The 144,179-nt window shown below is 41.5% G+C and overlaps 3 protein-coding genes across 10 annotated transcripts; 2 read left to right on the top strand and 1 right to left on the bottom strand.

The window, feature by feature from the left end:
- Positions 1 to 44,092: 44,092 nt before the first annotated feature.
- On the top strand, positions 44,093 to 49,884 carry macroh2a2 (macroH2A.2 histone). 2 transcript variants are annotated; one of them, XM_083695093.1, is made up of 9 exons: positions 44,093 to 44,237; positions 45,452 to 45,639; positions 45,751 to 45,857; positions 47,317 to 47,511; positions 47,632 to 47,736; positions 48,036 to 48,135; positions 48,227 to 48,316; positions 48,557 to 48,731; positions 49,271 to 49,884. In XM_083695093.1, exons 2-9 carry the CDS (start codon positions 45,468 to 45,470, stop codon positions 49,434 to 49,436), a joined length of 1,110 nt encoding a protein of 369 aa, XP_083551219.1. In that variant the 5' UTR covers positions 44,093 to 44,237; positions 45,452 to 45,467; the 3' UTR covers positions 49,437 to 49,884. The 2 variants fall into 2 exon arrangements, with proteins under 2 accessions (XP_083551219.1, XP_083551218.1); XM_083695092.1 differs by having other exon boundaries at positions 47,629 to 47,736.
- A 2,539-nt stretch (positions 49,885 to 52,423) lies between these two features.
- gbf1 (golgi brefeldin A resistant guanine nucleotide exchange factor 1) lies at positions 52,424 to 123,780 on the bottom strand. Of its 7 annotated transcripts, none has more exons than XM_083695784.1 (40): positions 123,562 to 123,780; positions 121,025 to 121,128; positions 120,333 to 120,399; positions 92,590 to 92,721; positions 86,211 to 86,329; positions 85,436 to 85,544; positions 84,906 to 84,966; positions 82,863 to 82,917; positions 80,604 to 80,751; positions 78,845 to 79,047; positions 78,518 to 78,680; positions 78,015 to 78,247; positions 77,723 to 77,821; positions 77,380 to 77,574; positions 77,035 to 77,227; positions 76,266 to 76,406; positions 76,030 to 76,118; positions 75,075 to 75,277; positions 73,924 to 74,047; positions 73,116 to 73,241; positions 71,699 to 71,781; positions 70,983 to 71,219; positions 70,559 to 70,652; positions 69,661 to 69,837; positions 69,174 to 69,238; positions 68,947 to 69,070; positions 68,434 to 68,505; positions 68,206 to 68,300; positions 67,829 to 67,982; positions 66,615 to 66,840; positions 66,152 to 66,309; positions 64,025 to 64,271; positions 62,750 to 62,952; positions 61,316 to 61,466; positions 60,928 to 61,058; positions 59,140 to 59,241; positions 56,813 to 56,926; positions 56,286 to 56,463; positions 54,871 to 55,041; positions 52,424 to 54,689 (listed from the first exon to the last, which is right to left on the bottom strand). In XM_083695784.1, exons 2-40 carry the CDS (start codon positions 121,118 to 121,120, stop codon positions 54,430 to 54,432), a joined length of 5,598 nt encoding a protein of 1,865 aa, XP_083551910.1. In that variant the 5' UTR covers positions 121,121 to 121,128; positions 123,562 to 123,780; the 3' UTR covers positions 52,424 to 54,429. The 7 variants fall into 7 exon arrangements, with proteins under 7 accessions (XP_083551910.1, XP_083551912.1, XP_083551913.1 ...); XM_083695786.1 differs by having other exon boundaries at positions 52,424 to 54,683; XM_083695787.1 differs by having other exon boundaries at positions 62,762 to 62,952.
- A 2,924-nt stretch (positions 123,781 to 126,704) lies between these two features.
- pitx3 (paired-like homeodomain 3) lies at positions 126,705 to 141,059 on the top strand. Its single transcript, XM_083694501.1, has 4 exons — positions 126,705 to 126,757; positions 133,355 to 133,481; positions 136,562 to 136,767; positions 140,490 to 141,059. The coding sequence occupies exons 2-4, from the start codon at positions 133,373 to 133,375 to the stop codon at positions 141,054 to 141,056; spliced, it is 882 nt and encodes a 293-aa protein (XP_083550627.1). The 5' UTR covers positions 126,705 to 126,757; positions 133,355 to 133,372; the 3' UTR covers positions 141,057 to 141,059.
- Positions 141,060 to 144,179: the final 3,120 nt, after the last annotated feature.

Here is a 144,179-nt window from a genome sequence, read left to right as displayed (position 1 = left end):
ACAATCTCACAAGCTTTACACAAAGCTGGCCTGTATGGCAGGGTAGCAAGAAAGAAGCCTTTTCTGAAAAAGTGCCACACTCAGTCTCATTTGTGCTATGCAAAAACACACCTGGAAGATTCTGTTGCCATGTGGAAAAAGGTTTTATGGTCAGACGAGACTAAGATTGAACTTTTTGGACTGAACTCCAAGCGCTATGTTTGGCGAAAACCAAACACAGCACACCACCCAAAATACACCAAACCTACTGTGAAGCATGGTGGTGGCAACATTATGTTGTGGGGATGTTTCTCTTCAGCGGGGAGTGGGCAATTGGTCAGGATTGAAGGGAAAATGGATGCTGCCAAGTACACCCAATTTCTTGAGGACAACCTGCGTCCCTCTGCTAGACAGCTGAAGATGGGCAGGTCATTCACCTTCCAACACGACAACAATCCTAAACATATGTGAATGTCCTTGAGTGGCCAAGTCAGAGCCCTGACTTAAATCCACTAGAAAATCTGTGGATGGACTTGAAGAGAGCAGTCCATCGCCGCTCACCACGGAATTTGACTGAACTCGAACAATTCTGCAAGGAAGAATGGGCAAATATTCTCCAATCTAGGTGTGCAAAGCTAGTAGAGATATATCCAAACAGATTGATGGCTGTAATTGCAGCAAAAGGTGGCTCTACAAAGTATTAAATCAGGGGACTGATGACTTTTCCAACCCTGTTATTCTTGTTTTTCATTTTTTATAAATGTTCAGAACTGTCGCCTTTTTTTTCATTAGTTTGATGTTGTATGGCTAAATTTGTACATAAAGCTGGAAAAAGTTTTTTTTTTAATGGTTTTTGATTTCAGACTGTACGACAAATATAGTAACTATTTCAAAGGGGTATGATGACTTTCTATAGGCACTGTATAGTAGCTCAATATCATTGTCAACAGAACGTTTGTGCATTAAAGAGAGACAATCCTTTACTTTAAACATTTAAGATATAACAGCTGAGTTTATAAACATATTGAAATTAAGATTTGACAGACCTTGTTCTATTCTTATATTTTATCTCTCCACTTTCCAGACTCCCACTTTCATGATCCAGAGACCCATTTACCACAACCTTTTTATGCTCAGGGTAACATGTTCCTTTATTTTCAGTGGAGGGTAATAGCAGGTGACAGTTCACAGGCAAGGAAAGGAGTCATGTTGCTTTTCTAAATAGACACTAGCCGTTTCAGAGTAAGTATGAGGAATTGAGAGATGGTCTGCTGTTTAAGCATTGTCCATAAATATTAGTCTTATAGCAATAAGCTTCATACCATTTCATACCACGGGAAGATAAAAGAAAGTCAGCAATTATCATCTATTAAATTCATCAGGTTAAGTTCAAAGTATGTTTTTGTTATCTTCAAAGGAGAGCAACTAAACACAATGTTATGTAGGATGAGCTCTTTGCTTGAGTTTAGTGTACTGTATATACTGTAGACTGCATTTGGACACACACACACACACACACACACACACACACACACACACACATACACAAACATACACATTGACACGCACACACACACACACACACACTGAGAGATGGGAAATGCCTCTTTGTCCTTGAAATGACCATGAGAGTAATCATCTTATTGTTCTGAAATAGTAAAGTCGTTGCCGTCTTTTGTGCTTGTAAGATGTTGACATTTGTTAATTGCAAAGATATCGATTTTGGTAAGGACAAAAGGCCATAGAGACCTATTAAAAACTGGCCATGACGCACAATAAGAAAATCTTCGGTAATACAGAAGAAACGGACAAACAGCGGGTTTCCGTAGTACATGTGTTCATGATAGGGATATCCTGCTGATACAGATACTACAAACTGTTGTAACGAAGGGTCGTATCACCTTCTATTTAAGTACACTACAAACTGTCCAGATCAAACCGTGGTGTCCACATCTCTATCGTACTGTACGTTCCTTTTCAACCGTTTTACGCCATTTCCGTTCACAAAACATGTACCCTTGACCTGGTCATTCTCTTACTGTTTTATAGCTACTTCCTTTCCATACTTTTGTTTTCTTGCTGGTGTTTTAAACAGCTATTAATGTAAATAGTGCCAGTGTATTTATATAATCTCCCTCTTTTGATTTGTCATCATATGCCACAACTGGATTTCAGATGGGAAACTGTGTGGGATCTGCAGAGTTCCTCTCAGATCTGTAGCAGCTGGTTTCACTGTCTCCGCTAAAGGAGTGGCCGTATGATGGCTAATTGTCTCTTTTGAAGTCCTAGCCCTCATTTCCAAAATACATTCTTGACTTCTGGCAAAGTTGAACTGTATCTTCCAAAGGACCCTGTGACCAGTTGTAGTAAATTACAGCAGCAGCAGATGGATTATCCATCATTTTACTACTGTTGGCCCATTACCAGAACAATTGTAAGTTGTTAGAGTAATTTAAGCCGCCTCTCTTTGTCTCAGTGCTCACAGAATGGGGTCATTCTCAGATCTAAAAGGTGCTTTTGTTTTTCAGATTTTTTTTTCCTTCTGAAAACCTTTTTTATGATAATGACAGCTTGAATACTGTAGGCCCACATTCTTAATCTTGTGATTTAATGAAAGGATTAGTTACATAAAATGCCTAATAACACGATAGAACTATACTAATCATCCTTCCTGCATAATGGTATGGAAAACGCTGGGTCAACAGACAATAAATCTTTTACAGATTTTTTTTACGCATCGAGATGAACAGCATATTAGGTAAAGTCTTAATTATTTTTCATGTATCTTACAGTTAGTCCCAAGCACATGGGGAAAACATTACTCCTAATGCACTCTTTAATGACTATATAGGGCTGGGTTACTACTTTAGTAATTCTCCTGTGTTTTGGGTCCAATACTTCCTTGCTTCCTGTGTAATCATTGGTGGGTTCAGTTTGTAGGGTGGGACATTAAAGCAGGGGCACCCATGCTCTGTAATGCGTCTACACTGACTGGTTCTTCCAACCTTTGAACTTGCTGTTGTTACTGCATGGGAACGGGTCTCCCGTCTCCCATCTAAAACCATGACAAGTGGTTGGCACACAGTTAGCCTAAAAGTGCTTTAGTCTAAGTAATGTAAGCAGGAATCTGCTGTAATGTTGATCTTAGCTTTCAAACTCAATATTATTATTATGTGTTTAGTTGTTCTCCTTTGAAGATAAGAAAAACATACTTTGAAGGAGAACTACCACCAATGCCCTCTCTCCCCAAATGCCCGGATTCTCAAACACCACCGTCTTCATAAGAGCAGGACAACTTCCAGTGAAGCCATCTGCAAGAATGGAATTGACCCTGCTGGACACTGCAAGGGACTGGAAAATGCAGGTTGATCTAGACCAGAAGCTCATCTTTCCACCAGAGATCATTACAACTAATCTCAGGCCGGACCTGATCTTGCGATCTGCAGTTGGTGAAGCGTATGAACGCAAAAGTCTGAAGTACTTAGACATTGCAGCCGATGCAGCACAACGGGGCTGGTGAACCCAGGTGCTCCCTGTAGAGGTTGGTTGCAGAGGTTTTGTAGCCATATCAACAACCAGGCTGCTAAAGGGGATGGGAGTCCGAGGACAGGCCTTCCGGCAAGCCGTCAGGTCGCTGTCAGAAGCTGCCGAGTGAAGCAGCAACTGGCTTTGGCTGAAAAGAAAGGACCCCAACTGGGCTGCAAAATGACCAGCAGAAGGGGTAAAAGCGGAGGGGGGCGCACCTGGGACGCCAGGTGTCACTGGGCCTATCAACAATACACCAAAGAAGGAGGGTGCTGATGCCCTGATGCCCACGATGAAGTGATTACCCCTACCCCTAGATGTGCACTGTACTAGATATGATTTTTAATCTTATTCTTATGCTTATGATTTTTAAAGGGCAAATGGACATGTTAGCCCTCTTTGAATGCTTTAACTTGATTCTATTGACCCTGACGACTGCATTTATATTGGCAGACTCATCTTGGCAGACAATGTCACAGTGAGTGGATTACAAGTCCAGGTGGATCCATGCAGTCAGACAGTACATTTAACAAAGAGAGTATAGATGGTGAAATGCCAGTAGCCGAAAGAGTTGAAATTAAGCATGCGAAGCATACATATTGTCAGGTCTCGCCCTGTTCCTTAGTTTATGTTTGTCTTTGTTTCATGTTATTCATTTATTGTTTCCTGTTTTATTTTGTTTTTCTCACCTTGTCTCTCGTTTCAGACACTTCACTTCCTGCCCGTGTGTTTCCTGCCTGTGTGACATCGACCCCGCCCTGATTGGTGTCACCTGTCATCATCCTTCCCTCACCTTTGTATTTAATCTGTGTGTTCCCCTGTCTCTGTGCCAGTTCGTCTTTGTCCTTTGTGCCAAACATACCAGCGATCTATGCTTGTGTTATTTGTTTTCCTGGTTTTTGATCTCCGCTATTTCTTTGACTCTGCCTGTTGCCTTCTCCTTATCAGATTATATGCCTTACCCTTTGACTGCCTACCTGTGCACCGAACCCTGTTTTTGGAAAGTAAAGACTATTCTTTTGATTCAAGATTTTTGTCTCCGAGTCGTGCATTTGAGTCCTCTGCCTGCATACTAGTCATTACACATATGAAGTCCTAGCAGGGGACTGGAGCCTCCAGAGTCATAGAGACTCCCCATGGGTCATAAATCTAACACTGTAGTGCTGCTCGTTCACCTGTGTGTATTTGAAGTTACAGTCTAGTTAATGCTGTTTATGTTTAGGTCTCATGGTGGACTCCTGGGAGCTTGTTATGAATGACGGACCCTATACAGTATTCACAAACCTTTAGAACGTCACACCATGTACTAAGAATGAGAGGATATACAGTACCTGTATCATTCAACACCATGGTCACCTGACATGAATAAGTTACCTGTCATTAGGGTTAGGGTTAGGGTTAGCCTTCATGGAAAGGGCCAAGACATGACTGAAAGATCGATCGCATTGAGACCATCTGGGCCAAACAAATGTTTAGAATGACTTAGAAATAAGAGCATTAATTTGCTCTGTTGTCTGATGAGCACACTTTCACAATGAAATTCTCAAAATTTCACTGTTGGCTGTTTAGGCAAACAGTTTAGTCTACTGTATGTTGTTATAATTCCCATGAAAAATATATTGTAAATATTTGTTTACCTACATCAGGGTTTGTCATTATAATGATTATGTATTGAATAGTAGTATTAAAGCAGAGGAATTCCCAATAAAACAACCTCTTCTTGAGAATCTTTAGCCATACACACCGGAGACACCCAAACTCATACCGTTGACTATCTAGGGTACGCTAAAACAGTTCTTGGCAATCTTCCATAAACAAAAGTCAAAAATAAGCTATGTGTAACAGACTCTTCAAATATTATTCCATATCCTCTGCAATAGAGGACTCTGTAATTATTATGGCCATTAACCTTGCAATGTTTCCCCTACAAGGTGCAGTAAAGCGTATTTGATGAAGCATTTAATGGCCCAGGCTGTCAGTGTCTGCCCCGGTGCAGCTCGGCCTTGCTCTATACAGCGTTTCTGATCCTCACGCTGGTCAGTGAAGGAAATCTCCCTGTGGAGGTGCAAGCAGGAGGGAAACATCAAACATTTTCATCACCCTGCGTTGACAGCTAATTTCATTCTGTAGACAGAGCAGAGTCTTCCTCCAAAGTTGTCCACAAGTACCACATTTGTTTTACGGGGGAATTACGGACATTGTGCCTTAAAGTTACAGTACATCAGCTGTTAATCATCATGAGGCTGGGGTTTGTTAGCACATTAAAATATATATTTATTTTTTGTTATCATTGTACAGATGAGCAATAACACGATTATGTAGTTACAAGGGTATCTGTGCTTCCCTTAGGTAAATGCATGAATGGTGAATTTCATGGGGAAATACAGGACCTCTTGACTGCCTTTCACAGGTTGGAAGAATTTAAACTCCCATGCCTGACTATACAGCCTGTGCAGTTCAATGGTGCAGTTAAATATAGTGTATTGTTCTCCAGTTTAAAGATGACAGAGGAAACTTCACTACACTGGCCTTCACCCCCTGAGAGAGAAGTAAGTGGAAATATCTGGCGTTTTGACCTCCAGCCCTCGTCTTCTTCAGACTTTCCAGCCCTAACAAATTGCTTCCTGGTCATGGTTTCCCATAATCATATGGACAGGAGGGATGCAGCATAGGGGTCATTCATGTGAAAAATCAGATATGCATTTTATCATTTCACACTACTTGACTGTCACTCTGGGGTGATGATGTTCAAGGTCTCACAAATAAAGCTGACTCCTACAGTTCATACCAGCCAGTTCACTGACTGCACCTGAACTGTTTTTTTATTCTTCACCTCTCCACTGCAACATATCCTGGGTCATTGCTGTGAATGAGTGAATGAGTGACTTCCCTCGTGAAATAAAACAAATAAATAATTGGTTACACTTTCTATGAGGAACACACATAAAGGCATTATAATCTGTTATAGCTATGATTGAAGCCTTATAATGTATTCATAATCTATCATGATATGTTATGTTTGTCTACAATACTTTTTCCCCAAGTGCCTGATAATAGCTCAAGATCATACATTCTTATACAGGTCTTTTCGCTTCATCTACAACAACGCAACCAGGGCTCTGCCTAGGTTTGTGAAGGTCGTGCAACTGTTGCAGAGGAGGTTGCACAGGGGTTCGCGCTCCTCTCTTGATTTATTGATGATCAACCTGCCCCATAGACGTTGCACATCATTGATTGTTTGGTTAGTGAATGGAGGCAGAACTGAAATAGTTATATCGGTAGATTGCTAGCATCATTGAAGATTTAATTAATGATTCGTTCAATTGAAGATGGTGAAACAAGTTTGTGTGAATGAAAAGAAAGCTGGAGAAAACAAAGAAAAGTGGAGCTGCAGCTGGGAATCAAATAAAGCCCACCTTCGTTATGCTCTCCTGGCTGGAAGTATTCATAAACACCGGGAGACCGAGACAAACTATCCTGAGGTAAATACAAGCTGCCTTTGTTTACTAGCTAGTTAGTTAGCTATGTTTGCTAACTACCCACTTTACTATCCTACTTTGACTGCAGCTGTTCTCAACCATTAATTGTGTAATCGGTAATATGAAAGCCAAATATGTGTGTTCTATCTAGAGAACATGAGACCACTGTGCACAGGCTGCGTGTAGGCTATGCAGAAATATGAATGCTTGCAACAGTGTTGTGCAGTGCAAACTGCTAGTAGCACAAGTGACGCAGAAGCATGTAGAGGCTTTTAAGCCTTTTTATGCCAAATGTGCGTACGGTGCGAGCTCAGCCCGGTAATGTCAGCCAGTACGTGCCATTGTGCCAACTGCGTGTTTGGGGCGGAGAAACTCTCATTTGAGAGGTGTGTCTAATGAATATCATAGATACACGTATTCTCATCTGATATTTTACGTGAAACATCTCCATGTTCCCTGTGCGTTGGAGAGACTGCATTAAGTCCAGCAACACTATTGGCAGGGTTCGAAATTGCATCTTTCGCTATCAGTATTTTATGGATGATGGTTGATTCAACAGTAGGCTAATCAATCAAAGTAGGCAATCATAATATTGCTCATGCCATGGCCATTTGTTAAAGTGAGACTGGAAATAACTGAAAAATATATAGCAGTATTGAAATAGCAAATAGCACTGCAACCCTTATCTGTGGTAGTACGTTTCACTTTTCTTTTTAGTTGTCTCGGTCATTTAGCCTACCTAGGGTCCGTTCCTATTAAATAGCCTAAATGTATATCATTTCAAATGTATCATCATTATTGCTTACCAATTAGGAAGAATGGCCTCTTTTGGGAACAAATGTTACAATCTTTGCAAACGGGAATGCTCCATGACAATTCTGATAGACAATTGAAGGCTTACCTTGACAATGTTTCCAACACAAATTTTGCAAAGCAATATGAGCACCATGGACAGTGATCATGAATGACTTATTGATATAACTATGGACGAAACATTATTTTGCAAGCATATACATCTTTCTGTGCTTGTGATTTAGATAATTTCATTGAAATCGATGCGATCCTATGGTTTATTGAAATGATAGAGAGGTCACAAACATGTTGCACTGCTCTGAAGATCCTCCATCAAGCACAATTCATTCCCACATTAGAAGTTTCATGTGGCAAACTTGGTGCATTATTCTCTTCAGTTCCACTCCAAAGCAGGTGGGCTATGGCAAAGAACAGGCTATTTAGTTGTTATTTAAAGTCTAATGATAATGATGAGATTACAGTTTTTATATTTTACTATCCAGAAGGACTGCTTTCAAAATAAAGAGTGATTATCCAAGTACGTAATGTCAGGAAATCAGAATGGGAATACCAAATCTTGTAAAGTGCCCCCTTAGTTGCTTTCCCCTGGTGCTGGGCCTGCCATAAAGACAATATATTCAGAATTTAACATATCTCATAGAGCATTTTGATCTCCAGCCAATTTGGTGCTTGGTGTGTGTCTGTGAAACCCTGAAATGTACATTAGCACTAAATAACAACACAGAAGCACATCTCTCATTACCAAATGTCTCCTGCTCATTGCATGGGGACAGAAGTGGTGAGAAACGCTATCTTCATGACTTATATCCACTTCCAGCCAGTCCATCAAACACACACACACACACACACACACACTGCTCTGCATTGAGCTCTGCATGAGCAGGAATATGAATCAAGATGCCATTAGACTGTGGGCTGATCTAGATTAAGGCCAAAATCATCAAGGGCATGTTGACATTGTCATCATGCTGTGCTCAAGACCGGTAGCACTGCTGTACTTTAAAGCTTGTTAGACAACAGATGTGCATTGACAGACAGTCCGCATCCTGGTGATTCTCTGAGACTAGGAAAGGGAAGCACTGGAACTCATCAGAGAGGCAGTCCTCAAGAGGGCTTTCTCACTCTCTTGGATACTGTAGCTAAGATGATATCTGTTGATGGTCTAATGTGTCTGTGCTTTAACCAAATGAAAAAATGCAATGTTGCAATGTAACCTTTATACATTTCATGGAGAAATGAATACAACTGCAACTTAAGTATGGCCTCTCCTACACATAACATTTTCCAAAATGGTCTTCCGAAGAAAACATTATTCAGTAAACAAAAAACATTCTTACAGCTGTTTCTCAAAAGTATTACAGATTCTGTTCTGTAGACTTTCTTTTTAAAGTTAATCTAAGTACCAATGATTGTCGCATTGCTTTACCTCCCCACTCCCCTGCTTCACTGCCTTTACAGTTCCCTGGTCTCCTGGTTCCGCCTCTGACTCTAAATGGCACAGTGGATAATGGATGTGGAAAAGCAGGTGACTGGGATAGCTCCCATGACTAAGGAAGTGGAGTCTTCTTGCCAGGAACTGACACTCTGGGAGCCCCGGCCTTCCCTCTGTCCCACTCTAGCAGACAGACCTCTTCCTGTCCCCTCCACCACCACAGCAGCAGTAGAGAGAGTCCGTCAGTCAGTCAGTCTGTAGAGGCCCCTGAGTGCTGCTTGGCCCTGGCCTCATCATCTGGCAGTTATCAGGACAAATTAGAAGACCACATGCTCCCAGCGCCCAGGCTATGTGTGTGCAGCCCCCTGTTCTCACAACAGAGGAACAAAGGCAAGAGGGCCGGAGCAGGAGGCTCGAGTAGCACTTAAAGGAGGCAGTGGGATTCCTGCCCTCAGGGGCACGTCTTTTCCCCTCAGGGGGAGGACGAACAGGAGAAGGCCTTTATTCACCAAGTGCTCTTCCTCCACCCACCCACACACACACACACACACACTCACTTGCTCACATTTGTTTCCTGTGATTTGAGAGCATGAGAAAGGCATGGCTATCCAGAGGAATTAGTGGAGAAAAGATAATGGGTGCAATGTGACCAAGGCAAAATAAGGAAGAATGCTCTAGAATGTTTCACATTTAGCAAACATATGGCCGTAATGAGCCATGAGCCATTATGGAAGGAAATAAACAAGACAAAAGTGAGCCTTGATCACGGCTGGACTTCATAGATAAACATTATTACAATGATGACGTTAGATTCAAAGCTGGAGGGCTTTGACTTTTTCAGCGAGGTTCAGGGCTTATTATTTTCAACTCCTTGACAACTTGTTTTGGTGATACCTCAAATAGGAAAGAGCAAGGAAATTTAGGGTGAGCCCTTTGAACAATGTAGCTACCACAAAAACATGTCAGGTATATCCAATCAATCACTCTTGGAAATGGTTTTTGAGTGCTTTCAATTGCACATCCCATATTTACATAGTGGTAGGTCACTGTTTGTGGTTGAGCGACAATGGCACCGGGGTACCATGACAGCAGTAGCGAGTAAACTTGCCTTTTTCACACATTTTATATTAGGTATTTCACCTCTGCATAACAAACACATATAACAAAAAAGAGAGTAAGCCTGTAGTACCACACAGGATATATTGATATCTACTTGTTTCCATCCTACTGTACCTTTCATACCTCTTGACAGTCTTTCAAATAATACATTTTGTTGAAAGGCTTAAGATAATAGCTGGGCTTGATGGCAGTTGGAGTCACAGCTTTTACACCTGGACTGCCCACTCAATCTTCATTCCTACTATTTATCTTCAGACCAGTCATCACCCTCCCTGATCACCAGAGGTTGTTCATCACCATCAATTGGAGTTTGACAGCTTTATGCATGCTGGGATCGGACACGCAGATCCATTTCCTCCGGTAAAGGGAGATGGCAATCCACACCGGGCGCCCACCACATCCCACCTCACTTCCCCACATCCCGTCTCCTACCGACCAGAGTCTTTGTGCTGCCTGGGAGTCCCAGGGGCAGAGGGACTGCAAAGGGACAAGCAGTGGAATATTAAGAGGAGAGAGAGAGAGAGTCTAGTGACGCTCTGACTGGGAAAGTTATCAAGACACTCTCGATAGGAGATGATCTCTCTCTCTCTCTCTCTCCCACCAACATTTCTCCCCCCGATTCCCAAACCTGCAAAGTCCATCAGGACCAGGGGAGGGAAGATGGGGGAACATCCCACATTCCACAGGCCCTGCCGCTGAAAAAGAATCTACCTTAACAAAAGGGAGACAGCTGCTCAGGAGTCCGGGGAACCTAATCTGGAGACCCGCACTGCTGTCTTTTAAATGGCTTTGTGAGGTATATTGTCTCCCTGTGGTTTCCTTGGACTTCCTGTGTGTATTACATCTAAGGTTGAATTAAACTGTCCCTCCAAACTTACCTGCCAATTAATGGAGAGAAAGTAATACAAATTTCTTTACTGGTTTCTTTAAGTGAGTCAACATGTATTTCAAAACTCATGATATCAGTATCGGTATCAGTAACAAGTTATTCAAAAGCCCCCCCCCCCCAACCGATACTTCTAAACAAGTGAAAAATGAAAAAAGAAATAGTTCTCAAAAGATGAAATGTAAAAAAACTTACTAAAGCAGTCAAATATTGGTGATAACAGAACCATTAAGAGCAGAAATTACTGTTTATGTTCTACACAGTATAGCAACAGCTTGGGTGTCACAATCCTACTCACTTCTGAGAGACCCCTGCACAGTTACTGGGTCTATGGCTTCACAGTGTGACCCCCCCCCCACACACACACACACACACAAACGCGTTTCACAGCTGTACAGCCTGTTCTGTCTGCTGTGTAGATATTCCTCACTTCAGAAATACTAACTAAAGTAACGTTGCGATACTGTGGCACAATACTAGTCTTCAAAGTCTAGTTCAAGTATCACTATGGGACACGCACTATTGTCGCTGAAGACCCCTATTCGATCATGCCTGGTACAGGCCGGTGACACTTGCAGGTGAGCCCCGCCTATCACCCATCCCAATGAAGGGATGCTGCAAGCATGCCATTTTATACTTTCCACTCCTCACTTGCTGACTGTCTGAAGTGTATTGTAGTTGTATTTTTGTGGCTACCTGGCGGGGATGGAGATGATGGCACTGAACTGGACCCTTCTGCCCAACCTGCCCACACCAAGTGGTGTGGGAACAAAAGAATGAGGTCTCCAGACCAGACATGTCCTTCATGGATGCAGTCCACAGAACCTCTTCCGGTCTCAACACTGAGTTCCCCGGGGCCCTACCACTGCCCAAGCGGACCAGACTAGATGGGATAACCCTGAGGGGCGATCTCCCATCTACGCAGCAGTGCATGACTCTCCTCGCCAAATGACTTGAAGCCATCAAGGTGACCGTGAACGACTCGATGGCGAACACCCTCTGTCTGGTACGGGAACAGCTCAGCATCATTCAGGGTTTGTGATCAGTTGTTTGCGTGCTCTGCGAACCCTGCCAGCGGTAAGACGCTGTCTTCACAGAGTCTGTCCCATTTGATCATGGGGGCCATTGTTGAGGCTTACAATTCTAGGGGATTTCAGTCTCTTGTGGGGACCCGGGCACATCACACCCACCAGTGGGGATGTCATGGGCCCTGTTCAAGTGCTGTGAGATAAGTACTGCTGCCAGTTACATTCTGGGTTTACAGCCTGGATGTGATTGCTCCATCCTTAGTGCTGGTTTGGAGACTATTTGATGCAGAAGGGGTACACTGAAAGAGAACTAAAGGTTGCAACATCCCTTTATTGGGACGGGTGATAGACGGGGCCGACTTGCAAGAGACACCAGGTCTGTACCAGGCGTGATTGAATAGGGGTCTTCAGCAAAAGGTACGTAAGTGTGTGTCCCATAGTGAGGGGTCCCACTCATTTCCTTCAGAGTACCTGGGTTACATTTATAACCTAACCGTTTTCTCAGACCATTTACCACCTAGCTATCACCCACATGAGTATAAGGTATATCTTACACACCATATGATGGATATCAGAACCATTCTAATGGTTTACATATCCCTTATGGAACTTGGTGGGAGAAAGTGACAAAGTGCTGTTTTGCCTTGACCCGGTGTCCAGAGGTCATCAGAGGTGATACAGTACATCCATCATGCCATTTGTTCCTGTGAGTCCAGGGTCAATCACTGAGCACTCATTATCTGACGGGACTGTTACCTGATAATGTTCGCCGCCTTTGACCCATCTTAATCTTGGTTCTTTTACACAAGTGTAGTCTCACTAAGTCAGACTCCAATGAAGTTAAGACGGTGAACCCATCACTAAGTAGGACTGTGAGGTGGTTGAATCCAGTGAATCTAGAGAATTCAATACACACTGCTCATCTGCGAAATGCAACACAGTCTCATGTGCGTGCAGTAACGATGTACAAAGCCAACATAACATGCTCATCTTCCACTAAGCACTACTGAAGAAAAAGGGTCATCTGATGTCCAGAGTTGGGCAGTTATGCTCAAATTGGGATCTTCATCGTCTATAGGCTGAACAGCTGTTAGTATGGTGAACAAAATGCATCTTAACAACTGGGCCTTATCAAGAGCCTTTTTTTATTTTTTATCACTATATCACCAATGAAAACATACAGTACATCTGGCCACATGACAAGCCACAGCCTCAGGAACATCTAAGCATTAATATATCTACCTCGCCGCAAGCATTTCATGCTTACATAAGTAGTTAGTTGTGCTGGTCTGACCTCTGTTTGAACATGCACCTGTTTTTAAATACAGTCCTGTCTAATTCATTCCCGGTGTGGACAATATCCCTGGCTGGTGGCTAATTATCTTTTTAGCCCTAGGCCCTGATTCAGAGGGAACATTGTTTGAAGGCTAACAGTCTGTTTAAAGGAGCTGAGGCACCCCATCACCTATCCTGAGGTAAACACCAGACAGCTAGTGCTAGCGTTGCTATGATTGATATCAGCTGTGCAGCACATAGGCGTGCGGATGATGCCCGAGTGCTATTGTAATTCACAATTTGAAGACTTGGAAGCTCTCCATCCATCACTTGCTGGAGAGATCACAGCTTGAAAGCCCTGATATCAAGGCATTCAAAGAAACAACACTTTAGAGTAAAAGTGAAAACAGCTTGTGAGTGTGTGGATGTCAACAGAGTTATTGTGGATGAAAAGAGAGTCCTGAGGTACTGCTTTTTGAAAGCTCCAGGAAGAAATATGTTCAAACTCTGTTGTACACACTGGTCACTCACTTTGACCCTTATTAATTAGGAATCTTTTTTTAATAATCAGATTTCAATAAACACTGTCAGTAACAGGTTTACAGAGAGATTCAGTCTTAAACTGCTACACCGTACTGTAGTACATGTGTTATGAATATATGTTGTATCCCAAGAGAAAATCGTATTCATATTTATCTGTACGTATTTAAAGAATGCTTTTAAATGTATAGACTATGCACTTAAAGGAGCAGGGTGAAAGTTTGTCGGAACTCTTACCACCTCTGGCCATCGCAATGAAATTCAGTTCCAACCAACAACATCCTCCCTAATAATAATATAAACTCTCTAAATAGACATGCAGTGTCGAACATTAGCTGTTGTATTTCTGCATGCAATTCCAAGAGGCATCTGCCAGAGAGAGAAAGGCAAAAATCTGTGAGTCCACTCACCTAGAACACCCCTGGCAGTAACAACATGTTTATATGCAAACTAAGATAGGGTATGCCATTCAGTCCCAAGTCTGAAAAGCAAAAGTCTGAAGCCTGTGTACTTCCTTGCTTGGCAGTTGACCTGCTGCAAGAGTGACAGAGTTGCATGGTTACATGTCATGTCCCCTTCAACCTCAATGGGACTTCATGCATTAATACAGGTATTCAGTTAGTATTCGAGTGACACATTATTAGTACATGTTTATCATATTAAATATTACCTGAGAAAAAAGCTCTTAATGCTACTTAAAGTGTACAGTATATGAAAAATGATAGTGACATATTAGAAACACACTTCTATTATACTAAATACTACCAGTAAATTGTTATTAATGCTTCATAAAGTGTATTTTGAAAATGATAGCAACACATTATCAACACACTTCTATTCTACTGAATACTACCTCCAAATAGCTTTTAATGCTTTTTAAAGTATATTTAAATATGATGGTGACACATTATAATCACTATTAATCAATCATTGTACTAAAACTATGTTTCAATTACCGACAAATTACCTCTTCAATTAGTGCACTAAGTATACTTAAAGTACCAAAGAAGTGTCGCAAGTTAGCACAACTAAATACACTTAATATACTTAAAGTAGTGCTTTAGTTAAACTTCTATAAAACTTCTATTAAGTACACTATTAGCTGTTCCAAAATAGCAGACACTTAGTATATACTTAAAGTATAGTAAGTACATCGAAAACATAGTATACCTTTTTGCTGCTTCGAATGTTAGGTTATGAATTGTATTTTTCATGAATGTTGAGGGGACTGCTCGCCACCCTGGTGGAACCTTGTCTAGATTTAAGACACAATAAGTACTAAAGGTTCTATTCAATCAAAGTTGGTTTTTGGAATAAGTCAAAATCATCACCTGTTTGGACACACAGAGAGCATTCAAAGTAAACAAAAAAAAGCTATTGTTGATCTATTCAAGTAATTATATAGATATTATGATGGTGAGCTATTTCAGCCTAGTGCTGCTTTACTGTCAGACCACCCCACAAAATGAGTGTTCTCATGCTCACAATAAATCATGTTTTCATTAGCTTTCTGAATTTCAAGAGTGACCGGTTAAGGGAGTGCCACATGGGAGGTCCCTGTATTTTCCTTTGTTTCCCTAAATATGCCAATCATGCATTGGAGGGAAATAATATTATGACAGAGCTTGACAGGGGCGAAAGAGCTCAGAAATAGGGTTGTGTTCAAACAGTTCATTATATAAGTGCCTTTTCTTAAGATGGTATGCCATATTACTGAAAAACAACAAGAACATGTTTTGATATTTATCAGATCATGCTCAAGACTGAATTACTGCTTCTAAAATGGACATGCACACTACAATGTTTGTGTAGTATTTATATTTAATAACACACATGGTTAATTTCCATTTTTCTGTTATTTTTATGTTTGTGTTGGTTATGTAATGTTGTCTAGGGAGAGCCTGGAGTTGTTCCAGTAATATTGAAATTATATCTAGCTAACTATCTACCAAAACATAGTTGTTTTTTTTATCCATGCAGACCACTTAAATATTTGTCAAACACTTTATATTAAGGTCCCCTTTGTAAAGGGCTTGTAAATTGTTTATAATTAGTTAAATCACTTATTACCAGTATTAAATTATAAACCATTTACAAACAGTTAGAACTCATTAGTTTAGATTGGTTAGATATTCACTTGGTGCTTGCCAAATAGTGAGCTTGCAATCAGGAGCCAGTTATTAATGTTTTATAAATGCACTTACAAAAGCTTCGAAAACTAACTCTGATGTGAAATCATGCAACATTATTTACAGTGGTTTGCACAGTTGGAAAATTGTATTTGCTAGTTTTTACACCGGATGAATATCGAACAAATCAAAACTAATCAGTTAGAACTGTTTGTAAATGGTTTATAATTGAATAATAAACTGGTTAGAAGTGATTTATTATCTAATTATAAACCATTTGTAAACCATTACAAAAGGGACCTTAATGTAAAGTGTTACCCATATTTGTTTATCTTTTTTCCTCCAAATGGCCATAATAGATTAGATTTGAGTAACACACTGACCTCACCCTCTCACCATAGTCTCTCACCCTCTCACCATAGTCTCTCACCCTCTCACCATAGTCTCTCACCCTCTCACCATAGTCTCTCACCCTCTCACCAAAGACTAGACAAACAATATTCCAGAGATTGACTGAAAAAAATTATGGCTATGATGTAATTCCTGGATGAACAAACTTTATGATCACCTGTGTCTGTTACCCACTCAACACTTTTATCTTTCTTTGTAAAAGATATATATATATTGTGTGAAATAGGCTTACTCGATATATGGGTAGCACGTTAAAGCTGAAATCTCCTATTAACAAGTCTTGCATATGGCTCTCTCACGACAAGGAGCTGTCAAGCACACATTAATAAACTGATGCGTGACCCAACACCCTGAAAAGAAATATGGAGTATCAGTCAAGTGGACATTATGTAGCCTTCCGACCTGCACCGTTTTAGAGCCCACATATTTTACACCTGCATTACACTATAAGGTTATACTGTTTATGCTTTAACACATCTGCCACCTGAGGAACACGGCGGTTTATCCTCACATGTGGGACAGATGTTAGAGTCCAGCATGTTCTGTTTTTTTATAGGAGATATAGAATATTTGTATAAAAAGCTGAGTTTTATGAGACAGTCCCGTAAGCTCTTCCCCCGGCCAACCCTCTCTTTGGTGTTCCCAGCACCTGTGGACAGCGGAAACCAGAGCAGCTGGGACTTCAAACACTGCTGCATGGGACCGGAGTGGCAGCACTCTGGACCAGAGGAGAATACCCAGAAATGTCCATTAATAATGTATGTATTGAAGGTGATCAACATTTCAAGTCATCTGTCTATCTAGTCACCTGTTGTATACTGTTTAGAAAGTGGGTGGGTGATCAATCCTGTACATGTGGATGGTGTACAACCAGGATAAAATAAATGTAAACTATACACAGTGTGACTTCATAATATATTTGTGTTTATACACATCTTCCAGGACATGTTCCAACATGTGCAGTACATGGTAAGTACAGGTGACAGGCCAAAGGCTGTTGGTGCTCTGGCGATACAAGAACCCTGGGATGCATGAAAAGACCTCCCTATCCTGCATCACACACTCTGTCCCTCCATCCCTTCATCCCTCCATAGCCTTAAGGACAAGTGCACAGTATAATCCACAGTAGGTTGGCCTGATGGGGGCTGCACCCCTGGCGACCTGGTCCTGAAAGTCTCTAGTAGCAGCACTGTCTGCCTCATCTATCATCCCTCCGCTGTGGAGAGCTACGCATTAGGGGCTGTTTTTACTGCCGATCTGTCATGCTACTGGAAGAGAATCAAGAGGCCATTTTTGGGATGACATCACAAGTTCTGTAGACCGTTGGGTTTGTCTTTGCATTTCTCCTGATGGCACAGAGTTGATGTCCAATTGTGGAGGGATTATTTACCGTGTCCAATGTTGCTTTTGGGTTTGCTCTATCCAACTGCAGAAATATGTTATTTGGAGACAATTATTTGCTGTGGTGGTTGTAGTTTTGCATCCAGTCTATTACCTACAGTTGAAGATTTCACCACAGTAATAGCAACCTTATGAGGATTTGTAAGGATGATGTTACAAAACAGAACACCTAAGCAAACTTACTTATAAAAAAAGTTATAAAAAAAGAAAACCCCTGAAGTTCTCACAGCCCTAAATCAGAGGGTGGTTGGGTAACTCTGGGGGTAAAAGCAGATTACACAGTGCTCCCCACACCAAAGTGGACATTGAACGGACAGTGGGGCCGGAGATTTATGGCAGGTAGCTCGGCCCCCCACACCCCCCTTACCTGCTGATGTCTGTTATTACAGGGTGATTTATCTGCCCCTGGCCAGACCAGGTTGATAGCTTTAGCAGCCAACCCCCGTCCCTATCATACCAGGCCAGGCCACGGTGGCCCTCAGAGAGGACACTCACTACAATACACAGTCTGTGTGGGGGAGATGAGGGAGGTATGTGGTGAAGAGGAAGGCCGTGGGACTGGATGTGTATGAATGGAGGTGCCATGTTAATGATGGTGATGGGATTTAGCTTCGGTTGCAATTTGATAATACATCTCATATGTGCCCAGTGTTTGTGAAACTAAAGCTACTTAGTAAAAAAGTAGTAAAAAGTATAAACTACTTCATCCAACACACAGCAGTCCGTTACTGAAAGATGACCAGTCCATGTGACAGAAAGCCTGAAATGGTATAGTAGCTTACTATTCCGCTACATGGCAAAAAAGTAGTTAACTACTATAAAAACTACTATGATTTGAATTTTGTTTAACTATGCGTTGTGCATACAGGATGGTGCGAGGAGAAAGCAAGGGTGCGTGTGTAGGGTTCAATGCCCTGAATTATGTTGATATAGATGTCAATCATTTTTATCTGAAGACTGCACTAAAATATTCTTTAATGCAAACAAAGCGTTACTCATTCACAGCATGTTATTACAAATCATGGGCAGAATTTGTGCCCCCTTCCATGACCACTACAGTGCAGTGCCATCTAATGCAAACATTTGGGAGTCAGAGAGGCCAGTGAATCTCTAGGGAATAGGGAATGACTCACCAGTGTTTCCATGAAATTGGGTTCTCAGGATCAATCAGGAAGCACCTGTCCACAATGTGGACGGTCAACACAAACATCCTTTTCCAAAGAGGGCTGCAGCAGCCACCCCAAGGAGTCCTAAAGCACCATGGTGGATACAGTAGTTCCCAGGCGTATGTAAATATTGCGTTTAGAGTTGAGCCCTGATCTAAAGAAGGCCCACCAAATTAAGGTAGGCTTTATAAGACAAAGGTAGGCTTTATAGGACCATTAGACGATTGGACATTTTGAGCCAGTATTTAAGTGTTTAAAAATGTTTTATTGTTATGATCTACTGTAGAGTACCACCATAAATAATTATATGAGGAAAACTATTTCTGACAGTTGAGCTCAATTGTCCTTGTACTGTATAAAGTAACCTTTGAACTATGCTAAGACCAGGTGCAATGCAGACTGGTATTTTTTTTTAGATACACATGAACTTTGCACCATCATAGGTGGGGCAGTAAATGGAGTTCAAAATCATCCTTATTATGAAATCCTGGCTGGGGAAGACAATGCTGCACCTTCATCACATTATTCAATCATGCACTTCACCACACAACAGCGTTCTACACAGAATAAACCAGGATATTGTGTTTATGCTAATACATTTTCCTTAACATCTTATGTACATTTACATTTTACAAGGACTTGAATTTCCCCATGGTTCAGCACAATGGCAAAACAATGTTTCTGTTCATGGATATCCAATGCAAAATCCATGTCCATGGTTTTCCTCTCAAGATACAAACACGTAACACCCAAATAGAACAAACGAAGAGCACAGTCCTGATACCGCAAAGTCCCCACAGAATAGTCCTTCAAGTTTCCTCTTTTTTTTTTACAGATGAAAGCTCTCTATGATTTTCAAGCATTTATCTTTTTTGCTTTACAAAACATGTCAGGGAATTCCAGCACATACATGCACACAGTTTTAAACTATGATTTATCACATGATCTGTTTTTGGTATAGAATTTGGAGCACAGAAGCCAGTCTCTCATGGAATATGTGTCCCAATTTTACCGCACAGGTATAATGTTAAACAGTTTTCAAAGTCAAATTTGTTATCAAAATACTTTATTTTTGTTGTCAAAGTCTAAACTATATGTTTGTTCATAAATGTACAGTATATACATATTGTGCATACTGTACATGTATATATTGGAATAACAATTTGACATGTGGAATCATCTTGGACAAAATGTGTCAATGTTACAATTGGTGACATTGACATACATTTTGGATTCTGTCATGCAAACTTGTTTTGCTGCATCTACTGTAGTAACAGACTAATGTTCTGACCATTGATTTTCATATGAAAATATTCACAGTAAGATGAAAATAGTATGCACTGTTTGTATGTACATGACCTGTGATATACTGTATGTTTAAGGATGTCTTTTGAAAGCATACACAAGTCTAAACTTCCCATCTTCCACTGGCCAAAGACACCCACCATCTGCCCAAACATTACCTGCTCCTGTCTGTGAGGTGATTAAATGACATCTGCCACATCAATTATGACGCACATTTTCCCCTGTTCCCAGAAGCCTTTTCACCTCCCAATGACTGGCCAACTTCAACTAATGAACTTTCATTGCTTGAGATCGAAAAATATCTAAAAGGTTTTAATCGATTTTTCTAAACTACAGGATTCCTAAAAGGGTATATTTGACACTGGCCGGAGTAAATCTTTTTTCATTTTTTTTTTGTTTAGTTATGATGTTAATTTTTAAGCATTCAATCTGATGGTAGTGTGCACTGTGCACAGTCAAGCTGAATATTTCCTCATACAAATCTGCCAGTTGACAACAGTGAATAAAGAGGAACCTGTTGACGAGAACTTTTTTGTCAGGGGCATCGTAATGATGACTCATGAAAACAGATGTTAGCCTTTCCTTGTAAAACCCTTTGATTTAGTGATAGCAATGAGCAGGGATTCAACCCAAAACATGGAGAAGCATCGTTATGTCTGTGGTCATTTGGGAAAAGGGAGGACATTCCCCTGGTATGTCACATAACATACAAAAAAGATTACATTGACCATGTTATGTATTTTAATGCACAGAATTAATGCACAGAATTAATTGTATATCTAATGAGAGGGAATGTAGGTTGAGGCCAGTATTTGGATGTTTCAAAGTAAGGCTTTGACATTTACATTTTTTCCAGCCCAAAACAAATGACACAGCATACTGTACTTACAAGAAGTATGTATGAATTACCTATGAAGCACAACCCCTTATAGCAATTACAAGAACATAATATGATGTCTTCTGCGGTGCTTGTCACTTGTGCATTCATCTTCAGCCAAGTCAGTGCCAAGAAGTCACCTAACCCATTAAGACCACTTTCAAGTATGTGACAGGGGATTACAGTACATCAGTAAGAAATGTCCATTCAAAACGTGCATAGCAACCCCTGCACAACACAAAGACTAGTTCTCACCAACAGAACCCATTGGTGTTAACATACAGTATACAGTTCTACGGTCCACTGTATTACAGAGAAGCTTGAGCTGGACAGACGAGGCTGCTTTTCTCATCTCTTCATTTGATGAGTTATTCACACCTTCTTCAAGGACTTGTATTCAATGTATGGCATGCGAGGCACGCACCGTCTTCAAAGTGGCCAGGCGGAGCCAAACGTTCGCTCAGCAGCCCATCTTCTGCTGGGGCACTGCGAGCCCCTGGCTCTTCTCCTCCAGGGTTATCTGACACCCAGACGCCCATAAAACTTGCATGGCATGCCACCTCTCTTCCCTATGCTGTGGGCTACAACAGTATTTGCCTCTTTGCAGTCTCTTCACAGTTGTTGCTGAATGAGTAAATCATTGTTCTCCTTATTGCTGAGATTTTAAAAGCTGTGGACAGTTTGTGTTTTCAATATCATTACTATTTCAATATTCTCAGGATTTTTGTTACAGTTATATTTAAAGCATAACAGACAACATTACAAACATAATACCATGAATAGTGAAACATCATCACATCATACCACATTAATGGAAAAAATAACATAAAGCATACATTTTAAAGGGATAGTTCACAATTTTACTTACTGTATATTCAGATGGTTCCTTACCTTGAAAGTAGTCTATAGACTGTAATCCATGGTCCAGAGTTGTTTAAATAGTCACTGTCATTTCAGCTAACTTTAGCCACTGCTAACAAAAAACAGTAACACTTTATATGAAAGGGGTATACATAACACATTCATAATATTTGACATAAACACTTGATAACACCTTCATAAATGTTGTGTCAGACTTTTATAATGTATTTATGTAACATCTATGTCAGATTAAATTGAGAATGGATGTAAAAATAAATGTCCCCCCAAATTATACATTTGCCTCTTCGGCATACAACCAATAATTGGTCTTTGTTTATCACAATTGTGTAATTAACTGAATTGATATAAATACTGATACAAATAAATAGTTGAATGAAATGTGAGTTGGAGACATGGCATCCTCGATTTCATTGCCGATTGTCTGTGGATCCTTATTTACGACTGCAGAAGCCACATGAACAGAGGCAGGAAAATAAAGCAGAAATGTAATGAAAATGAATTCCTTGAGTTATTACTGTACACAATGAGCAAGACATAATGGGTCCTACAGTTCAAATGCAACAGTTCTAGGAGTTTTATTTCACACTATTCTCATACTTACTTCACATGTCCCAGTGATTCCACACCTTATAATATGACTTACCATGTCTGGGGGTCTGCAGAGTAGATGATGTCATGGAACTGGAGGAGGGCTTCTGCATCTCCAGGCACCCATGTTGTCAGCAGTCCTCCATGGTCCTACAACATATTTGAACCCAAAAAGGTGTAAAAGGAAAGGAATACAGCTATCCATCTTGTCATGTTGCCATCAGTGTTTTAGGTAGACTCATCAATATGACATCGTATCACTGGTTGAGTTCCCGCTCACAGACACAGTACAACCTCAAGCCCCTACCCTCTTGAACAATGTCTTACCACGTCAGGGGGTTTGCAAAGTAGATGCAGACGACCTCATGGATGTAGAGGGGGATTTCTGCATTTCAGGCTGTCAGGACGAAGTCAAGCATGAATGAGTCTTGTAATAATAATAAGAAGAAGAAGAATAAACTTTGTATAGCACCTTTCATACATAAAATGCAGCTCAAAGTGCTTTACATTTGAGGCATTAAAACAAGAACAAATAAACAGCATAGATGAAAATAAATTACAACAAATAATATAATAATATATAGTAGAAATACATTTATTAAAATAAATAAATAGAAAACTTGTTTAGGGGATAAAGCACAAGCTAAAAATGAGTTAGCTAAAAGCCTTCCAGGAAAGGTATGTTTTGAGCTCTTTTTTTAAAAATGTCCACAAAGCCAGCCTGTTTGATATACATGGGCAGGGCGTTCCACAACTTTTGGTGCATAATATCTAAAAGGAGCTTCCCCGCTTTGTTTGTGGAGTACTTTGGGCACGATTAAAAGGCATTGGAGGATCTAAAGGGCTTTTTGTGGTTGATAGGATATTAAAAAGTCAGAGATGTATGAAGGTGCTATGCCATTAAGAGCTTTGTAGATAATTAAAAGGACCTTAAAATCTATTTTAAAAGAAACAGGAAGCCAGTGCAGTTCAGCTAAAACAGGAGTGATTTGCTCTCTCTTCTTGGTCTTAGTTAAAAGTCTAGCGAACTGTGTATGAGTTCCAATTTCTTTATAGTTTTTTTTGGGAGACCAGTAAAAAGTGTATTGCAGTAGTCTAACCTACTAGTGATAAAGGCATGAATTAGTTTCTCCTCCTGTTGTGTTAAAAATGGCCATACTTTGGCAATGTTTCTCAGGTGGAAGAAAGCTGTCTGGGTCACTTTACTAATATGGGGTTTAAAACTTAAATCTGAATCTAAAATGACACCTAGACTTTTAACTTGTGATTTGGTCTGGTGAGCCACAGACACATCTTGGGCAGATCCTTTTTTCTCAAATCTTTGTCTTTGGTCGTCATGTTGACAGACATTCTTCACACGCTCTGTGCCTGCACAAATCATGTGACGGAACACACCTGACTTACCAGAAACACCTGTCAAGCCAATTGTCCCATTATTTTTGTTGCGCTGAAATAGGGGGACTATGTTCAAAAGTGTTGTCATTTCTTAATGGTGAAAACAATATGTGCACAAATATTCTCAAATAAAAGCTGAGAATCTCTACTTTAACCTCATAGTAATTGTTTGATTTCAAATCCAAACTTTAAAAAAAACGATCACTGTCCCATTACTTACGCAGGGCACTGTACAGTATATATCAGTAGGTGCGGCAGGCCATGGCTTCTCCACTGCCTCACTCTGTTGAGATGCTCAAAAATACTGTGCTACCAACCGCTTCTTCACAGTACAGTCAGTTCTGAGTTATTTTAACATGCAGGCCCTCTATATACAGCGCTGTACATCACCTTTCAATCCAAGACCTCCATCCAACACACATTTCATTCAAGTAAGCATTTAAATTAATGCAGTTAATTACACATTGAGATAGAGGGATAAATGCCGATTATTGGTTGTGTTTCAAAGGGAAATTCTGACAGAATAAAATATATAGTTTAGGAGGACATTTATTTTGACGTCCATTCCCTATTTAATCTGACATACAGTGCCTATAGAAAGTCATCATACCCCTTTGAAATAGTTACTATATTTGTTGTACAGCCAGAAATCAAAACCCATTAAAAAAAAACTTTTTCCAGCTTTATGTACAAATTTTGCCATACAACATCAAACTAATGAAAAAAAAGGCAACAGTTCTGAAAATGTATAAAAAAATGAAAAACAAGAATAACAGGGTTGGAAAAGTCATCAGTCCCCTGATTTAATATTTTGTAGAGCCACCTTTTGCTGCAATTACAGCCATCAATCTGTTTGGATATGTCTCTACTAGCTTTGCACACCTAGATTGGAGAATATTTGCCCATTCTTCCTTGCAGAATTGTTCGAGTTCAGTCAAATTCCATGGTGAGCGGCAATGGACTGCTCTCTTCAAGTCCATCCACAGATTTTCTATCGGATTTAAGTCAGGGCTCTGACTTGGCCACTCAAGGACATTCACCTTTCTATCCTTAAGCCACTGCGTTGTTCTTTTGGCGGTATGTTTAGGATCGTTGTCGTGTTGGAAGGTGAATGACCTGCCCATCTTCAGCTGTCTAGCAGAGGGACGCAGGTTGTCCTCAAGAATTTGGGTGTACTTGGCAGCATCCATTTTCCCTTCAATCCTGACCAATTGCCCAGTACTCGCTGAAGAGAAACATCCCCACAACATAATGTTGCCACCACCATGCTTCACAGTAGGTATGGTGTGTTTTGGGTGGTGTGCTGTGTTTGGTTTTCGCCAAACATAGCGCTTGGAGTTCAGTCCAAAAAGTTCAATCTTAGTCTCGTCTGACCATAAAACCTTTTTCCACATGGCAACAGAATCTTCCAGGTGTGTTTTTGCATAGCACAAATGAGACTGAGTGTGGCACTTTTTCAGAAAAGGCTTCTTTCTTGCTACCCTGCCATACAGGCCAGCTTTGTGTAAAGCTTGTGAGATTGTTGTCACATGCACAGACAGACCAGCCCCATCCATAAAGACTTGTAAGTCCGGTCATACAGTTTGGACGGACGGCCTGATCTAGGCAAGGTGTTGGTGGTGCCATATGCCTTCCACTTCTTCATGATGCTCTGAACGGTACTCAGAGGGATAGCTAAAGCCTTCTAAATCTTTTGTAGCCTTCACCTAGCTTGTGCCTTTCTACAACTTTATCCCGGAGGCCTTTTGAAAGTACTTTTCCAACCATGGTGAATTCTTTGCAGAACCATGCACTTCTAGTAGTGGAATCCTCAAGAAACAGCTGGTTTTATTCTGAAGTAATCAAAACCACTACAATTGATGTCAGGTGGGGGGCAATTAGCCTGAGGTTTGATCTGGAAGTTGATTGGTTGCACCTGAGCAAGTTTATAATGGTATACTCTAAGGGGCTGATCACTTAACCAAACCAGGTATTTCATTAATTCATTTTTAATAATTGTCCAGAATTCTTTTCATTTTTATTTTCACTTTGATGATGAGGGTTATAATGTGTACATACAGCTCAAAAAAGTTAGATTTGATTTATTTATATATAATTTCCAGGGTGTAATGTGACAAAAGGTAAAGATTTCACAGGGGTATGATGACTTTCTATAGGCACTGTATATGACATAGGTGTTACATAAATACGTTATAAAAGGCTGACACAACATTTATGGACAGACTTACTGTAGCATATGATATATTATGAAGACATTATAAGGCATTATGCTTGCCGATAACAAAGTTATAACGGATTGTATCCAAGTGCCTCTTAGAAAGTGTTACCAAAATAAATTCTCTTATTTTTTTTTTTTATCAGATCACATTTGACAATTTCTCAAATCAGCTTCAAACTGTCTAATCATGTCCAATGAGGAAAAACAGGGGGGGGAGAGGTACATCCCTCGCCGTCTGTGTTGGTGGACCCCTGCATGAGGTCACAGCTAGCCCCTCTAGCCCCTCTCTGGCCAGGTCTCCTCTCTGACAAGAAGCCCATTCTTGGCTCCGACCTTTCATCTCCTTCTTAGCTTGGAGAGCCACAAAACAGGCCGTATATCAAAAAGAAGAGCAAGGCTTTCAAGTGAGCACGTCCCTTGAAATGTTAGCCAGCCCCTAATTACAGCATGGGGAAGATGGGCAGCTTTGAGATCTGCAGTGGCTCACTTTGGTGGTTGAGATGTTCTGAGCTCTTGGGAGAGAGAGAGGAGAGAGATGGGGAAAATGCATGTGCTATAGAAGGGAAATGGAGTTCAGAGTGCGTGGTCCATTCTCAAGAACACTTTTCCATATAGAGGAGAGATCTAAGTGGTATGGTCTAAGTGACATTTATTGCATAGGTTGCGCAGGGTATCATATGTACATGGTGGAAGCTGCAGGTTGGGGTCAGTGTTATGGTTGAGTGAGATGACAAAAGCTTGAGGCATGGCTGCAGAAAGACTCAATACTGTGGGTCCAATATTATTTCTAAACGGTGGCTTGAATTATCCACAGGCTTCAATATGAAACCTCTTTAACATCTGTGACCAACATACTGGGTTTTTTTTTTCATACAATTTTTTTGTCTGTCATAGTCATTTCAGTGCAAGGAGGAACACACAAAGTGAAACAAATAAACTTAATGTAAACTAGACTGATCGGTCAATGCAGCCATTTTTGAAAGTTTAATCCCTCAGCGCTTTCTCCCTCATAATAATTAATTAGGAAAAACTAACACTCAACTCCATTACTATTGAATAATAATAAATTATTGAATTACTATGTGACAATATGTTGATGCTTTGTTATTACAACAGTAATAACAGGGTTATAGGTATGAGCAACTTGATGAATGAGAATGTTACTAATAGGTCAAATTTACCCACCTATCAATACTAATATATGATCGTGTAATCATGGAAACCAGATGCGAACGATAATGCCCTTGTGCCTTTCATTTCAGTACTAAATGATCCTAAACTGTGGCAAAGAAAATAAATACATTTTATCCATCTTAGCATTCATGCACACCAGACAGACAGATGACCTGCTAAATTAAAAAAAGGAACCTCCATGGCCTCTCTGAGAGGTGTTGTTATTTGATGGGGAGGATACAACCATCCCAAGCGGAGTATTAAAACACTAGATGGAAACCATATTGGCCACAGGTCTCCTCGTATGCTCGTTCTTTTAACTGATGATCTGCTCCAGTCCAGTCTAATGAATTCTGTTCCATTAGATAATGTTGGGCAGGGGTCCCAGTGCCTGTCTGTCTGTCCAAGAGGCAGAGACCCAGAGAGGGATAGAGCCGCCTGAGTCCGTGACCTGGACAAGCTCAATAGCTTTACCACAGTGGAGTCCAACAGGGCCGTGCACACACTGAGCTACAGCCTGGCCTGTCAGACGACTATCTGTCTCCCCATTGATGCTACTCTACAGGGGGTTAACAACACAAAGACTTCAGAGGGCTCTCGCTAGACCCAAGAATGACAAGGATGTGACTGTCGAAAGAGCTTGACAGTCATCTCATAATTGGAAGCAGTTTAGGACACTCCTGCTTTTATGATTTATCACAAAGGTAATTGGATAAGTACTCTGTGTGTGTGTGTGTGTGTGTGTGTGTGTGTTGTTCGTGTACAGACCATGGGAAGTAGAATAGAATAGAATGCAGTTGATGGGTCCCATTCTATTTTATTCAGCTGAGATTTAATGATCATTTAGATAATAAAGAAATGCTGTATTTATGAAATTATTGATTTTAATTGCATTTACTGTAATTATGTAACCCATACTCACCAACACCATCCTTTGATACCAAGAATGCCCTTGTGTTATTCATCACACTCTTTATGAAAACATGGTTAAAACTATAATTTAGATCTTATGGATATCAGTCCATCCATAGCTCCATCTATACATTTGAGAGTGGTTACATTTCTCCAGCCCCATCCCTCAGCTGTTTACCAGCTCAAAGTGTTGCGGTTTGAATCTCAGAGTGGCCCTTTAAAATCTGACAGACAGCACGTCCAGTAAGAGAAAATACCTCCTTACAGTGACATAAAGAGCTGTGGTGAAACAGCTCTGCACCTACAGTACCAGGGTGGTGTGGTGTCATGGCTTGTAGTGACATGTGGAGACAGAAGGTGTCTCACCCATTTAGAGGCCCAGGCATTCGGAGAAGGCTGTGCCACAGCCAGTTTCATCTAGGGTGGCAGAGGACTATAACCCTACCTACCAGGAAAAGCCACAAATCAGCCTTCTCCTCTGGCACTGTTACATGGACATGGGCTTGTCTGTCACAGGGGGCAAGAGTTCAACTGGAGGGGGGTTTTAGGAGGTCAATGTATTGAATATGCATTCTTACCCAAGTTACATAGTTTAACTGTGTGAAACTAAGGTTATCTCGGTATCTCTGAATCACATTCATATTGAAACAAATAGTCACACAATGATCACTCATCAGTGACAATGTCGCTTCAGTTTCCATTCCTTGGTAATAGTTATTGCTGTAGCTTCATCAGCATTGACCCAGTCAGTGTTCTGGGGAGTGAACTCAGGTGAACAAGGCCACATTGAGGAGTGGCTGTCAATAGAACATGGCCCTTTTGACCCCCAGGGAGTCGGCAAGGTGACATTCCAGCCCAGGTTAGCACAGGACTCTTCAGTGTAGGAAGGACTGATGATGGAGGGCAGGACAGGTGTCTTTATTGCTAATCCACAGCTGTATCCATAAATCAGTGGCACTAAGGCCCCAGCAGGACGGAGCAGCAACACTAGGTGAGGGGAATGTTTTTAGCGCAACACTGCAAAGGGAATGTTTTCAGGGCCAGGGCTTAGGGGTCGGGAGGGAGCTTATGACGTGTTACACCATGATATGCAAAACCACAAAACCACTACTCTATCATGGCTGTGGAGGGTTGGTAAACATGAGAGGGATGAGGACAAGGGGCTTATACTGTGGGCAGGAATCGGACTAGTTTAAATCAACCCCCTTTTTGTATTTCAGTGTGTTGCTGTGCCAAATAATTTGTTGATGTCAGGGGTTGGAAAAGTAATGCTGACAACTGCTAAGATGAAGCAGCAACATGTCTCACTGATGTGAAAACAAACATGCTATTTTTATTGGATATGAAAAGCAGAACTGACTTTAAGAGGCAAAAGTTGCCACACACCTGATGACTGAAGTGACGACCCTGGCAGTATATAAACTGGTGGGGGAGCAAGAGAGAGAGAGAGAGAGAGGGAGAGAGAGAGAGAGAGAGAGAGAGAGAGAAAGAGGAGAGGGGGATCCCTCCTGCCATGGTCACATGGACACAGCCACTGTCACTCTGTGCAGATAGAACAATGCCACCTACAGGCACAGTGACAATGGTTGACAATGCCCTTCATACAGTATATTGATTACTTTGAATTATGTATCATTTCATACACTCACCGAGCACTTTTTTAGAAACACCTGTACACCTTCTCATGGTGGAGGTGGTGTAATGGTGTGGGGAATGTTTTCTTGGCACACTTTGGGCCTGTTAATACCAATCAATCATCATTTGAATGCCACAGCCTATTTGAGTATTGTTGCTGACCATGTGCATCTCTTCATGGCCACAATTTACCCATCTTCTCTAATGGCTACTTCCAGCATGATAATACATCATGTCACAAAAGCAAAAGTCGTCTCAAACTGGTTTCACGAACATGACAAATGAGTTCAGTGTTCTTCAGTGGCCTTCCCAGTCACCAGATCTGAATCCAATAGAACACCTTTGGGATGTGGTAGAACGGGAGATTCACAGCTAGAAAGTGCACCTGAAAAATATGCAGGAATTGTGTGATGCAATCATGTCATCATGGACCAGAATCTCAAAGAAATGTTTCCAACATCTTGTGGAATCAATGGCACAAAGAATTGAGGCTGTTTTGAGAGCAAAGGGAGGCCCTACCCAGTATTAGTATAGTGTTCCTAATAAAGTGTTCAGTGAGTGTATATTCTAATTTCATAAGCCATCAGAAATGCACATATATAAAGTGAATCTAATGAGTCAGCCAACATTGGATGTAAAACACTTTGAGACCAAGTGAAAAGCACTGTGTAAATGCAATTCATCATGATTATTGTTATAAACAAGAAAAATAAGTTCCAGAAGAAACTTTGTGGGTTGCAAAGTCTTATTTTGGGAATGGAAAAGGTTTAAAGATGTGTCGATAGAGAGATAGATTTGCTGGGTAGTTGAACGAAAGTGAGATAGTCTTATTATGGTAGCGGATAAAGTTGCAGATGGTTTGGTTGGTTGGTTGGATGGATAAAATATTAGATAGATAGATAGATAGATAGATAGATAGATAGATAGATAGATAGATAGATAGATAGATAGGATAGGATAAGCCTGGGGTAGTTCAGTGGAGTGGGTAGAGGGTTGACTGGTTGAGAGTGGTATAGTTGGTTGGTTAAGTGGTTGAGAGTGGCTTCAGTGGGGTAGAACTGGTAGCAAAGAGATTGCATTAACCGGATGAGAGGTTTTGGACTTACAAAAATCTTAATAGTTTAGAAAGTTGAATAGGTATTAAAAAGCTTTTATCTGATTTGATAATTTGGTGTTTTTGACAAATTTTGACCTCTCTGCACGTTTTAAAGTTGGATTGGTGTGAATAGCATAAAGGTTGTAGGAGGAGTAGCAGGTGAAATAATTGGAATAATAATATTGTTATTATTATTATTATTATTATTATTATTATTATTATAATCATCATCATCATAATAAGTATGTTGAAGAACAATACTTAGACTTGCTGAAGCAGGCCCACCCAATAATGTACAGTAGATCATATAATTTCCAATTTTAGGAAATAGACAACTCTACTTTTTGCTACGGTAGTAACTTTATTTGGGTGGTCACCCAGTAGGTTTTACTGGGTAGCTTTAAATTAAACTTAGTAATACAGTTCAGGGTAAAGAAACTCCCAATCTCTCATGGGGAGATAGAGACAGTGATGATATCCTGTTTGGTAGCAGCCTAATACCTGATCCTGTGGGCTCTATATTTACCTGGTATTGTATCTGACTGGGCTTCAAAGGGATGCTCAATGAGAGGTTGGCATGCCGAAGGGCCTTTGAAATCCTACACTGTTATGTGATGATGTTGTTGGGGCGACTGTCCGTCAAAGTGACAGGCCAATAAACAAGCGCCCTAAATAAGGTAATAGGGTAATGCACACATGTCAAGAGATAGTTAGTGAACATTTCCACGTGTGCTCGTCCTCAATCAGATTACAAACACAAAAGGTAAATCAGAGAGTTAAAAACATGTCATCGATATAAGTGATATGTACTAACTTGGTGAAGACATCTGCTGTGGAATACAAATGGTGTGGTTGGTGTTACTTCTGTGAATATGCTCTTGTATGTTTTGCAGCAGGCTTTGTGTGTGTGTGTGTGTGTGTGTGTGTGAGAGAGAGAGAGAGAGAGAGAGAGAGAGAGAGAGAGAGAGAGAGAAACTAAACACACTGTGTGGGTGACAGCCAGGGTTGAAGGGATCGGTGGACTGACTTTTACATTTAAGTCCATCCATTATAGGATTTTGACTGTATCATATTTTACTCCACATAATTCATTTAGGAAAATCTTGTTAACTCTAATCTGTTTTTCATTCGCAGGTCTTCTTACAAACAGGTTAATGCTATATAGTAGTTGGATGAGGTAGACAAAAGGTAAGCACTTTTACAGGTGGCTCTACCATAGCTGGGAATAGAGCTCTTACCCTTTCAGAAACATCTGTATTTGTAAGAGGGCAATTCTGTATGTAGCTGCATAGTAAATTCTGTATGTAGTTGCACAGTAAATTCTGTTGTTTTTTTGGAATAGACACACATTTATGGCAGGGACTCTTTTGCCAACCCGTGGTGCTGGATCAACCCGTGGTGCTGGATCTTGTGATTTACGAGCGTGAATCCTTTTCCAGGTGGATACATACTACTGCAGGAAGTTGCCTACTGTACTGTAGGTCCAACCCCAGTCTTAGCTGTAGGAGATGCTGAATACACACACTCACACACTTACTCACTCACAAGGGGTTATTATTGTCAAATATCAGACTACTACAGGAAATAAGTTGCAGGTTTGCCGTCTTGCTTGTGTACAGACATTAGAGACAATGGGTAGGTGTTTGATGTAGTTTCTCATTAGAAGCAGATGTTCCAAGCATAGATACAGTGATACAAAATCATGTAAATCATGGCACTCATAAATGCCATAAATGCCGTAACAGTAGTCAATTGTAGAAATAGTAAATCATCACAATAGTTGCTGTGTCTGCATATCCCGGATGGAGACTTTCTTTTGGATTTAGTACTTTCTACACTTTAAGAAAAGTCCAAATCCAAATTTCCATTCAGCAATGAAAAATCTACCTTCAAATGAAACCTCCATTGTATGTATTTGCTTAGTTATGTAACTTAACAATGAATATAACACTTTTTAATGGGGAAAATATGGAACGCGCGGATTGAGCCAGAGGTCAGAAAATTAGATCTACTTGCCCCAGCCTCTGTTCAGCCTTTCATCACTAATTTGCCTGTCATGGAAAACACTGTCTTTAGGAAACACACTGTCAACACCTTGGCCCACTCTGCTGCCAGGAAATCAGGCACTTATTCAAGAATCTGTGACATTTTTTGACATTTTCAGTAACACTGCCCTTGTTAGCGAGGAAACATTCTTATTCATTTTACACATTCAAAACAATCTGTAGTGCTGATGCCTTTCAAAGTGTCAAGGGTGTGCTTTTAATATACAGAGGCAGGAATATGAATGGGAGTGATGTGACAAGCAACCAGATAGTGTGGACAGAATGTATCCACTGCTCTGGGCTCTCTGGTGAAAAGGCACAGAATGGAAAGAGAAAAGTCTAGTGGTCCCCAGCTGGGAAGGGAACCCACGGCTCACTGACTGTTGAGGGAATAGGGAGGAAACTAGACTGGTAGCTACTGTACAAATTATACACAGATCTCATGTGAAGATCATTTTGAATCATGAGACCATTTTGTAATGAGCAAGACCTTTCTAGAAAATATGATCTTATCTTTTCTGTCCATAATAAGAGTGGAAAGTTAACAAATTGTTTTACCCTCATAGGAGTGAAGAATTTTAGCAATACCTCATCTTTCTTCTTTTCTGGAAAGCGATCTTACAGGACAGTGACGGTTAACAACCAATTTTTCAGGCCACAGTCCACAAAGATGTTAATAACAGATTTGTGTTGAGTACAAAAGTCTGGTGACTGATGTGATTTTCTCATGCAATCATTCAGTCGTCTACAGTTGTCTTTATCTTGTGATTTATGAATTGATTTAAGACGGAGCAGGCTGGGATCACATCCACCCAGCTGTCCCTCTCTGTCCTCCTAACAATTATCTCCATCTTGTTTTAGACTACAGGTAATAAAGTGTAAGAACTACACAAACAAAGAGCCACCCCGTCTTGAATACTGGACTGAGAGAAATATTTTTTTCCCATATGTTCTACTTGAACATTTGGGTCCTTCTCCTTAAGGGTGGGGTAGAGCCATTAGGTTGCACTATTTTGTCTCCTCTTTGATTTGAACCCAGCATCAGATTACATTCATGAAATGGCTGACATATTGTGATGTCCGTTCGTTTGGGTGTCACAGCATTCTATGTATGTGTAGCACGTAAATAACGAGTATCAGCAAACGTCAAGTGCCAGCTGCCCAGCATTGTGTATGTGAGAGAAAATGTGTTGGTGAAAAGTATTACAGTGGACGTGAAGATGATAAAAAATAAGGAGATAAGGCAGAGTTCATATTTTTAGACCTGGCTTGCCTTGGTGGCTGTTTGTGTCCCCAGACCTCCATCTTTCACAGGAACAGGAAATGCTGTAGATCGCCTTGGTAGATGATTCTCTGCCAAGTTTAAATGCCACCGCTAAAAATACCCGCATGGAATGTGGGGCTTGGCAGCCAGGTCAGGTCGGTGGCCCGGACCTTGTCGCCACTCAGAGGGCCTATTTTGACACGACAGCGCCGTCTGAGCGAAACCTGAAACCAGCTCCTCTGTTCAGCTCCTTGACTTCAAGGCCTTATTTTGTTCTGTGACTCTTTTTTGGGGTAACTTGCCTGGGTTCCAAGGATGCATGACCGGTGGATCTATGGTGCTATTCCCAGGGCCCCTGGGGGGGTGTCCAGTTTGGTTGTTTTGAGGGCCCCAGACCGGGATTTGGGAGAGGCACCATCGCCCTCTTGCCTGGGTCCTATAAATACCTGCCATAGGTGCCCACGCCGAGACTGCGTGATAGGTCTATTTTGTGACAGGGGTTTTTATCACTGCACTGGCCTGTTCTAGGTTAGAGCTTTCTCATCCTGCCCCACCTCCTCCATCTCCAGTGACCCATGTCACAAATGTATAATGATGTCCAGCATGATTCAACACTTTCTGAACGCCATCTTGAGATCAGGGGGGCATGTTTCTTATTCTCACAGAGTATACTATACAATTTGTAACAATTTGGACCTTATATCAAAAAAGCCATAATATAAACTTTATCCCTGACCCTCTCTTGTCAAAAACATTTTTAATTAACTTTTTGAGCTTAAGCCCTTGAGCAGTAACCTCCCCCAAACCTCCCATTCTGAATGTTGCTGGAGAACATTCTGGACTTCAGAGGAGAGGGTTTGTGAATGGCAAATAAAACAATCTGCTATTGACTGATTCAAGCGGAAATGAAGTTGGATCCACAACACAGCACTGTGCCTCTCCAATTCAGCGAGGTATCTCACAGACCCACAACACATTGGTGTATTTCCCTATAGCCTACATTCCTGTTAGCTATCCCATTCACACCGCCATGTCCCTCATGCCTTTGCCCCCTCAGGTACTATTTCATTGTAGCTTCATTGAGGATGTTGCTCATTCTCTAACGGAAGAGATGTCCGTGTATTTCTGGAGAAACAATCTAGTCTAGACCGAGCTAAGCTAGACCCATTAACTCCTAATTACTCTGGATGCTGTTTTATAGGAATCATAGCGTGGTGTGTGAAACATATTAAATATCTCTTCTCCATCCCTACAATGATACCTGCATATCTCCCAATGTCACAACATCAGGGTCTCAGAGAGCCCTGAGAGGGATGGAGTTGAATGGATGGATGGAACTGGCATTGTCATTGACACCCTCTTTAACGGTCTCAGTGCAGGATATGTCTTTCATAAAGATACTACAGTATTTGGGCCCTCTCGTGACTAGAACCAGCAATAGCATTCACAGTAGGTCTAATTTTCTGTGTAACTTCCAACCACAAGAGAGGGGAAAGTTTAGTCAATTTCATTTTACTCCAGACATCACTGCCTTGACTGACTGAGAAGCAGTCCATTATTTATTCACTGTGGGAAACATTGCAAGCAAGGCTTTTTGCCACATTTACATGTATTGTAGAAAGACATGCTCCTTGGCTGTATCTTTTTATAGACAAAAAGACTATTTCTAGACTATTTCCCACAGATTCTTATTACCTCATAAAGTCAAACCACACAAGGCAGAAAGAGTACCTAAATATCCTCCTCAAACAAATCCTTATTTACGGTTCATTATTACTTAACATATTTGTAATAAAGGCATGGGAAAATGTGGCCTAAACCGCCATAGAGTAGAACACATGTGGATGAGTTCTCCAGCTGGCCCTTTACGGTGCCACCTGAGTGCGGTTTGGAGCCTCTTTAGAAGGCGCTGGTTGGGAAATGATTCAAGCCCCATCCCATGTGCTGTTGATGCGTTTGTCACAGGTCTGAATCACCTGACACTGGATTGCAGAAATGGGCTCCATATGACAGTAATAACAGCAAACATAACAAAACCCCAGGATGTTAAAAGATCAAACAGTCCCATTGTGTTACTATGTGCGTCTGTTGGCTAGTCATGCATGGGGGTAATAGAAGTCCTAACAATTATACGTATCTCAGTAACAAGCATTCAGTGAATGTTTGCTTTCTAATCAGCAATGGCTTTGAGAAGACTAACAGCAGATAATAGACAGTAACAATGAGAAATCTTATGGGAAACTAGTCCTTTGGCTAATTAGATTCGTAGGGAGGTCATCTTCAGTAATAAAAAAGATAGGCCTCTAGGTATTAAAGAGCAATATCTAACTATGGCCTGTACCCTCTCACTACCACTAGGGGGCGTGTATGAGCTGAGGTTGATGAAGGCCACCAGGGAGGAAGAAGAGAAAAACTAATCTGTGCACACGTCAAGTGGTTAGGGTTAGGGAAGGAGCAGCTAAGACCACAATAGGAAATTACAAATGTCAGCTATCATAACTCACGACTGGTTCTTCTAATCATGCCCTGTGGTTTCAGTTGTGTCCCAAAGCGGCAAAAGAAGACCTCCCGTTACAGATAGTCTTCTTTGGAGGCCTCTGACATCAGCAGAAGTAGGAACTGACTACTCCATCTCTCTCTTCCTGTCCAGACAGGAATGACAGAAAGTCATACAGAAAAGTACAAAGCCGTTGAAGTAAACATGGTGTCCCCCCACCCTACCATGATAGATGTCTATAAACAGTGAGAGAAAGAAACGCAGGGTTTCCCCTGTGTCATGAGAGTGTTTAGGCGAGCACCAGGGGAAAGGGATGGGAGGCCCCTCACTGGCTCTGAGGCTCACTTTCCCAGGATGAGGAAGGGGCATCTAAAATGATATACAAACTCAGCTTCCATCCTGTCCACCTCTACACTGTTTCTTAGAACTGAAAATGTTGTGTACAGTACAGCGCACTACTGTCATACTGGTTGTCTCCCATTTCGTCAAAACAGGTACTCTGTTCCTAACAGAAGTTAACCTCTGTCAAAATGACCACATTGTCACCTCTGTATATACGTCTATAGAAGTAGGAAGGAATGCAAGTTTTCTTTTCTTTTTTAAAATATTAAAATGTTTCTGGATTGTCGGATCAGCACAAAGAAAGCCATGTCGATGGGCAGACAAAATGGAACCATTTTGTATAAACAATGAAGACATAGAGGTTGTAAACACTTCAATCTACCTACAGTAGGGAGTACTGTGGACAATGGAGGCATGTGCACTCCTGTTGATTCACCACCTGCACCATGAGGCGTAAGTACGAAAGTAAGTAATACATCAGAATGATACCACAAGTAACATGCATGCCTCTTTGTCCAACATATTTTGTGTAACTCCTGGAGTTGATATCAGAGTCAAGACAACTGGCATTGCATAATAAATAACCCCTCTTCACCTGAACAGAGAATTAACATCACAATATGTATCACTTGGCAACAGACTAAAAGCAACATGGGTAGAGGTAATTTCCATGCTAATAGATTGGCCAGATACCCAAGTGATGTATAGGACAACATTGAGAAAGGGGATCTAAGCCTGTTGACACTTCACTCTATTTGCTATTTGTATCCGTTTGTATCCTCAATAGGCACTCATTTATCAACCCTGCACAGGTGCGTTCAAGCTTATGTTGTGCGTCATTGTGATTGATATGCAGGAGAGCAATACCTCCCCAGCACAGTAAACCTTGCACATGTTGGGAACCAGCTTACCCAAAAACTACACAGCTTTGTTGTCTATGGGGAAGCATAGGCTAACTAGGCCAGCATTCTGCGTGACTGTGTGAAGCCAGTATATTGTGAAAATGAAATACAGTTTGTGTGGCAATATCTGCTTTCAACCTGCAGCATTGACACTATCTGGGTCGGCCAGCTGCAGTGTTGATTTGGTTGTTCAGTTTTTAGTTAACTACACAGTGCCCTGTGTAAGTAATGGGACAGTGCAGCATTTTCTCTTCTTTTGGCTCTACACTCCAAAAGTTTGGATTTGAAATCAAATTGCTATGAGGTTAAAGTAGAAATTCTCAGCTCGTATCTGATGGTATTTGTGTACATATTGGTTCCACCATTCAGAAATTACAACACTTTTTAGACATAGTCCCTGTGTTTCAGGCCACCAAAAGTGATGGGAGAGATTTATCAAATGTCCAAATTAAGCACTCATGTTTAGTATTTGGTCAACAATCCTTTGCATGCAATAACTGCCTAAAGCCTGTGACCCATTGACCCCACCTGACACTGGATATCTTCTCTGGTGATGCTCTGCCAGGCCTGTATTGACCCCACCTGACACTGGATATCTTCTCTGGTGATGCTCTACCAGGCCTGTATTGACCCCACCTGACACTGGATATCTTCTCTGGTGATGCTCTACCAGGCCTGTATTGACCCCACCTGACACTGGATATCTTCTCTGGTGATGCTCTACCAGGCCTGTATTGACCCCACCTGACACTGGATGTCTTCTCTGGTGATGCTCTACCAGGCCTGTATTGCAGCCTTCTTCAGTGGTTGTTTGTTTTGAGGATGTTTTGCTATAAGTCTCCTCTCAGCAAATTAAATGCATGTTCAGTAGGATTTAAATCTAGAGAATATATTGGTCGGTCAAACACTTTCCACTGCTTGGCCCTGAAAAAACTCCTTAGTTGCTATGTTTTGGGCCATTGTCCTACTGTTTGATGCGCCTTCCAATGAGTAAGGAGCATTTGCTTGTACTTGAGCTGACAAGATGTTTCTGTACACTTCAGAATCATCCATGAAGATAAGTGAGCAAGTTCTGGTGGAAACCATACACACCCAAGCCATAACACCCCCTCTATCATATTTCACAGATTAGGTGGTATGCTGTGGATGTTGGGCAGTTCCTTCTTTTTTTCCACACTTTACAAAAGACAAAGACAGTTTATTGGCCATGCAATCAATACTCATCAATTGTTTTGCACACACCCCCCCCCCGAGACAACACACACCCCCCCCGAGACAACACACACACCCCCTCCGAGACAACACACACCCCCTCCAAGACAACACACGTGCACACCGAGAACAGAGCTCTGGGCACAGGGTCAGCCATATTCCAGCACCCCTGGAGTTGGGGGTTAAGTGCCTTGCTCAAGGGCACAACAGCAGTGGTAGGCACCTGAATATGATGCCAGTAACCTTCCAGTTCTGGATGGGGATCGAACCAGCAACCTTCCGATTGCTGGCCGGCCTCTCTAACCTCCAGGCTGTCCCCCTCTTTACTCTTGCTGTCACTCTGGTACATGGTAATCTTTGTCTCATCTATCCACAAGACCTTTTTCCAGAACTCTGCAGGCTCTTTCAGGTACTTTTTAACAAACCGTAACATGGCCATCCTGTTTCTGTGGCTAACTAATGGTTCACTCCTTGCAGTGTGGCCTCTGTAGTTCTGCTGGTAAAGTATTTGCGGATGGTTGACTCTGACAAATTCACACCTACCTCCTGGAGTGTTCCTGATTTGTGGGACAGTTGTTTTGGGGGTTTTCTTAATCATGGTGAGAATTCTTCAGTCATCCACTGTAAAAGTCTTCCTTGGCCTACCAGGCCATGTTCCAAGCTGTTGATTTGGTACGTTTAAGGTTTTGCTTATGTTTCTGATTTTTTTTCTTTCTGATATTTCAGCCTCATAATGGCTTCCCTGACTTTCATTGGTCCTCATGTTGGTAGACACCAATAGGAGACTCCAAAGGCAAATGCAAAGAGCTAGAATCAATACTAGACATTGACAGCTGTCTTATGCCTGCACAAATGATGTGACGGAACACACCTGACAAACCAGAAACACCTGTCAAGCCATTTGTCCCATCACTTTTGGGTACCATGAAATATGGGGACTATGCATAAAAAGTGTTGTAATTTCTGAATGGTGAAACCAATATGTACACAAATATCATCTAATACAAGATGAGAACCTCTACATTAACCTCATAGCAAATCCAAACTGTTGGAGTGTAAAACCAAAAGAAGAAAACAAAAAATGCTTCACTGTCCCATTACTTATATAGGGTACTGTACAAAGCAACACCTCCATCAATGTGGAGGCCATCAATGTCCAAACAGCACTTGACATGTGTCAAGCCAGACTTGGTCCAGGCAAGGCTAGACACTATATAATAGAGAGAGTGCATAGACCTATGGGGCTCTGGGTGTGTAGTCAGTTACTGTCTGTAGTGTCTTCTGTCTGGTCAAAACAAAATCTCATCTACAGAGAGGGGATTGTATCAATATCCTCAAAGACCTGATTTTGAATCCAAGGGTGTCCTCCAAACTCTGTTTATTGACTTTTGATATACATGTTTCAGTACAACGTGACGTAGTACAGTAGCACACAGCTACCTACAGTATGTTCAGAACACATTTTAACCCCTCTGATTGTGCCTTGGGTCTCCTATAAACATTTCTCTGGGTCAGTCAGTCCCCAAATGTCTCCAATCATGGTCTTGTTTCATCTAAGCATACACCTACACGATGGAAAATGAATTACCTACCACCCAAAACACCAGATGGTCTGCACCAAGGAAAAAGTCAATCAAGTGTATTCTGCTCTGAAAAAGTTAGTTATGCCTTCCGGCTGCGTCAGAGAAAGGTTTGACTCCGGAATCGAATCTGTTTAATAAAAATATTTGACTGCCCAAAACATCTCTGGACCCCAACAGTCGCATACACAGTGAGGGTTCTGTGCAGAGTGAGTCATATCCACCATGCAAGACATCATATCCAGTTAACAGCTGCAGAGTTTGTTCCTATTTCTACGAATTCAGGTAGTAGATCCAGATAAGACTTAAAACACAACATTGAAACACATGATGCTCACAGATGCTGGGTCGTACTAGGCACTTGCTAGGCACAGAGTTTGTCTGGACTGTTGCATCCAGGTGTTTTCAACATTCTGCCGCTGAATGCTGACTAAGAAGGTACATGCTCTTCTCTCTCTCTCTCTCTCCCCCCCCCCCCCCCCCCCTCAGACAGTAGGGCTGGGGAAACCATCTTTTCTGCTGCTCTTGAGAAATGCTACACAAGGCATCTGGCACACTATGGCTACCACAGACAGGACCATCATCTGAATGGGTTCGGTCCTTCAACAGGAACTATATTCCCCCCCCTTCTATTCCACCTTATCCCCTACAATGAGTAATTCAGAAGTCTGGCGTTTAAACCATGTTTCTCTGTCTGATGGGGTGTGGTGTGCTGGCATTTGTCAAGGGCAATCTGGATTACATTTAATGCCTAAAACAGAATGTTTTTCAAATAAACCCACAGCTGTGTGGGCTGGGTTGTTTGGGAGTACACTTGGTCGCACCCTTTCTTTCACAGTATTGTCAGACATGAAAATAAGAATTGTGAACGTTTGACATCTATGGGTATTTAAAGACAATTCAAAGACCACCAGTCATCTCATCTGTTAGCATATAGTATGACGGCTAATAAGATGACTAACTCGTAATACACTATATACACAGAGAAGCAATGCATTCATCAAAATGTATTATAAACATGTATTTATACATATATACAATGTGCACACCTTATCAGCACACACATAATAATCTATAGGCACTATGCAGTCATATTAGTTTTAAGGTTAAGTAGTTTATCACTGATAATGCTTATGGGTCTGCTGAGACGATGAAAGGAGAATAACACAAGAGACATGCAGACACTGACCTCTACTGGACAGCAAGTGAAAGCAGGAGAGACAAAACCTCCCTGTGGAGTATGCTGTCTCCACTATAAGTAATTTCATTCATGAACTTTTCACAATTTACACATTAAAATTGTAAAACTAAAAAAGACTAACACCTCCTCAAGCTTAAAAAGTGTCAAACTGCATTGTACAATCATTTGTTATGGTCCAATAATAATTAAGAACATTTTTGGAGACAGATTTCACAAAAATGGTCTTTTACTGCTCTCTGTGGACAGTTTACTAAACAATGACAGTGTCAAATGCAATTGTTAAACCTCAAATCTTCCCATTGCAAGTAGAAAACAACAAATATTAAAAAAAACAAATTGAACATTAGACACAGTTGCATGACTAAAAATGCATTTATTTGATTAACTAATCTTAAGACTAAAGAGAGTTAGGCTGGCTGTCAGATCATCAATGTGAAAGAGCTGGAAAGGATGCACGATTGGAATGGAACAATAGGCCTACCACGCCAGGGGCCGTGGGCTGCGTCGCTCATTTACTAAGAGCTCCTAGCAGTAAGAGCAGTTAAAATCGTAATGTCTTCATGATAACTTTGTTATCATTCCTAACGATTGTATGAGTGTGAGTTTATCAAGCTTCCAATAAGGGGATAAAAACCATAAGAGACACAGGTGATTTACATGTAGCTTGAAATTTGTTGGCATGTCTCTTTTGAGGTTTAGATTGAGGGGGGTTCATCAGCAGAGGTGCGTACAATATCATACAATATCGTACAATATCATACAATATCATACAATATCATGTCATAACAACAACAGAAGGCCAGTGCAGAGGCACCACACTGGTGCCAGTGATGTAGAGCCAGGGGGGGTTCATGGTTTGGCTGGGGTCACTCATGAAGACCAAGAAGTTGACCTCTAGCAAGCCATTGACCTTGGGACAGGAACACACTTGACCTTGAGGAAAAAGGCACATAGCATTAGTGCAAACAGACATTGAAGCACCGGATGCTGTCTTAGTTACAACTCACAACCTTTCCAACACCGTACCTAGACTATGATTGGATGTAAGACAAGTTAAATATTCTTTATTCCTTCACATAAACATTGAAACTGTATCTTGGTCGGTGACTAAGAAATGATTTGTGCTGTAACGTGAGTATGTGGCGATGTAATAGAACTAAAAGTAGTCCTGTGATGACCCTCCATGTAGTTATTGGCTTTGACAGCTCAAAGATAGAGGGAAGTGTTCTGATTGGTTTATCTGATATCAAAGTCCAATTTGATTTCCCTTTAATGTACACACTTGTAATGTGGTTTAGCCTTCATTAATTTTTTATAGACTGGAAGTTTCCCTCATCCCAATAATTCCAGGAGCATATTTTCTTCAGAACAATTTCAATATCTTGCAAAGAAGTGTTCATGTGAACATTTTACGAATTTGTCTTTGTCTGTAATTTTAATGATTGGCTGTGTTAAAACATTGATAATAAAGAAAAAAATGCAAAAAGTTTTTAAGGATTAACAGATACAATAAATGTAGTGCAACTTGACCTACAGTGGCCTTGACAACAGGCTGGAAACAGTGTCTATGTACCTACAGAATTATGATTTACATAATTCCAAAACAGGTAGGTTAAAAGCACATCTGGGCATACATTGCCTTCTATCTTCAAGCACATCGCGTTCCTTTCAACCAACATTCTTCACCCCTTGAAGCCATGTTGAGGGGGCGTTTTCATTCTATTTTTCCCTGGACTGAATTTTTCCCCTTTGCAGCATCAGTAGCATAGAGCCTGCCTCCGACGATTGTACGGTGGTTGTGGCTGTAGTTTTTAGGAACAGGATATGCACAAGGACAGCGAATAAGAAAAAAACATATACAACCATTCCTCGGGGATATCGCAAAGGAAAACTCAGGCCTGCATTGATTCGTGTAAAAGAGGACAAACAGGTACAAACTTGGGGAATTTCACGCTCGCGCATATCCGCCTTTATGCATTTCGTGGCGAGCTGCGTCTCCGAAAGGAACGTTACTTTCCATGTCTGATGAGATTACACATTCAATGGATTGAAAACAAAATGGGGGTTGCGCTCTAGCAGAGGAGGGACACAGTTAAAAGAAAGGTTACGGCCCGATGTCCCAGACCTTTCTCTTTGAAAACAATAGCCAACGTATGTCTGGACAAGCGACCCAGTCAAGCGAGGCCCTTAATTAGTTAGGTGGCATAGTCCTGCTTCCATACGCGCAGCCTATCGGAAAAATGCACGTACCAGCGAGTCTATTTTTACTCTGCAGAATAACGCGTCTGTAACCAATGCACGTCTCTGTACATATTCCGTCCGGAATCTACATTTGATATAGTTATCATATTGGATATTTACCGTTAGACGTCTTATTTCACCGAAAACATTTACTGAACAACAGTATTTCCTTGCAGTCTTGCACTGTACAGTAGGTGGCACGATCAGATGCGTTGTCCTTGTTTTTCATTTCTCAACAGCACGGGAGCAATCGAGGATACAGAATGCATATTATGTAATGCCTATGAAAGGCAGTTAATTTCTACAATTGTACAGGCCACGGCGGCCTGTACTTCGTCTGGACTACAGTATTGTGGAGTTTGTTTACCTCTAGGGAAGCACCCTTCCTACTTTACCTGGGAGAAACATGCATCAATCAATGCATTTATCAATAATACTGAATATGAATATCTTCAGTTAATTATCCATAGTATATGACAATGATATGTATTCAAGATGGGTTTTGCTTGTTTTCATTCAGTTACTGATCTAATCTGCAGACGGATAAGATGCTCAAGTGAATGGATATTCATGGAATATTCAGTGGTGTCTCTAAATTGTTTGCAAATGCATAGAGGCCTGTTTATGCCACTGACATGTTGTCACACATGTTCATTTCTTTAATTCTGTCTCATTTGCACACCTGCCAAACACACGTCTTCATGTCAAACAGCAGAAATATAAGCCTGCCTAAGAGCAGGAAGATGATCATCTTAATTACTGAATTCATTTTAGGACAGAAACAAAGTGGTTATTGTAAAACAATGCCTGTGTATTTCAGCTTATTAGCCTACATACAGTATGCAGTTTATGCAAAATTGCGATCACACACTATGATAATCTGTCCACCTCTTTCACAAGTAGACTCATCTGAGCCAGGATGTCAGCCCGAGGCGGGAAGAAGAAGACCACCAAGCTGTCCCGGTCCGCCCGAGCAGGGGTCATCTTTCCCGTGGGGAGGATGATGAGGTATCTTCGCACAGGGACCCACAAGTACCGCATCGGCATGGGCGCCCCCGTCTACATGGCAGCCGTCATAGAGTACCTGGCAGGTTGGTGCTACACTTGGATGGGGAAACACACACACACACAGGAGTGATGGATGATATCTAACATGTATACAAATTATTTCTAAAGATGCATTTCATCCTTTCTTTATTTAGCTGAGATTTTGGAGTTGGCAGGAAATGCAGCACGGGACAACAAGAAAGGCAGAATAACCCCCAGGCACATCAAGCTGGCAGTCGCAAATGATGAGGAGCTCAACCAGGTACCATACAGTATACTTCCTCTTGAAAAGGGCCAAAAAAAGCTGTTAGGACATTGAGATAAACTGTCCACAGTATACATGAAACTATAATTATGTAGGTAATCCCTTTGTCTAACTGTCCATGGACTTTTTAATTACACCAGAATCAGAATTCTTTTATTTGGCCAAGTATATTTGCACATACAGGAAATTGACTTGGTGAGGTTGGTGCATGGACATAAAAAACAAATAGCAAATATTGACAAGAAATTTACAAAATAGCAAAATATTAACAAAATAGCAGTAACAAATGTACAAATGTACAAATAAAGAGCAGCAGAACAGTACATCTTGTAGGCTGTGTGAGACTAAATGGCAATGAGGCTAGAGGCTAAGAAATGGTTGTGGGGCATGTACACTATAAATTAGAATAATTTTAAATAATTATAAATTACACTGTCAGTGCATTGTTTGTGTGACAGGGTGGGGGGGGGGGGGTGGAAGTCCCAGAGTCAGTGAGAGGCAGGGGGCTTGGTTGTGAGCCCCACTGCCATGGAGAAGAAACTGTTCAGGTGGCTCAAGGTTTTAGTCTTGATTGACCGGAACCTTTTGGATGGAAGTCTCTGGAAGAGGTGATGACCAGGATGGGAAGGATCAGCGATGATCTTTCCTGCTCTCTTACTGGTTCTGGAGTGGAACAGGTCCAGGAGAGATGGCAGGTTGCAGCCGATGACCTTCTCGGCTGACCGAATGATCCGCTGCAGTCTGCCTTTGTCCTTGGCAGTGGAGGCAGCGAACCAGACAGTGATTGATGAGCTGAGGATGGACTCAATGATGGCCGTGTAGAACTCGACCATCACTTTCTGCGGCATGTTGAATTTCTTCAGCTGCTCCAAGAAGAACATCCTCTGCTGGGCCTTCTTGATGGTGGAGGTGATGTTCTCCGCCCACCTGAGGTCCTTTGAAATTATTGTCCCCAGGAATCTGAATGACTCCACAATGTTAACTGGGGAGTCACACATGATGAGGGCTTCTCCTCAAGTCTACTACCATCTCTACAGTTTTTAGGGCGTTCAGCTCCAAGTAGTTCTGGCTGCACCAGGAAGCCAGGCTGTCAACTTCCTCTCTGTAGGTGGCCTCATCACCATTGGAGATTAATCCAATGAGGGTTGTGTCATCCGCGAACTTCAGGAGTTTGACAGAAAGGTGGCTAGAGGTGCAGCTATTGGTGTAGAGGGAGAAGAGTGGAGGAGAGCACACAGCCTTGTGGGGCTCCGGTGCTGATGGTCCGGGGCTCCATATGGTGCCTGAACAAGGTATACAATATTTTGTGCCTTCTTGTAGCTTCTACGAGTGTGTGTGTAGACAGCCAATCGAGTAGACGTTTTTTTTTTTTTTTTTTTTTACCCCTTGAAGTAACTAACCAATATAGATGATATATTGTACTTCAATGCATACAATATTCTGTGCCATCTCTTAGCTTCTGCGAGGGGTGACCATATCAAATGGAGGTGTCCTGCCACGTATTCACCCGGAGCTGCTGTCCAAGAAGAGGGGAGGCAGAGTGAAGGTTGACACTCAGATGACCGTCCCAGAGAAGAGGGCGGAGCGCGTCAAAAGCATCAAGAAACCCACCACCAAAAAAGGCAAAGGCAAACCAGGCCGCAAGCCAAGGGTCAGTGTGCTTTCAATTGTTTTTAAAAAATGTATGTTAACTACTATGTATTGGTACTGATATAAGCAGCATATGTAAAGTCTACTGTACTTACATAGTCTTTGGTTCTTTGGACAGAAGAGCACAGAAAATGACAAAGAGGTGGTAGCTAACTCAACAGTGGAAGATGGACCGGGTGATGGATTCACTATCCTCTCAGCGAAAAGCCTGTTCCTTGGACAAAAGGTAAAATGTTCAATCATCACATCTAACATAAACCCCTAATTGGCCCTTTTTGTCCTAAACTCTTATTGGAGTGATGTTTTTGCCACCCTTGGAACAGGTCTCTCTTGTAAGAGATTTTTCCTCAATGGGATTTACCTGTATAAATAATAGAAAATAAAAAAAATGGATAAACAAAATAAATATGCATGGTTTGTCATAACTAGAATGATGGTAAATGGATCACTTTCGATGTGTAAAGGAGTTGCAGAAAACATGGTAATTTAGTTATAGCAACTGTAACCCTTTGTCCTTTTTAACAGCTTTCCCTAACAGAGAGTGAAATTAGCAAAATTGGAACAATCAAGGTGGAAGGAATAATCAATCCCACAAATGCAGAGATTGACCTCAAAGAAGGAGTGGGTGAGGATGCCACACATGCTTGTCAGTTTATATTAAGAACAGTGAAAGCCAGACCCAGACCTCTTACCTTCTGTTTGTTCTTTGTGTATAGGCAATGCTCTGGAGAAGACAGGGGGGCGGGAGTTCCTGGAGGCGGTAAAGGAACTGAGGAAAGCACAGGGACCTCTGGAGGTAGCATCAGGTATGGGGACTCAGATACAGACTAGTATGCTGACAGAGGTCAGAGAATGAAACTAAGAAAAACAAAATTACTGTTGAAAATAATGTAATTACCTAACATGCTTTTCCCCAAAAATCTACAATGCACAATGCTACAACTTTCCGCTGATGAATCTGTAAACTCTAAAACATTAATACTGATCTTCCATGTGGGTTTACAGAGGTCCAGAGAGTACATGTGTTTTGTTTTTTCCTCCTGTAGTTGCAGTGAGCCAGGCCAATGGGATGGCGGCCCGCTTTGTGATCCACTGCAACATCCCTCAGTGGGGCTCGGAGAAATGTGAAGACCAGCTGGAGAAGACAGTCAAAAACTGTCTCTCTGCCGCAGAGGAGAAGAAACTCAAGTCTGTGGCCTTCCCCTCACTTCCAGCCGGCCGGTGAGCCCACTGAATTATGACTCTTGGCATTCAGTAGAGGCCACCATAGCAATGTTTACGCCACAATGGTCAAATACAGTTTCAGAAAGGCTTGGCACTATAAAACCTGGTAGACTCCCCTCACAGGTAAACTTGGTACCAACTACCTGGTAGACTCCCCACACAGGTAAATGCTTCACGGTTTCAGAATAAGAAGGTTACATGCTTGCGCAGTAGTTGGTAAGTATAGACACTGCATAAACATTGCTAAGGGTTTGATTGAATCCCAGCCATAATTAAAGCCATTAACAACGCTGTTATTAAAAGGTAGACTCAGTGATATGGCATAGCCACGAAATAGGAGAGCAACTTCCAGCAGAGATGGCTAGCCTGAAGTTAGTGTCACTTGTATGACTTCCCATGGTAGCGTCACATCATTGAGACTACCTTTATTTTCCTTTTTTGTGAACATTATTATTTAAGTTAGTTCTCGTCCCAGGTGAAAATCTGTACTGACCCCACACATCACCAAAGCCACATCTGTCTCTCTCTTTGCGTAGGAACGGATTCCCAAAGCAAACAGCAGCCCAGCTGATCCTCAAGGCCATTTCCAACCATTTTGTGTCTGCGACAACTTCCTCCCTGAAAAACATTTACTTTGTACTGTTTGACAGCGAGAGCATCGGAATATACCTTCAGGAAATGGCCAAGTTGGACGCCAAGTGAAGGAAGACAAGCCTGAAAAAAATATGCTTGGTTTTGGGGTGTTTTTTTATCGATTGCAGTTGTATTTCAACTGAATTTTGTTTTTTGCAGCTGGGATACAGTAGTGTGCCGGAAGGTGCTGTAAGTAAGTGTTTTTGATGACATGGAAAAGCCTCGGAAGGCGTAAAAAAAATGTTGTTTGTGAGTGAAGTACTGTAAACAAATTACATCACACTGTCCTCCTTTTATGATATTGCATTCTTCTTAGACTAGAATAACTTAATCCCCAAGGCTTGTCATTCTTATTCCTTATTTACTGTTATTGTTTTTACATTCCATGTACAAAGACGACAATTTTGACGGTTGTTTTTTCGGCCAGAATCCCTCTGTAGTTTCTGATACGATTAGTTTACTAAGAAAAAAAAGTGTTTCTCATTCTGCTTTGAAATAAAAATCCAGATGTTTTACACCACAGAATCAGCTTTGATTTCCACCATGTGTTTACTGATACATCACTAATATTTAAGAGTAACACTTTAGAATTAACTTATTCATGAACTATGCTGTTGGTTTACTTTATGTCCCTAACAGTCATTATTACTTTAAATCCTACATTTAACTTTATTTTTGTTTTACTATTATCTGTATTGCCTGACCACATATCCGGAACAGTAAAAACGCTAGGAGCGTACTGGCGATAATCTGGTTATATAAAACTCCTGGCCCTCGTCATTATACCAAACTAACACGGCACAGTCAGCGATCATGTTAAAGGGATGTTCCACCTTCTTAAAAAGTGTTCCTGGTTTGGCCCTGACCTTGGCTGTAGTTGATTTGCCCAGACAGTTTTCGTTACATATTTTCCTTCTTTTAGATCTGAGTCATATTTTGGGCCCCATTCATTCTGGAAGTATGTCCAAAACACCTTGCATACATGCCAAACGAAATAACATCACATTCCCTCTGAAGACTGTCTACATTAACAAAAATGCTAAGTCAGTTGCCTACACTGTAATCCACTTTAGCATTTTGTAAAATTGATATGGATATGGAAAATGCAAAAGTGCATTACAGCATAACAAAATAATAATGCAGATACAGTCTACAGAGAGGGATTCAGTCATAATATTAGTTGGATTGGAGTGGTCCGCAAGTGTGTTTTGGATTTTCAGAATGAATGGTTCCCAAAATATGACTACTCCGTATCTAAGGAAGGAAGACATGTAACTAAACTACAATTGTCGCCGATACGGCCTTTCCCTGACCTGAACACCATACCAAAGGTTACCAGCTCAGGCCCAGCGGGGCCAGAATAACAAAGGAAAGGAAATCTAAAGAACAGGAGATGGCGCCAAAGGCTACAAGCGACGCTCCGACTGCCAATAGGCGTAAGACAAGGTCCCCTCAACAGCACAGCAAAGCTACGTCACCACCCAGGGAGATGACCCCACCCGGAGGCCTAATCCTGGAGTCAGAGCCTGAACCCGAGACTACCTACTATCGACCGAAACCCATTCTCAAGAGGCGTAGCAGCGTGGCTACTCGGGTGACTCAAACCTCCGAAGATGATGAAGAGCTCACCGCTATTAAGAAGAAGGTGAGGATCATTGTTCCAGAGAGACCATTTTGAACAACTTTTAACATTTTTGTATTACTGTCTGTTATCCATTTTGACATTTTTTGCTATGCTGTAACACTTTAAGCCTAAATAAAGATCTAACCTGCAATTAAAGCAACAGTTTTTCTAAATTTAATAAAGTACTTTTTTTTTTCAGTCACCTAAGAATTTATACCCTCCTTGTTACATAATATATTAGGCTTATAACGCATTATAGGATCTGAATGGTTATTCTAGCCCCAGAGATATCTACCATCTGGTAGAATATCTATTCTTTGGGTAAAGGTATACTTAGCGATAAATAACTTATCCACGACCACAACAACTTGCACTCGTTAAGATTAGAGCTGTCGTTAACTATTGGGGCTTTTTATGTTATGCAAGTCTTTAGTGGGTTATTTCAATCACCGGCCACTTTATTAGGTACATCTGTTCAACTGCTCGGTAACGCAAATATTTAATCAGCCAATCACATGGCAGCAACTCAATGCATTTAGACATGTAGACATGGTCAAGACGATCTGCTGAAGTTCAAACCGAGCATCAGAATGGGGAAGAAAGGTGATTTAAGTGACTTTGAACGTGGCATGGTTGTTGGTGCCAGACGGGCTGGTCTGAGTATTTCAGAAACTGCTGATCTACTGGGATTTTCATGCACAACCATCTCTAGGGTTTACAGAGAATGGTCCAAAAAAGAGAAAATATCCAGTGAGCGGCAGTTCTTTGGGCGAAAATGACTTGATGACTGATGAATGAGTTGAAAATGAATGAGTTGATGCCAGAGGTCAGAGGAGAATGGCCAGACTGGTTCGAGATGATAGAAAGGCAACAGTAACTCAAATAACCACTTGTTACAACCAAGGTATGCAGAAGACCATTTTTGAATGCACAACATGTCGAACCTTGAAGCAGATGGGCTACAAAAGGGGGTCCAACCCAGTACTAGCAAGGTGTACCTAAAAGTGGCCGGTGAGTGTATGTTTGCATAGTGTGGAAAGAGGAAGCAGGGAAGACAATAGGACGGAGACAGTTAACAGTGGAGTGAATCTAATCGACACTAGCCTAAAATATCACTTTTAGCGTCCTGTTAGGTAGGTGACCTTCAAACTAAGAGTTTTTTATCCCGTAGAGGACGGCTAGAAACCGGGGCCTTGTACGGGGTCTTTTTCACCAGGAGACACAATCAAAGTAAAGACCAAACCAGAAACAATTTTCAAAGAAGCGGAACATTCCTTTAAATACTGTGGGAATAAGACCAGAGGTCTAACACAAAAATGTAAGTACAACAAAGTGAAATGTCCCAAGATCCTGGAGTGGATCTTATTCTACATGGAGAAAAACATTCTTTCTCACTCAATATGAAACATGGCACAAACAAAGCAAACCAATTTCTTTACATTATATTTATTACATTGTAAAAAGTACATTACCTTTTATATATATATATACACATTATATTCATGTAATTTCCTGTTCATTCAAGAATTAGCTCCAGATATATCTAATGATGCAGTACAACAAATTAACATACGGCTTACAAAAAGACTAAACGCCCATTCAACAGGGAACACCACGTCATCGTGTTGTGTTGGTGCACAGAATGCAGTGTGATTCTGATTTCTCTTACATAAGGCAATGGATCTGAGGACCTGATCAGAAAGCAGTTGCTCCCAACTTTGCTTCAAGTTCCCCAACTTCCCCAACACCCCATCCCCATTCATAACTGAATAAATAAGATAAAATAACATACACCGACAAGGGGCAATATTCAAGCTGGATGCAAAAAAGGTTGGTCTAAATACAGACTGGGCCAGTGACACTTGCCGTGTTCTGAGACTGATTGGATATGATCTAAACTATTATCCTTCAATACACAGAGATGTCTGGCATGGGTATCCATCCAAAGGAAAGTCATGGCTCTAACTTTCAACCTACATCCCCTCATGTCACCTACTTTCAACCTATACACCTACTCCTCCTTGCTCTGCAAAAAAAAAAAAAAAAGACTACTTCATTGTGTGCAGACCGTACATCATATACAAGCATACTTTTACCATGTCAAGTAGGATCAAGTATTCTGATATTCTAATCTTTCAACAAAAAATCCAGAGCTCTGGACCCTCCATGTGTCATTTGTAAATTAAAATGAAACAGTGGAATTCAAGGACTGCTTGTCCCAGATCTGATGATATCTGTCTACGGAATCTGGCTCAAGTCAATTTTAGAGATAATTTTTCAAAAGTGGCCACAATTACGGTATGCATGTTACAAACGGGACAAATACACATGAAAAAATTAAGTAAATACTGTCCTCTTTAAATAATCTCATAAGACCTTCCGACAAAACTCCCCCACCTAAGCTCATCCATAAAAGCTAACACAAAAGACTGCCATCACAGAACACAACCAATCAACTTCTCAAACAGACCAGTCCACACATCTGGAATGTTCTAGTCACCATTGTTCACAGTAGCAACATCTCAAATCTGCATTTTGAAGCCTTACTCACTTAGCCTCATTTATCTGTCCCTCTAGGGGTAGTATGGGGAAGGGGGGGGGGGCATTTATAGTAAAATAAATATTATTTTTTAGGTAATTTAGTGTAATTGTATGGAAATTATAGGAACAGCCTTGTGACATTGTGCAGGCAAGTTTCTCCCTCTCTGGGTGTTACATGATAGGCAATGGTATAATATACTTCAGAAACCTCTCAGAAACGAAATGTTCAATTGGAAATATATAAACTATGTATGTTTTTTATTACTGCACTGTACATTTCAACCCTCAGTGGTATGATAATAGTAAATTATACAGCAATTGCTTCTCTCTTTTTTTAAGACAGTGCCCTGATACTTTCGACTGTAGTAAAATTGATCTTTGTACATCCTACTCAGTAAGCAACATGCAGTACCTAAAAGTTATTCACTATGATGTTTGTTCCCCTTCAGAATCACTAGGTGAATGTATAAGTACGTATAAGCATCACTAACAACGCACTCAACTCTGTATTCTCTAGTTGAAACTCTCAGTTCTGAAGTCGGGAGTCGAAAAAAACACATGGAATCGAGTTGAAAAGGAGCTGCCCTTAATATCCATGTAGCATATGTAGTGTATATCTCATGAATATGAATCTTCTGACAAATACGTGAATATTGAAGGACAGCAGGTCATGTTGACTAGAGGCTAGATGAGTTCAAAGCCAGATGACACTGTTGTTTTGTTGGAGTGGTGACCATGGTGGTGCATGGTCTCTCTGTGTCAGAGCTGCTCTGGGGGTGGTCTACTCTACTCTCCCCCTAGAGGGACAGAGGAGACAGCCATGTTGTTGAGAGGACTGACTAGGGACAGTGGTGCACCCCTGTGAAGTGATGGTGGGCGGGGAGGGCAAAGGAGGCTCTATTTGACCTCGGAGGTGTCAGCGGGGTCGGTAGGCTGGTGGGCGGTAAGCAGGGGCAGGGGGGAGGAGGCCTTAATGAGGGCGGGATTGAGGATGATGGGGAGGGACATGGGGGGTACGCCCACCTGCAGGGGGGAGGCCAGGGGCTGCAGGATGAGGGGAGACTGGCCCATGGGTGAGGGGACCTGAGAGGTGGTCATCTTCCCTGGGGTGTGCATGGGGGGAGTCGACGGGGTCACAGGAGATGATCGGTCTGTTCCTGGAAGAGAAAATATTTTGTGAAGTATAATGTCATTCAGATAAAGTCTACCTTTTTACTAATGATATGAAACCAAAAAAATAATCTTAGCTTACAAATGCTGCTTTGAAACTCTAGTCTGGGATGATATAGACAGTGTTCACCAGACTTCAACTGTGAGTAGTAGCCATGTTTGTGTTACCGTTGGCACTAGGTGGTGATGACTCCTGGGGCGACTCTGGTCTGCTGAGGGTCTTTGGCTCTGCGGGGGAGGCTGGCACGGGGGAGGGGGCCTGGGCTGGGGGTGGTGAGGCTGGGGGGGAGGCAGGGGCAGCAGGCTGGGCAGGCTCAACAGGGGCACTGGGGCCAGGATCTATGGACACCGCAGTTGATGTAAATTATCTTGCAAAGTGTCTAAAAATACATCTGATGCAAAACATGAGGAGTGAATTTTAACATAGACTTCAAAGAAGGTAAGAAAAGAGAGAGCAGAGTATGTATCATAGTGTATGGAAAAAAGGGTTGAGCATCACAATGGTCTTTAGTCTATCATAAGTAGGGCCTAGCATTTTTCCTGGTCAGGTCAGAAAACACTCCTGGCCCTAATCATAGCTAGTTATCTTTGTTTCTCTCTAAATGGAGATTACACTGTAATCCCACACCTACAGTGCCATCCATAGGTATTGGAAAGAGGAAGCATGTTGTCTTCTTTTAGCTCTATACTCCAATAGTTTGGATTTGAAATCAAACTTTTTGGTTTCACCATTTAGAAATTACAACCCTTTTTATACATAGTGCCCCTATTTCAGGGCACCAAAAGTATTAGAAAATTGGCTTGACAGGTTTCTAGTTAGTCATGTGTGTTCCATCACATTTGTGCAGGCATAAGAGAGCTGTCAATGTCTAGTATTGATTCTAGGCTTTGCATTTGCCTTTGGAGTCTGCTATTGGTGTCTGTCAACATGAGGACCAAAGAGAAGTCAATGAAAGTCAAGGAAGCTATTATGAGGCTGAAATGTCAGAAAAAACAATCAGAAACATAGCCAAAACTAACGACGTACCAAAATCAACAGTTTGTAACATCATTAAAAAATAAAGAAAGCACTGGTGAGCTCAGCAATTGCAAACAGGCTGGTAGGCCAAGGAAGACTCCTAGGAAGTACCTAAAAAGCCTACAGAGGTCTGGAAAACGGTATTGTGGACAGATAAGAACATATTATCATGTACCAGAGTGATTGCAAGAGAAAAAATTATCTGCTCAAGACTTACAGCATACCACCTCATCTGTGAAACATGGTGGAAGGGGTGCTATGGTTTGGGCATACATAACTGGCAAACTTTTCTTAATTGATGATGTTACTCCTGACAGGAGCAGCAGAATGTATTCTGAAGTGTGCAGAAACATCTTGTCTGCTCAAGTACAAGCAAATGCCTCCAAAATAATTTGAAGATGCTTCATCATTCACTAGAATATCATTCTTTCACACATAGAAGATTGACCTGCAAACACTGATTTTACAATAGTTTTGTGGCTGGGTTTTGGGGAGAAATTAAGTACTACCTAAGCTTAGAAACTTTTGGGAAACTGAACCTAGTACAATACAGCACAGTACGTACCTGCTATGACAGTTTGCTTGAAGAGTTCCTCTCTGAGGCGGGGCAGGAAGCAGTCGATGCGTTCCCAGGTGATCTCCCACAGGTTGGAGTATCCCGTGCTGGAGTCTGCGCTGTGGAAGATACCTGCTGTGTCCATCACCAGCAGCATGTTCTTCAGGGACTCTGGGATGGCCTCCAACTGGGGACAAACATGGGTCATGTGTTTGCCACTGTCACCAAAGGCACATTTCCACATTGTGTTTGTTTTTAAAAATTCTATAATGTTTTTTTTCTATTCTATAACAACCAGCCAACCTGTCAAAACATCATGAATGGAAAACATCACTCATCGCCTTCACTTCATTACACTGGTCTGAAAGCACTGCAGCAGGTGACATCAAATGCTCGACCATGTTGCTTTCACTCATGCTTGTTGCTCTCAGTTCAATGTAGAATAATAGAAGTGATGGAGGAGCAGTGCCCTCAGCCAACTGAGACACAGAGCTAGGTGTTAGCATCAGCATTCATGTGATATGAGCCATCCTCACCAGCAGGTCACTGGAGCCAGCGTGCATGTACTTATCCATGAAGTCCAGGATGGTAAGCCACAGGGCAGCGAACGTGGGCAGAGACAGCAGAGGGGAGAGGTGCTGCAGGAACACCTGGAAGTAAGGGACATCAATAAGACACTGTTACCAATGCAGGATGCATGGGGAGAGATGCTCTGTGAGATAGCACAGGGGACTGCTAAAAGACATATGAGCTGTGCTAGTCCATTTACATAGGAATTAGCATGATTATGGTGTGTGTTAATGGTGTGTTTCTCTGAGAAGGAAAGAGGTTATTTGCTCCAACGACAGCAAAACAAGTGCTCAAGCTCTGGATATACCTATACATATACAGATACAGTGCCCTGCATAAATAATGGGACAATGAAGCATTTTTTCTTCTTTGGGCTCTACAGTTGGCCAAAGTTTAGAGCTGAGCCACCGCTGTGACAATGTCGCGACACCAAAGGTGAGTTGTTTTTTTTTAGGTCATTAACCTCATCAAAACCACCACCAGGAGGCATCTATGAGCATGATGGATATGTTTACAGTGTGTTTACAAACATTGCCGCCTGATTAATTATGTAAAGAGTAGCTTATGAGTTGCTGTTTCAATTTGGATATAATGTATATGGACACACAAAGCAAAGAGCGCAGTTTGTGTCATACATTTTCTGCTCTGGCACTGAAGGTATTTCACATGATTGAAATAAGAACGTTCATGAATCAGTCAAAAATCTTTACATGCCATGTGCAATGACGAGAATAAAACAAACAGCTCTGATCACGAGAGCGTTGCATATATTCGTCAGTATGTCAGTCTGATCTGATCACCCTCGCATTTTGGCTATTTGTCCAGGGACGTAGGGAGTATATTTTGCAAGGGGGTGCTGCCTAAAATGTTGTAGCATATATTGATGATTTGTGTGAATCGCATGTGTATTCATTTGCGTTTTGAGATATTCAGTAATTATAACAAGTCCAAAAGGCTGTTTGTATTTGCAGCAACATGGAATTAGCAAAACCAAGAATACTGTACATGTCCGCTATTGCAATCGAGTCCATTCCAGTCAGTTATACGAGAAAAAAAAAGACACGCCTCTGCTATGGAAGACATTGAAGACAGACGTGGCGTAATTAGTTGTCAATAATGTTTTTTACCAGCATCTCAATAGTGAGGAGGAGAGAGCGCACGGTGGATGATTAGAGCCAGTTAAATCCTGTGACTGGAGCATGTGTTTTTGTAATTGTTTGAGTTAATTAATATGAAATTTTGTGGACACACTGCCACATATATTCCATGTCTGACATCATTTTATAAAGTGTCCATGAAGACATTAATTATTTTTAAATTAAGCTTTATCCAAAGACATCATCCCCCTCACAGCATTTTAGGCAGCACCCCCTCGCAAAATATAATTCCTACATCCCTGATAACAACTGTAGGCTACTTTTCTATCCAGTCTCAATCCCACTGAAACCCCAACTTCATTCTATAATCAATACATTGCATTATTAAAGCCGACTCGTGCTTATTCATATCAGACTGCGCTAAAACATTTACCCCGTTTCTCTGCGCTGAGAGAATGCATGATGACGGCATGACAGTAGATAGGAGTTGGTCCTATTGCTTGGTCCTCGTTAAAATAACCTGATCTAAACCAAGTCCACTCTTCATCTCTGTAATTCATGAGATGCTATAATAAACTAGATTTTGCCAATCTATCTGATAGGTAAGCTGATAAGGCAAACCATTTTCTTTTCAAACATCCTTCACAGCTCTGTGGTTGCTTTCAGCAGCACTTCACACCGTGTATATAGTTGTTTGTTTTGAGGTCCTTTTTGCCTAAAATCCTTCTACTTTCCACTTTTTAGCCCAGCCCTAGTTGCTATGGCAGTATGTTTGGGGTCATTGTCTTACTGTATGATGAAACAGAATCCAATGAATTTGCCTACCTCCTGGAGAGTGTTCCTGATCTGTGGGACAGTTGTTGGGGATTTTCTTAATTATGGTGAGAATTCATCCACTGTAGAAGTCCTTGGCCTACCAGCCCGTTTGCGTTTGCATTTTGTTTATGATGTTCCAAACTGTTCATCATCACTAAGGTTTTGGCTATGATATTTTGTTCTGTTTTTTTTTTTCTTTTGCCAAATAATGGCTTTATTGACTTTCATTGACACCTCTTTGGTCTTCTACTTCAACCTTTGATTTCAAATCCCAAAAATTACTTACGCAGGGCACTGTATGTTGTGAGAGGTTTTATGCTCTTCATTGACAGACAATATTATGTGAGTTGATTGAGCTGAGTAGAGTGTAAGTATCAGACCTTAGACAGTAGGGTGCAGGCTCTCATCCTGGTCTCCTCCATTCCTCCCACGTCTGCAGGGCTGATGTTGTCCAGCAGCTTCGTCAGCAGGGGGAACAGCACCTGGGACACACACGCACACACATAAATTAAAGCACACAATATAGATGTTCTTTTTTTTTTTTTTTTACCGTGAAATCCTAACTTGAAATGTGCATGCATACTGTATCTCATGTTTTGATGATTCCATATCGATTGAATCGGGATTTGCACTCAAATCCATTGTGTGCATTTATTCAGAGAAGACTAAATGAAAAAAGAGGACTCTGCGAACTGCAGTAGATGCTCCCAAGTGCATTCATTAACAATGTTCTGACCCTTAGGTCTTCATTCAGTCTCCATTAATCTCGCGTAGCCATACCTCCAAATCACCTTGTTCTCATGTCTCCTTTGGTGGTCTGGAGAATTTTAGATTAGCCTGGCTTGGATTGAACTGGACGGAGCGATGGGAGAATGTGTTTGAAATTTCATTGGATGTTCCATTGCAAGAACATACCCGTAGAATGTTGTTAAGTGAGTCATCTTTTCCCACCGGATAAGACTATTTTGCAGAGAGTTGTTGCTAGCTTGCAACATTGTAGAAAATGGAAGAAAACCTGAAGGAAAAACTTCAGTTTGTTTGGAGCTCCACCCAAGCAATGTATTTGATTGGTATGACGTGATATCGGTTGAGGGAGATATTTATGACATACATACTGCATGACAGGAAATTTCTTTGACTTAAACTAGTTATTTTCTTAAGAGATTCCAGACTAAATCAATATTCTAAGACTCGTGTGAAACTCTCGCTGCGGCCATAGTGTTTAAGAGTCTTACGACTATAAATCTGAGGCTCTTTATAGTCAGCTAGTAGAAAGCCAATCTATCATTTTTTATTAATTGGAGTTTGATGGAACTTGATTAGACTAACTATCATTGATTCCTTGATCAATCAAAGAATACACACCGCCTACGACATGGTGTCCCCTAAATTGTGGGAAATTCCCAGTCAATCACTCAAATGGATGACTGTGCGACAAAATACAAGATAACATGTTTTTCTTTACAGGTAATATTTAGAACCCATGTGCGGATACCATATATTTCAGTCTTATGCTTTCTGGATAATGTTACTCAAAGCCAGACAAATGAACTGAAAGTGTGCTGCCATCGCCGTGCTCTTCACTGGGGTGCAGGTTTCAAGACTTTCTTATGTACATTATGGATGCCTTTTGCCTGAATTGCCTCGAATGGGTGAACTGAAGAGGGAAAACCCAAATCTGTCCCCCTTCTTGAGATCCCTCCCCACGATGGGCCAAAATGGCCATTGTGATCTCCACTTTGATGTTGAGAGGCCCTTGGAATGTGTGAATACTTAAGTGTCATTTGACTGGTACTGATAAGATGAGGTCTGATTGATTCTCCCTTACAAACAGCTCTTGATTTGATTACTTATGGTTGGAAGACGGGTATGAAACAGATGTTGAGGAACACATATTTCTCTTTGTTTTTTGGTCTGTGGTCCCAGCTGTTGTGGTAACATTTCTGATATATTTGCTTTGTAACAGTTGTCTACGTGTTATTAAAGCCTCAATACCCTGCACATAGTGTAGATTTAGATTATGTATATTAAGTATGCTTTGTTATTAACAATGCATAACCAAATGTCCTTGCCAATCCTTCATATTGTAACAACCCATATTGCCAACCCTTAAGGTTCTAGAGAGTGAGTGAAGAGATTCTGGATAGGTGATGCCCCCGTCTTATCACCTTATTGAAGCAGGACTCCCACTCCACAGCATCCAGAGTCTGTAGGTCGTGCACCAACAGGGCCCTCTGGAGGTAGGTCAGAGCCTGCATACGCACCTGGCGCCTGGCGTCACAGCACAGCCAGGCGATACCTGAGAGAGAGGTTTACACACGATGGATGGACATCAGGGTGAAGTCACACAGAGAGCAGGGGCTGGCTAGGGTGCATTATTATTGAAGGGCTTCAGTGGAGAGATTCAAGGAACAAAATGTTCACACAAGGACATTGACAACCACATTATTTGGAAATGTAAACATGAGAAAATGATCTATCTAATAATAAAACCAGGGTATGTGATGTATCTATGTGAACCTATTTGATTGACAGTGGTTCAAGACTAACTCTGACCTTGCAGCAAAGGACACCAGCAGCTGGTCCACAGTGTCTGGGAGTCAGCCTCGATCTTCTTCCCTGCCGCCTCCAAATGGCGCTGTTCCTCTGCCCAGGAGCTGTAGATGCTGGCAGCCCTTGTGTGCAGCGTGTGCATCAGGTCTAACAGCTGAACCAAAGGAAAAACAACCACACAATGTTAATGATGATAATAGTGAATGAGCAGAGACTCTTAAATGCCTCTCTCACACGCAGCTCAGTAACAACATATGACTTCAGGATTTTTGATACAATGTTGTTGTTAGGGAAGAAGGGTGAATTATATGGGGGTTGGAACTCACAGAAATGATTGAATCAAAGTAACAAGCAAGCGTAGAAATTATAGTAGGTCTCTTGAATTAATAAATAACCACCTTTCAAATCAAACAAACAACTGTGAAATTATGTAATTACGACTTAAATCATGTAAAACCAAATAGTCAAATGAAATGCACACCGATCATGTAAGTGTTGGTCTTTAAATAAAGGATACAACAGTGTCAGCGTCTTCAGGTCTAGCAGCTATTATTCAAGCACTGTCTGTTTATGAGCATTATGACTTTCATATGAATGGTATGAGTCCAACCTGTCAATCAAATTGACTGGCCCACACATCAGCTCTCTCACTGCTCGATGTCAGTCTAGATTTCCTCAGCCAATCATTCAGGAAGCTCGAATACAATTGCAGACATTACCATGATTACATGGCACAGACAGACTTATAGCATATAAAGCATATACAATTTATCTGACCTTAAATGTGCAATTTGTAGCTTTTTCCCCTTGAAAATGTCACTAATAAACCATTTCCAGGGTTCATACCAACATGAGAAAGTAAAATGTAAGGACTTTTTTTTGTATATTAATGTATCTCCCCCCCCCCCCCCCAACGTGTTCAAAATGTGCTCTTTGACATTAACATGTTTTTATTTTTTACATTGCAAAATACATAAGAAGAATGCAAGCATTGCCTGACTATTGCTTTTATTTTAAAACTGATCAAAACTCCTACATTCTTGCTGGATTTAAAACCAGGATAAAGGATGCAGATAGAAATTTCATGCATAGAGCTGAGGCAACCCCTTACTTTACATGAGGGGCACATCTGCTCTACACAATGTACAGATATCTCTCTCTCTCTGAATGTTGTGTAAAGCTGCCTTCACATGATTCGGGTCAAGAATGTTTTCAAAGGGAAGATGCATCTGCGTCCCTCCTTGGCACTGCGTGACACAGACATTTAAGGTAGCGCAAGCACAGGCCAAAGTTCAACATCACTGAAGCATGTCAAGCTGTGCCGGACCTTGCAACAAGCGCAGCGCATGCCACGTATCATGCCGCTTAGAGCCTCCTCCTGAATAAGTGTGTGAGCAGGGAAAGGTAGAAGAGGGTAAAGAGGGCTGCTGTACTTACGTCCTGACTAACCTGTAATGACACCGTGTGGTAGCTGGCCGGCACGCCCTCGTCCTCCTCCTCGTCACTATGGGAACGCGAGGGTCGCTGGCTAGAGGTCTTGGCCCGGCGAGATGCTCCCTCCTTCTCCCGGGGTTTCTTCCTCAGGCGAGACTTGGCCGAGTCGTACTTGTGAATCTTCTTCTTCTCGTGGGTCCTGTAGCCTGCATAGGCCCCAAAGGACTTTAAACTATGGTTTTAACGTTGGAAAAAGAGGCTCCCGAACACTTGCAAGTGAATCAATTGAATAAGTGCAACGTTTCAGTCCACTCGTTCACTTGTAAACAGAGGCAGTGTGCGGGAGCCTCTTTTTTCTAAATTAAGCTTGACCTCTCTTTTTTATTTACTCTACAGTTGCCTACAGTACTACGATCTGAGCAGGTTTAAGGCAAGTGATTTTCTCAGCCAATATTGCACAATGTGTACCATATTGGTAAGTACACACATTGATATTTCAAAAGATGTTGTCACATTTTGATGTGCATGACTTTCAATACACTTGTGCTTGGTGCTATCCAGTACATAACAGAGAAAGTGAGGATGTCTTAAAAATAGCCTTTCCAATGTGGAGGGTTGCCAAGACATTCCTTTCATGTTAAACCTTCACAGGCAACAAAAGGCTACATCAACTCTATTCAGTAATGCCAGGTTTCAGGGGTGAATGGTTTTCATTTGTTTCCCCATATAGATTAGTGCTACACTTAGCCATGGTCTTTGATCGATCCAAGGGCCTGGAGCAATGGGAGAAATGAATAGGCCATCAGCAGTGCCAGAGCTTAATTGTGCAGCAAGGGATGAAGTCCTAAATAGGGGATTGGTGTTAGGGAATCCCTGAGCTAGGTTAGTCACTCCAGAGACATGGTGTAAGACCCCCCCCCAAGCCTAGCCCAATGTAGCAAAACTACAGTGCCTTTAAATCATAGAGGGTAAAATTTGGGAGCAACTCTGACCGAGTCCGAGGTGTGATGGCTTAGAAAAACAACTTGGCTAAATATGATATAAATATAAATTCAATATGAAAACACAATGAATGTTACAGTACTTAATGTTAAAATAAAAAAATAAAAAAAAATAAAAAATGTTTTTTTGTCTTGTTACCAGTTTGTTTTTTTGTTTCTTGCATTTATAAATGTCATTATAAACAATCAATAAATGACCATGGAATAAAACAAATAAATTATGAAATGAAGTGATTTCTGTTGGCAAACAGGAATTGATAGTAACAGGAAGTCAAACCTCCGTTGAGGCTGGCCTCCACGAACACGCGTATGGCCTTCACACACAGCTCAAAATTCTCGGGCGTGACGTGGGCCGCATCTCTCACGATGAAGGAAAGGGACTCCACACACTTGATGAGGGACTTGGTGTCATGTAGACTCATGTCCTGGCCGACCGTCAGACTGTACTGATTCACCAAAGGGTTCACCAGGGGCTTGGAGCCAGGGGCAAAGGGCTTGCTGCTGTCCAGATCGTCTTTCCCAACCTAGGAATTTAAATACACTTGTGTGAGATATGAGACACGCAACAACTTTGTTTACAAGGAGAGGCCCCCTAAAAACAGGAATTGATAGTAACAGGAAGTCTAAAATGTGGAAGTTACATAAGAAATGCAATGAAATGTTTAGAAGTTTGAATGTGCAGCTGTTTTCAAGTCTATCTTTAGCAATTTCGTCTTCTCATGTTAAGTCAATAGAACATATCTATGCTAAATACATGCTAATACATGGGATAGATACAAATCTAGTGAAAGCTAATTACAACGTCTCTATGACAACAAATGACACCAGGATGGCTATGTTTGTAGCTTGTAACATATCTCATCATAAATTGCTAATGATATCTCACATAACAGAAGCCTAATGTTAGCTTGCTAGGTACTGTTGGCTAGTCTACAAACTAACAATGATGTAATAACGTGTATAACAGAGTGTGTGTAGCTAATCACCTAAACATATATGTCCAGCAGTGGAGATTCATAGCCAGCAAATGATGAGCGCAGCACATCCCGCAAAATCCAGACATCCAGTGGCGTAGAACACTGCATTCATCTAACTAAAATGATTTCCTACCTCGTACTCCATGTCACACGTTGGGTTGATATTCTAGATTAGAGTGTCTGCAAGATTCAAATGCTTAGATTGGGAATTTGATTGATCATCATTGCTTGATCGCCAAAAATCCTTATGCTGTTTTTCATTGTTCGCTAGTTTTTAAGTACAGATGACTCCTCACTCTAGGCCTGTATGATAGGGTACTTAATATCCCGCTGTGGGACAAATGCAACCCTACAGTACCTTCCATAAGTATTGGAATTTTGTCTTCTTTTAGCTCTATTTTATCCTCCAACAGTTTAGATCAAACAATTACTATGAGGTTAAATTAAAAATTCTGCTTTAATTCGATGTTCTCTTTTTTCAGATTGACTTCACCATTTAGAAATTACAACCATTTTATACATAGTCCCCCTTATTTCAGGGAATCAGTAGTATTGGAAAATTGGCTTGACAGGTGTTTCTGGTTAGTCAGGTGTGTTCCATTGCATCATTTGTGCACGCATAAGAGAGCTGTCAATGTCTAGTATTGATTCAAGCCTTTATGTTTTCCTTTGGAGTCTGATATTGGTGTCTGTCAACATGAAGACCACCGAGTTGTCATTGAAAGTCAAAGAAGCCATTATTGGGCTGACAAATGAGAAATAAATTATCATAAACATATCCAAAACTTTAGGCTTGCCAACAACAACAGTTTGGAACATAATAAAACACTTGTGAGCTCAGCAATCGCAAATGGCCTGGTAGACCAACTTTTGATAACAGAACAGTCTCTTTGTCTGTGAGGGTGAAGTCATAGGCAGGTGTCCAGCATGAATTAGAGAAGAGTTTTACTCCTTCATGTTATCTCGTGGGACCCAGAGAGTTTCTGGTCCGCGGGGGAAGATAAGACGGGTTGAAGAGGTAGCTGATTATTTGGTCAAGGTCTCACCTCTGCACGTAAGTTCATACCCTGCACTTAATGTAAACAGCTCACTGTTGATTTGAAATCCAAACTATTTTTACAGTGTTCTAATAGGATGGGATGATTTTGATTCCTCCCAGTAGAAAAGACCAATCTTTGCTGATCCAGAACTTTCTCCCAGGCACCTGTCTTCAGATTTTTGCCTGTTTTGTTTGCACCTGTCTTGTCAATAAAAACATCATCTTGTACTCTGAAGATCCACCATCTGGTCCATTATTGATCACTTTGAATCCTTCAACAGTTTGCTAAAAGTACCAATCAATAGGCAGCAACTGTCAGCTATTGGGTCTGTGTGTGTGTGTGTGTGTGTGTGTGTGTGTGTGTGTGTGTGTGCGTGCGCGTGCTCACCACCAGCCAGCCACTGCTGGCCACGTCCATGTCGGTGACAGAGCGGGGGATTCTGGCCTTGCCGTGCTCTGTGTAGACCTCAGAGTCTGAGGTGTAGCCCCTGTCTAGACTCACCTCACTGGGCTGGTGGGACGACAGCTCACTGTCTGACTGGGCTCCTGAGGAAACACATCAGCATAATACTAAAAACCCACTAATATAGAACTATATATAACTGTATGTAACCACCTAGCTACTGTAATTTCAGTCACTACTGTTGTATGTGCAATACAGTTGTATTTAGGGTAGGTTGCTAGGTAATGGGAGAAGCTTAAGAGAGAAGATTAACATAGCCACGAAGTCCGAAGCTGTCTCACACCTAAACTCAAACAGCAACATAATGTCACACTACAAACACTCACACTCCTGCTAAAAACAGTGTAGCATGATGCCGCTTTGTGTGAGGGGTGAGAGGAAGCCTGACCTGTGTCGTTGTCAGGACTGGCTGAGGTGAGCTGGAAGGACGCAGGGGGTTTAACCCCGGCCCCGATGCACTCCAGCAGGGAGAAGAGGGTGAACCAGTGGTCGGTGCAGTGGATGTTGGCGGCGTTGGTCTTGAGCAGCTCATGGAGGCCGTAGGCCACCTCCCGGCTGACCCGGGACAGGACGTGAGGCTTCATCATCAGCAGGAGACGCAGTGACAGGAGCACCTGTAGAGGTGGGGGTAGGTGGGGGTAGGTGGGGTGGTAAAGTAACTATGCGCTGCTTCTATTTCCCACCCAAAAATGTATCCACATGAAATGTCAATAAGAGTGACCTTCAGACAATTGACTGCTACTTAGGTCAAAATAGATTTTCTCTCATTGAGACTAGCCTTGTTTATTTAATAATCCTTAATCAATAATCACATGGAATCTCCTGTGAGCCAGGGTATGTAATAAGAAACCAGTTGCACAACTAGCAACAGGCCGTAACTAGGTCTCAATGGCCTTGGCATACATGTGGTATCAAAGGAAGATTAGTAAACAAGATTTCTGGTGACTGCATGTTGTGAGTTCAAGCGCGTTCAGAGATCTATATACTGGCACAGACCTCCATGCAACAATAGATGTTTGACCTGAGAGCCCCAGTTCATATAATACATTATGTGGCACACGAGAACCTTCTGAAACATTGTTGGTCACTTGGTGTCAAGGTACAATTTATTAAATTGCTTTTGAGTCTCAAATGTTGTAGATAAGACTGCAATTGCTACCCTCAGGGCATAATTTACTTTTTGGTCAAGCAGCCAAGGTGTCTGGTGCAAGAGAAAATTAACCAGCCACTCAGCCTTTTACCAGACATATTTATAAAAAATGTAAAAAATAAAAACTTTAAGGCAAAGATAATAAAAAACACATTGCATTGACTCTAAGAAATGTTAAATCAACGGTGACCATAATTGTGGATTACACCGGTTTCGTTTTTAAATTGAAGCATAGTATTCGCACACCTTTGTTGGCTACCCGCCCAAGTGGTTGGTAAGATTTACAGATTTACCTTCCAATGTCAAAATGTATCCGCATTTGGGGGGTGGTGAGTGTTCATTTTTTGCCCTGGCTACAATGTATCTGAATTTTCTAGGGGGAGAAAAAAACTCATGTTCACATAACTATGTTTGCCCACTGCGTGTGTGTGTATGTATGTGTGTGTGTGTACCTGGGAGCTGATGTCCTCTCGGCGTAGCAAACGGATGGCCAGTCTGAGGAGCCCCACCACAGCCCTCTCCACCAGGAAGCAGCTCTCAGTGGCATGAACACACAGGTGGCAGAAGTGGTCCCGAACCGTCTGCCACACGCATGACACGCGATCCCTAAACATACACACAAGTTAAAACAGACCTGTAGACACGCACACATGCACGCACGTTAAAAGCACACCTGTACACAAACACACACCACACAAACGTGTATGCACAAACACACCCAAATAAACAACTACAAAGAACACATAGATGGATGCAAGATAAAGGTCATAGGCTTTCACACTAGACTTGAATCAAACCAAACGTTAAGGCACTATCCCCCGTACGGTACCTGTTTTCCATAACAATGCGCAGTAACATCTCCAAGCAGAAAGCAGCGTCTTCCTCATCATAGGTCTCCTCATCAGGTGTGACGGAAATCAGAGCCTGTCCACAAGTTAATCTTTTTAGCAAACACTTTAAACGTACCAAATTAGAAGCTCATATATTCAGACACACAGCCACTTGTTCAGTGACAATTGTATCCTAGTTTTATTAGCATCATTATCATTATTATCACCTTCATGAGCTCCTGTAGAGACTCCAGCTGCAGGAATTTGCTCTCAGTGATTAGCTTCTCTGGGTCACATTGCTGGAGGGTAGAAGTGAAAGAGTATTATAAAACGTTGAGTACGACAGTATTTCCCACAAAGACATCTGGTTGTGACTAGTGGCGTTGCTTTGTTGATAATAATAGGCTTTAATCAGCTGGCGGCAACATTTAACTGAAAGCGAGGCTGAGCTGGGAAAGCCCCGAAGTTGAATATCAAAACAATAGCTGCTAGCCTGTTTGCAAGTTAGAGGTGCACATAAACCATATTGAGCTTGCTACTGTACTAGATAACTTAATTCATACTCCATTTAATATAATTCTCAGCTATTGTTCAGCCTCGTCAGGGTGGCCAGCCTAGTTTTCGTTCAGGGACATTTCTAAATGGTAGAGAGTGTGATTAAAGCCTATATGGAGGGTTACAATAAGAACATGTCAGGGGAAATTCTGTGATGTGGAATAACAGTGTTGCTACTCCAGTACCTTGATACAGAGCATTGCTGCCTGCTTGACCTCCTGGTTCTCTGTGGAGGGCCCTCGGAGGCCTGACTGCTCGGCTCCGCTCAGAGTCAGCCAGTTGACAAAACTCAGCACTGCAGACTCACCCCTGAAAGAGGGAGGGGGAGAGAGAGAGCAGTGTAGCATTTGAGCTGAACAGATGGTATACACTAGTGAGACTGAGACCAAGACCATTAGGAGGTGATTGTTACCGATTTGAGGGTGTCTCTTCTCTTTGAAGGGAAATCTTCCCATTTGGCTCCAGAAAGTCCTCCACCTGGACAAGAACACATATGAAAGATGGAAATAATGTATAGCTTTCTAACAGTAGATGGCAGTAGAGAATAATGTTACTTGAAGTACAAAGTGGCTGGTCTTGCGAGTGTATTTCAAGGACCACAATGAACAGAATGTTTGAATGCAAAACTGGCAGGAAGACATTGGGAAGACACTCATAACCATATATGGTCATACATTGTCCACGTCTGTCAAAAAAATAAATAAATAAAATGCAACTGAAAAAACTAACAATTGTTGACTGCAATTGTTGAGCACTTTCATCCATAGAGAAAGTCTTACTTGCGATGATTGTGATGTACAGTTGTATCACTTACTCTAAAATGTAGTACTTATTGTAAGTCGCTCTGGAAAAGAGCGTCTGCTAAATGACTATAATATAAATGTAAAATGTCTTCTCACCTCCACCATGGACTTGGGCAGGAGCTCTGCCCTGAAGAGCTGCAGCATTGAGTCCATGATGTTCTTCCAGCCCTCTCGGAGGATGTCGCCGTGACGGTGCGCCAAGTGGAACACCGTCTTCGCTGCCACCTGGGCCTTCCCGTTACTGCCGAACACCGTAGGCAGGTTCTCTACCGACTGTCAGGGCCATGTCACATACACAAAGTTAGGACCAGTTGGTCATCCTTATGATTTGTATTGTGGAGGTAAGGGATTTTGGATTTTAAATTTGAAAATTAACTGACCACAAACACAGCTAAGTTATACACTCACCCAACACTTCATTAGGAACACTATACTAATACTGGGTAGGGCCTCCCTTTGCTCTCAAAACAGCCTCAATTCTTTGTGCCATTGATTCAACAAGATGTTGGAAACATTCCTTTGAGATTCTAGTCCATGATGACATGGATGACCTGCAGATTTGTCAGGTGCACTTTCAAGCTATGAATCTCCCGTTCTATCACATCCCAAAGGTGTTCTATTGGATTCAGATCCAGTGACTGGGAAGGCCACTGAAGAACATTGAACTCTTTGTCATGTTCATGAAACCAGTTTAAGGCGACTTTTGCTTTGTGACATGATGCATTATCATGCTGGAAGTAGCCATTAGAGAAGATGGGTAAATTGTGGCCATGAAGGGATGCACATGGTCAGCAACAATACTCAAATAGGCTGTGGCATTCAAGCGATGATTGATTGGTATTAACGGGCCCAAAATGTGCCAAGAAAACATTCTCCACACCATTACACCACCTCCACCATGAGAAGGTGTACAAGGTGTTCCTAATAAAGTGCTCAGGGGGTGTATATTCCATATATTTGCAGTATTATATATTAGCGAGTGTTGAGAGCTGACCTCGCTGCTGAGTGTTGTAAACTTGCAGAGAGAGATGATTAGGTTGTCAAACACATTACTGAATCCATAGTGAGCTGATATCATGGCACATTTCCTGGAAAGGGGGACAAAAACAACAAACCATTATCATCCCACATCTGTCCTTGTCTTGAGGAGACTAGGTGATAGCCTATATATGCTACCGTTTCTGCGCTACTGTTTCTACTTGTTTGCTGCCCACTTTCTCTGTTTGCTGACCGGTCTCCCATGAGCCAAACTGAGCTGAACTGAGCCATGCCAAGCTGAGCTGGCCTGGCCTGGTTACACATACACTATAGTTGCTGAAACAGTGCTGGAAAGGATATTGTGAAAGGAAAATATTCAAATCAGCACAGTATGATTCAGGTCGGCCCTGTAGTGTGAAAAGCCTCTAAGTCTACTGCACCTGAAGCCAGCGATAGCCTTCTGGATGATGGTGTCGTCCAGGCTCTTGTCGAAGACGTAAGAAAGGGCTGCGATGGTGGGGCCCCAGGTCATGGTGAACAGGTCGTGGTCGTAGTTGCCAGCCGGCACGTGAAGGAACACCCCCTCGGAGGTGGCCCCCCGGTGCAGCAGCACACTCCACTGGTAGTTCTCCTTCACCAGGCCCGACTGCTCATCTGGCATCACTATCTCCTCATTCCTAACGGAGAGAGAGTAGGGTGGAACTGGGATCAGAGGGGTGAAAGGCTGAGGCAGCCTGACCTCACCAATGGATGTGGGGTCCGTTGGCGTGTATTAGAACAAGGTTCACCTATTGGCCTGAATGGATTAAACATTGTTTAAAAGCACTGTCAGAGGTTTCTGCATGCATGGTCACAGACAAAATGTAAACGGGATTTACAAATAGCACTTGATTTCATACAGACATATCTGTTGTGCACAAATAATGACATGAGAGCAGCATTCCTTTTTTTTAATGATTATAGGCTTTATGATATTGCTTTGGTTATGATAAGGTAATACAGTTGTACAGTACACATTATCATAACAACCATTAAAATAGTGAAAATGTTTCTTTGGCTTTTTAAGGTTAAATGATAAGATTTGATTAGATGATCTTCTTCTCATTGTGTTTAAACATATTTTCTGTATCAACACATAACCATGGCAACGTCTCACTTGATGGCATTGTAGATATCCTCCAGCATATCTTGGTCAAAGTCTTGGTTCCCATTCACACCCTTCAAATTCTTCTTGAATTGCTATATGAAAAGGGAACACAAAAGAAATACCACCATCAGTGACAATATAAAGCGTATTCTTTAAATCAAATTCAATTTAACATCAACGTGTCAATAGCTGCACCCCGGCAGCCTAGCCTAGCCCAGCCAAGCCGTTGGCAATCCGACGCTCCGCTAATTGACAATCCAACAATTAAGGGGCTGAGGTTTACCGCCTGTCATTTAATATGGTTAGGTGTGATGTCAGTCAAACAGGGATAGAAGCCAAGAGCCCCCTACAAACACATCCGGCCTGCGCTGACTGATGGCATCAAGGCCTTGCTTTGGAAGCATGTTTTTGGCTAAAGGCAGGTAAACCAGAGGGGAACTTGAGATGGGGACGAGACAGAGAGAAATAAACACAGAGAGAGAGGAGAGAGAGGGCTCAGGGGGCAGTGGGATCAGGCAGTGTTTGTCATACCAGAACCCGACCCCTCTCCCTGGTCCTTCCCCGCAGGGTCAGGCAGCAGACGATAGTAACAATAGCCACCACAGAGAGAAAGCAGCTGGACGCGCTGGCTGCCAAGCCATCATGGGACTGAGTGAGAGCAGAGCTACTCTACACACTGACCCATCCACTGCTCTACACACTGACCCAGGCACCGAGACGCAATGTTCCTTGATAGTGTGAGTGCATGTGTGTGTGTGTGTGTGTGTGCGTGTGCGTGTGTGTGTGTGTACGTGTGTGTGTGTGTGTGTGTGTGTGTGTGGCCCACCAGTGCTCTCTTTAGGGACTTGTGTTTAGTCTTCAGGCGCTGTCACTCAAACGAAGAGGGGGATAGAGACGCCGCCGCCCCCTCCCCCACTGCCGCCTGTTCACATGACTAAGCAAGATGACCTCATCCCTCAAACCACCACTGGGCACAGCTGTTGGGGCGTTTTTTTTTTCAGACCATCAGAGGGTCCGACGGTCAAAGAGCCAGCTTCAAATTGTATTTAACCTTTATTTTAGAGTCCCATTGAGACCAAGGTCTCTTTTACAAGGGAGCCCTGCATGCACACAGTTTAAAACCATACATAATACAAATACAAAATTACATTATAAAACACAATCAAGAAAAACAAACACATTTAAAATGTAAGGTCTCAAACAGAAATCTTCAAACAATCGACACTAGCTGTGTCTCGTGAGAAAGTTCTCATAAGACGTTTACTTACTTTTTTAGGCACAATATGCAATATCATAATAGTGAATCACAGAACTAGCATTGAGAGTTGGTGGATTTTATCAAGCACTTTTAGCTAAAAGTAGTTTTGATTTTAAGTGGGGAGTTTATAGGAGACAGGTGTGTCCTTGTGTGTGTGCGTGTGCTCACCTCCAGGGTCATGGGGATATTCTGCTTGCGCACATTGTTATTGTGCTGGTCTGTGTTCAGCATGATGACAGCGTAGGCCAGGGCGAAGCCCGCATCATTGGTGATGAAGGGAGAACCATTCACTTTCTACATACACAGGAGAACAAAGACATTCAAATCAACATCAACACTCCATCCATGCACACAGTACAAGCAATGAAGGCGGTAGGATTCGACATACAAAGTCATTCATAAAACTAATTCATGGCAAAACTTCTAGAAATCTTAATTCGTTTCTGTTGACTTTACAGTCATGCTGTATGACCGCTGAACAGACTGGAATAACAGATTAGTGTGCCGTAAGTAATACACATGAAGTAATTCAAGGCGATTGCATACAGCGACTAAGAAAAGGACATTACGAGTAATACTTTCCAGGTCGTTCAGACGAACCCTTCTGTTATTTAAGGAGCTGAATCGTTACCCCCCCCCCCCTCACCCCCACCCCCCAGAGTTTGTCCCCCTGCCCTCGGTCAACGGGTCGGCGACTCTTAAGTCACACTTCCCGTTACAGCATTTTCCTCTCTCCCTAATTGCCTGGTTGACTAATGTCCCTGTCCTTGATGCATATCTGGGTCGTCGTTCCATTGACTGTAATTACCTGATGATAGGGACAGTTGGTGTCAGGGATTGCCTTGCCGTGCCGTAATGGAAGAAGTGTGTTTGTATGCGTGTACCCGTTGTGTGTGTGTCCTGTGTGTGTATGTTTGAGAGAGTGAGAGCGAGAGCGGTGGAGGGGTGGGGGGTGTAGGGTAGACAGCTGACTTACATGCCAGGTGTCGGTGAAGGTTTCCAAAAGTCTATGGATGACTGGAGCCTCTCCAGGCAATCGGAAGGCCTCCAGATACAAGCGCAGAGCCTCATCAATACGCAGGCCTTGGAAGGTGAACGTGCTGGAAGACATGGGAAAGAAAACAAACATATTTCACTGCAAATTCAGTACATTACACGCTTACATACTGTAGTATATATTCATTCATATATATTCATAATTTTCCTGTGGAGTCTTAACACAACTGTATGTACAGTATAGTACATGTGTATACTGCCAAACCTCCCAGGATTCACTACATCCCACGGAGTTCCCTGTTGGATTTCATTGTCACCATGTAGCCAAACTTCATTGCAGTATATCACTGGACTAAGCAAAAGTTTGGTTAAATTCTTCTTTTTCAAGTCTCACAATACCCACCACTTGTTGAACAGTACATCACACAAAAGATGTGTGCAATGGGATATTAATGTACTTGAATGTGCCTGGCACATATTAATCAATAATAATAATTAAAGCTGCAAGCAGCGATCTAAGCCTCATGTCAAGATCACAGGATCAAACGGCTATCTGAGAATGGTCAAGGGAGAGAGCCTTGGAGATGGTTTATAGCGAGAGGGTAGATGGTCTCTGATTTATCAGCTTTTATGTGATTGGTGTAAATGCTCTTTTGCATCTGTAGATTAAAGGATTACTTCATAAGGGTTTTAACCCATTGACTTGCACTAGCATAGTAAATGCTACAGAGGTTACTGCTGTTTTGTTAAAACACAAAACACTGTTGTAAAAAGTGACTGAATGAATTGAAAGGAGATTTCACTAGTGGTAAATGAGATATGATTGTTAAAATCATTAACTAACCCTTCAACTTATTGATTAGTATATTGCAGAAACATTGTCCAACTCTGTTCAGAAAAGGAACAAGTTAATCTCCAGACCCAAAAGAGTCCCATAGTTGAGTCTCAAGTCTCTAGTATGAAGCATTTCACAGGAAATTGAGCAATGGCATCTTAACAATAATAATAAAAACCTTAACAACAGCTTAGAACCCTAATGATAATAATTATAATCAATAACAAAATAAACAATAATAATCAAGGATAACAGATATCCTTCTCAGTAGTCTGATGGAACGGTTGGTCTCCTACTTGACAAAGCTGTCCAGGAGCTCCATGTGTTTGCGGTCGCTGATAAACTCTCCGATCATCTTTTTGTCGAGGCGGGGGTTCTCACGGAGCCACTGGGCCACCTCGCTGTTGTCCATGGGACTGCTGAGGAGGCCCTCATCCTGGAGGAACTGGATGCCTTTCTTAGGTTTCTGGTTGAACTGCTCTGTGCCTGTGATCAGCAGCTGGGACCAAACAGAACATCACTGTTTACTTCATACAACCATACAGAATATACAATATAATAAATAACTGTATTTTTCCCCAGTGAGGGAAGTTCTTTTGTGGTGTGGGAGGCTACAAACAAGTGTCAGCACCTGTCGCAATTACAGCACAGAGAAAATTATATTTAAAAAATAAATACAACAAGACAGACTTAGGGGCTGTGTCCACCGGAAGCCAGCTCCTTTTCCCAGTTGTTTTCAATGGGAAGGACACGGCTCCTCTACAAAAGTGACGCGTCTCGCTGTTTTTAGCGGAGCGCTGCAGGCGTTCCCATATTGAATTATGTTCAACTTTTGGAATGGAGCACCACGCATCAATGTCACTTTGAGCCAAGAAACTAATCAAATTGATGGAGGGGCGGGACTAACACAAATTTCACAACAAAATGGCGGCTAATTCAGTGGAAAATGAGAATGTCTTCCACTACAGTTTCTGAAATAAATATACACTCTTTTTGAATGAAACAAACCTTGCCAGCTAAGGCAAAAGCACATTTGGTGGACACAGCCCCTTAACTATCTTGTTTAGTTGTTTAGTTTACCATACTTGTTTAGTTATCATAACACTTTAAGGAATATACAGCATACATTTTATTTATTTCATTTTAGTCAGCCAATCATTTTCCAAGTTTGGAAAATGTGCCGAAAAGATACTGACACCAAAAACAGGCACACAGCTTGGTCTTTCAAACAGTTATGCAAGCAAAGCATACCTTCTTTTTATTTTTGATTTCCATCAGCTCTTGAGAATCGGGGGAACAAGACGAGAAACGTTGAGGCTTTTTCTGTGTTTTCTTCTCTGCTGAAAATATATATATATTAGATTTTGTATTAAATTTGAATTCATAGCTCAACTTTTCAGAGCTCAATGTCCTACTTACGGACTACGCGAGTATAACATGAGAAAAACTTGAGAAGAACAGAGCATATTGGTTGAAAGTAGACCTACCTGGGTCTGTCTCCTCCTGGTCCTGTCTGCCGAGACTCATCTTCTCTGCCATCAGGTGGCCACTGGTGGGTGGGCAGACGGGGGCACTCTCAGCCTCTGGTACATTCTGCTCATTGGCACTGTTCACCAGCCTGATAGCTTCTTTAGATGCATGAGGAGAACGTTCATGACTACCCCATTATTCTCAAGAACGCATATCAACATGAATGATGAAGGTAAGTTTATTGCGATGTCGGTTTCATAACTTCCTGCAACTCCTGCCCTTTATGATATATTAATGACCAAAAACTAAGTTTTAAGTCTGAAGTTCTAGCTTGTCAAAAGCGGCAAAACACAGGAAATTCAAAATGAGCACCACCACCCATAACTTCACCTATGCACTAACAAGGTTTTCTTTGATACCTACTATAGTGTTGTGACATACTGTGTTGTATGTCACAAAGCATCAGCGGATCGTTTGAGGCTGTCAGGCTCGAAGTTTTACCTGACAGGGCCTGAAAGTCGCATCCTAATCGGTCGTGTAGAAATTGCTGTAGGTCTGACTAAGATTTTTTTTTTTAAGGTACCTGGTAAAGGCAAACAGTTGAACTAATTGTTTCAATATTGTGTGGTTAAATGGCTGAGAAATTCAAGGCGATCTGGTATTTTCAATGGAAGCACGGTTCAGGCCATAACTAACGCCGATCGCACAACAAAACAATGTAATTCAAACTGAAATATATCAAATGAAACAAAAGAAGTTGAAGGGAAAAGCCTAGCTAATGCGTACCTATGGTCGTGTCTGCACTGTCGTTGACTGAGCCCTCCCCGTCAGCCAGCACCGTTTCTGATTGGTCCTGTTGAGTGTTGCTGTTGAGCACCTTGGCCTGGCAGTGGGCCTCAGTGCTGTCAATCACAGTAAGTAGGGCCTCTAGTGAGAGGAGGTGGGTTGTGTAGAGCTGCCCAGACACAGGAAATGCATTCTGCCAAAAAACAACACAATTATTCAAAAACAACTCAACTGGTGGTGATCGTCAAACACTTGCTTAGTCAAATCAGATGTGACAATACAGTACTGGGCTGAATCACGGGATCAGGATTCAAGAAAGCGATTTTTGAAGAAGGCGTGATTCACCTTAGAGAGCATCTTGGTGAGGTCCTCAAACAGGTTGGAACAGTAGAAGTCCGAGTCATAGTTGATGTAGAGCTCGGTGACAAAGCTGGGGATTCTCCAGAGCTGCACAACAGCCTCCAGGGCCATCTCCTTCATCTCATAGGGCATCTTCATGTTCTCTGAAGTGATAATGTCCATCAGCTTCTTCAGATACATCTGGAGACAAGAGGTAAAAGGTAATCATGAATAGTTGGGTATTTTGCTAGCAGAGAGGCCATCTCTGCTCCCTTTGTTGCAAATCGACAGAAACACTACATGAGTTTGGTGAACGTTCTTGAGATCTGGACCCTCAAGTTCGACTTACCTCGAGCTGAAACTTCAGATGTCCTCGCATGCCTTCGAAGAGCAGGAAGCACGCTCGTATGGACGCAGCGTATAGGTTAATCCGGTCCACACTTAGCATCTGCAACAGAAGAAAGAACAAAAAGATGTATCATAATATGAATCAAAATCAATGTGGAGTCATCCTAACATACTGGGCACAGACCTAGTCCTTTCGTGAGACTAATCCTCAGTAGACTATTAGTGTGGACTATCTGAGTCATAGCTACTATTTGATGTGCTGAGGTGGAGGTATGAGGTGTTCTCTGGTGTACCTGAAAGAGGTGTCTGATGAGCTCGTCTTTGACCAGCCCCAGCAGCGACTGGTAGGGGGCGATGTGGGCCGCCTCCAGGGCCACAGTCAGCAGCTGCAGGCCCATGTGCATCATGGCGTCCGTGTTGTGGCGGTCATGTGGGTTGGTGAGGGAGATAAGGAAGCGGAAGAGCTCCCGCAGGCAGGGCAGGCCATAGGGGATGAGAGCTGCACCTGGGGGAGGATGGAGAAAACCTGAGAGTTGGGAACAGATTTCAACTTAACGTTCTGTGACATGGAGTGGGACATCAGGGCGTCTGAGACTACATGAGATGAGACATCAGGAGTCTGAGAGTTCAAAAGATGAGACATAAGGTGAGACATTGGGAATGGCATGAGAGACCAGAGGAGGCATGAGGTGAGATAAGACGTGAAAAATGATGAGGAGATAAGGTGAGACATGGGGTGAGATATATGAGACATATAAGATCAAAGACAGATGTCAAAGTGGCCTCTCGTGCTCACCATCTCTCTGTGTGGACTGTGTGAAGCGCACTCCTCTGGGGTTGACGTAGGCCATATCGTGGACGGAGGCTGTGTCAGACTGCTCCGTCACAGAGTCCTCCAGCACCTCAGGGATGGACTCCACCGAGGCTGACTGGGCATGCTCCACCTGCCTCCCCTCGGACTGCCACAATAAATACAATAGGTGAAAGGACAGAGCACACAGACAAAAACTTACACACAGGCACCCACTTTCATCTCAATATTTCATACATAAAATAAGCCTAAAGGCGGAGAAAAATGAGTCCACTCAAATTTGTCTGAAGTTACAGGAGACCAACAACCAACCTGTTCTGTGTCCAGTCTTTGAGGGTCTGTGGAGGGGGTGGTGGCTACTGAGCTGCTTTGTTCCTGGTCTGTCAGGTCCTCTCTGGAGGTGGCCTTGGAGCAGGCGTCCAGGCCGCTGTCTGTGGTGCTGCTGCTGGGGCTGGAGATGGAGGAAGCTACGCTGTCTGAGACGGGGAGGTCTTGCTCGATGAACGGGACACCACCTGACAAGAGATACGCAGATGTTGAGGGTTACTACTTACTCACTTGTAATCCTCTTCATCCCCTTTGGGTCATAAGTTACCTTCTATATATTAGCTTATTTATAACTGATTATATGGAGGATCAATTCATAGGTGTATTCACCTCTCAAAATCTATTAACTTTGCGTACTTAACCCTCTAGCCCCCAACAGAATTCTAGAACATACCTGCAGTTCACTGGGGTTTTGCCTTCAATGATTCTATTTCTCTAATGTCTGAAATAATGATGAATAACTCAAATCTAAGGATAAATGTCAATTACAAGTTCATGTATTTTTAAAGATGAGAGGCTAAACATTATTTTCATATCAGAATCCCCTTCACAATTTGTCATAAATCCTAACCACTATCAGATGGTATGGCCACCAATGGGACAGAAACATAACTCATTATTACTAAAAGAAAACAAGAAATAAACATGGCAATCGAGTCACAATTGATACCAGTTAATATAATACTAATTTGGCGAAAAGTATCATCTACAGATGAAAACATTAGCTAGCTAGCCAGCTACAGTATGGCTCTCACCTAAATTTTACACTCCACACTAGATTATTGGCTCTAAAATGACAAATTACTAGACAGAAATCGATCACCAAAGGTAGAGTAATGTTGTCATGGTTTTGTTTGTTAACTTACAGTTTTGTTTTTAGTCACTTTTTGCATGGTTATTTCTGCAGCCAGATAGCTAGCACTAGATAGCTAGCGCCGGTAGATAGTTGCCTTTGAGTAGTGACAAATTTTAGCTATTTTGCTATTTCTGAGGCATACAACACCAATTTAAATTGCAAGGTTGACTTTTCCTCTTGCTTATGTTACTCACTTTTGTTTTGAACACTTTGAGATGTCGCAAAAACTGGAAGATAGGCACAATAACCCAGGCGACGGACGAAATAAACACTTAGAAGAATCTGAGCAAATTTGCAGTATCGTCATTCCATGAAAAAACTCATTTTTCCTAGGACAACCTGTTTTTTCCACTCAAATGTTAAAAGAGAGTCATATTTGAAGTGACTTTACTGTAGTATTGTATGCTTAAATTACTTTGTTGGATGAGTGAAAGATATGGCCGTCCACGGGTGCTATGGGGTCTAGAGGGTTAAACTTGATATACTGTACCAAAGACAAAAGGGAGCATCACAGGGTCAGAAGTTATCAAATTTATCTTTCTCTACATGTTGAGTTAGTTGTGATTGAGTTGAAATCACCATTTCCAGTAGTGGTTCGAATTTTGGCTTCACTTGCTCAAATAAGCATCACCAAAATATAAAAAATCAGTTTTCTGTCGTTTTCCAATACTTTTTATGTAAAAACTTGAGCCGTCTACTCTCCCTTAAACACTTTGTTATCAATGGATGTGATTTAAAATGTGTCTCTGTTATCAGCGAGACCTGCATAACTCAAACCTAGCACTAGTAATTCAAATGATAAAAACTCACACTATTGTTTAACATAGTTGATCAGTAGTGTGTCAGTAGTACTGTGGGGTATATAGCTACTGTATGTGTCAGTCTCACCAGAGAGGTTGTTGTTGCTGAGAGTGCTAGACTGGCTCTGATCCAGCTGGCCTGAGGAGCTGCGCACCATGTGACGAGGGGGGCGGGGCGAGCGCTTTTGCTTCTTCCACTTAGACGACTCGCTCATCCCACCTGCACGCATCTTTAGCTGGAACCAGGAGAGCACACTCATTATACACCACTGACATGAATACAACTCTCTGTATGGTACACACAAACACACAAACATCCAGCCACAGACACCAGCTCTGCTTTGGGCTAGGAGTGCCATAGTGTCATAATTATATAGTGCACTGTGCAGATGGTATCGACATAGAATTACGGCCAGTAGAAGAGTACATTTAGATGAATCAAACATTTGAGTGTGTGCATATCTTTCACAACAGATGTCTACAATACACAGACTCAGACTAAACACGAATGCAGCCACATGCTCCACAGAAGAGAATGCAGAAATTGCCCAAAAGGCAATATACAGGTGTGCAATACACTATACAGTAGGTATGGGTCCAATATCAGAGTACGAAGAAATACATTGCCCACCCACCCACCCAAAAAAGAAACAATTTAAGCAATCACGAAAGGTAAATCATACAAAGTAAAAAAAAATATAATTTAAAAAAAGGTGTCAATAATTCAACATACTCTTTATGGGCAATACAAATTTAGAAATCTCCCCAAATGCAAAGGCATCTAGAAATTATAAGAATCCACTTCAGTATCTTCTACAGAGGGCCATTACAGTTACAGAATCATCAGTGGGATTAGTGGGTTCAGCATAAGAGGAGGGATAGATAGGGGGGGTGGGTGGATGGTAAGGGGGAATGGTCATTCTCCAACTGACCAGTCATCAGTCATCTTCCTTACCTGCACTCGCTTGTTTTTCCACAAGATATTGTAAGCCTCAGGAGAGAAGGGGGGGCAGGTGCCCGTGATTAGTGAATGAGCGACATGTTGGCAGAGCTACACAGACAAGACAGTCACTCTGGGATGCAATGGAAGGATGGAGAGGGGGGGGGGGGGGGGTTCATCCAAACAGAGCACCATGCAGCATAACCCCCAGGGATGGGCTTGTTTGGGGTACAGGGGGGAGGGAGTTACATAGACAAGGGGGTCCATGGAGACGTTCCAGAATGAGCAGGCCAGGCCAGAGCAGGCAGAACAAGGAAAGGGGGGGCAGGCAATGGGACAGAATGGCAAAACAAGGTTTGGAGATTGGAACAGCTTCAAGCTGACATCTCTGAGACCCTCATGAAAGTCCAATAAATACTGTGGTTCATTGTATGCTTATGGGTCTATGGGCCTTGGGGGTATGGCGCAATGAGTGAGGCCATAAGCAGGCAGAGACATTTGATGTCGCATTTCTTTAACCTGTTATTTCTCTGTTTTTGTCCAATTCTAGCCAGAAGAGGCACGTACACCAATGGGCATGAATACACAAACAAAAACACTGACATGACTTATTTTGTCATACAGCCTGAAACCATTAACCTATTTATTTTTCTTTAAATTGAGTTGAATCTTGTTGAGTTAGTGGGATATAAAAAATGTTCTGACCACCAAATGATTCAATATGTCTAATAAGGGTTTTAGTAATGAACATAAAATATGTTTTGGGGGAATATGGAAGTCCTGAAAACCACAAAATGACTGCTGACAGATCCATAGTTTGGCCCTAAAACTACCCCTCATGCAGTCACTCCAGAAAGCCATGCTTCAACTGTCTATTTCAATGCAATAGCTGAGGGCCAATCAACAATGGCGTCTTTTATCAAGTACCCTCTCTAAGCCATTCTGATTGGTGTTTCTAGGCTGCTCTGCACAAATAAGATCCTGTGTGTCCAGGATGCAGGATGGGATCTGTGGGGAGGAGAAACAGGCAAATGTGCAGTTTGAACCGCAAAACCAAAACTCAATGAAAAGAAACACGAAAAACGGCTAACATTGCATCAAATGAGACACAGGGGTGAGATTAGGGGGAAGCATACCACCTCTATGGTGGATGGCAAGAGGGAGGGGTGCATGTATATATTGTTATCCCATAAAGTTATCAACCATTGAGAAGCAAGGACACAACATAATGGCATATTTTCTCCAAATTGGATATTGTTGCAGAGACTTCAGGCCACCCCTGCAGAGCACAATGATTCTTCACAGCACAAGAACGGATGAGAAGGAGGGAGGGAGGAGGGAGGGGGAGAGGGCAAGCAGATGGGTCACAGCTAGTAGGCACTCATTTTACATCTCATTCCAGTTTACCTTCTTCATGTTCGTGCCCACAAAACTTTTCCCCTCCTCCTTAAACTGTGGCAGTCTGGAAGAAAAAAGGAAAAATAGATTGCGGAATTACTTGCTAGTCATGCTTTTAGTTAAATTCCTAATTCCTCCCTCCACTAAGCCCCATGTGTCTTTCAGACCTCTAACAGCGATATGATGATTCATTAATAATAATAATAATTAATAACATTAATCAGCCACAATGTGGCAACATGAAACAATGCCATTTCCACTAATTTGTAGGGAAGGTATTTTAAGGCGAGCGTCTCAATTCAACCTCGACACTGAATTCGCGGCAGTGAAGATGGCATCAAGACTGTCGATGTAACACCAAGGAGAGAATCTAATCATGTTGTTTTGACTAACATAGGTCGTACTGAATGTCACTACTAGGCATATTGGAGAAATCTAGTCTTGCTTTGTTATATCAACATCCAGACAAACTTCAAGCATGTGATTATCCAAACACAGCCAAAGAGTCGGAAAATTGCTTGCCATCTTCAATCAAATTGTATGAAAACTCCCAAAGGCTTGCAGACAGTAAAAGAGAAACAGCTGGAGCAAAGAAAAAAAAACTGCATACAAAAACCCCTAAACATTGAGAGAGAACTATGCTTATGGAGCGCTACGCTGACAGAAGCAATATGTCACTGCAGACTGTCTTACATCTTCATTCTCAACCCCAAATGAACTGACCCTCAGTGGGAGAGGAGATGAGCAGTGTGGGACAATACTCTCTAGTCATCATACATGGAGCCCTGTTGGCTGTGGACCCTTGGGCTTTGTGGGCAAATGAGGTGTCACACACACACACACACACACACACACACACACACACAGGCCCTGACATTAACTCCACGTTAATAGAGTGTTGTCTTGCAAGCTCGATTATTGGATGATCTGTGGGTCCAACAGATTAACATCCCTAATACTTTCAGCAGGCAATCTAAGCCTCCTCCTGAGTACTCCATGAGAGCTGCTGCTCATTACTCCCAACCTGGGGGCTGCCCAAGGCCCCCTCACATCTCCATTATGAACAATGCCGTGGACAAGAGGAGGCTAGGCAGTATACAATGTGTGTGTGTGTGTGTGTGTGTGTGTGTGTGTGTGTATATCAGAGAGAGAATGTACAACAAGCATGCTGTAAAAATGCTAAATCTCTACACAACAGTCTGGTAACAGGAATGTTAACAGGCTGCTACACAGTGGCATCAATGTAAACAGAACACTTTGATGAATGCCTTGGTAAAGAATCAACATATCATACAATACCACTAAAGATGATAACGCCACACTTTTGGACAAATCCTGCATCAAATAGCCCCATCTGAGAACCACGCGCCTCAGAGACAGAGAAAATTACACCGTGACTTTATTTTGAGCTCTGTTTGTTCTGATGGTGGGTTGGTTCTACATTTAGAGAATGAGACAACTCTATTCCGGCTGATTTCTGATTTCATTTCTGGCTGGGATTACCGGGTCCATGCTAATTTCTCCTCTGTGTGTGTTTATGGCTGGCGCTCCGCTCCTCTGTCTTCATCTATATGCAGATCATACAGTCTGGCGCTCTGTAGGGCTCATCCCCTCGTCTGTGCCTCTATGTGATTGGAAGTCTAATGCACAAGTGGGCTGTTGGAAAGGGTGGGGGAAGGGCTGGGGGCAGGAACATGCCCCCTTGTGCTAAATGCCAGCAGAGAATCATGTTATTGCAGTGGCCTGACGATGACCTCCATGATAGTAGGAGATGAATTTCAAATGGTGGTTAATATCACATTGAAGACGCAAAGTGTTGCTGAAGACGTGAATGATCGTTGGTGTTTTTACATGGTTGTTTTAATAAAAAAGATGATTAAGAATCAACTTGCATAATTAAACAGGTGTGAAATTTACACAGTGCAGACTGGAGTGCGCTTCTCCTCTCCCAGTGCAGTCTAATCCAATTTCCCTAATAGAAAGTGGTCCCTCTGTGAATTATGAGATCATTTCCTCAAGGTTTCACCCTCACTCTCTTTCCCTCCACTTTACCTGGAAAACAGCAGCTGCACCATGTCCACCAGTGTGTGTTCGGCTGATTTCCTCAGGAGCTCTGCAGAGAGGGCAAAATAAACAGGGCCGGTGCCATTAGAGCCAGAGGACAGAGCCAGCCTGAGACCTCCTGTTCGCTGTTGTTTACTGGATTAGGTGGAATCTTATTGAAGCGCAGCTGAGGGACGGGGGGGCCCAGGGGGATGGGGGTTAGTGATGTGCTTGGCGGGGGTGAGAGTTTGAGCTCACCTCAACCATAGTTTTGTGTGATGAGGAATACCTGAGAATATGGATACTAACCTTGGGAACCCGTGTTCATATTGACGAACTTGTGAGGTTGTTTCTCAAAAAGCTTCCCAAAATGAATACAGTATAGTTTACATGTTTTTCTAGCATAGCATGTGGACTAGAGGTACAGTTCAATTCCCATGTGAGCACACAGCTGGGGGAGTTAGGTAAGGAGAGGGAGGGAGGGGGAGGGAGGGAGGGAGGGAGGATGGGAGACAGAGGGAGAGTGTAAGAGAGCTCACCACTGAGGCGCATCTCAAAGCAGATGCGGAAGCAAGACTGCATGATCTCACACACAGACTCGTTGGTCAGGTGGGCTCCCACAGGCGTGAGCAGCAGGGTCCTCAAGACCTGTCACAAGCAGCACACACACACAGTGGATTAATGTGTGTGTGAGAGAGAGAGAGAGAGAGAGAGAGAGAGAGAGAGAGCGAGAGCGACACTCAGGGTTGACATCTCATTTCACAGGGATTAATCGTCCAAAACAAGTACATTTACATTCATGGCATTTAGCAGACGCCTTTATCCAAAGCGACTTACAACAAATACATTTGTCTAAGTGAGTGAATCATCTATCCATCAGTCATCATAAGAAAAAGTAATCTATGCTAGGACCAGGGGTTATTGGCAGTCACAATGCTTGAAGAAAGGAAGGTTGGGTTTTTTTCAGGAGAGAAAGTTGAACAGGGGGGTAGTGGGGATGAAGAGGTCTTTAGGAGGGACAGTTAAGATGTAGCCTGAAGAGAAGGGTCTTCAATCTATGGCGGAAGATAGGTAGTGAATAGTCGTATTCTATTCACAATGCATCAAACGTTTCCATTTTCAGAATTAATTCTGACGTATATTGTGTCTTATTAAGTAAACTGTATTTCGTGTGTTCCAGAAATAATGTGTTATAATGTCAAACTTGTTATCTTACATTTTTTTATTTCCACATAGTACCTTGAAGTACAATCTAAACTTTGGCCTTTTGTTTGAAATAAACAAGTGTTGATTTTGAGAATAACGCTTGGTTACCTGTAGGATTTTCATGAGCACCACCTCATCGCTGGCAGGGTCTGTACCTACGAACCTGGCGTGTGTGACCGCGTCAGCCATGTTCTCGATGGCCTCAGCCGCCGACTCATGATTAGCATCTGCAACACACACAAGAGGCTTGTTAAGTTGCATGTTATACCATTCAAACATGACCTTTGTCCTAAGAAACAAGATGGGGCACACATTTTCTTTTCATACGTTTATTTGTTTATTCATACATCTCAGAAGCTGCGATCTGATGCGTACCATATATAGATAAACAGCTCATTTTCATCTGCAGTCCCTGGCATTGTAGAAGGAGAGGTGTGTTGGCTAGTACTAGTTAGCGAGCGGTATCATCTGGAGGAGGCCAGTTCAAAGCAGGCAGGTAAAGGGAGGAGATTATGCTGAGGAATGCCAACCGATATTGCTTCCCTTTCCCACAGATGCTTATTGTGCAACAGGCTTATTGTACTCCTATTAGAACTGTGATTGGCTCAGAGATAAGAAAGCAAAGCACTCGTATTCCTTGTTAATCAAGAAGATCAACACACATAAAAGGCAATAATTACATTTTATAATTGAGTGCATACTTTGATGTGTAATGTTACTGTGTCATTAGGCAAAAGGGGAATAAAAAGGAACATGCAGTACTCTCTCAAAGTGCATCAATAAATTGCAAAATGGAGGCACAGCAGACAGCTGCTGTCAGACTGATGATGGAGAGGTGACACACGTTTGGGACGGAGCTGCCAATCTAACATGGTCCATCCAGAAGGTCCTTCCAAGCCTGAGATCTAATCACCAGATGTGGCCTTTAGTTGGGAAGGCTGGGCAAATGGGCTGTCTAGGCAACCGGAGGACTGTGTTTTGAAACCCGAGTGTTGGCCAGATAGCAGACCCGGAGACAGCCTGTTTTCCTTTCCCATCGGCTCTCAAGGAGCATTTCATTAACTAATAAGCACACAGGGCACCGGAGAGGGAGGGGGGGTGGATGGAGGGATTCAAAGACAGAGGGGTGGGTGGGAGAAGGAGACGAGGGAAAAGGCTTTCCAGGTAGAGTTCTGACTGACGGCACAGTGAATTCCAGCTATGACACAATAGGAGGGTCTCTGTGGGGGAAGGGGAGCTGTTTAGACTGGTGCCACCCTCCCCATTGAGCATCAATAATCAGTGTCATCAGCTGAAATTAAATGGAGAAATAAGTTTTGAGTTGGATGATAAACAAAAATCTGTGTCAATCTCAGAGCGTCGGTTAATGATAGTTAAGAGAACCCGAGTGAACGGCGCACGTCATTGTGATTTAGGGGATCGCCTAGAAATGTCTGAACGCAGTTAGAGGAGTGAAACTGAGTAATGCCAACGTCCCTCCAGAGGCAAGGGTGACAACAGCCGTGGAAGTTGTGCTGAAAACATCTCATCCACACTCAGAAACCGGAGACACGGGTGGGTATCTGGCACAATGTCTCAAGTGATATAAAACACTAATCCCTCTCTTGGCAAGCGCCTACAAAGGCAAGGCCTAAAGGAGGGAGGACTATAGTTAAAATAACACCAGAGAGACACACTGCTGTGTGTGTGTGTGTGTGTGTGTGTGTGTGTGTTGGGGGGGTTAGCTGTCTTGTAGTAAGGGGTTAAAAAAAGAACATTCAGACGCTATTCCATAAGCAAAAGAACAGCCATATGAGGGAGAGAGAGGGGAGAGTGGGTTTTAGTGTGCCACACATAATGTCTAGCAGGCACACACACTCTACAAAAGACCAATACAGTACATCTCAGCAAACCAAACAAAAGGGCTGCTGCTTTCCCCTTGGCCAAGTGAATTTCAGTTTGCTCACCTGTCCCCCTTTCTGAACGGCACTGAATCACCTTTGGTCGGCTAGCTAGACCATGCTGAAGTTATACAGTCGGCCTAGTAGGGAATGAAAATGCTATTCACTTAAAAAGGCATGAGAAATGATGACCAAACCCCTAGGGATTTCTTTTAATGTGTGAATTAAGTTACTAAAATAGCCTTTCACACACTTTGTTAGAAGCCATAAAATAAATACAATATATAGAAAACCAATCAACAAATGACTAATATTATGTTCTAGTCTAATTTGTGGAGGCAACAGTTAAAATGGTGAATGCTCAGTTAAGGACAGCCGCACTATGAGCCCTGTGAGGCTGGTGTGGCCGTGGCTGAGAGGCTCTACTATCTGCTAACTCTGCCGGGCTCAGTGGGAGCAGAGGAGAGGACACGGGATCTGGATGTCTGTCAGTAGAGGGGCTTAGGCCAGCACTCCCTCTGTGCCAGCAGACCTCAGGCCACAGATTGAGGGGAATTAGCCCTCACTAAATGAAATGTGTGTGTGTGTGTGGTGGGGGGGGGGGATTTTTCCAACTCTCTTCTTCACCATACCATACCACCCCCCCACGACATGCGAGGTAGAAGGAAGGGGACATTCCACGGTGCTTCTCCTGAGAGCATGTGCAAACTTGCACTGAGCCCACTCCACCTTATCACAAGTAGGACAGCTCTACATAATCATCCCAACAATAACAGAACAAAACAACACCACTGCTTCATTACAACAGACAGACACAGATCACTATTTAGAATGTCACAGGGGGCTGCATTAACAAGCGCTATTAACTTGTTTTGCTAGTTTCACTGTTACACTCTTTGTTGGTTTCTACACAAGACAATCTACTGAGGAGAAATAAGTCCAAACTTAATCAGTCAACATTTATGATACATGAAAATATAGAAAAAATAATAGTTGTTGAGGTAAGTATGATATAAGATCATTTAATACCGTACAAGATTCTAAGAATGTCAGTGATGTTAAATGTGTGTAAATGAGAGAACTAGAAAAAGAAAGATAATTTCTGATATCACTAACATAGCCTAACAAATTCTGACTGGTGACACAAAAGTAAAATCAAATGTTCCATTTATGGCCAGCAGATGGCTGTATTTGACAGGAGCAGCCCTTTAGTGGGTCTCTCAGCATCACCCATCTACCAAGGGAAGTCACCCAGCTACACTGTTTTGTGCAATTGAGTGGCCAATGAATGAACAAGCAAGCAAGGGGAACTTTCTTCATTTTATGTTCTCTTTCTATGGAAATGTGTATAATTTTGTTAAAAAAATAATTATAAAACTAATAATTAAAGGGACACTAAATATTCACATTTATTTTACCTCAGTCATTATCTAAAGCACCATACAAGTGTCTACATATGTGAAAACAAATCTTTGTTATGTAGTAAAAAAAAATTATAATAATAATAATAAAAAAATTACATCTTTAAAAAAAAAAAAGAGAAAAAGTATGACCTGGTATGGTGCTGGAGATAATGAATGAGGTTACAAAATTGTGAAGTGTCCCTTTAATAAAACAAATGAGCAGCAATGATATAACATTAGGCAACACGTCATATCTTTAGCTACTATAGACAGGCAGCCAATTCTCACAAACAAGTGAGCAACTAATGTAAAGACAACAGTCTTACATTTCATCGGATGATTCTAACACACATTAAATTAGCTGGACTCTAAAAGGTCATTCAATCAATTTCACATGACTGTAGAAACCTGAGAAGTAGCTTGTTGTTCACATAGGATTAGACCAACAGGTTGTCTGGAACAGGCCAATCTAATTGACTGAGCAGTACTAGCACTTCTTAAACAGAGGCTAAAATCATCAGAACATCACCAGTGAATCAACATGTCAGGGCATAGGAACTATTAGATGGTATCATAGTAGTTAAATCTTGTGTTTTGGCACTGACTGGGTAGGCTAATTAACCATAAATTAGAAATAGGAGCCAACTTTGGTTACGCAACCACACTAATGTACTTTACTTGTTCATGTCAATGTCAATATAGCATATGTTTAGTACAATGAGAATATTTCTAAATTTAGCCTACTTGATTTGGAAAAATAAATCAAAGCTTGTAAAATCATATTTTGTGTAAATTGCTTTCAATTTACTCTCTTTGGACAGTGACAATTAGCTATAAAGTACTGTTATTTTCAAATTGATTTCATTTTCCGTGATTCATGAATTTAGTTAACTTAAGAAGTGTAACCAACTACAGCTACACTAACGTTGATCCTGCACATAAACATGCCTGTAAAACACATATTGTCCTGTATGGTCAGATCCAACTGTAGCAGGAACTTCCTAACCCTTCTTGCTTCCTGGGTGCCCCTGCTCAGTAACTTGTGATCCAGCCTGCCTGACACACAAGCACTGTTGAGGGAGTGAGTGAGATTCAGGGTAAGGGAGAAGAAGGGATGCCGTTGACTCTGTGTGTTAACAAGCTGGTAGAGACCTCACACCGTTTGAGGAACATGGGCTGAATTCAAACGGAGTGTAATATGCGAGCGTGTGCACCCTGTCGCTGTCATCTGTTCTCATCATTCTGCTGAGAGGTGGGGGGGGCATTGTCTTGAGCTGCTGGGCCTCATTGTCATGGTTACCCTTTGTACCTTCAGAATACAACCTGATAAGAAGAAAGCTAAAATAAAGATTATACATACCCTTCCCATAATACAACAGCTGAGTGTTAAAAATACAGCTCAATACTAACAACGTGTTCAGGACGAGGGTTTACTTAGACAAGATGTTGTTATTCAATTTCACGACAGAGCTTATTTAGTTTAGCGATGGGTGCAGCTGTTTTGACAGAACTATATCACATTATTTATTCAACCCCGGCTATTTAGATTAACATCTGGAAATGCATTCTTATTTCACACTTTTGACAACAACTGGCGGACACCCGCCATATTTCTGTGGTGAGGCGAGCGAGGACAGGACAGGCTGTGCTATTTGTGTGGCAAAACAAGTCCAATACGGCATGAATAATGAGACCTCATCATTCTTGGCATTCTTGGAGTGCATCTATGATGACTAATACTGGGGCCTTTGACTGTGGACAAGCTGTTGTCTGCTGTTCTCAGGGGCAAACAAATATGACCCTATCATCTTTTATACAACAGGTTGATCAAATCAAGCATTGTGATTGGCCGCGAAGCATTCCAGCCTTTCCAATATCTATGATATCAGCACGACTAGCTCATCACTCTGCCTATGACCACATCACAGCTGTTCTGACATCCACGATATAGCATACCCTTGAGTGTGTTATTGCTTAATACGCTGGTAAAATGAATGCATTATAACCAAAGATTACCATGACAACAAAGCTGTCTGGGGACAAACATAGCAAGTTTGTATTGGAAGCTCCATAGGAGACTAGTAAATAAAGCTATGTTAGCTATTTTTGAACGTGATCAAACAATTGTATTTGATATTCCAGACATGTGTACTGGTACAAGTGGCTAATGTCACTAATATACTGAAAATAAATCTTCTAACCTGCTCAGTTTTTCACATTGTCGCCATTTCTGGGATGATGGAGAAAGCGATTTAATGAACACTAGTTAATTTTATTACGGTGGGATCAAGTTTTACAGCCAATTCTCATCTGCTGCTCCTCGCCTGTGGAATGCTCTCCCCCACAATGTCAGAGCTGCTGACTGTATTGACTCTTTTAAGACCTTGCTAAAAACTCACCTGTTCAGGCAGGCTTTCAATGTATAGAGCCGTATGTTATGTATGTTCTATAACTGTCCTATATTATTATTAATTATTTTATATATTCTTGATATGTTAAGCGCTAGCGAGTCCATGAGAAAGCGCTATACAAATTGTATGTATTATTATTATTATTATTAAGCGCTGCACACTTTTTTGGCTGTCTCCAGTGACCTTCCACTTGACCAGCGTAATCGAATTCAGAAGTTGTCTTTTCCAACGAGAACCACATTTGAACATAAACATGGGAGTATAGAAACTATTATAATTACACCATCATTGCTTAATATAATCAATCTGAACTAGGGTGGGCAGACATTATATATATAGAATACTGTGTTATATTTGGAGCATAGTGTGATATTGTTCTCTTACAGAAAATAGTCTGTAAAGTGCTTAAAACATGTCTCTTTGTTTTTTGGATATTGCCCAACCAATTTGAACTCAATTACTGTATCTCAACCTTGAATTTAACCTGTTAATTTTTTATTTATTCATCAAAACACTCTCTCCCTGGCAATAGATAACAGTATAGCGCCAGATATCCCAGCTCTACCGATACCGCTAAACTGTAATTATATAGCTGTTACATAGTAGTATAAATTAAATTGAAAGAGTTACAGGCCAATCAAAATGAATGTCTGTTTTTTGGCTGTACGATCAATAAAGCATCTATCAATCTATCATAAATGCAATCAGACAGTAGAGTGTTTCTCTCTCCTCCTCCTCCCCCCCCTCCACATGGGCAGTCTGTGTGAGTGTGTGAGGTGACAGGTGAGCTGACCTATGAGGCCGTAGGACAGGAACTTGTTGACGGAGGTGAGGGCCAGGCCTGTGATTGGTCCTGTGGTGTCCTCAGAGCGTACAACCTCCAGGAAAGGTCGCAGGAACACATTGGGCTCCACATCCGAAAGCTCTGAGGAAAAGGAGAGAGAAAATCACATGATTGAAAATTATCTATTCCTGTCTTATCAATTGTCAGTGCCCCATATAAGTAACCAAAAGCTCCATATGACTGAAATCAGTACTAGTGACTGAAAACCTAGGGAAAGCAAAACAAGGTAAGTTATTAATTAAAATATAAGTAAAAAAGACATAAATAAAAGTCACAGAGGGGGCAGGCAATCTGGGCAGGTGAACCAACACTGAATACCTGAATACCCAGCAGTAAAGGTATTGATAGAATATTTCTCATTCTGTCTGTCAGTGCCACATCCAGGTACAAGTGTACTGTGTCTGGCTGGGGGTCTCTGAATGAGAATCAACTGATCATTAGGAGGGGAAAGCATCATTTGTAAAGTCAAGTAGGCTTTCAGCAAAGTAGCAATTGAGGTAATAATGAGTATATCAAATAGACATGTCTGTCCTCTATTTACAATTTTACACTATTTCATTTTTTCTGTTTTTATGCAACAAAAAAAATCTGCTGTATTATTTTCCATGCTTAATGGTATCCCAAAAATGTGAGGTAAGTCTCAGTAGGCCTTAGCCCCTTTATGTTGTGTTGTGCACAAACATGCATAACAGTGTGGTCAACAGCTCAGTGCTAGGAGTTTCTCTCTCCCTTTAATATTCTTCTCTCTCCATAAAGGTCTGTGTAAACAGCTCCAGTGCCCCAGGGCAGATCAATGGGGAATTAGCTGCCCAGGAGGTTGTAACCTTCTCCCACTGCTCCAGCACAGTAAGATGGGAACATTGGAGGGGGGGGAGAGAGAGAGAGTGTGTGTGTGTGTGTGTGTGTGTGTGTGTGTGTGTGTGTGTGTGTGTGTGTGAGTATGTGTGTGTGCGCGCGCAAGTGTGTGTGAGTGTGTGAGTGAGTGAGTGAGTGTGACAGAGAGAGTGAGAGAGAGAATGTGAGAGAGAGAGAGGCATTCAAGAGCCGCCTCTTATTCACCTTGGCAGCGCACGGTATCTTATTACAACTCAATTTCCAAAAGCTCTTTTTTAAGGCAGCTGTGTAGGATGTTGGATTTAGCATTAATGAAAATGACTGGAGAGTGACTGGACTGGGGGGTTGGGTGGAGATGCTAGAAGCTCAGTAGGGTCATAGTGACTGGAAAGAAATCCCATAATGACCCACAGCAATGCTTCTGTGTTTACATATTCTAAGTTGGAAGATGACAAAAGACAATTGAATTGGAGACCGACTGTAATGGCTAAATGAAAGAATAAACCCAGGTTACTTCAAAGAGCCATCCAAACACAGCTGTAGAGGAGGACGCACCAAATCGTCCTCTAAATCAATTGGCAGAGAAAGGCAGTTTGCTTGGCGTCTTGTGATGGGAAAGCACCTCAGGCAAATCTATGGAGGCGTGGGTAAAAGCTCACTCTGATGGTAACCCAGAGTGAGAGAGGGAAGGGAGGTCGAAAAGGGCTACAAAATCCAAACCAGGTAAAACAACAACGGTCAAATTAGTGCAGTCACGAACAGCTTTTTGGGGTGTTGTGTCGAAAATACTGCTTGCCACAGCAATACCACGCGGATTAGTACTTCCTCTTGAAACAGCTACTCTACACACGAAAAAAACAACTGACGACTTCAAAGGCCAAGAAGAGCCTCCACCAATTGCCAAGAGTGCACATGTGACCGCCACGCATTAACTTGTGATATCCAATACCCCCGCGGCTTGTTTGGATATCAAATATGTAATAATTTGGAAATTTCCACACTCCCTTCATCGGCCGCCAGGTTGGTTTTAGACTTGCTTCCAAAAGCAAATCCTCTCCTCCTTGCATTTTCTTTTCTCTTTTTTTCGGGGGGCTTGATGTTTTCTTTGTATTCTCCATGAACACGCTCAATGCTCCTTTGATGGGGGAGATCCATTTGGTGTAAATTTAGCGACAATGTAGCAGTATCTAAAGGAACAATGGTCTCAAAGAACCCTTGGTTCACCTCGGTGCCCCTTGGAAATGAATTCCCCCCCCCCCCCATCAGATATTAAGGACGAAATAACAAAAACAAATGAACGAATCAACCAAAAGAAAACATTGGTGTCAACTTCAAAAAAGAAAAGGCACTCTCTGTTGTGTTTCAATCATCCCAGAAAACTTTTAAAAGGGGGTCTTAGTGTCCATGACTTTACAGTGAGCAAGGCAGGGGCCAGGGGGGGGGGAGAGTGCTCAAATGAATCTGTCAATAGAGGCTGATAAAGACTTCATCAGAGGCGATCACCCAGTAAGTGCCATTGCTGCGTCTCAAAGACTCTCAGATTGGAGAACTCAATTGTGTTGTATTGATCCGGCTGGCCATCGGTGAGCAGGGCGCTAGCACATCAGCTGGCCTCTCCCTCTGGCTGGAGATCTTCTTAAATAAAGGGCTAAATATGGGCTCTGTGCTTCGGCTCAATTTCCAGAGCTTGTGGCGAGAAATAAATAAAGATGGCCACAGCCATAACCAGGTTGACCTCTGGCTGACATTGCCCAAAATAAAAAAGAGGGATTAAAGCTGCTCTCCCATCCTTGTGTGTGTGTGTGTTACAGTATATCTCACTTTAATTACTTAAAAACAAATAACTTCTGAGGTTCCGTCGTACTATTTTATTTCTAACACTACAATGTCTAGATTAGAACCCTTTTCTGGGGCTGGCAGAAACAGTGTGGCATGAACCTTAGTCCATTCTTCTGACTGGTTTGTGATGTGGGCAGCCATGTGTGGCCTACCTCTGCAAACCTCCCCGGCAGAGAGGAGGGGGAGAGGCTGAACCTCTGGCCCCAGGAGAACACCTCAGGATGAGGGCAGCTCTGGGCCATCTAACACATGCACATCCATTGGCAGTGGACCAGAAAGGGCTTAAAACAAAGGGAATACCAGGAGGAGCTGAGGCCTAGACTGCAAAGTAATGTAGTACAAGAGAGAAAAGAATGAGATTCAAGACACATCCGTTAGAAGTCCTTCTTAGGTGTAGCCTATTAAACCAAAGGATTCAACAACTACTGTGAGAGCGTATATATATATATATATATATATATATACACACACGGTCTAGCTCTAGTCGAATGTAGACTGTTTACAAATCATCACTCCCGCTTGACCAATAAGAATCATCATTGAGCACTGATAAATACTGATACCAAGGATTACCTGACGTATACAGTGAATACTACTATCATCAAACTGCCGTGCAAGAACTGTTGTTTTCTGAGAGGGCTGCGTCAAAAGTGAAGAGCAAAAGATAAAGAATTGACACAGGTCTTTCACCGTGAGTATAATATCATCTTCTTTTCATGCCCAATAGATCAAAGCCGAAAAGGATTACATTCCCACTGCAGTAGATTCAATAAAGAAAACACATTGGATATCATCCAAAGAATATCACCCAAAATAATGCAGCTACATGGAATCAAAAGAAATCTAACACACAACATGTGTTTAAGCAAACTGATGGGACATCTATGTAGAATTGTGTTTGTGCATTTGTTTTTGCGTTGGTAACAGGGAGTCGTTCATAATCTACTAAAGGTCTGACTTTGCAGTGAGATAAATTAACAGTGAGGAAGTAACTTGGTTTTACTGCCAAGCGGCCATCGCATCCAGTTTCATTAATTGTGCTTCGTCTACCCCTTGTTGTGAATGTGACTGAATCAACCGGGAGAAAACTGAATTCCATGAGAACCGTGCATTAGGGCTCTGCAAACAAAAAGCCAATTTTCCAAATGGTACAATGGTGTGTGTGTGTGTGTGTGTGTGTGTGTGTGTGTGTGTGTGTGTGTCAGCGGGTGAGAAAGCGAGGGACAGAGCTATTCAGAGCAGCACATGATTACAACACCAGAAATACAAACACTGCTTGACTGTGGGCACTGGGACCGGCGGCCCTTTTGTATTTGCTTAATTTAATCACAAAAGGATGAATAACTTAATTTGTCAGACTGCTGTGTCACATATTTTACACAGTCATACGGGGGCCGCTGCCTGCTGACAGTCTAACCCTGGCCCCTCTCTCTCCACCTTTAAGATCCTTTTCTCAGTCACAGTGACAGTTCATCTGCCCAAATAGCACACTACACTTTTATAAACACTTGCCAACAAATGTAAGAATGGTTGGACAACCCTGAAAACAAGTATAGCCTAGTTCACTGATATCAAAGGGAATCATTCTGATATGATTTGAATTGAGAGATTGTAAAGAGGAGAACGGAAGCTGCTCTGGGGGGCTCTACTTTGTGAATGGGAGAAGAGGGAGCCAAAAACGTGAAATGTGGAATGTGTGTATGATATGTAGCAGATTTATGACAGCGGGCATTGCACACATTCTGCTCTTCTCGTCCGTCCATGTCCTGACATTTTAAGACTCTTGGCTCCACGGCTAAAAACGTTCATTTAATGTAACGCCTTTCAGGGCTGAACAGGGCCCCACTCTGTGTGCGTGTGTGTACGCGTGCGTGCGCGTGTGTGTGTGTGTTTCTGCAGGCAAAAAACATAGCCAACTGCAAATGGACCCTCACTGTAACAGTCAGCGGGAGAAAAATAAATAAACAGCAGACCTGTGAAATCCCTGCATCTCTGAGGCTCTACTACCCCCCCCCCCCCCCCCCTCCCACACACACACACACACACACACACACACGCACGCACGCACGCACGCACGCACACAATTGAGAGACAGTCCACGAGTGCAGTGAAAATTACCTTGAAACAAAATGGGTGATGGAGGGAGGGGGTGAGGGTTAGTCACCCCGTGACTGGCGCAGCAGCCCAAAACCAAACACTGATGGTTATTGATCTAGGGCCCTGCTCCTTCAGGGTCCTCGTAGCACAAGGCTCCTAATGCTGGGCCTGCTAGGCTAAATGAAATCCGGGGAGAATTTTCATCCTTGCACTGGAGAGGTCCTGGATGACAGTCTTATCCATCTGTCGGGAGTTTGATGCATGTCAACTCTCCGTGCCACCCCCCCAATTCTTTTTTTTTTTTTCCCCTCTCCCTTGTTTCTCTTGAAGGAAATTGGCAGTTGTCGAAAGAGGCAATTAGGATGTAACAATGCTATGGAGCTCCATATGGTCGTTTTGTCCAACCCACAGCGGTATTTTATAGATGCTCTGAACAATGCCTCGGCACAACCTAAACAGGCAATTTAAAAGCCCCAGAGAAATTAAAACTTTTTCCAAGTGCTTCGGAAGTAACTCACTGTAGCTTTGGCCTGGCTTCCATAGCAGAGATTGTAATGGGGAATAGAGTAGCTTGCATTTGTAAACACACACCTTTTCAGTTGCACAGGGGCCAGCAAAGACAAGACTACAGCCCATGTGGTATGAATACAGACTGAACCAAAAGGCATTTATGGCAAATACTAAATTACAGAGCTACTATTGAGTTTCTATTCTACTATTTACTCTACCACGAGTTTCAATGGAATAGTTTACTATGCTTTCGATTTAAGAAGGAACTGAAGCGTTGAAAACAGTCTATAGTATATATCCGTTATACACATCAATTCTAGCCTCAAAATGTACAAAAAAGTATAAAAACGATAACTTACATCAAACCACACCTCCAAGAAATAAATCCTATTCTCAGTTGCATTTTTTTTTTTTTTTTTTTTTAAATGAGGCAAAATCTGTCATTCATATGGTCAAACAATATAATTACTTTCCACATACAACCTTGATAGATATCTTGATAGCAAGTTCATATTTACTTCCTGAAATAGTCTCAATGAAAATGTAAAATACTCATTTTACATTTTTACAAAACAGCTAAGTAAACATTATCCGAGATCACACCGATAGGATCAATAAGGGATATGAAAATGTTATGCCTGTTTGTTGAAGACCTAAGGCTAATACACTGAACAACATAAATGCTAACAGAAAAAATGAGAACAGGGCTAAACTCGTATCGCCATGTTGATCGTTCTCTGCAGGGGAAGCCCTTTGTGCCTGGAGGTGGCTTTGTGTCATCACCACTCGACTTGTCCTCTCGCAAGCTGGGAACAGAGGTTGAGGCACCAGAGTGTGTGTGTGTGTGTGTGTGTGTGTGTGAGACTGTGAAAGTGACAGCACAGCATAAACTTTAATTCACACAGATAAACAAGAGGGCCTGTTTGGTCTCCCTAATCCAGCCAGTCTTTCATGCTCTCTCTCCTCTCTTCATAATCGCTCTCATCAGTCTTTCATCAGATCACACAACACCGGCCCTCTGGCCACCGAGGCTTTGTTTGCAACACCTTGGGCCCTGATATTAAAGAAGGCTAAAGACCAAACAAACAACACACATCATTGGCCAGCACCTCTGACCCACAGGGCTCTGTTCAGAGGTGTCTTTAGACTTTAGTATTGACTACTAAGACAAATAGGAGCAGAGCTCGCGAGGGAGATAACCCAGTTTATATGAGAGGGAGAGAGAGAGAGAGAGAGAGAGAGAGAGAGAGAGAGAGAGAGAGAGACAAAAACAGACAGAGACAGACGAGAGTCCAAGGAGAGAGAGAGAGAGAGAGCTCAAAAGAGACACAGGCTTGGGGAATGTGAGCCACACATTTAACCACACTCTACTGTCAATAGATGAACAAGAACAAATGTGGCTTATCTTTTCATCTCATTTGTAGTGAAATAAAATGCTGTGCTGCTTTTAGTGGGCACAGTAAGCAGCTTAAAGCAAAATGGTCATTAAGTATATAATTTACGCCTTTCTAATGGACCAGGTTTCTTAAACACCAATCTCAGGGCTGTTTACAGTATGTCCTGAAATAAAAATGGAAACAACAAGTTTATTTTTTTAAGAAAAAAAAAAAAGAAAAAAAAGGAAAACCCAGTGCATTCAAAAAGCATGACTTCATTAGAGAAACCTTGCCGGGGCCAGCCAGGGCCGAGCTGCGCTGCCTTGCACCTGTTGTCCTGTACATAAAATTTATTTTCTATGCTGCATACTTTGCACAGAAGCCGCATTATTCCAGCTGGGCACTGGGCAGGCCCCGGCGTCCAGTTAATGTGTTTCACAGCCTGCCGTCGCCCCTATGATGGATGGACATACTTTACGCTCAATCAACTTATAAATAACGGATGTTTTATCATGCTGAATTAAAACATTTGAGAGAGGGGGAGGAAAGCACATCCAGTTCCGTTCTGTGTGTGTGTGTGTGTTTAACCACTTCCATGCTTCCTGAAAGATGCACAGCCAAACTTTCCTGGCGGAAAGCAATCACTGTCTAAAGTCAGCCCATATTGAGGATCCCCTGCCTGAAATACTACAAGAAATACAGGCCTAATATTTGAGTTCATTCATTCATTGTCATTGATATTTGAGGGGAAAAAATGATATGTTTTAGCTCTGCCTGTTTATACCATCTCTTAGCTAACACCTAATACCCATATAACATTAATTCATTGAGTTTAGATCCTCATGAGACAGAGTTTAATGCTGTTGATTACTGCAATACGGCCCCCGCAATCTAATCCAATTCAATCCATTTTATTTTCGATGGGAAAGTGCTAGCTTGTGGTGCCCTTCAGGCGAGATGGCCTCGTATTATCACTTCTATTTCCAGAAAAACAAACAGTGAGAGCAAGACACAGAATTTCCATCTGATCCTTTGACCATGTACCCTTGCCGATCCCGGTGGCTGCTCGGCAGGATAAATCGGCACACATGCTCCGGCTTGGACTAGATTTCACACCCCTCCTGCCATCCACAACTGCACAGAAGAATGAGGGGTTGAGAGAGAGAGAGAGCGAGAGAGAGAGAGAGAGAGAGAGAGAGAGAGAGAAAACTGAATGAGAGCTAGTGAGGACAGAAGCTATGGAGAGAGGGGGAAAGAGAGAGTGTGAGTGAGTTAGAGAGAACAAGAGACAGAGCAAGCAGGGAGGGGAGGATGGAGGGATGGAGTGATGAGGAGAGAGAGAGACACACACAAATGGAGGGGGGTGTTCCTCCCCCTTATTTGTTTCACCTGCTGCATTCCTTCAGCTCTGCATTAATTGTATTCCCTGGAGTATGAGAGAATCCTGCAACCACCGGCTAGAACCACTGTGTTAAAAAGACACAATACCCACACAGGCCCATATTAAACCAGAGCCTGTCTGGAATCAAGGTTTGAACCGCCGGTCTTATTTGACCGACTGCTTTTGAATGCGTGTCTTCAAACACTGTTTTTGAGTGTTAAAGCATTCCTGTAGTGTGGTCTCTCTCATGCCTTTTCGAGTTTAGGTCACCAGCAACAGGTGATCAATGCAAAGCTTTGTGGTCTTAATCTCTTTCTCTCTCACTCACTTTCCCTCTTTAGCTACCCTTCTCTCCCTCACTCATTCTCACTCCTTAACTTGATATTATAAGGACAGGAAATATATCCATCCAACAGCACAAGTCAAGCAGTCGCTCCTAGTGTAATGTTAAGACACTGACTGAACAGGAGTCACGACATGACAATAAATACTACTGTCTCACAGCATGAACCCGTCAAGGTGAATTATAGACTCAGAGAGCTCTGGCTCCTCTCTGACATAGTTCCCTTCTGGACGACTGCTGAATTCTCTCCTTAGCTAGCTTGTAGGGGCCAGCTGTGTTCTGGCCCCTACAAGGGACATGGCTGTGCTCACTAAATGAGGGTGGGTGAAAAATAAACTGACAACTAATTCACTGCAAAGAATAAACCTGATTATCTACTGTGCAGGAGACTGTGTGGTATTAAAAGCTACAAAAGAATCGCAAGAAACATATCAGTTTCCCAAGGTTCCAGAGTGTGACTATTTGGTCGCATTTTGATTTTGCTGTGCAAGTAAAAAATAATTGTTAGCTGCACCAGGTGCGAGCTGCAAAAACTGCTCATTAGCCTACATAATGTTTTTATAACTCAACATGTTTGATATTCATTCAGCCCTCTAATTGTCATTTATTTTTAATAGCAACCTAATAGCCAATGACTGCTGCCACTAAAGTTATACATTCAAATGTTTACTAGACCTCAGCCAAAACATTGTTGGGCATTTCCCTTGACAAGTCACGTTCAGAAACACTGCTATTGCAAAACTACTCTTCGGTAGTTTTTGCCTGCTGAATAGGTCTACATGAAAACAAGTATTATCTGACGATAAATTATTTGCTACATTGATGTTAGGAAAGGAAAACTACAGGCCAACCAACTTCACGCTGCAAGTTAGGCTATCGGCCTAAACTGCGCACAATGTCAAAGCGAAACGCATCTGTCCAATCTTTGAAAACTAAAAATGATTAGGCATAAATTACGATACAGAATAGACATTTAAAAACTCTGCAATGATAGCGAATAAAGCGATGCCATTCACAAGCACTCGCACTCGAGTTTATTTGATGGTATTTGTTTACATATTGGTTTCACCACTGAGAAAATAAACATTTTTTTTAAATCTCCTATTTCAGGACACCATAATGGGACAGATTCATATAATGTCCAAATTAAGCAGTCATGTTTAGTATTTGGTCGACAATGATTTGCATCAATAACTGCCTGAAGTCTGGGACCCATTGACCCCACCAGACGCTGGGTATCTTCTCTGGTGATGCTCTGCCAGGCCTGTACTGCAGCCTTCTTCAGTTGTTGTTTGTTTTTAGGTCTTATTGCTTAAGATCAGGAAATTAAATGCATGTTCAATTGGATTTAAATCTGATTGATTTGGCCGATCAAGACCTTTCCACTATTTGGCCCTGAAATACTCCCTAGTTGCTATGGCAGTATGTTTTGAGTCATTGTCTTACTGTATAGCTGAGTCTTTTGCTTGTACTTGAGCAGACAAGATGTTTCTGTACACTTCAGATTATATTCTGCTGCTGCCGTCAGCAGTTACATCATCAATTAAGACAAGTGAGGCAGTTCTAGTGGCAGCTATACATGCCCCAAACATAACACCCCCTACACCATGATTCACAGATGAAGTGGTATGCTGTAAATCTTGGGCAGATCCTTTTTTCACCAAACTTTCCACTTGCAATCACTCTGGTATATGATAATATTCATCCTATCTGTCCACAAGACCTTTTTCCAGACATTTGTAGGTTTTTTAGGTAATTTTTAGCAAACTGTAGCTAGTGGTTTGCTCCTTGCAATGAAGCCTCTGTAGTTCAGCTGGCAATGTATTCTGCGGATGGTAGTCTCTGACACACTAACGCCTACCTCCAGGAGAGTGTTCCTGATCTGTGGGACAGTTGTTTTGGGGGGTTTCTTAATTATGATGAGCATTCTTCAGTCATCAACTGTAGAAGTCTTCCTTGGCCTACCAGCCAGTTTGTGATCGCTGAGTTCACCAGTACTTTATTTTTTATTTTTATATGATGTTCCAAAATTGTGTTCCAAACTCTGGATTTTGGTAAGCCTAAGGTTTTGGCTATATTTCTGACACCTCTTTTGTCCTCATGTTCACAGACACCATTAGCAGACTCCAAAGGCAAATACAAAGCCTAGAATCAATAGTAGACATTGACAGCTCTCTTATTCCTGCACAAATGATGTGACAGAATACACCTGACGAACCAGAAACACCTGCCAAGCCAATTGTCACCAATTATCACTTTTGGTGCCCTGAACTAGTTTTTTGCATTTCTAAATGGTGAAACCAATATAAACAAATAATTTGATTTCAAATTTTTGGAGTATAAAACCAAGATAATGGGGGGAAAAAATGCTTTACTGTCCCATTACTGACGCTGGGCATTGTATGCCAAGACAAATCATATAGAAATCAAATCAAATATATATCAATAAGATGATTAGCCTACTAATCTTTTAATTCATTTTGGTGCAACTAAATCATGTGCTGGTGGCACCAAATGAAGTTTAGTCTGGAGCCATGCAGTTTCCTTAAATCCACTCTTGTTTATGTAGTCACTGCCAAAATCCGCTAATATTAGCACTTTCTAACCAAAAACCATTGGATGACAGTGCTCACACTCATCCAAATTATCTCAAAGTCAGGTATTGAGTGTTTTCAGATACTTTGTGATAATTTTGGGAAATCAAAAATGTTGGCAAATATAAAATGCTAATTAATGGTATATTGACTTTGGCTATTGTTTTTTAGTTAGAAAATACTTCTATTAGCAGTGGCTACATAAATAAACCTAAGGAGCCCCACCTAGCAAAACTCTGATTGTTGTGATTGTGATTTGTCAGAAGAGGTGTCTGTCTGTAGAAGACCCTCGCCGGAAGATTCATTTTCTCCCTTCTCCAAGTTCTCAAAAGCTGGATCCATTATTTCCAGACATACTGCGCTAACTGGTATAGATGGCTCGAGACCAAAAAGAACAAAAATACCATGCAGTTTGAGCTGCAGGTATGACAGTGTGTAGCATGCTAATGAAGACAACAGAGGAAAACATGATTCAGTTGATAGCCACTCATTCTTTTCATCCCTGCCGCTTACTCAGCCCAAGCCCCTCATTTGAATGTAGCCATTCACACAGAGCTTCATCAGTATTAATAGTCTGATACCACTGTATTTAGACGTGATGCGCTCTTTATACCCGGCCAGCATTGACAGCAAATCCTCCGTGTGTGTTTAATAAATCGCAGCAGTTAGGTAGGAAGGCTTAGTCTCAAGTCACCTAATGACTATATTATGAGCCGCAGCATTAAGAGGGATTAATACTAATCTTGTCTGTTTCAGTTTACCGTTGGCTGAAGGGGTGGGTGGGTCGAGAGGACAACGGACCGCCGTGCCCCCACCCACAGCCAGTTAGTCAGGTCCTAAACTGAGCAAAAGCACATTAATGAGGTGCTTTCACATGCTGGTGTCCGTGGAGAGAGGACTAGCCAATTGCACTATTGCTCTCGCTATCATTCTCCTGTGAACTGTTTAGCCAGTCTAGGGCGCACAGATGAAATGTCCCCCTGGCTAGCCCTGTGCTCTGTACAGCTGGAATAAACACCCAAACAAACAGAGGCCAGGACTCGGCACACAGAGCTAAAAGCCTCTGCAGCCCAGGGAAAAAGCTGACTCCGTGCAGCACTACACCCTTAACCTTGCTCTGCTAGAGGCACCTTATACAAGTTTACAGAGCAACAGGGATGATGGGTGAATGGGTCACAGTCAACCCCAGTAGTAACATTATTCTAAGTATATTAGAATATGGCTATATTCTAAGTATATCAAGACCTCAAAAATCCATTACCATGACGTGCATCTGACTAAATGCAAGATTTCATAAGTTAATGTTTCATGCTCTCAAAAGACACGTACGTTGCATCCCAGCAAACGTGTCACGTAGCCTTCATATGGGGCAGCTCCCTTCTCCATGGAAACGGATGGTGACTTTAGACAACAGAGGCTTGTGGGGGACATTTCTGTCCTACGATGCCACATGGGCTCCATGGTGGGGAAACATTAAAGCCTATCGGGTTTATCCCCACTGGGACTCTGAAATGTCCCGCTCAGAGAGGCTGGAGATGCCCCTGGCCGGCTTAGCAGACCAAGGCGACAACTGTCATAAATTACTCCCCTGTGGGTCCACATGTCTGAGATACTGTAACCGGCTTTGGGGAAATGCAGGGGCCAAGGGCTGGGTAGAGGGGGTGAGAGGGCACGATATATGGCCCACTGCCCCGCAGCGAGGCTCTTGGCATGAGCTATACCCCTTACCCCTGCCACAATGGGGGGATAGAGACAACACTGCACACGTTCCTACAGCTTTCCAACAGGAGACAGGATCCTTCAAGTTTCTTTATTTCCTCAGCATTTGTGCAGAAGGCCGGCTGAGATGTTGAGGAGAAAAAAACTGAATCACTATGGCAGTTCACATGGCAGCCCCGGTCTAGTGATGTATAAAGTGCACTTCCCTGGGGCTTGCTGTTTGTCATAAAACATCTCTCAGCACATAATTTAAGTAAACCGGAGACGCATAGGAGAAAAAAAGAGGGGAAAAAAGGAATACAAACACAGTTGACAAAATTGGCGTTTCAGTCTAATACTGCGGCAGTTTGCCAGAAGTACAGTAATTTTAAACCGGGCTGTGTTAAGTGGCTCCAAGATACTACAGGGTAATGTCAGACAGCTGAGCAAATGGGATTGGATCCAGCAAGTGCATTATCTTTATGAATTCATGACAAAATTCTGCTTTGACAGCAACGTCGGGCTAGGTGTTTGTAAACACTTGGGTCTGCTCTCACACAAGAATGTCGAGGAGCAAAAACATACTAACAGAGAGCTATTCTCGCTCCTACAATTTGTAGCCTCTTCTATCGTCTCTTCTACCTTCCGCCCTGTCAGCTGCAGAGCTGCTTGAGTTGAAGATCCAATGCCATCTAGCCTTTGAATTTACCATCAGGCCCTTAAGCTCACTAGAACTCTAGCAGACTTTACTTGAGCAGAATACAGAGTGTAGACATTCAACATGATAACAGAACCTACAAGGGTTTCTGGAGTTGGATTGTTTCCAGTTTGGGTTGAATACCACAAAATGTCCTGATCCAGAAAAAAATGCTTTAAAATACTAACAGATTTGGATTGTTTTTCTTTAGGCAAAGTAAAAGTGTGCCAATGGTTTGTCCTTATCTACTTCAAAATAATGGGACATAAAAAAACAGTGTTTCTGAGAGATATCTTGTTGCCAACCAATTTAGTAACTTGCTATGATATATCATGTGGATCGCAGAGCAAAACGTTAAAACAACGTTGCTTACATTACAGCCTTTAAAAGGATTAGCTCCAAACCACAAAATAGAACTCCTCACACTCACTCACACTCCCACTTGTCCAACTTTAGAAACAAAGTGAAAAATTGTCAGCACTGATACATCAATAGTTTCAAAACTAAGCCTATATCAGGTTTAAAGCACTAAAAGCTCAACCAGCCTCTAAAATGGGGATATCAAATCGCCCATTTTAGGGATATGGATTGCACATATCATCTCTGTATTTTCCCCATTTGTTGATGTTTGCTTTTTCAAACCCGCGGCAGAATTCGTTCCCATAAAGTGGGTTTCTGCAGCGTGCTGCGTCTCCATCGAGCCCTGCCCATTCTGCACACGCAAGGCTGCGCCTATCCGATCCGACTGGCATCACTGCCATGGAATGCTGAAGTCCACATTTTTCCCATTCAGCAAGGAAAAACGGCCTTTCAAAGGCAATCAGCTAGAAATGTTGCTTTGTTTTTATTTTCCACTGAACTTCCTGGAACCTATTATGGAGCTGTCAGGGATGTATATTTAGCTATGGCAACACAGGGCCTCCTCGCCCCCTTGCGCCACTGGTCATGTCACCTCTGATAAACAGAAAAACAATTGGCAATGCCTTTTGTCACCTTTAAAGAAAATGGCCGTGGGTGGGGGTGTGCGTGTGTAGTGTAGTGTGTGTATATACACACACACACACACACGTGTAAGAGACGTGATCTGTCAAACGAATGGAGACAAAGGTGGGGCATCTCTCTGTGGCGAGTAATGTGATGGGTCGTTGGCTAAACATGACCCACATATATTCATCTCTTCTCTCCTGACACCACATGATACTGCATTCGTACAATGATGCACTCCCAATACTCTTAATAAAGGACAGACAAGACTAAATGCAAGTCACTCATCAACTGTGTGACTACTTGAGAATACCTGTCATAACTTCTATTTCCCTAGACATGATCCCTCTTCAATGTGTCCTATAATGGCCTAGCGCATCTGTTGAGGGGTAGCTGAATCGAATGGATTATCCTCTATGCAGCTGTACATCTGTGGCTCAAGGCTGAAACAATGGCATAAATGTCTGACATATAAACATGGCAAATGGTAATGCAGACCAAAATATATTTACATTGTTCTTGAACTGTATCAAGTAACACACTAAGATTGAATAACCTGAATGAGACATTGAGCAACCAAACTACGATATAACAGTTTGTCTAACAGTAATAAAAATGGTAAGGCCTAGTTATTAAAATTAAGTTGTCCCTATGCCTATAATAACAACATCATTACTGTAGTTAGTAGCAACATTTTATATGTTGTTATATAGTAATTAGCTTACTACGTTATATGGAATTGAGCGGTTTATGTTATTACAAAAGTGAAATAAGGAAGTACTTATTCCACTTGTGTTAACACAAACTACTCGACTCCATTAATATGCATTTACAAAGCAATTAGTCTACTAAATGTAACAACAAATTAATATAGGCCTAATGTTATTACTAGAGAAATTACAGAGTTACTTCAAAAGGTATAGGGGAAACTTAGTGTTAAGTGAGGTCAAACTGGCATTTCATTATACATCTTTCTTCTCTTTCCTACCTGCACCACCGGCTGGATTGCCTATATACCCTTTTGCATACCATTAGGCCTACCTGTTAACACTGTACAAACAGTCACTCTAGTATTCTTTTCAACACATTTATTTTCCTTAGATGAGTGGAGAAAAACGTCACTGTGCAGGGCTTCTATATAAAGAGAAGACCTATACATCTGTGCTGTTGAGTTCAGAGGAATCTGTGCTTTGAGCCCTGGATTAGTCTGACCTATACTTGACTCAACAGTAACAGTGCTGTCCACTGGTTCACAAGTTCAGTTCCCCCCTGACCTCAGTCCCCCTCCCCCCTCCCCAGAAACAAGACGCACTGCTACAGTACTCCACAAGTGTTCCCAGGTCATAAATTCAGGAACAGCATTTCACCACTCATAACCTGCTCTACTCCTGCCAGTTTAGCAGGCATTTTTACAGTTTAAAACCAACACAGGCTTATGTGCATAGCTGGGATGGCTGGAGACTGCCTTGTGCACACAGGCCCTGCTCTGGCTAAGAGGAGGAGGAACTGTAGTTGGAGCCCCATACCTCTCTCACACAGGGATTAACCTGCAATAAACACATCTAATCTGAGTTTATCTCATGCTGCTTTTCACTACATCAACAACTAAGAGCAGAGGTGTACAAAAAATTAACTGAGGGCCAGGTGTGAAAAATGTAGGAACTTCATGGGCTTTATATTAATTAAAATGAATGGAAATTATTTCCATATTTCAATAAAAGAAGGTCTGGCAAATGAATTTCAAGTTGAAGGAAGTAGGTTTTGAGGTAATTTGACAAAAAGTAAAGAGACATTGCAAAGTTCATGAAAACAAAACTAAGAGCAACAAAAGACATGTTTATCTGAAAAGACCATCTTTCCTGTTTTCAGAAAGGACATTTTAATATCTGGACATAGATCACAGTATCACGGTAGAGCAGCCTCTCAGCATCACAGGAAAAAATGGTTAGACCAAACCGTCTCCAGCCTAAACCTTTATAACCGGCGCCACCATAAACAATCTTGGCCTGCAGACCATGGTTTAGACACCCCTGCTTAATAGTGTTTAATAAGGCACATTTAAGTTACAAATATATGCATATCATAAGTTGACGATATGTTGTGCAATAATTTTATGAATAGGGGTTACTTTAGAAAAGTGGACTTCCCAATTTAAATGAATAGGGCATCACCCCTCTTATTTATGCCTTTTTCAACTCTACTGAATTTATTTGAATGGTATTAAGGACTAACAGACACAGCGAGGAAAAATATATTTTGATCCACTACTATGTTCTTCGTTCCACAACAAAAACACAACAAGGGAAATGCTCACATGCTTGATGTGAAAATGGCTTAGCATGGCAACATTTGGAAAACATATTTTCAGGCCATGTTGAACCTAGCTTACATTACTCATCTGAGGCCAACTGGCATCACATCTCAGTAAAAAATAAATCTATTAAAAAAGGCTCAAATATACTGTTTCCCCAGTTCTAGTGTCTCCTTAGGGTACCTTACTCCAACATCCCACTCTTCCCTCCTTTCCTAGCATGTCAATGTCCGAGCAACATCCATCAGCTAAGGGTGCGCCATACTAGTATGAGAGAGAGAGAGGGAGACAGGGAGAGAGACAGGGGAGAGGGAGGGGGGGAGAGAGAGAGAGAGAGAGAGAGAGAGAGAGAGAGAGACTGACAGTATATCGGCAGGTCTATTTTGCTTTCAGACCAATCAACACCTCCTTGTTGTCCGAGGTTGTTAGCATGTCTCCTGGTCAGCTGCAGCGGGCCGCCCGGCCTGGCCGTCTCCCTCCCCTGTCAGCAGCCCAGCTTTTGTTAAAATTTGTAATCGGCGGCGCTGATCCCATTCTATTTAAGAAGGGACGCGTCAACAGGTTTAAAACACGCCGGCCGCACGTCACCTCTTTTCGATTCAATATTTATGCCCTGAAACGCTGGCAGTTGTTTTATCATCCCCGCCAACCGCGCGCCTGTCCCCCTCTCTCTGCCGCCAAACCCCCCCGCCCCAATCATCCCCCCCGACAAGAAAGTTTTGACCCATGTCACCTTTACAGCAAACACTCCTTTCAAAACCCCCAGCTGCAGCCCAGAAATAGGTTGTCTTTTTTTAATTCCAGGCGTCCACTTGGAGGCTGTTGCCTTTTGCCAGTGCTCTCTGTTCCATGCCGAAACAGGAGGGGGGTTGACAACCCTATGGATGTGCTCTAGAGTTTTGTCAGGTGATTCCATTGAAGTGTAATCGAGTAACGCTTTTGGCATGTTCAGTGAACAAGGCGATGATCTTAACCCCCTTCCCACCTCACCCCCATCACGCATAAGTTGCCATAATGTAATTCTGGAAGACTCAACAAACAGGCAAACAGGACATTAGTCTCTTATGGGAACTGAATTGGGTGTTCAAAAGACAACAATAAAGGGAATTTCCCAAAATGTATAGATGAAAATGGGGTATATTCCCAAAATGTACAGATTAAAGTGGGGTATATTGACCTGGTTTTCAAACCATACAAAAATCTTATTCTCCAGTCCAGGAACTGTGGAATCCGAAATTGGGTACAACAATGTAGTACAATTCGGAAATTAAGAATAATGTAGACACTCTAAAAATGCCTTATTCACAATCTCTACAGACTGACAAGAAAAATAAAATGTTTGTATTGAATGTACCAGTGCAAGTGTGTATAGTATGTATATGTGTGTGAGAATCACAGTTTGAAACTAATGTGCAAAGCAATTACAAAGCTTATCTAATTGGATATGTGTATTAGAATGTTCGGTCACAGAACCCTTACGGGGCATGAAATAACAAGCAGCTGTGTGTGTAGCGCGCGTGCATGTGTGTGTGTGTGTGTGTGTCTGTCTGCAGGGGGGTTTATTAACCCAGTCCATCAAGGCAGTCTGGGATTCGCACTGGGACGCCCAAGGCTTAAGGATGAGAGCGCCACACAAGCAAGACAGTGCCTCCCGCAATACTAATATCGGCCCTTATTTTCTACAACAACAAAACACCCCCCCGCACCTCCCCGCCTCCTGCCTCCCCAAGACCCTATAGTAGGAGGGCTGCTTCCACAGCTAGTGGAGTATGCAGTTTGATTTCTAAAGCTTTTCTGCCCTGCTGAAAAGATTATCCTGACCGCTACAGACAGTAGCCAGCTATATTTCTGACTTTCCATTGTAAAATTGCTGTAAACAACTTACTGATGTGTCGATTATTTTGAGCAATATAGTGAACGATTGAATGCATTTCACAGAAGCACCTCCTACCGTACATAACTTTCAATACAGAATCATAGTGCTGTGTCAAAGTGTTAATGTTAAAGAGCCTATATTTGTCCATGCGGTGACAAACACGTTTTACAACAAGGAATGGCATTGGCTATGCAGCAGACGCCATAAGAATGAAGGGGAATACATTACGGGGACTGAATTATGCACTATCCACATAACGACCCCTGACAGGACAAGCCAGCCCCTAACTCCAACCCCTGACATCCACGTGCTTAGACTTTATTATGTTGGGTTGTTTTCAGATGGTTGTGTTCTTGACCTCATGTAACCATAACTTACACCTGGAGTGTTAGAGAATAGACACAACTTAGAGCCATTCAAACAAAGCATCTTTTAACAGTGAACGCCATGAAAAATGTTTGTGAAACTACTTTAGGTAATCACCCTTATTGTATTTAGGCTATAGTCTACATCTTGGGTGAAGTAGACTTTAAACTAGCTTTTCTATAGGATAGGGCTAAAATCAAAAAGGTAAAGGGACAAGGTCATTTCGACTAGGACATCTGTAAGTGAATTGAATGAGCCAAAATATAATAGGCTATAACCTATAATCTAATACAGGAATTTAGTAGGTGTACAATATAGACCTATACCATACTAATCTACACTTCAGAAACAATAATCTAACACAATGTGGTTAAACTCAAACACTGATCCCCTCTTTGACCAGGCACCCATGAGATTTATTGGGATTGCCATAAACTGGGAGCCCCCCCCCCCCCCCATCAACTATGCAAATTACATCACACTGAAAGTGACCTGCTTCAAAATGTCTAATTAAAGGTGAACAAAAATGTTGTCCGTGAGGCTAAACTGTGGGCCACAAACACAATTCTGGGGGCCTCTTGACAGAAATGGCTCCAGCCTTGTGTCAGGGCTAAACATAGCCACAAGCTCATTTACACAATGAAAGCGAACACTTGGCACCTCCAAAAATTGTCAATACCGGGTTGTATTGTCAATCTGGAAAATGCTGTTCGGCCCATCAAAGTGTCACCACGCGCGGGCCACAGGGTTGTTTTTAGAGCGGACTTCCAGCGGGGACTGGCGCAGAAGGCCGAGGTGTTGAAATGTCTCAAACCCCACCTTAATACCCCCCGCTTTATTAATGTTCTTAGCTCACAGTGTCATTAAAGTCATTAAAGCAACACTGAACTTAGAACCCATTACCTCCAGGGTGAACAAAGGGGAGGGGGGGGCTGCTTAGATCTGCCCCACATTGAGCCCAATTACCACCTCATAAGAATATGCTTAACAGAACATTAAAACACAATCCAGGTAGCAGACTTGAAAACACTAAATCCTCTGCATTGGTTCACAGATGACATTAGGTAGGCCTAGACCTGACCTCAACAGATTCATTCTAGACTCTGTGGGCCATAGCTAAAGCTACAGGTATGAGGAGGACCCCACAGAGCCGCCTCCGCAGATGCATTTTCTCTAGGCTGGAACCAGACTAATTAATGCCACCTTCACCCAAATGTTTGGTAGCTATATGTACTGACAGTATTTCATCATATTAGAACGAAACTAATTGAAATGGTTGGTAAGATCAATCTTCTCTCTGAAAATACATTCAAATAAAAAACATCGAAAAAAGAACAATCATAAAACCTGGGCCATTGCTGTTTGTGTCAGGTCATTATTAATGCAGTTGGCAAAAAGTAATTAACCAGCCATGTTTGCTCATAATCATGTGGTGCACTGGTGGGGGATGACGGCAATGTTAAAACAAAAGCTGTATACTTGTGTGCCTTTGCTTCTCAATGAGCTACATAGGGTCTGACTACCAGTAACAAACTTAGTCTGGGGTTAGAAACATATGTTTTTACAGGTTGGGAGTGGTTACCAAATCATACCATCTATCTTCAGTCAAAGAAGACTTTTTAGAGGCAAAGAATTTCAGACATTCAAATTACCATAACATGATATTTAGAATTGTACACTTGAGTACAGGTTGCTAAAGAGAGACATTCAAACAATGTCTCCCTCCAAGTCTTCAAAGCTGGGTTGTAGGGAGTGGCCCCATCATCAAGTGGTCTGAAGCAGACTTCCAGGAGTGGGGGCAACTCTCCTCTCCACTACCTTCCTCTCTTCTTTGCTTAACCTTGCTGGAATAAGTCCAGAGAGTGTACCCTTGCCCCCTTCCACCCCGCTACACCCCTCCTTCTCTCACGGTTCACAGGGGCTGGTTTGTTTTGCTCCCATCTTGCCCTCTGTTTCTGTCAGCACATCCGGATCCTCCATGCCCCCACCCCCCCCGCCCCCGCCTCTCTTACCCTCTTCACCCCCCCTGCCCCCCCACAGACCCCCGGGCCAGTATGATTAATGGCCCTCTGCTGGGACTCTCCATCCACTCAGCACATTGTTGAGAGGCTCTGAAACAGGACAACAGTTGCATCCCCTCTTCACACCGGGCCTAAGCCCTGCCTGTCAGTCCCCGGTTAGGGCTCCGTTAACTGGCCAGATTTACAGCTACTAACCAGCGCTAGGTGGCCGCCTGTCTGGGGAGGGGACCCCCACCCCAGATTCATCATGCCTGATTTGATGGGCGCTTTCACAACAGGTGGACCAAAAACCTGGGCCACTGCACCCACATAAACCACACTGGCCCACTTTATGTTGTCTCTATGTGATCACTTCTGTACTACATGTGGGCCTATGACATATTGTGAGACGTTTTACTAGGTTGTGCCGTTCCTTAGGCTTGACAGTCAACCGATAAACTAAACCAAGTGCCTAAGAATTAAGGCTTGAGTACTTGCTCCTAGAGAAGTTTAACCCTCTCAATGTCCCCGTCCCTATCCGGATGAGGGAATTAACACTGGCAGGGTGCTAAGCGTTCCACCTTTTCCCTGGACGGGGACGGATGAAAGGTTGGGAGAAGTGGTGGACAGGACACTTATCGTTCTGTAATGGAAACCAGGGTCTCGAGTTTTGGAGCAATGGAAAGGAAGCCTCACTCCTCAGGGAACAGCAGTTGTAAATTCCTCACAGGGTCAAACACTGCTGTAACTACAGGTCTGACTTGCCAACCACGTTTCTCTGACATTCAGTGAAAGAGTAAAAGGTTCCCCCTATCTTTGGGTCCCAAGTATAGCACAGAGGTTAATGGAAATGCATGTGCCTTACAGGATAGGGTTTGGGTTAGGACACGAATACAAGCAACTTGAATTAATATAAAATCTCCAAAGCCATATCTAATTTTCTTTACGTAGTGGTACAGTGGATTAATCCTAGATACATACTATGGTAAAGAAATTTAATATAATATGTAGGCCAATGGAACTCTACCCAGGTATTAACTGGGGTGTCAACATCTCCCTTTCAAATGATTGGCTTTCAACTGAGCAATAAAAATAACTTCAAAGCTGGGGCTGAGAGAAAAAATGTAACTCTGCTCATAATCTCACTGGTAAAAGCATAAGGTAATGGGGCAACACTGTGGATATGCAATGAAGTTCACACAGGGCCAAATCTCCAGAGGCAAAATGCCTTTGTGAGTAAACATATTTGCATAAGTGACTGAGCGATATGAATTATTGCTCTTCTTCTTACTCAGCTTTTGCCAACTGCATTCTGCCGGTTCAATTGGGTATGATATATGTGCGGATATCGGGTGGCAGAGGAGCACGGGGGGGGGGGCTAAAAGACTAGGTTCCCACGTGCACAGGCTGCGACCCTCAGAGGCCTGGCTGTGGCTGCCTGGGCACAGCTGTGAGGCCAAGAGACAGACACACACACACACACACACACACACACACACACACACACTTCAAGGTCAAGTGTGTGTGTGTGTGTGTGTGTGTGTGTGTGTGTGTGTGTGTTTCTTCTAACTGATGGAAAAGACATTACAATGAGGTGAGGTTGTAAGCATATATAAGGTACTGTATATACATACCGTGAGATTTCATGGATAATGTCACAAATAGCCTAGGCCTGCACAGCAAACTATTTACATAGTGAATGCATGTGCAAAAATATAAACATATATGTACAAAACAAAACAGTAAAAAGAATTCAATCACCATGGACACAATGTGTTTTAGACAAAAATAACATGAATAAAATGTGCTCGCTTGCCTAATTATGCCAGTCAAAGCAAATTACCTCTGTGTTGTCCTTTGGTCAGGGACGGCGATATAATTATTGGAAAGGTCACGAGTGATCAAATCATCCACTACGACATTCATTCTGTGTTCCACTACCATGCTCCCTGATATCAACCACTGGTGCCTTTCTGGTGATTCCAGTCAATTAGAGGTGTGCTTGTGAATTTCGTTAGTGTTGGGGGAAAAAAAGGGAAAGAACTGTCAGTCAAAAGGACGCTCTGGCTTTGGATCTTGTGGGTGTAGGAATCTCTAAACCTGTATTTGTATGAATAAAAATGAGGGGATTTAGGCTGACTGCTTTCTCTGCAGACTTGTCAAAATTCTGACCTTCGCTGTAAGGGAGAGGAGGGGTGGGGGAATGAGGGGAAAAAAAAGATTTAGAGATTTAAAAAGATGAGACCGACTTGTGCATAACAAAGGTAGTATAGGAGAATGATAGACAAAGGAGATGGGGAGAGAGAGACAATTGAATGAATCTGTGTGTTTACCCTGGACTTCTCTTCTCTGCCTCTCATCTCTCAAAGGTATAGTCTACCCAATGTCCAACCAATAAGACAAATCCAACAAATTATTCCACGGGGGATATGGAGACAGATTTGTCAGTTTGATGTTAAACATGGATCCTATATATGGAATACTTCCCTGCCAATTTCAAGGGATAAACGCAAGAGCTCAACAACAACCCAGCAACATTCTGTTGAATGGCACATCGCATGAAAGTCTTTAGAGGCTTTATTATAGAAGAAGTCATGTGGAATAATACCCTTTCTGAGTATTTTACCAAACCTAATGGCACTCTCTAATGGATTACACTGTATTCTAACACCAAATATGTCACTACGCTAATTTGTCACTATTAGTTCCTTGTGTTTGTAATTCCAGTGCAGATCAGTGAGATTAGCCACATGGCTAGCCCTGTCATCACTGATATACTGGTCCACTTACACAGATGTTTATTGGCCAGTGGACAGCACTGGCAAACCAATCTCATATATGCAACCCCACAATTACAGCTGAATAAAGAATAGTATACTGAGTGTAAGGACAGACTGGAAAGATGAGAATACAGACCTATTTTTTTAAATTCTTAGATTCTTGTTTTAAGCAGGAAAATAACTAATTATTCTGCGTTTCCTTCGTTTTTGAATACTCGTCACTCAACTCCTATGAGAGAAGTGGGGAAAAGGGCTAGCCTTTTATTGTTTGCAAACAAGCAGTTTAAATTTAAAGACGCTGATGCAGATTGCAAAGCTGTGGAAAGCACTCAATTATATGGGTCCAATGAGCTTAGTGATGGAAGATTAAGCATTTGGTACGATCCAAACATCCCATCCAAAGAGGCAATATGGGGCCTACTTCCACTTTGGGAAAGGGGTGGGGGGTGATCAGGTGGGGTGAGGGCGAGGTAGCATGTGTTCCATCACTGACCCAACTGTTCTAACTGTGTCCTCTTTGTTTCCAAATCAAGAGGAACCCTCCTTCTTCCACAAGTTGTAGAAAACTTTTTTTATTTTTTTCTGAGGGAGACAACACTTCCTTTCCCAGAACAATTTATCTCTCTGCTTGACAAGACTCTCTGCTATATTTACCCAACTAAAATTGCAGATGATATACATCCAGCTGCACTCTCTGCTGCCATGGCACATGGCCCTGCCAATCACACTGGACAGAACAAGAGGAAGGAGAAGAGAGAAACCTTTAACAGCGGAGGAGAGAGAAAGTGGCTGAGAAACCTTTCGGGGACTATAATCCACATTTCCTTCGCCGGTTGGCTTTTGTTGTTAGAGGGAGCTAAGATACACAGTGTGAATGGAATTACTGGGCTTTCATTAAGTAGACAGCTGGGCCGCTGCGGACCCTCAGAGCACCAGCACAACACAGCCCACCCGGAAGAATTCACACAGAAATATTGGTGTGTGTGTGTGTGGGGGGGGGACTTATTTAGCTTATGTTTGTGTTGCTGCGAAAACAAAAACACATTGTTCAGTCTGTCAAGCACAGATTCAGGCTTTGGCCTTGTTATTTGATCTGGTTCTTCAGACTTTCATCTCTCATCAAGACATGGACATAGTGTGTCAGAGAGCCAAGTGCACACGAGATTGGGGGTCAAGGAGGCAGTGAGAGCTCAGTACAACCCCCCCCCCCCACACACACATTTGCATGTGGGTTTGCAAAACTCAAAATTAATCGCCTGGGTTTGACAAAATGACAGAAAATCTAAATGTATTATGAAATAGAAAAATTCAGTTATCTTGAACATAAATGCAGTTACAACATGAGCACAGGAGAGGGAAACTGAAAAGTGAGAATAAAACACTAGTTATTTACATAAGGGTAAACTAAAGGACTTTTAATATGGCAACTTATTTTTCAAACTCAACAAACTGGCAAGAAAGAATGTGACTACATCAGCTAGCACTGTTAGAATCCAAAAAGGTAAACATAATAGAACAACTCTTGGTCCCCGATGCTAGCTCTGGAGCACTAACAAGGCCTTTGGTGTTCTGGGGGGGCAGGGGATGGAAGGGGGAGGGAAGCGTGGCGGATTCCTCCCAGGCCCCTGGCGCAGCCGTGCCTGTCCATCTCAGAAAGGCAGTGGCATTCCCTGGAGAGAGCACTAGCTACGCCCGGAGGGGGGTTGAGACCGTGGCCTCAGCCTCCATGTATTCTCTCCACTGGCTGCTACTGCTGCTGGGGCTGGGGCCGCAGGCCTGGGGGGGGGTGGGGGGGGCGCAGGCTGTGGCTGCCAGGACTGCCATTGCAATGGCATGACGACACAGAGGCTGACCACAGAGCTGGCTGGATCGCCCGGCGACCATCAGCCAGCACCACTCCATTAATACACACAGGCACTCCAGATGATCAATCACTGCTGATGCCTGGTGATAGAGGGGGACAGGGGAGCGGGTGGACATTTATTGTTAACCCTATAAGTTCCTAGAGATGGGCTTTTTTCCCTCCTGAACACAGGCTGTATTCAGATTTTTTAAGCTTGTAAACGACATTAACGCAACCCAGCACCCCATGTCGAAAGTGTGTTAATTTAGCCGATAGCAAGGGGAAGGAAAATGTAGACTTATGCTAGAGACAGGGGAGGGCGATCGGACCCTATAGTCATAAAACCTTCCAACCCATGACCAAGACTATTGACTCTAGTAGGTATGGTATAGATTGGAATAAAGTTGCACTTAGAGTTCACAAATCCTTCACACCCTTCACATCCTCTACAGAGCCTCTAGCTGTAGCATGTTTCCTCACAGGTGCATCCTCATTTAAAGAACTAAAGATGATGTTGCCTTGCAGTTTAGTGAGTAAGAAAATCTTCCCCTGAATTGATGTTAATTGAGGCAAATATAACATAGTGGGCACGAAACAACTGAAACTCAAAAACTCAGAATCTGGCTTAAAACAAATACATACCCTAGCTCCAAAAAGTACCGTTATTTCTATTTGTCCCTTCTGAATATAATAGAGAATGATCATGTTGAATGTTATTATGTTGTGATCAAACCACTGATTACTGTCAGCCCAATATTAAGGTAAGGCAACTAAAAGATGAATATGCAATATATACCCAACTTCCACCAAATTTCCTGCTGCAAGAAAAACAGTTTACCCAGTGCCTTCACAACAACTGCCTCAGAGCTCCTACAGAGAAGAACACTTGCACAACTCACCGTAACATTTACCTTCGCCCTCTTGTTCATTATGAGGCATTTGGTTAAAAGATGAACAAACAGTGATATCGCTTCAATGGGACTTCTTAAAATGATTAAGCTGAATAAGTATCTCCCCACAGTAAGACATTGGGAGAGATAATATTGACAAATGTAAAAGGCCAGCCCGTTTCTCTGTGGAAATCTGCTGCACACCTGATTAAATATGATCTTACTCTTTGGGCAAGGAAAAAAGTACTTTGTGAATGCAATTTCAATGACTTTAGCCCCAGTGTCCCACCTAACTGAGGTTTATCCATATAATGTATTGGAGGAAGAAAAATTTCAATTGAAAACATGACTTTTGTTGTGAAGCTTGCCTTGCCAGCCTTTATGGAGAATGGTGGTCTTTCTGGGAATTTGGAGTAGTTTCATGTGCCACCATATCCTCTCTGTCTCAGGGTGGATGAGACAATCCAAGGCTTAACACTTACAGCACTGCTACACCGGGATGCAGCGTGCTCAATCCGTGCAGTACCCGTCAGCGCAGTAATGTAACCTGCTACACCAGAAACGTGAACAGTAGCGCATGTGAATGCAGAATAGATATCCCTCCCAGTCAGTTTCTGCAAGAAGCTTGAAATATATTAATTCCTGATGTTGGACTTGTTGTTTTATGTTGAGAGTTCTGTCAAGTTTGAATAACTTTGAGTTGGGGTTTGTCCTTTACTTCCAAATATAAAGGAGGACTGTATTTTGATTTATCATCAGGTACCGCTATTGTATGCATGTACTACTATTTTCAATGTTTCTATAACATTACCATACTATGAAGCTGAGTGAATATATTTTTAAGATCCAAAAAGCATTGAACCTATATTTTCAGGCACTTTGTATGGTGTTTACAGACATGGATCAGAGAAAAATAGACTCTAAGACCTAATTTTACATTGCTGCTACTTTACTAGCAAGATGTAGATAGTAATGGGAACTGCTATAATTTTGGAAGTTAACAATTAAGCATCTTTGTTAAAATGTCAGATAGAATTTAATCTAAGCTATTCTTAGTATATAAAACAGGGTTATTCATGTTGGAAAAGAGCAGGTAAAAGCAGGCTCATTAGCAAAATCTACGCCTCGGATATACACCCTGTCACAGAGCTGCTGTTCTTTGTTTATACTTTTCAGGAACAGCAACAACCAAAATAGATGATGCCCGTACATCTGCTGTATTTAACACAAAATTATGGGATGTAACATTTTTTTATATTGTTGATGGGCCAACCTTTTATATTGTTGAGTATCTCCTTCAGGTGGCTGAAGCTGTTGAGCAATGGATCTTGTTCTTCATCCTTTACAAAGATTAGAAAAAAGAGGAAAAAAAACTAAAAGACACGCATCACAGATAATACATAACAGCTATCCGCAGATTAAGATGAAAACCCAGGCTGCCTAAAGATGTCTGCTGAGACACTGAATTCCATAACTTCTGTTAGTTGTTGCTAGACTCAATTAATTACACAAAATCTCTAACTTGACCTCCGTCCATGGTGCTGCTCAGTGAATTGTTGCCAGCAACAATGTGAACAATATTTACACGTGTGTTATATATATATTGTTTCTGGAAAAATCTTTCAGAGTATGAAAGTAAAGGGTTTCAGGTTTTCAATTTGGTATTCCAATCTGGGATTGAATTGAATGTGTCATATTACAGCGTAGGACGGATTTAGTGCCATAAGAGCAGGCATATTAACCCTTCTTGGACTTCACATACATTTAATGTGAATGCCAACTTGGGCTACCTCACTGGCAGCTGGCATTACCGATAACTGAGATTAATTCTTTCTCTTCTACCAAGTCTGAAATTGTGAAAATCTGTGAATTTCTAAGAATTCACCATTAACATATCCATCCTAAATTCTCTCAATTATGCATGCATTACTCAATTTCTCTTTACCAAATGGCGGGCCAACTTACCAAAGGAGTGTGCGTATTCCACCTTGAATTCCTCTTGATGGCACCCACAACAGTACATATCTCCCCTTGGACAATGTAGATATTCTTGTCCACCATTCTGATATCTAAAAGGAGAAAACAAAACGAAAAGTGGGATATCACAAATTGCTGTAGTGGGCCTACTTCTTACTTAAAGGAAGAAAATGAATTGAAGTCAAATAACTTGACAGTCAAAGACCAGTCAGTCAATGCTGTCTGAGCTGATATTTGATCCCAAAGCCAAATCAGCATAAAGGAGGGGACAATATCTCTGGACAATGCCTAAGCCAATCTGGGTAGCCAAACATTCTCAGAATTATATATATTGTATTTGAGAAGCAGTTTCAACATGTACCTCAAAATGACTGGATTAACCTTTCAGCAGGCCAGAGAAAGGCACTGTACGCAAGATAACATCTGGCAGAAAGACTATTGAGACTAAGTGGGGGACGCCACAGTGAAGCAGAATTTTGTTCAAAATCATGATAAGCAGATTCAGGATAATAAGAAGATGAATGGTATGGGGAATGGATGTTTTGAACGATTGGCTTAGACATTGACCGAGGCTAGTTGGCTTAACTGTTTCAAACAGAGATGCATTCACACTTGTTTCCACAGTGTTAACCCTTTGTCACAACACATTTAGGACGGATACAGCAATATACGCTTTAGGCTCGTCCTAAGATTTCCTGTGGTCTTAGAAGGTCTCACACCTACTGCCTGAATACAAATCTGTGGCTTAAGTTCTGAACCGAAAGATGATGAGAACCACTGCACTCTAAACTAAATGGTCCATAGACCAGAATCAGATCAAAAATAAAGTAGACGTTTCTGAATTGAAAATGAAACGAGACTACTTGTGCTGACCACGTAGTATGATTTGGCCAACTTGACAAATTGCAACCAGGACAAGAGAAAAGTAGGTCTATTTATTTTAAATCATAACCGTATTGACGTAATCAATTTATTTAAAAAATGATCAAATAATATTTATTAAGGAACATATTAGGAAGAAACAGAGATGTGCAGGGAAAAGTAAGTAATATTGAGGACCCTGCACTTCAGCCTTCTTGTCCGACTGTACAGTAGTTGAGGAATGCATGCATAGCTCTACCAGGGATGTGCATTTGGGTTGTTGTTATTCTTCTGGGACCTGAGTGAGGTGTACTCGCTTATGAGCTGTGACACAACGCTAGCAAACAGTGACAGCTCACCCCTCAAGTGGCAATCGTGCAAACGTTTCAGCAATATTTGTCTAGATTACAAACACAAGTCTTCTTAACGACTAGCTAGTTACCGGTTATTTCGACAGCAAGCTCAGCCACGCCACTGTCAGAGCCCGAACTACTCAGCTACTAGTTAGCTCCGACTGAGTTGTGTAGGCCTAGGCTGAGTCATATACATTCAAGGGTACGATGGTTAGCCAGCTTACAAACGTGATCATGCTGGCTACCTAGCTAGCTATAGCATATTATGCCCAACAACAGCAACACAGCTAGCAATAATTGTCAAACATATTGCCATAGCTGCTTAACGAGATAGATAGCGAATAGTACATTCAATGGCAGATATGCATGTCAAGCTAGCTACAGTAGCGCTGTCATATTGACAGCTTGACAAGCTAGCTAGCCAGCCAGTTAGCTAGCTAGCCCCATTTATAACTAGACTTACTACTTTTTACATTTGGATGTTTTGAAAGTCTAGTCACAGATTGGTAGGCACAGGGTATGCGGTGACTTTGCTTCAAGTAAAGTAGCAGACAACTAAACGACAACTCACAAAGCGAATTTGAAGACATTCGTAAAATCGCCTAGCATTAGCGAATCTGCTAATTTTGTTTTTAGGTAAAAGGTAGAGTAAACTGGAAAGAATAACCTTGTCTCACAGCAATTCCGCATTTCAGTCAGCATTCCGAAAGAGATAAAAACACGACATTCATAATTTACCAACTTGTGCTGTGGTTGTGACATTTCTGACGTTTATTGAATCGTATGAGAAATAAGAAAATGATCTCAATGACAGCGAAGCTGGTGTGAATGCGGGGTCTTCGTAAATGTCAGTTTTTTTTTTCATTTTTCGGAATGCTGACTGAAATCGAGAAATGTATTAGACAAGGTATTTTTTTCCAGTTTACTGTACTCCTATCTAAAAACAAAACTAGAAGACGCTATTGCGAGGCGATTTTACTCGTAGAAATGTCTTCGAATTCGTGACGAGTTGTCGTTTAACAGTCTGCTACCTTTGAAGCAAAGTTACCGCATACCGTGTGCCTACCTATCTGTGAGTCAAGACTTCTACAACATCCAAATTTAAAAAGTAATAAGCCTAGTCCCAAATGGGGCTAGCCAGCTGGCCACATAGCTAATGTCTGTGTAGGCTGTAGCTACTCGTTAAGTTTACAACACAAGCATGAGTCGGTATGAAAAGACCTGGCAGTGGATTTATAGAGCAATAACTGACTTAGCAAGCACATATCTGTAGTAAGAACAAAACTAGCTACTGAAAAATAGCTACCCTACCTGTATGGTTGCAATTCCAAGATGGAGTCCTGTGCAATTTCAACTGATAGCTAGCCAGCTAGTTAGCTAGCAAGCTAGCTTGGCCAACAGTTATGACCAAAACTCAATTACAACATACAGGAAAATAACAAAATGTGGACATTCCAGTAAGTGAGACACATTCAAACTCAACACTAGAAGTTCAAACGCGAGATTGTTCCAAATATTGTCAAATGAAACGTATATACCGGCTGTCAATTTGCAGTTAGTAAACACACTGACGTGGAAAAGCTGTATTTGTGCAACCTACCTTGCTGTCGTCTTTGTTTTGATTGACAGCTCTCTAAGCCAATCACTACCTTCGCCAATTACCTATTAATATTGAATTATTGTCAAATTATCAGAAACATTACAAAAATAGTATATGTTTTTATTTATCTATCATAATTATATGTATATATATATTGACTCATCTACAATATTTCCTCTTTTTCTGCAGATCAAAGCTAAAATCAAGGAACGCAAGTGGGCGGGACTAATGTAGTAAATAATCATGGTTGATTGAGTCTCTACGATGATGAAAGAATATTGGTCAGCATTCTCAGGATTGCAGAAGGCTTCATAAATGTGTATACATCTCAGCAACCTGATCATGTCTGTACTCATTGCTAGATGTCATTGCTAGAACTTTGACAGTATTCAAGCAGGAGCATTCAGAATGGCCGTGATAGGCCTAAACATGGTTGTAGTTTCAGTTTGAGGTTGATTGATTCACTTGATGGGTCATCATGAACATAATCAATTAAATGCATCAATGCATGAATATGCACTATGGTTTTATATCAGACTCGAGACCTTTTTTTATTATGGAATAGTTATGTCCATATATGGTTCGATAGATAGGCCCAGAGTGGTATATCAGGAATATAATATAGAACACTCTTGGTAGGCCTATTTGAAAGTATTTGGGGATAACTGTATATAGTGTAGGCCTAGGCCTATCTAAAAATGTTGGCTAATACTAGCAACATGAAATAGCCTTTTAACAGAGCATGGAAACAATGTTTTTACATGTTGAGGAAAGATCTTTTGTGTTTCTATAACTTATTCAAATGGTATGCCTATCAAAGCCCCTATCTCTATGATAGTGGCCCATGTTCCGAACATAACCTGAAATTATTGCTTTCTGTTTGAAACATGCAGCAGCAACTCCGTAGCCCTTTATTTGCGCTTTTGCAAAGTGTTTGATCACCTGTCGGTTTGTAATTGCAACATTTCATCTGCAAATAAAGGCACGTCATTTTGACAGTAGATACGTCAACACCACTGAGGCAATAACAAGCTACATTTCTTTATGGATGTCAGTCATACAGTACACCTGTACATAGGCTGACTGCACATGGCATTTGGGGCCTCAACCAAGAGATTATTGTTAGTACAAATTGTAGTAGTGAACATCTGTCAGAATAGTAGGCATATGATTAAACACCTGAACCACTATAGTAGGCTACCTGTGTTTCATTTACAATTCATTCAAGATTGCTCACCAGGTTGCATATTTCAAAAAGGAATTACATGTATTGCTGTTCATAAGCTGCTGATGATCCATCCTCGAAATGCATGTATGCATCAAAGCAGCAGTTTAATTATTCAGTTTAAAATGTGAAAGTGTTTTGAAGAGTTGAATGATCATTGATGATGGTATGTTGGTATGTATGCGTCTGTGTATTGAACATATTGTGTCCTCATCTGACCCACTATGAGTTATGAGTGAATGTCCCAGTCAGAGTTCTGAGTGATGTCAGAGTTCTGAGTGATGTTCCATGTATCCATGTTCTCCCCACTAAGTGAAACATCTGGATTTCTGTTGATTACATTTACTTCATCAAAACTGAAAATATTTACTCATGGTATTTTGGAAGCAATATTACATAATCAAACTGATGCAAACTTCATCGAACATTTTGAATCCTTCCTTCACTCAAATGGGCCTATACGACAATAGGCCTGTAAGAGCTTATAACATGGGAAAATTGGACAAAGGAGCTTAACACTTAAATCAGGATACAAGTTCAAGTTTATTTGTCATTACATCATATACAAGTATACAATGCAACAATGGCAATAGAAGGTGTTTATTGCAACATGATCAATTGATTATAATCAATGATGATAACCCATTGTTTGTATGTATTTTCATTCTCCATTATGCACATTATGCAGTAAGTTGGCCAATTGTATTCTCTGTTTGGCAATAATTTGAGTGCCATTTGTAAGTCTTTAAGTAAAGCTAAATATTCCCTCAATGTACAATGTAACTTTGCATTGAAATTAATGAGAGATGCTGACAGATGGACATAACCTGCTACTGAGCTTGTTGTTTTGTGGTCACAAACCTCTTCAGGAACTCTACATATTGGAATTATTGCGGTACTGCTTTGGACAATGTCATTACATTTAGGCCATCACTTGGTCTAAACCCTTCATGGAAATGCCACATAGGTCGACTGAATTACACTGGCTCTATGGCTGTGATATCCTACAGTGAATCAGGTTGTCTTGATAAAACTGATTATTCCCTTAAAATCAATAATACGTTCAAGCAGGACGCTATACTAAAGGGAGTGTCGGGTGTGTCCTTATGAATGGAAAAACGTAATGAGCTACATCAGCTGCTGGACGAGCCAAAACACAGCGCAAGCCGAGGCTACAAGGGTAAAGTGTCGAGGCTCATTCGAGTGTGTTTGAGTGTGTGAGAGGAAGAGAATAGAGAGAGAGAGAGAGAGAGAGAGAGAGAGAGAGAGAGAGAGAGAGAGAGTGTGTGTGTGTGTGTGTGTGTGTGTGTGTGTGTGTGTGTGTGTGTGTGTGTGTGTGCGTTCGTGCGTTTGCGCGCGCGCGCTCGTGCCTGCGTGTGTTCGTTCGCGCGCTGGAGGGGGCGGTGGGGGCCAGGTTAAAGCTGTGAAGTGGGCAGTCCTTTCTGCAGTGGACCTGTCGCACAAGATATCTAGCATAAAGTCAGTTCCCCACTATATGGGGATCAAGCTTCCACTCTTCAACTGCCTTCATGTCTGACAGCATTGAAAGAAGGAAACTGCCGCTTTTTTACTTTACAGCCTGAGGAACTTTCTTCATGACAGCAACATCACTCTCGGACAACCAATAACCTACATCAAGCTTGCCTTTTCCAGGGATTAATTTAACCAGACCAGGATTTCATGTAAGTGCGAGTAGCCCTATAGCCTCAGTCTGCCATGATTTAAAATGACGTGATTTTGTTTGTATTATGTCCGCATGTAGAATATGTGTTGCCTTACTGTATGTGCTTGCTTGCTCGGTAATAGCTCGCCCACATCATCATTCGAGTAGCCTATAACTTTTGTGATAATGAGCTATATGATTTAAACCGTCCATTCACGCGACAAACGCGACAAACTAAACGTTTTAGATTATTTTCTTGTTTTAGGCAACTGCATAGGCTGAGCTGCAAAGATATAGTTCATGTTAAAAGTTTGTTTTGAGTCATGATGATGATTCCAATGGTTGATCGACTTTCAATAACGAACCATAGCACCCGCTTGTCTGAGAAAAATAAACTTTTAGGTTATACTTTAAAATACTGAACATTTAAAGTGTTGTCCTTCTACTTTTAAGATTAAGGCCTCCTATTTCCATGAGGAGTTACGATGGTACATAATCAGTTTATTTGCTGGACAATATTACAATTTTTTTAATTATTCAGTTTTGTAGCCTCATGCTTTCCCTGTTTGAAGGCATATTAGGTCCGTTTGGCAATACATTTAACTAAGACGCAGAATTACACGTTAAAATGTGTTTGTCGTGTGGAAGATTCAATAAATCGTTTAATTCTTGAGCAATACTTTGCTTCATGTTTAAGAAGTTGCCTAGCAGTCCACATGCTCCCATATTAAATCCCTCCAAAATGAAACAATGAAAATGAAAAAAGGCTATAATGTATCTATGAATCATAGGTACATATAATCGAATTACAACAAGCATAACGTTAGGTCATGCGAGAGCCTTTACAGAGAGAATATTTCAGGGGTCAAAAATATTTGGGGATCTACCCGAAATTGATAGGTGGCAGGTGCTCCTGAGCCACGAGAGACCTCAGAAAGAAAAACAGAGGCGTGTCCCCTCTACCTTCTGACCCCTCCTGCCGGACTACAGCGGTCCCGGACATACATGCGGCCGATATAGTCTCCTCTGAGGGGCTCACTTTACTTATGTTTTAACATTAATCAGTCTTCTAAAATAGACTCTTTTTTTTGTTTCTATGAAGCGTATCCAAAGAAGAAAATCTAAAATTGATAACCAAGTGAAATATTTTGAAGAATTGGCCTAACAATACATTCTTGTGAAGTTGCTGGGTCATAACATGTATTGCGTTAAAAAAGAGGCATATACATCGGAAAAGTGTGATGAAGTCAAATGTATTACATTTATATTAATTATAATTCATTACACATTTAGCTTTATTTCATGAGATGTATATGGAGAAAATTACAGACTATGCAATTGTTTATTTTGAAAGCAACGTATAGGTAGCCTAAAGGCCTACAGGATTGCTCCAACTTTTGATATATTGCCTATTGGATATAGCCTATTCATTAAATGAGGATTAGAAAAAGACGGTCTGTCTCGAATAATGTGTGCAATCATTCACCGACTTTCACATCTGCAACAAGTGTCTCTCCACTTTAGTTTGACTAATTTCGATAGAATGCAATGATGTCATGAACAACCAAAAAAAAAACTTCTTGACCAAATCTATACTCTCAATAATTCACCATATAGGTCATGATTAAAGGGCAATGGGGCTCTCATAGAGAGGCGCGGTCTCATGGTTATCAGTCAATGCATGGTGTTCCACATGTGAAGATGAACCTCAAGGCTATCTATCTAAACTACTGTGCACTGTGAGTGTTCCCATATCGCTTATAGGCCTACGTACAAATCTAATGTATTGCGCTATTTAAAAAAATATCTAAACAGATCAATGAATGATTATATTATCGTATCAATAAATGTTGTCCCTCCAGAGATTAATTCATCGTTTTGAATTCCTCATCGTACAGATAGCTCCGGCATTTTATTAGGTGTAAAGCCTATACGCAAATCTACAAAAACGTAATTTAATATAATATATTATATAAACACTTTATGCACACGTTTTTTTCGTCTTCTGAAAAAAACAAAAACAAAACGTGATTACATTTTTATTAGGCCTATAGGCTATGCATATCGAATAATTGTAATTTAAGAATCTGCCGTTTAAGCAGTAGGCCTATTGGAGTATTTATCCTTAAAAATTCAGGTTAATGCCGAGTGTAGAACCTCGCCATGACTATCCCAGTCAAATGCAAATGGACGTTAGGAGGGGATAAATTAACATCTACAAACATAGGGCCGAAATTCCATCTGCCGCCTCCTCGAGGAGGCCCTTAATAACTTCTCAGACAGCAAAGTGACACACATCTTAATCAACTCTTAATCCGAGGAATTAATTCTCGACGCGTTTATGAATAATTCCAAGGCTAATGACCAAGTCCATGGAAATGCAAGCAGCCTGCCTCAGCCGCACCAACAGATGGACTCACCAATCTCCTGAAAAATGAGAGGAGACGTAAGACTATATTGCTTATGCAAAGCGCTCATCTTAAGCAAACAAGAGACCTCATCATGCATCCATCCACTCCTGTCCATGTTGATTTGCGCTCAGTGCTGAACATGAGTTATGATTCAGCCAGTTCATAACAATATTAGTAGGCCTAAACATACATTACCATCTGTGGTTCATAGAAATGTTTTACGCTTTATTAGAGTGTATGGATCCAGAAAACCGAGGAACACTTGTAAGGTCGATTTGCTGTGCAGTGGAGTGCTGGTACACTCAATGCACTCAGTACACGACCAGCACGAGGCCAACTTCTTATAAAAAGCATCATAGTTATTCTAATAAACTTATTGAAATAGAAAGGTTACATAGTGAATTCATATGGGTTATGTTAGCAGACAAGCCATTTGCCTATAACATTTCTACATGGCAGGTTATGACCAAGGATTTGGTACAGCTCTATGAAGATAAGGGTACAGATAATGCCAAAAGTCTATTACTTTGCCTACTTTATTTGTAGTCTATGTAGAATAATAATGGATTTATCTTTAATCTAGACATCAATGTCATTACTAATAGGATTATCATTTAATTACGATCCTTTATTATTATTATTATTATTATCATTATTATTATTATTATTATTATTATCATTATTATTATTATTATCATCATCATCATCATCATCATCATCATCATCACCATCATCATCATCATCATCATCATTATTATTATTATTATTATTATTATTATTATTATTACCATTGTCATTATTATTATTGTTAGTTGTAGTAGTGGTAGCAGTAGCAGTAGCAGTAGCAGTAGTTATAGTATATACATTTAGGGCACATGTTGGACACCCTTTGTGATAACCAATATAATAATTTGTTATTCATGTCTACATTTTCCGCAGTTTATTTATTATTTATTTTTTTGGCAATGAGTCATTCTCATCCTTATTGAGAGCCTTCAATGAGAAATGAAGGGAAACAAACAGTATCTTATTTTCTAATATATATTATAGGTGAAGTAATTGATTATTGTGGTAGCTGTGGTAAAATACTAGCTGATAAGAATAAACTTCAATATATAGGTAAACTTAAATGTATAGGTAATTCATTCATTTTACATCTTACAAGGCATTTCCTCCACTGGTGTAGCATCTACCATCTACCATCTGGTAGATGTATGTGAAAATAATACATTTATGATTGTTGCACAGCATTATTCCAGTTAAACTGAACAAGACCAAATAAACACAACAATGATTACTCAGTCCCCCAAAACTAGTTTAGTATGGGGTGAACTGGGGACAATCATAAAGAGCTGATTATTAAATAGCCCCAGCCTCCTTGTTAGACCCATGATGGCTTGTTGGCTATATCCACCTCCAAGGGGAGGGATCTTGATTTGGAATACGAAATATAATAATGTCGCGCCTCCGAGGGGGGTAGTGACACCTTGTTCCAGACGAAATGACGGGCTTGCGTCACCCCTACATCGTGCCAGGCTGCAGCCTCTCAGCACCACATTGACACTGGCCCATCCATCATTGTCACGGTGGACATGTGTCTGACTGGGTTGTCTTCATATGTCTGACCAAAATACTGTACATCTCTGATGATACCATAGCCTAGGATACACACAACGGACAGCTGTTGCTCTCAGGCAAGTATCTCTTAATTTTGGCTATGAGTTGCAAAAAGAGGGTGCTTTTTAATTTAGGATTTGGAGTGATTGTAGCAAATATACAATTGATTGAGCTATAGAGTGACAATGCATGGTGTGGTATGGAGCATTTTTATTGCAACACACTCAAACAACTGTAGACACTTTTATATTACTATTTCCATTGCCTCACGATAAGTCATATTGCTTTTACTATTATTCTATCTTTGTCACATTTGTCAAATTAGACTGGCCTGTGTGCAGTAAGTGTAAACCTATACAATCAACGCAAAGGGACTGAGCCCAAAACCTCAAGTAAGTACACAGCCACAATACAGAGCCAGAGGATTTTGTAAAGCTATCTTTACTGTGAGATTTGACCTTATCCTCAATCTCACTTCTCTCCTAGGACTAAAGACAAAGCCTCTGGGAAAGAAACAAACATTAGTCGAATGTTTCCTGCTATGAAATAATTTAAGATTTCTTTTAGGGATGCTAACCAAATATCAGATGCTAGTCCTCTCTTTGTGAGCTTTTACCCAGTTCTTCAACATGTTCCCTGAAGCATGCACTTGTCCACAACTCTACATGGATCTAAAAGTATGGTGTAAGAGTAAAGTTATACACTAATATTTAAATCCATGTAGGGTAGGGTATACACTTCAGCTAATTAGGTCATTTGCATAAATGATAGTAACTTGTATTTGTGCTAATAATGAAGTGCTAGCTAACAATACTGCCCCCCTGTCCTTCAGTTTTGATTGGATGCAGGCGATTCCTGCTGGTGGAGTGTTACAGTACTGTACGGTTTATAAACATACTGCTTTAATACCAGGCTGTAAAATGTAGCATTACCCGTGACTTCTTTATTCACCCATGGATTTGACATAAGCATAGTTAGACCATTGTGCATATACAACTTGGGCAGATGGGTTTGCAAATTAATCCTTTTTGTTGGATTCTCTTGTTTTTCTGTCATTGTGAATAGTTGACTAAAGTGACTTTTTCATGGAGCTTTTTAAGCTCTCTGTTTGAGACACATTAATATTTTGGTACTCTTTATTGAGATCAGCAAATCAGGCATTATAGAAGCCCCTCCTGGGATGTCTTGAACAGCAGAAACACTGAAAGACAAACAGACAGCTGTAAGAAATATTTTGTATTAATGGAAACAAATTGGAATCAAGTGTTGACTTCAAAATAAAAGTTACTGGAAAACATGTCAGTTTGTCTGGCTACACTCCCCATTGACTTTTCATGAGGGTTGGGATTGGATGTGATACCATATCACATTGGAACAGGAGACCTAAAGAATAAATTGGAGTTAGAGACGGTGCACACTGCACAGACTGGCATAGTGGCAGAGATTGACACTTGAAGTACTATGAGCAAGGTGGGTTGTTATTGATATAAGAATTATGATATTCTTACTGGTTATTCTGTTATTCTATAACACATACTGTATATGAAGTGATAGGCTAGTGGAACCATACCAAACTGGCACGGTTGAGCATTTGCTATACAATCATTCAGTTTATTGATCTTAAAAACAGATGTTGAAAAAACCCGCTGAAATCTATTGCTACGATAATATAATAATACAAGTAAAAATTAGTCTAATTAGTATGCTACACAAGGTATACAAAAGTGTATGTTCAAGCGAGGACCGTATAGCTCTCATTTTAGGAGCTCCCGTAAAGGGGTTGAGAGGCGGCTAAGTGGACTGGAACCCACCCCGTAGTTAAAGCCACGACATCATAAATCTCAAGGAGCTTTGAGGGAGTGATTGTGTCCCCATATCTTAAAGGTGTTAACTGCGCTTGTATAAATAAACGACCTGTTATTTTAGTCTCCATTACGTACCAGCCCCCCTCACGAGGTTGCTATTTAGGTTGAAAGTGTCACCATATATTTTACTGCTCTAACTCCAAAGGATCAAACATACACATAAGAGGGTATTTTCATCGTATGAACCCGATAATTTGCACTCCACCAACAGTTTCGTTTAGGGCGTCTATATGGCTGGAGGCTGAGAAATGTTAAAATGTTTCAATGTGGAGAATATTTTAGACAAGTCTAGGCTACTGTATGCATATGATTAGCAACTTGTTAGCAATATACTACTCATAGATAAGGACGATATGGTGCCGATGCGATAGGCTTTTAGTTCCTTAGTCAATAGGTGAACATCGAAAGGCATTAGGTTCCAGCTTGAGGCATATTTGGTCAATTATCCTTGTCATAATTACATCTGAACATTATTGTTGTTATCCTTGCTATTGTTATCAATTGTTTCTCATTTCTCAATTCGGTGACAATAATGTACAATAATGGCATAATGGAGCTCCATACCATACATTTGTGCCGATGACATGATAATGGCTGAAGAGAAATTATTGTATCAATAATGATGCAAAGCTTGCTTTAATTATGCTTTAATGATGCAAAGCTTGTATTTATATATATATATATTTACTTTTGTAATAAAATGTGTTGCATTGTTGTTTGCAGAGCCTGGCGGCCGGGGTTATGGATTTTAACCTTCTGACGGACAGTGAAGCCCGTAGCCCAGCGCTATCGCTCTCGGACTCCGGGACCCCTCAACATGATCAGGGAAGCAAAGGCCAAGACAACAGCGGTTAGTTACATGGATAAGACGACTGAAGGTCTCCAGAGAGACCAAATACAAATGACAATAATAATAATAATAATAATAATAATAATAATAATAATAATAATAATAATAATAATATATACGATTATTATTATACTCATTCCCAAAACATTCATTTCATGTTCACTTATGTTGCCCATCAATTGCAAATAAGCCTGTGCATATCGGCTACGTGGGTATACCATTTTCAGTCGCTTCTTTTATTTAATTCAAGGCTATGTAATTAAATTTAAAATTCAACCTTTATGCGTATTTTGCAACGATTGCGTTTTGTTATTATCAGAAGTAGTCCTTTTCGCTTATGAACCACGGCGGCCAAAAAAAAAAATTAATGAAAGAAGGTTTTATAACTAGGTAGTACTAATACTAAATAGTTTATTCTATTTTACAGTTTTTCACTGTAAATATCTAGCATGGACGTACGTAGTTTTACTGTATAGTTAAATCATTTTTGATGTGATCATGGTTCTCATTTTTAAAGCGTGTCAGAGGTTCATTCAAATCTCAACCATATGCAAAAAACCTACGGCACGCATAATGAACGAGAAAGATTTAATGTAAAAATATCCGCAGCTATCAGATCGTCACACTTCAGAGGGTTCATGTCTCTGTTCTCTTTCAATCGCCTACCATACTATGTGACAAATTATGCCCAAAAAAGCTTGTGATACGTGCGAATTCAAAGATGATCTCTGTGGGACTCAGATAGGTCCAGAGTCCATAAGTGTGACTAATATAGACGACTCCAAAATGGAGTCTTAAAGCCCTACTCAGTGATTCAGCATACCGGTTCGGGTCACCATCAGCAAGTAAACAATGGAGCAAATACACTTCACATGCATTTTTTTTTTTTTTTTACATATCTGTAGAGGTCAGGGTATAACATGGTTTGAAGCTATAAATCATTTGGTCTATAGGCCAAATATCAATAGAATATATTTTACTGTCAATTGTTCTTATTATTGTAAGATTCATAATGTCATGTATTTGTAGTTTCTTAGGTTTGTAGAGCTTATGGAAATAATCAAGCTGTCAATGATTTTTTTTCCTTCAAACATTGTATATTGATACAATGGAACACATGTGTAGACAGTATATGTGTGTATGTGTGTATGGGTGTTTGTGTTGTGTGTGTGAGTGTGTGTGGAGTGTGAGTGCATGTTCATGTGCATGCTGTGTATATAGTATATAGTATTCGTGTTCAGTATGTGTTTGTGCATTTGTATACAGGTAAATAGTAGGCGGCTACACTTTGATTCCTTTCTGCCTGTCCGAGGGGGGGCATAAAAGTCTATGGAGGGGCAAGCATATAAATTCAGATTTAATTGCCAAACAACTGTGTCTGGCTGTGTGGTTCGTGCTCGTAAATTCAGTCTTAACAAGCCTTCAGACATTTTAGAGCTGAGAATATCTCCTCATGTCTGCCGCAACGACTTTCAAAGAAATGCCGTCAGTGGAAACTGTGCTTGTACAGTATCTGCTCCCCAGTAACGTTAATTTACTGTAAAGCCTTTACCTATTTATAACCTTGTTTCACTAAACCGTTGCAAGCAGCCCTGCCTCACGTTCTATTGATTGTCATCATCACTATTGATTCTATTCTCACGTTCTATTGATTTGTCATCATCACTTATATTTTTGCTGTAAGAAAAGTGAGTGACTGATTGAAATGTTGATGCTAGTGATAAGTGGTTACAGGTCATTTAGAACCCTATTTTCAAAAGATCCAATAGATTATGCAAGGGGTTATGGGCATCAAGAAGGCCTAACTACCCGTTGGTTTGATCACTGGCTGATTGGTATAGTCGACCAAGTTCTTTGCTGGGCCTAAGCTGCAAGAGTATAGTTGGAATGCCTTGTGGGCATTTAAACACTATGGGCATAAGCACGCATATGTAGATGTGCTTGATATAGCCAGGCAGCATAAAGACTACATATATCCCCTATGTGTTGCCATACAAAATTAAATATGCATTCATGTTCTTTGTATTTGGCTTATTTAGGAGAAATGTGGGAATCAAGAACAATATAATTTATTTAGTAATATAATCAGTTGGATACACTAAGGTCATTCTCCCCCTTCGATAACTTCATGCATGGACATTATCAGTAAATTGGCTTGGTAGGTCTGCCCTCTCCTTCTGTATTGTGGCAAAGGATCAGATTTAGGTCTTAGGTTATGACTAAACCAGTGTCAGTTTACTGCCTTATAACAGCCATGGCCTGGCCCTATTGGTTTTGCCGGTGGCCCTGTGGAGTCTTTTAAATCCCGCTGATCATTTAGAACTGCTCCCAGAGAGCTAAGCTCTCAGCAAACAGTACCAAACCTGCCCTGTCACAAAAGCCTGATCCATGGGATTAGGTAGCCAACTAATTTCGCTCTTTCTGTGGGGTCCTCAAATTGCGGAACCCTGGTCAGGAGAGAAAGGATCTTTGGTAGACATAACATTTTAGTTTTTGGTCCCTTGACTACTTTATTTAAGGGCCAAATGTAGTTTCATTTGCTTTTGTCATCTCTTAGAAGAGGGGGGAAAACGGCAGTTTCACTTTGTTGAATATAAAAGTCTGTTACAGATTGTGTAAGATACCTTTTTATGATTTATCCTGATGTTCATATTTGATAATGATAAATACATACATTTTCTAAACAGATATATTTCTTCATTATAATATATTCATTTGATAAAATATTGCCTGTGGTTACCTCACAGCTGAAGCATCACAAAGTGTTGCAACATTTTGCTTTGGAAACAGATTTTGAGACGTATGATTATTGCTTTTGATTCTGCCTGAACAGAGGCCTATGAGAAGAGAAATATGCCTGCCAATAAGTGTTCATTAATATAGCCTAGTGCTTTGTCCACTCTACCATGCTTTATATGTACTGTGAAAATAGATACTAGAAGCAACTAACACAAAACATATTTCAAGCACAGTGTTATTTTGTTTTTTTATTGCAACTCTTATTGCAACTTTTTTATTCAACATCCCTCTGTGTTATCTTTTCATGGCATTTCTTCTTCTTTTGTGCGGTGTTATTACAGACACAGAGAAGTCCCACCACAACCAGACAGATGAGTCGAACGCGGAGGACGGCTCTCTGAAGAAGAAGCAGCGCAGGCAGAGGACCCACTTCACCAGCCAGCAGCTCCAGGAGCTGGAAGCCACGTTCCAGAGGAACCGCTACCCAGACATGAGCACACGGGAGGAGATCGCCGTGTGGACCAACCTCACTGAGGCACGAGTCAGGGTGAGTACCCCAGCACACTTACTGTATGTGCCTAAAGGGTGCCGTGAACCCAACCCAGGTGCATCAAGGGCTTTGTGAGCTGGACTGTTTTTGTGTGTAATACCAGAGTTGGTTTGGTTATTGCCTCTGGCTTGTGGTTTGGTACGTAGACCTACTGTGTAGGCACAAGTATGGGTGAATCCCTACTGAGCAAGTGAAAGCATCAAGTTTAGTTTAGTTTATTTATTAATACTTTCTACACAGAACATTTGGGACAACTATTTGGTTCAGTCTTTGGAATATGTGATCTGTATTTATGACACAGTTTTGTGATTCAAAAATACAATTGTAACACAAACACAATAAAAGAGATTACAGGAAAGAATACACCTTCACAGCAAGCAGGGATTCTTACAGAACCATTTTATTTCACCTGCCAAAAACAAGGCATCACATGTTTTGCTAAAAGGTCAGATGTATGCTCCGCCAGACCCTAAAATGTCACCCTCGAGCCCAGAGGTTGGGTCACCCACTGTATGCAGAGCAGGTGGGCTCACATTCTGATGGACGACAATACAATCTGCTGCCTGCTTGACAAGTAATGGATCAAATTCATGTTGGCTGGATGAAAGGTCACATTGCACACAGTCTTGGTTGTTATTTTGATAGAACAACAGACCACACAGGGCCGAGGTCCTAATGTCTATCAGTGGCCCTTTGAACCCTTCAAGTTCCCTGTTAATCCTACGAGGATCCTGCCTGCATAGCCAGAATACTTCTGCCGTCATATTGATTTATGTGATTTGTAAGAGAATGCATTTGTAATTAACTTTCAAACAGAAAAACAAACCTCTTGCTCCACAGTATCTATGTCTGTCTATGTGTCTATTCTTCCTAAGCAAACATGTATCAGCACAGTATTATCTAAATGAAACAGATATATTGTCTCCTGCATATAATATCAGTTAGGCTCTTGAATTAATTGTTACTAACATCTATTGCATTAAAATTACATTCTTAATATTGATTCATTCCTATGTAAATAACCTGTGTATGCTGACATTCTACTGTAACTTCCTTGGGGTTTAACCTATAGAGAGACAGTGGTTACAGTGTTGTATCTGAGAGATCATCAATGTTACGATAGAGGGCGGCTCATATCTTTTTACACTATATGTAGGTTTCAAAAAGTTAGTTAAATAATTTGTTTTGCTCTTAGCATAATGACTCATGCTGTTTAGTATTACAATAGTAATGGTTGTTGGACGACAGCATTCTAATCCAACAAATTACACACAAAAAAGATCAGGATAAATCAAACCATAATTAAATTTGTTGAAGTATTGTACATTAGGACTTTAGCTCTCTTTCACTGATGAAGCTTCCACCATTACTGAGCTTGTCTTTATTTTGAGAAATGGATTTGTGGAGACACTGCTGAGTGATGAGAAGCACCCCAGGTCACTTGTGTCTGATTGTGGTCGTCATCTGACAGTATAGGAAGGTGAGGTAAGGGTTTCCACAAACCTCCTTATCAACCATTTGACAATCAGATGTTTCCATCAACATCTAAACAACATTGCCTCAGAGTCGTGTTACAGTATTTATAGAGAGTTTATGCCATTCGTATGAAACATAAGTTCACATGCATATAGCAATAACATACATGAGCACAACAGCAACATTTTCAGCAAAACAAAAATGAAAATAATTTCTCATTGCTTTCACACAAAATGCAAATGTTAAGCAGACACACAAATCTATTGAGTAAGTGTTGACAAACAAAACTGAATTATTTCCTTACTTTTTCTCCCATTATAGTGAATCTCTACTCCATACATTGTAACTCACATCTCTCAACAGTTCAACTAACAATCAGTCTATAATCACAAATGAAATAGGTCATCAGTAACATAACATGTGGCCTGGCAGACAGGAGTGAATAGATGTTCTATTGTGTTCTACAGTAATGCAATTTTTATTGTTGTAATTATGTGCTTCATTTTGAATATTTTAGATTTCATTTATATTTATAGCAGGCAATCATATTTTCTGTAACAGGTGCAGTACTACCATAAACTATATAATACAACATTTTTCTGCTGAGCGAGATTCTTACTGTTTTTCACCTTTGTTTTCAAATAAAAGTTGTCCAACCTGCAATGCATATTGATGGTTATACTGTAGTTACTATTTAGTGTGTCATTATGAAATTAATTAATGGTTGATTTTTTATTAGATGACAAAGCATACTGTTTTGATGCACTGATTTGCTTTTATGACATATATTTGAAGTTTTGAGAGTTATAGTGCATTTTGCAAGAGAGATGTAGTGTTTTGGCAAATGTGTTAACTGTTTCAAGAAATGTGCTCAAGCAGTCAAGAACAACTGTAAGAATGAGGGAATAAGTCTCCTCTATACTGGGGTTTCCCCTGCTGTCACTGAGTAGGATGGAAGACTCACTGCTATGTACACTGTACAGGTGGTTTAATAGAAGACTCGCTGCTATGTACACTGTACAGGTGGTTTAATAGAAGACTCACTGCTGTGTACACTGTACAGGTGGTTTAATAGAAGACTCACTGCTATGTACACTGTACAGGTGGTTTAATAGAAGACTCGCTGCTATGTACACTGTACAGGTGGTTTAATAGAAGACTCACTGCTGTGTACACTGTACTGCTGGTTTAATAGTCCAGAGCATTCGATCACTATCACAACAGATGCCTCTGATGCTGGCAGACCAAACGATTGGTATGAGATACTGCACAGTGTTGTGTATGCCTGCCCAGCAGTAGGCCTACATGAGGGGGAGAGAGGGGAAATACATGTGTATACTTGTTATTTCTTTAAAGTGATAAATAATGTAAAAATAAAACATACAAATGGACAAGAAATCTTGGCTTTGACAGAAATAAATATTTACACAACACAATAAGTCCTTTACCTTCATATGTCAGTCTGTTTGATTGTACAATGTTCTATGTTTATATAATTAGAGATATTTGAATTTTTCATGTGGAGTTTTGAACTCTTGAACTCTTTAATGAAAATAAAGAGAAAGTTCCACCAAAAAATGTATGCTCAAAGACGAATTCATATTACCCCATTGGGAACTGAATTAAATACCTTCATTTTTTGATTTGCCATTAAAACTTTAATCTGTTTTGTACCCTCCAAAAATAGGACCTTAAATTGACAAAATGTGCAGACTGCTTCAGTTTGACATTTCTTTCAGGGGGAGCTCATAATTCAAATAAGTGAATGATTACGTTTTATAAACCATGGCTAATATGAATGTTTGATAATACACTTCAACTTAGTTTCCTGGATCATTCTTTTCCTCAAAACGTCTTGGCACAGAATATACAGAATATTGCAAAACTATTTGAAAGATATCATGACACTGTAGTGTCTCAATTAAATTCCGATGTGGATTCATTATGGTCAATAATACATTTAGAGAGTGAAGCAAATTACAATTTGTGAATATATTGTGATATACTGTACTGTATACATTCTTCTTGCCGATACTTTTAAAATACCTTCACAGCTTTTGTATGTGCAATTGATAGAACTCTATTCATAAATATTTAGTAAGAGCATAAGTTGGATTTGAGTTGATTCCACATATTTTAGTTTTCAAATCCTTTCTGTGGGTTTAAGCACTTCTTCACTACTCACATGAATTTAAAAAGCACACATTTATTTGCTTTTTGTCTTTTCTGGTTGTTGCCCACAGGTATGGTTTAAGAACCGCCGTGCTAAGTGGAGGAAGAGGGAGAGGAACCAGCAGCAGGAGCTCTGCAAAAACGGCTTTGGCACCCAGTTCAATGGTCTCATGCAGCCCTACGACGACATGTACTCTGGCTACTCATACAACAACTGGGCCACCAAGAGTCTGGCCAGCAGCCCGCTCTCAGCCAAGAGCTTCCCCTTCTTCAACTCCATGAATGTAAGCCCCCTGTCCTCGCAGCCCATGTTCTCCTCTCCCAGCTCCATCCCCTCCATGAACATGGCCTCCAGCATGGTGCCCTCAGCGGTGGCCGGGGTGCCCGGCACAGGCCTCAACAACCTGGGCAACCTCAATAACCTCAACAGCCAAGCGCTGAACTCGGTGGCGGTGAGTGCTGCCACCTGCCCCTACGCCACCACGGCCGGCTCGTACATGTACAGAGACACCTGCAACTCCAGCCTGGCCAGCCTGAGGCTCAAGGCCAAGCAGCACGCCAACTTCGCCTACCCAGCTGTGCAGAACCCCGTGTCCAACCTAAGCCCATGCCAGTACGCGGTGGACCGGCCGGTATGAAGACATCCCCCAAACCCACCCACCCACCCGGCCCATCAAGCCAGTCCCCCTTCCCAGACCCACGGCCCCCCACACCCCCTCTCTCTCTCCCTCTGCCTGGTCCCAGCCACGCTCCATCACTGAATCAAAGTTACTGCACAACACTATGGACTGGTTAACGAGATGTTGTTTGTCGAAGCGATGGTACACAGGAATAAGCTTCAACAGTGAAAACTAAATCCCCAGATGGACCACCATGCTTCAAAGAACTCTCTCAAATATGCTGAGACTTTGTCGCTTAACCGACCAACTGTTAAAAAGGATTTCTAAGATTATATCTGCTATAATTTTTTGGGGGGGGAATGCATGACTAGAGTGAATTTAAAGCGAAGGAAACCCCTGGATGCTCCAGCTGCACAGTTGGTCAACATCTTGGCCAGACTGAGATCATTGTGACACTTGCCACCATCACGGGAAAAAGGGACCTGTGGTTGCAATATGGGAAAGAGGATGTATATAATGGACTTTTTGTTTTGTTTTGTATGTGACAAAACTACATTATCTATGAAACGTAGTACTTTGAAGATGAGAAAAGCATGTTCTTCAAGAGCAGACCCTAGATTGGTGTACCATGAGTACCTCCTTTAGGAATTGTAATCTTTGTTATGAATTCCACTCACCTCGGAGGTCACAGGTCAAATCAGAGGGGAGAGAAGAGGTAACATGTAGTCTCAGAGAGTAAAAATAACCTTGAGCAGAGACAAAACAACATTTTACACATCTGTCAGAATATCAGAACCTTTTTAAAAGTCAAACCTAAAAAAGCCATTGAACATATAGATTTGTGTGGTGTTAAACAAAGAGTCCATGACTGTAAAAATGTATGTAAGAGTGCAGTTGTTATAAAACAAGCTTTTTTCTGGTGTAGCCTGCTTTGTCTCATTAAAAAGAATAAAAATGATCTGTTTTTATGAACAACTCATGGACTAGAAGTGAATACAAGTTCCTCCCTATGTCTTTTTCAAAGGCCTTTGACATTAAAACAGAGTGACATAGGCCGACTGACGCAGTTCTGACCTTGTGTCCCCACGCTGTCTCACTTCCATAGCAACATTACATAATGGGGACAGAGATGGAGAGATATAGATGTTCCCGCTGCCTGGTCACTGATACGTTTGACCTACACTCTTTGAGCAGTAGCCACAGCGCGTTCTCCAGGCTATCCCGTAACAGGGAAGAATTCTTGGGGCCGTGCCTCAGATCGTCTGTGGACGGTGCCAACATTACATAAGCTTTCAGGAGGCGTTTCTACAGACTCTCAAGGAAGGGGGTGTGTCAAAGTGATATTTTAGCACAATGACATTTTTTCAAAACATTTCAGTTTTGTCCCTATACATACTACATACTGGCAAAATGTCTCCAATGTCAGAAATCACTCTTCAAACAGTCATTTTTAACATCATATTTATTATCTCCAAAGTGTTGACATATGTGAACATTGTCTGTGTTCTGTAGTCAAAAAGATAAAATGTCCTAAGGAAATTACTGAATTAAAATTGTATTTAATTCTGTGATTTTCCAAAATTCCGGCCACAAACACAATCTCCTGGCTGGAAATCCCCTGGCCAACTATAGAACATAGAAAATCTCTGTATTCACATGTAAAACTGGTATGGTACTGGAGATAATGAATATGAGGTTAAGAAATGGTGATGTTTCCCTTTAAATGTATTAAAGGCAGAGTATTTTGAATATGGAGGCAGCGCTACTTTAATGTATCATTGATACAATGAAAATAGAGCACACGCACAGACATAATCATTTAATTTCAAAAAGCTGATTCAAGTAATTGTCCTACAGCAGTCATCGTTTGAAAGTTTCCAAATGACCACACAGGTTTGTCTTTTGTTTATCATCAAATCAAAAATAATTTCCTCCTCTCATTTCAGGCACAAGGAGATGAGGAATAACATACAAAACCCCATGTAGTAGAAACAACTCAGTCAGAGAACAGGGAAGGAACACATTCTTTCAACACATAATCCTGTGTAGTTTTAGCATAACACTATTCTCAGGACTCTTCTCTAGTCTGTCCATGGGACTGCAGCCTGTGGAGCGAGATGGAGCAGTCACAGTGTTTGCCCTCCACACAACAGATAGAATCAATATTCCACTAGAGGGGAGACGGCCTCCATTCCCTTATGTTTACAACACCCAACACAACACAGGAGTAACACAATCACAATGGTCCAAAATCAGAGTCTGGAAAAATCCATACAACTAGTACAAGTGATAACGATTACCTTCGAGAATACAGAGGAAGCAACAGAATAAGTGGCTTTATTTTCTGACAGTATCCTATGGTGTGAGTTCTGAAGTGAAAAGGTTTCGAGGGCCACAACTCATGAAAACAATTCATGTGACATGGGGGTACTTACAAATCAGAGCTGTGTTATGAAATATAGGAAATTTAATGCAGTCTGAATGCTTGCTCCCAAAAGAGCAGTCATGATCATAGAGTGTTCCATAGGCACTAGTATATTCAAAATTTTACTATATACATACATTGTATTGTATTGAAAGAGGAAGCATTTTGTCTTCTTTTAGATGTATACTCCCAACAGTTTGGATTTGAAATCAAACAATTACTATGGAGTCAAAGTAGACAAAGTTCTCAGCTTTAATTATTATTATTTTTTTTAAAACAATTGTTTTTTTTACCAATTGACCATTTAGAATTTTTTTTTGTTTAAACATGCTCCCCCTATTTCAAGGCTCCAAAAGTATTGTATATAATATAATGTCCATATAAAGTACTCAACAATCCTTTGCATGCATGCATACCTGAAGTGTGCAACCCATAGACCCTATCAGACTCTGGTGATGCTCTACCTGGCCTGTACTGCAGCCATAGTCAGTGGTTGTTTGTTTTGAGGTCTTTTTGCCTACAATCTTATCATCAGGAAATGATATGCATGTTCAAGGGGATTTAAATCTGGAGATTGACTTGGCTAGTCAAGAACTTTTTCAGGCCCTGAAAAACTCCCTAGTTGCTATGGCAGTATGTTTGGGGTCATTGTCTTACTGTATGACGAAATGCCATCCAATGGATTTGGAGGCATTTGCTTGTACTCAAGCAGACAA

The sequence above is a fragment of the Argentina silus genome, assembly GCF_951799395.1.
Source record: "Argentina silus genome assembly, chromosome: X".
NCBI classification, from domain to species: Eukaryota; Metazoa; Chordata; class Actinopteri; order Argentiniformes; family Argentinidae; genus Argentina; species Argentina silus.
The sequence above is the reverse complement of the archived record's forward strand: the minus strand, read 5'-3'. Positions and strand labels throughout refer to the sequence as shown.

What these genes read in the sequence shown, in the direction of transcription:
- gbf1 (XM_083695784.1), bottom strand. Translation starts at nt 121,120, where the DNA reads ATGGTGGACAAGAATATCTACATTGTCCAAGGGGAGATATGTACTGTT. An exon ending in ATATCCCCATGACCCTGGAG is followed by an intron (nt 71,782 to 73,115) that starts GTGAGCACACGC and finishes CTTTTCATATAG; the next exon opens with CAATTCAAGAAGAATTTGAA. An exon ending in GGAGGCCAGCCTCAACGGAG is followed by an intron (nt 62,953 to 64,024) that starts GTTTGACTTCCT and finishes GGGCCTATGCAG; the next exon opens with GCTACAGGACCCACGAGAAG.
- macroh2a2 (XM_083695092.1), top strand. Translation starts at nt 45,468, where the DNA reads ATGTCAGCCCGAGGCGGGAAGAAGAAGACCACCAAGCTGTCCCGGTCC. An exon ending in CGTCATAGAGTACCTGGCAG is followed by an intron (nt 45,640 to 45,750) that starts GTTGGTGCTACA and finishes TTCTTTATTTAG; the next exon opens with CTGAGATTTTGGAGTTGGCA. An exon ending in TGACCTCAAAGAAGGAGTGG is followed by an intron (nt 48,136 to 48,226) that starts GTGAGGATGCCA and finishes CTTTGTGTATAG; the next exon opens with GCAATGCTCTGGAGAAGACA.
- pitx3 (XM_083694501.1), top strand. Translation starts at nt 133,373, where the DNA reads ATGGATTTTAACCTTCTGACGGACAGTGAAGCCCGTAGCCCAGCGCTA. An exon ending in CAAAGGCCAAGACAACAGCG is followed by an intron (nt 133,482 to 136,561) that starts GTTAGTTACATG and finishes GTGTTATTACAG; the next exon opens with ACACAGAGAAGTCCCACCAC. An exon ending in TCACTGAGGCACGAGTCAGG is followed by an intron (nt 136,768 to 140,489) that starts GTGAGTACCCCA and finishes TGTTGCCCACAG; the next exon opens with GTATGGTTTAAGAACCGCCG.